The sequence below is a fragment of the Myotis daubentonii genome, chromosome 4 (genome assembly GCF_963259705.1).
Source record: "Myotis daubentonii chromosome 4, mMyoDau2.1, whole genome shotgun sequence".
Lineage (NCBI taxonomy): Eukaryota > Metazoa > Chordata > Mammalia > Chiroptera > Vespertilionidae > Myotis > Myotis daubentonii.
In genome coordinates this window covers 99876172-100020350 of record NC_081843.1, presented here as the reverse complement: position 1 = coordinate 100020350, position 144179 = coordinate 99876172, and the positions used below count along the sequence as shown (strand labels likewise).

Here is a 144179-nt window from a genome sequence, read left to right as displayed (position 1 = left end):
CAAGGTCTGTGTGAACAGGCACCATGTCTCCATCATCAACATGCCTCCGACATCCAACAGAAAACCTACACCAGGAACAAGAGCCCACTAAAGATGTGCTGTTGAATGAAGCAGCACTTTTAGTGACAACGGTCCTGGTGCTAAATGCTTGGGTTTGGTTCATCCACAGATCAGCATCCAAATCAGCTCATTGAAGAGGAGGAACATGAAGGCAAAGGAAAGTAAAGAGGAAAAACAACCCTTACCAGTTATTTTCAGTTACTAGGACACTTTACATGTTTCTTCAAGCACAGCCACCTAAAGACTGTCAAAGGCAATTCATTGTTCACATTTAATTGAGCAGGACACCGTAGTGAAGTTTCCACAACATAAGACTTAGTTTACCTATTTTAAAATTAAAATCAAGAATTCCCTTTTAAAATAAAATAAATTTAAATAGAATAAAATATAAAGAAAAATGTTATCTGTGAGTATCACTCTCCATTAGATCTCAGATGCCTGTAGAGTTTCATTGTCCTTTTTTTTTTTTTTTTTTTTTTTTGTATTCCAGAGAGGAAGGGAGAGGGAGAGAGAGAGATAGAAACATCAATGATGAGAGAGAATCATTGATTGGCTGTCTCCTGCATGCCCCAGCCTGGGGATCGAGCCTGCAACCCAGACACATGCCCCAACTGGGAATCAAACCATGATCTCCTGGTTCATAGGTTGACATTCAACACTGAGCCACTCCAGCCAGGTCCATTGTCACCTTAGGATATGTTTTTATTGATTTTAGAGAGAGAGGAAGGGGAAAGAAAAGAGACAGAGAGAAACTTCCATCGGTTGCCTCCCTTACATGTCCTGACCGGGGATTGAACTGCAACCTGGGTATATGCCCTGACCAGGAATCAAGCCCGAGACCTTTCCGTGTCTGGGACGACACTCCAACAAACTGAGCCACACCAGCCAGGGCTCACTGTCCATTTTAAAAGAGGAAATTATGAACCTCAACTCCAGGATCAAAATGCCATTCCTGAAAATCAGACTAAATCCTAGGTTAAAAACCTCCACTGACATCTTTCACAAAAGTTTTTTATCATTTGCAAGGATTAAAGGATTACAAGATTATAAAATTAACTCATCTTTGACAAATCATCTGAATCCTATGGTTTAGTTTTCTGATCAATAAGATTATTTTCAATGAGCACCAACACCAGCAATTCTGTCTCCTGAGAAAACTGATTTATAACCATGTCAAATGGAGATTTTCTTTTACTTCCTGTTTTTACTGTTCTGTCTTCAGCTGCCAACCCAGAACTTAGAGGCTGTCCCCTGAGAGCCAGGAGGCAGAATAGTCTGAGGCCTTCAGAGGTCATCCTTGAAAGCAGGAAATACTCAGCTTTGACCTGGTCTATTGAAATCAATATGACGTGGCACAGAGAAAGGAAGCAGGTGGTGGAGTACAGTTACATCAATATTTTTCTTTATTATATAATTGGCATTAAATTCTGTTACAAGACAGGAGGATTAAATGGACCATGAGAGATACAAAAATATATATGATGAATCATATCCCAAATGAATTCTAATCAACACTATAGGTTTTATGGTACAGACTTCATTTTCTTTTAATACAGTTATCTTATTTCCACTCTGTGGAAAAATACAGTCTAAAGCATAAAGAAGAGAAATATGATCTGTGAGTCCCATCACCAAAAGACACAACTATTAACATGTCAGCATATTTGTTCACAATAATTTCTCTCTGTGTTTTTTTATATAATTGTGAATCTTGCTTTTCCACTTAACACTATCCTATATAATAAAAGGCTAATATGCAAATGACTGAAAAGCGGAAGGACCGGTCACTATGATGTGCACTGACCATCAGGGGGCAGACACTCAACACAGGAGTTGCCCCCTAGTGGTCAGTGCACTACCACAGGGGGAGCACCGCTCAGCCAGAAGCAAGGCTCACGGCTGGCGAGCACAGTGGGTGAGAGGGCTCAGGCCGGGCTGAGGGAACCCCCTCCAAGTGCACGAATTTCATGCTGGGCCTCTAGTAATAAAATAATTGACTATGTTATTATAACATACTCTTCCTTATAGGGATTTATATTATCCTCATTTTTTACATAAAGCTTTTTCTAAGGCCCCAGAGCTAGTAAGCAATAGAGCTAAGACTCTAACCCACCTCCAAAACCCATGCTCTTCCTACTATGTCCCACTCCTTAAAAACAGTCATTCCTTGTGGCCCAGTAAATCACCTTTTAGAAATCCATACGGACTCTGAAATGTACAAGACAAGTCTGGAACATCTTGAAATGCAGAAAAGCAAGGAACTATTAAAGACTAAACAGGTCATGTCAAAAGATAGCCAACTTCAGTCAAAAGGGCACATATTACTAGCAAAAAGAATAATAATCAATAAAACAATTAAAATGTTAAATACATTTAAAAAAACTCATGCATTCAGACTAATGTTTTTTTTAAAAGTGTAGGTTGTTATAAGTTTACAAACTCATTACTCTGAAAACTTACAAATATGTAGAAAGAATCAAGAATTTATCCTGCTTTTCCTATACAAGTTATATTTCAGAGCAGCATACTAATTGATGAGGATAAATTCTTTTTTATAGAAGAGCGATGGCTAATTAATGCAGAAGGAATGATGTGGAGGGGAGGGGGAGTGCCATTTCAATCCTTAATGAGACACTGGATCTAGGCCACAGTTGTCAGGGAACGCTGCAACCCCAGGTGAAATGTTTATAAGAAACTCGCAGAGGACGGGGCATGCTGACACCACTGACATGACTGAAAATGAGGCCACCTGACAGCATGAGCTCCCGATATGACTCAACAGAAAGTTCACGGGATAAGGAATATCATGACCTAAAAAAACATTTGAACTTTAGTTGAATAAGCCTCAGACCTAACTATGTTTATGGTAAATACAGAGAACAGAGGCACAAGTCAAAGACATCCCAGAAAAACAATGGTGCAATTCTAGAATATGGAACATAGAGGATAAATAATTCGATTTCACCAACAAATTCAATGGCATGAGAGGGAGGAGGAACTATGCAGACTGAATACTGTTGACTTTATTGGTTCTTATTATTTGAATAACCAACTGTAGAAGAACAAATTTGAGACAATTGGGGACATTTGAATATGCACTGGGTATTAGAATTTAAGACATTTTTGTTGGGTATATAATACCCAGGTGGTTACCTTTTTAAAGTCTTATTGCTTAAATGCATATAAAGTACTTTATGAGGAAAATGACACACCATCTGATATTTCTTCAATTATTCCAGGGGGAAAAAGTGTGTGTGTGTGTGTGTGTGTGTGTGTGTGAGAGAGAGAGAGAGAGAGAGAGAGAGAGAGAGAGAGAGAGAGAGAGAGAGAGAGAGAATATGAGTGTGTGAGTATGATGGGAAGGAGCAGGAGGTAGAGATGGGTAAATGAAACAAGATTTATAAAGTGTTGATAATTGTCGAAGCTGAGTGATGAGTACATGAAGGTTCATTATACTAGTCTGTCTACTTTCGTGGTTTTGGCATATTCCATAAATAATATGAGGAAAAACTGTCAGAAAAACCTGCTCCACATGCTTCTTACTGATTTCTTATCTATATTTGAAATGGATCACTGCACGTATTATCTGACTAGTTTTGAAACTGATGATTAAAAAAAGATAAACTATGTTCTTTTGTTACCCACTGCCAAAACTTTAAACAGAAAGAGCATGAAAACTATCAATTTCAGAAATAAATTAAGTAAATTAAAAGATCTATGATATGCTCAGTGAACATGTCTTTCCTGTCGCAAAGAAATAATTTGGAGACGGAAAGAGAACATAAATCCCGCAGATCAATTGTCTGTGATCTTCTTTAATGAGGTGAAGGTGCTGATTTTTTCCCCAAAAAATATCTGATGCTGTGGGTAACAACATGAAACAAAATTGTGCGTGGAGTGAGAAAAAGAACACTCGTGACAGCCTTACTTTTCCAGGGATACAATGAAGCAAGCCAACAGCATCCAGGGGTTAAAAATAAGACCATTCACCATATGCCCACACACATTCCCTATAATGACAGCTGGGGATCTAATTTTAAAAACACACTACATTTCCAAAATACTTCAGCAACATCTATCTAAACAATGGATTAGAACTTGATTGAAAAATAAATAATTGAAACACCAAAAGCTCACTGAAGGAACGATGATGCTATGTGAGGATCCTTCCCATAGAAGCAAAGCCCTTTTGTTCAAAAGTTTTCTGCTGAATGAAACTACTGAATATTTTAATATTCAATTTGTGAAGGAGAAATTACTTACTCTTATTCACTAGTTTGTTTCTAACCTCAGTATCAAAGCAACTGGGGCAATAAAGGCATTTATAAGATGCTTAAACCAAACCGGAGTACGCACTTTGGTCAGGTTCATGGGAACCAGACTCTGAGATATACGGTCACATGTAGGGGCTTTATTGGAACGTGCGCTAAGAAACACACCTGTGAAGGTGAGAGGAGCGGATGGGCACAGGGAGAAGCTGAGCTGTGATGCAAGTGCAAAGAGTTCTTAGCACCTGAGCTATGGGTTCAAAAGGCTCTATTGGGCAGGCAGCTCTGGGTGGATAGTATGGTGTGGGTGGGATCCAGTCATTCATGCCCATTGTCGCTCTTCCTCTGCTATTCCAGTATAATGGGATCTGTGGTCCAGGGTTACATCATGTAGGGTTCTATGTCAGTTTGCCAAATAATATGCAAGCTCCTGGATGCTGGTGGTGGCTGAGTTCCTGGGGCAGAAAAAAGCAAAGCCACTTCTGGAATGTGCCAATTCCCATCAAGATTCATCATTGGCACTTCCAGATTGAAAGGGATCAAATGCAGTCCAGTGGCTCACAAGTAACTGGCTGCTCACCTTAGGAAAGAATGTTGTATTGGGGCCTCCGTGTTGGCTTCTGTTGCTGGCAGGTTGGATGCTCAGTAGTGGTAATAGATATGTTAGGAATTAGTTGACTTTTATGGCAGTCTGCTCACAATTACCAGAATCACTGGTTTTGGTAGGGGAAGGGGACAGATGGAAATTAAATGAGGACTTGCAGTATTGAGTGTATTAAAGGTGGCAGACCTTACTGGATTCAGCAGGTTGGGAAATAATTATCTTACTTGTTTTTATCAATCTTCCTTAGATGTATGTTTAGCTCACATTTATTTCAATGTTTAATATTAGAATTGTTTGGGGTCTTTTTTGGATTTTTGGTGATGTTTGTGTGACCGTAAGGCAACATAGGAGTTTAACTCTTGTTTCTCTCAATTAGCCTATGGTAAAATCGGTTTGGGCTCATTATATGTTGTTTTGCTTAAAGTTGCAGTTTCTAAGAAACTATTGACAACACTGAGGACTTACTGTACTTAAAATTACCACTGTCCTTGAACCCCTCAAGACCTTGCACCCACCAATGCACTCCCTCCCAGGTATCTCACCACAGTGAAACTTTGAACAATTACAGGGCTACAGCATGCCCAAGGCTACCAGTACTCCACACTCCCTGAGTGATGGTGTCCTCATTGACCACAGGCCAGCTGGTGACCCAGTTCCAGACCTCATTTAAGCACCTCCTTCCTTCGACATCCTGGCACTAATGGTTTTAGTTAGCAGGTTCGAGCAGCACCTGCTGCTCTAATCGCCCCTCAGGAGCAGGGGGAGGTGGAGAAGCTCTCAGGGGAGATCGGGGCTGGCAGCCACCTCTCCACCCGCTGATGGCACTGAGCAATCAGGGCCGGTGCTGGGCACCAGAAGTGGGTGTGAGCAGCGGCTCCAGTGCCAGCAGCGGTGCAAGCACCAGGCAGGACGGTGTTGCACAGGAGCAAAGAATTTTCAGTAACTACCAGAGGCTTGTCCTGATGACAGCGACCGGCACCCTGCCTTGTTCTGGCGCCCCTGCTCACCTGCTCCACCATCTCACAATGGCCAACACCCACCATGTTCTGCCGCACCACCTGGTGGTCAGCACACATCATAGCAACTGGTTGTTCAGTTGTTCTGCCGTTCGGTCTATTTGCATATTAGGGTTTTATATATATAGATGGGCACAGTTTTAACTTTTTAAAACTCCAAATTAATGAATCTCTGGACACATCTGACTTGCAACATCTATCTAATTCTCAGATAAGGGTTTGTGGATCGGCCCTGTTGGCTCTCTTCTCCTTCCCCTTTTGCCAATATGACCCCCCTCCTTCCTTTCCTGGCTGTCATTGGTCAGTCTGGAATAAGAGCTGCCCTTGATCAGGCACCACATCCTCAGTGTGTCAGTACCTGTTAGGCACCTGGACTCCTAGTGTTTGGAATTCCTACAATGTCTCTGCAAGAAATTTGTAACTAGCCATATTTTAGATGAGGAATCTGAGGCTGAGAGAAACAATGCAACTTAGCAAATGTAAAGAACTACCAGGGCTGAACACGGTGGCACCCCAGTCTCCAGTCACAGCTGCTGCTCCTTCCACACACCAGGATGGGCTGTATTGAAGAAAAACTATTTTTAAAGGAGCACTTAGTATTCAGCCAAGACACTTACCCTGTGTACTGAGAGGTTCTCAAAGTGTGATCTGGGAACCCCTGGGGGTCCAGAGACAAAGCTTTTTTTTTAAGAGAGGAAGGGAGAGAAACATCGACAAATGTTACTATACTAAAGATGGTATCTACACTTCTCACCCTTGTCGTCCCTCCCATTATCACAACAGTGTTTCCCGTGTCTATGTGATGTGTGTCATAGCTGAAGAAGCATATATACCAACCCAGTCATCTTTTGTGAAGCGGGATGTGAAAGATAAGTGCAAAACTGTAAAACCAATTCATTCTTCTCACTACAGAGTTTAAAAAAAATTACAGCTATTTTTCATAAAAATATATTGTTAACATGATTGTATTATTTTTAAATTAACATTTGAAAATTTTCTCAACCTTCATTTCTAACATGGTATATATTGATAGATACAACTAACAAGAACAAAATCTCTTCAGGATCCTCAGTACCTTTTTGTAAAGGGGTTCCATGATGGAAAGATTGAGTAACTCCTCGTGCAGTGGTTAAGAGTGCAGACTCTGGAGATGACTACCTAGATTTATACCCCAACATTGCCACTTACTAGAGCCTTCTTTATGCCTCAGTTTTCCCAACTGGATAAATGAAAATATTGCCTCCTTCAGAGTTGTTCTGAGGACTAAATTAGCTGATACATGCAATGTGCCTACCACAATATCTGGCACACAAGCTATTTTATTTTTGCTTTATAGTTACTGATTTTCAAATAGTATATATTTTTTGTGTTTATTTCCAGGAAGAATTCCCCCAAGTCTTAAGACGAATAAAAAATATATACTACCAACTTGTCCAAATAGAGCTCATTCACTTGAATTAGAAATAGCAAAGACCTCTTGGAAGGAGAGTCATGCTCCAGGCATAAATTTTATAATAGTTTCCATTTATTGTCTATTTAATATTTTCATTATCTGGCACTAAGCATTCTAAAGCTCTCTTCAGAAAAAACTCCAATCCCTCGCCTTTATAAGTAGAGTCTTACTTTCCACATTTGCAGATGCTTGCCGGGGTCCAACCCCAGCAGGTCCAGGGGTCCCCAAAGGCGTAGACGGAGTCGGTGAAGAAGGAATGACATGGAGACAGCGTTCAGTTGATCAGCAGCCTAGCCAGGATCTCCAGCCAAATTCTGGTCTGGATCTCCAGAGAGGTTCTGCTTCGGATCTCCAGCCAGGTTCTGTGGCCATGTTCCCTTGCTAGGTTCTCCAGCCAGGTTCTGTCTGAGATCTCCAGCCAGGTTCGGTCACCAGGTTCTAGTCAGGTTCTCTTGACATATTTCTGTAGTCAGGTTCAGTCCAGGATCTTTTGCCATGTTCTCTCCAGCGAAGTTCTTCTGTCTGTAGGTTCTGTGTAGGTTCTGTCTTCTTGGCTCTCTTCTAAGTTCTGTCTCTCTCTGTCTTGTTACATCTGTATTTATACCAGTTGATTCAATCCTATCAATCTCTATTACAAAGATTAGGGTGTTTCTTATCTCCATTCCAGGGAGTAAAGATTATGTAGCTTAAGCATGATTGTTCATAGTTAAAGTGATTAATTACCTGCCTGGCACTTAGTTAAGGGGTTTTATTCCCTCCCTAACTTCAGGGGAAAATCCCTACCTGTGGAAACAACCTTTCTCAGAGACCTTGGTTAAAACACATAGTGCCAAGAAGGTGAGCAAACATATTAAGAGCAGTATGCCATATATGCCAGGTCCCTTGAAACAGCAAGCATGGACCGGCTCCCGGCAAATTCCCCCTTTTTTATTTTTTAAAAGCAGGCATTAAAAAGAAAAACCCAAAATGCTCTCTTGTATCCATTTTAAGAGTAGGATTGGCGCTTTCCGCTATTACCTGAGTCCTGATCTATCATCCCAGGGAGAGCTTGCCAATCCTGCACTTTCCCAGGGTAGAAAGGCTGCAGTGGGGTTAAGGATAAGGCTCCTTGGGCCTACCTTCTCCCATGCCATTACATTTACCTTTCCTTCCTCAGAAAAGCATGGACATACTTCTTGTATAAAACGTTCTGTCTGACTGGGAGTAACCTTAATTCCTCTGCTAGCAAGCATATGTGTTAAAAGATCAATACAGAGTCTTATTTCTTTAGACTCAGTATGGCACATCTTCTTAATCTAAAAATCAATACAGAGTCTTCTTTCTTTGGACTCACTATGGCACATCTTCTCAATCTAAGAATCAATACAGAGTCTTCTTTCTTTGGACTCAGTATGGCACATCTTCTCAATCTAAGGATCAATACAGAGTCTTCTTTCTTTGGACTCAGTATGGCACATCTTCTCAATCTAAGTTCTGTACTATCCACCTTCTTACCCTACTTATCCTCTATAGGGGGGTCTGCAGTACCCTGGTGGAGTCCTATCCGTCCCGAGTGTGGGGGTTCTTAATGAGGGGCAGGGGCTTACCTAGGGGAATCCTGTTCCAGGGGTTCCCAAAGGTGTGGACGGAGTCGGCGAAGACTATCCACCCTCTTCCTATGGTGGAGTCCTATCCGTCCCGAGTGCAGGGCGCTTACCTAGGGGTCCCTGTTCGGGGGCCAGATGCCGGGGTCCAACCCCAGCAGGTCCAGGGGTCCCCAAAGGCGTAGACGGAGTCGGCGAAGAAGGAATGACACGGAGACAGCGTTCAGTTGATCAGCAGCCTAGCCAGGATCTCCAGCCAAGTTCTGGTCTGGATCTCCAGAGAGGTTCTGCTTCGGATCTCCAGCCAGGTTCTGTGGCCATGTTCCCTTGCTAGGTTCTCCAGCCAGGTTCTGTCTGAGATCTCCAGCCAGGTTCGGTCACCAGGTTCTAGTCAGGTTCTCTTGACATATTTCTGTAGTCAGGTTCAGTCCAGGATCTTTTGCCATGTTCTCTCCAGCGAAGTTCTTCTGTCTGTAGGTTCTGTGTAGGTTCTGTCTTCTTGGCTCTCTTCTAAGTTCTGTCTCTCTCTGTCTTGTTACATCTGTATTTATACCAGTTGATTCAATCCTATCAATCTCTATTACAAAGATTAGGGTGTTTCTTATCTCCATTCCAGGGAGTAAAGATTATGTAGCTTAAGCATGATTGTTTGTAGTTAAAGTGATTAATTACCCGCCTGGCACTTAGTTAAGGGGTTTTATTCCCTCCCTAACTTCAGGGGAAAATCCCTACCTGTGGAAACAACCTTTCTCAGAGACCTTGGTTAAAACACATAGTGCCAAGAAGGTGAGCAAACATATTAAGAACAGTATGCCATATATGCCAGGTCCCTTGAAACAGCAAGCATGGACCGGCTCCCGGCAGATGCTGTGTTAGAAAATGGGTAAGCTTGGGCAAGGCAACATGTCAGAGACACATCACTCCAGGTGAAAGTGGTACTTGAGGATGAAATAGCAAATGTGGTCATTAATAATCTATAATAATAAAAGGGTAATATGCTAATTAGACTGGACATCTTCCAGACGTCATTCTTGACGTCATTCCTGATGAAGCCAGGGCCAGAGGGAAGCCAGCCCCGTCCCGGGTGCCTGCGGGCGGCCAGAGGGAAGCAGCCCGGGTGCCAAGGGAAGCTGGTGCCAGCAGCCAGGGGAAGAAAGGCCTACTCTTGAACAAATTTTCATGCATCAGGCCTCTAGTAAAATATAAGGGAGTAATATAATGAATGCCGTGAATTCAGGAGTTAGAGGTCGTATTCAATGAAATAAACATTAAAGATTTAGGAAACAGAATTGATTTTTTTTTTAAATATATATTTTATTGATTTTTTTACAGAGAGGAAGGGAGAAGGATAGAGAGTTAGAAACATCAATGAGAGAGAAACATCGATCAGCTGCCTCCTGCACACTCCCTACTGGGGATGTGCCCGCAACCAAGGTACATGCCCTTGACCGGAATCGAACCTGGGACCCTTGAGTCCGCAGGCCAATGCTCTATCCATTGAGCAACACCAGTTAGGGCCAGAATTGATGTTTTTAATATAGTTTTAATGCTCTGCCTGTAGTTTTAGGTATATGCTAAATATAAAGGCATTCTTTCCTCAAAAGAAATGCATCATGTTTACTCAGCAAATAGCTTAAACTAAAAGGTTTTCTGAAGGAGCTGAAAAAGTTTGACTTTGCAGAGTAGTCGTGACCAGTATGTACCACTGGGAGGAGAAATAGTTTTTTCTTGGCCTGTCAGTTACTGTTATATATGTACTGCAGAGGAATCTCAACATACAATCCTGAGCACCCAGGTTCAGCCCACAAATGATCAATAAATTATTACGCGAACATTCAAATGTTTGCAGCAGTATAACAAGCTAACCAAATCTTCCTAATCTCCATCAATTTTTGTCATAAAAAATGTGCTGATTACAAATGAGGCTAAATGAAATGTGTATTCTTCAAAGCATTTATAAATTTCTCTAGACTGACAGATTATCTTGCAAAAAGTCTGCACACTGAGTTGGCAACACAGCTGGTCTCCTGCATACAAATTATTGTGAATTCCAAATTAATAATGTCCAATGGGATCTTAAAGAGTTTAGAAATAACTAAGGTGGAGGAGAGCAGCTTAACAATTATGAATCCACAAGTGACCAAAATTGGTGGGGGCCAAAATTCAAATTCATTCACGTTCTAGGCAAGAAAAGGTGGTATCTCCTTTCATGCCTGCAACATTTGTTACTCATGTGTGTATCATGTATGTAACAATGATGTAAACATTAGATTCCATGTATTTCTAGCTCTAAAACAAACTTCTTCCAGAGCTGCTGCAAATCTCATGAACTTGAGTAAATGTTTATGGCGCACTGGGTGTGCAAGTGTGCACTGTAGAATAAATGAGGCCCGGGATTCTGTATCAGTGCGTTATAATATTAAGACCTTCCCTGAGTCTATTTCCTCATCTGTAAAACAAGAATGCTACCTACATCTCACAGTGGAGGGGTAAAATGGTGCATAAAAGCATGTTATGCTCACTAAACCACAAATTTACATCCAGCAAAGCAGGACGAATAGGTCAAGCCTGCATCCATTCTATAGACATTCAGTGCAAACAACCAGCACAGCCACAGGTAACAACTATGGAGAGGTAATATGTTATATTGTCTGACCTTTAATCCTGGTCTTTTAAAAATAAACATCTTATTGAGATATAATTCACACACCAGACACTTCACATATTTAGAGTGTACAATTCATTGGCTTTTAGAAGATTCAGAGTTGTGTCGCCATCACTACAATCAGTATTGATCCCAGTCTTGATGTCTCAAACTAAAGACAGACACATAAACTTGCAACAGCCATGTGGTCCTGAGATTTCTCCCAAGGGAGAAGATTCCACAGTCACGGGCAGACAGCTGCAGCAGCCAGTGCCAACTTTGTACTGATGAAGAACCTGTAATACCATTGCTCTGTATCCACTGTAAATGTAGACAACTGGCTGTCTTAAAGACAATAAGCAATGAGTGGATATATCCATAGGGATCGGATTACAAATTTGGATTTAGCAAAATGATCAAATTTGGGGTTAATTTGGATTAATTTTAAATTTAATAAAAAAGAATTGTGAATAATGAAAATTTGGAGAGACCAAAGACCAATAACAACAATATGTCAAGTAGGGAAAATCCTATCTAATAAAGAGGGAATATGCTAATTGACCCTCATGCCATCCCAAAGATGGCAGTGCCTACAGCCAATAAGGAGGGACTATGCTAATTGACTGCCCCACCCTCAAAGATGGTGGCACCCACAGCCACAAGATGGCGGTGTCCAGTCCCCTCAGCCTCTCCGGGGCGGCCTGCCTCTGTAGTCGCCCAGTCCCCTTAGCCTCCCAGCTGCCCAGAGTGGCCCAAAGTGAAAGCAAGCCTCAGATGGAGGCTGCCCAGCCATCCGAGGCTCAGATAACCAGGGCCAGTTGAGGCTTGTGCTGCCGGCAGTGGCAGCAGCAGAGGTGTGATGGGGGCATCGCCTTCCCCTGATCACCAGGTCGCCTCCCGCCCCTGAAGGCTCCCGGGCTGAGGGAACCTCCCCGCTTCAGTGCATGAATTTTCATGCACCAGGCCTCTAGTTAAAAATGATCAAGCATGAAGTTAAGAATAGCAGCATTCCCTAGGTCTTAAGCAGGTTCTCTACCCACTTCTCCAATGCAATAGCCATGAGATGTCAAGAAAAGAACATGTAGCCGGCATGGCTCAGTGGTTGAGCATCGACCTATGAACCAGTTCATGGTTCAACTCCCAGTCAGGGCACATGCCCAAGTTACTGGCTCAATCCCAATGTGGGGCTTGTAGGAGGCAGCCAATCAATGATTCTCTCTCATCATGGATGTTTCTATCTCTCTCCCTCTCCCTTCCTCTCTGAAATCAATAAAAATATATATATTTAAAAAGAATCAAAACTCTGCTTTGAAAAGAGTAATTGGTCCATTTAAAACCTTTAAAAAAATAGCATGTGGCTATGAAAGAACAAAATAGTAGCAAATCACTGTGTAGGGATAGGCTAGGAAGCTCAAAGGAATCCTAGCTACAGAAGACAGAGTGGGAAACAGTGTATCTAGGGAAAGAAAGACAGACAAACATCCAAGGAGAGAATGACCAGGAACCAGACCATCGGACATTTCCATATTTCCCTAGTCCACAAAGATGTCTCCTATTTAAGTACATTCGTCATGTTTCCTGTCTGGTTCATTCAACTCTAAGGAGATGATGTCTAAATCTCTCTTTTCTTTGTCCTCCCTCCCAATAGAATTTTACTCCAGAAAGGCAAAAAAACTGAATTCTATAAAATTGTGATGTAGACAGAGGTGAGACAGTGGATTGCTTCACAAACCCAGAATCAAACTAAGAAGGTAATTCACAAAGTCTGGGGGGAAAGTGGCAGAAGTATTATAGGTCGGCACACATACTATCCTCACTGTCCCCCAAAGTAAAAATGCTCAAAATTAAAGACGTATGGGTATGAACGAGGTACACTGCTGGGCTGGTGTGGTAACGGCTCCAGGACGAGGTAAACATCAGGTAGGGGATACACACTATGGACACCTCACAGCGGTCAGAAGCAGTGAACTAGGTTTATCATATTGAGTGAATAAAAAGGAAACTGACGGGCCACAGCACAGTATCATGTAATTCATGAAGTGTAAATTAAAAGCATACCACAGGCGAAGCACTACCTCATTTCCCAGGATACAGATTTAAAATGTGTCAAACACAAGAGGGCAGGCACTTGTGCAAGGATTTAGAAAACAGGATGAAGGAGCAAAACTGAAGTCAGGGAGCCCTCACTGTGGAGGGTAATGGACCGGTGTACAGAGGAAATAAAATTAACTCAACTGCACATCCAAAGTTTGTGTGGCATGTCTCTCACAAATGAGGGCCCGTGAATACATGCTAAGGACAGGCATGGTCTCCTGGCATTCCTACGTCCACTATTCAGAACATTGCTCTGACCAGAACACAGGCCATTCGGTGTGGCACCAATTTGGTCAACCAGAGAGACCTTTGACACTTACATTATGCTGGGGACTGAATGAGTGATGCGTCCTCTAGCAAATTTATTTAACCCCAACCTGTGAGGTAGTAAACACCCCATTTTACAGATTGAAAAACCAAGTCAATTTTCTAGGCACAAAGGTAGCTGAATGGATTTGAACTTAGTGTTTAACTTTGTTTCCAATATATGTTTCCTCTCAACCAACTTCAGAGATTTCATCCTCAGGTAACTTGTTTCTAAAATGAGATGTAAACACTACACTTATTTCCTTCCTTAACTAACTGCTCACATAAAGGCAGTATTGGAAACCCAGTGCACAGCCCCGTCATTCTTGTGTTCATATTTAGAAATGAAGAGCCTGTACAGCAAGCCACTGATATGCTCTTTAACTTTGCCTGAATTTAATGAACGAGCCCAAACTTTCACCACCTCCTGAGCCGCAGTACATTCAAATGGGTGACGTTCAACTAAGCCCTCTTACTAGGTTCCAGTGCCATCATCTGCTAAGTCACTCTTCTGAAAGTTAAACTTTGAAAAAGACAAGTCACTAGTGAGTTTCCCATATTATGCTGACAGCCATAAATCAGATAAAGGCTAAGGCAACAGACACTTCCCAGCAGTAGTGCAAGTCCTGAGTCCAGTAGACACTTTGTGAAAACATAACCTTTAAAATCTGACCAGAAATGATATTCAAGAGCCAATATGATTCTGCCTTTTATTATTCGGTCAGAACAGATAAAGTACAGGGAGAAGTAGCAGCAAAAGGACTGTCATACAATCAGCTTCTGCTGGTTCCCAGGCAAGGACCCCTGTACAGGAGACGATGCCTCAATCCACAGCAGGCCCTCAGAACATCACTTGGGCCCTAAAGTGCATCTGCTTGGTGGCATTGTTCTTCATTCCCGTCTTCAGCAGCCATTTTGACTTCATCCTCTGGACATACTGCATGTCCCGTTTGTTCATAAGAGCTGCTCCTGTGGTTGGAAAGGAGATAAGAATGAAGCAAATGTCTGTTGTGATCAGAGAAAACCCAATCTTTGCAGAGAATCTCAAACTAAGTTTGGGGCTCTTATATTTAAAGAAAAGTTGCTAACTTGGGATCTCCATACAGTGGGCTGGGGGTTTATGTGTACCCCAGAATTAATATACTAGTGTGTGTGAGTGTGTGTGTGTTTGTGTGTGTGTATACAATTGAGACGCATAAGATAAAATCAGTGTCTGCTAGATTTAAGTGGCCCACGTCACCAAGTAGATGCATTTTAGGGCCCAAGTGATGTTCTAAGGGTCTCGCCAGACTGAGTCACAGTCTCCTACACGGGTGTCCTCCTTGCGTGAGAACCAGAGAAAGCCGATTGATGAATGCCTTCCTGTTGCTACTTTTCCCTCTACTTCATCTGTTCTGACCTAATGGAAAGAGCTCACAGGTGGCCACAGTAAAGGAAACCAAGTGTATATAAACACAATGGCCTTGAAAATGGGTTTTGGTTGGACACAGCTTTCCAGGCCATTAAAAAAGAGCTCTCCTCTTATCGTCTCCACAGTCCTCTAGTGGACTGATGTTTTCCCAGAAGAGCTAAGAACAGAGCTCATACAGCAGACACATCAGAACACCCTTAAATTATTTCGTACTGATGATGCATCAAAGACCAACAATTTCAGTGGCCTGCTTTATTGTTTGACTCTTACTAAGTTTTCAATGGGAAGTACATAAAGGAGTGATGGCTAATGTTGATTACACGCATATACTATAGCACACATGCATTATGATAATCAACCTGCACAACTCTACAAGGTAGGTCCTATTATTATCATCACCATTTCATAAATGAGGAAAAGGAGGTGTGAGTGAATTATATTACTCATGCTCATCATTAAGAACCTACAAGTACATCAGATAGGACTCCACTTTTGCCACAAAGATACTACTTAATTCTTCTGTGTAACCTCCAGGGTTTTTTCAACCTTTGGTGATTGCTAAATACTTTTTTGGTAATTATTATCTTCTGAAAAAGTTAATGGTGTTGATGCAGTTTTAGGAAGTTCCAGGAATATGAAGTTCTTAAGTCACAGAACTGGGTTTACTGCATAAACAAACCAAGTGGTAAAGGAAGCCAAAGAGCCAAGAGGCTAAGTTTCCCCTAGACCTCTCTAGATCCACAAAGATGACATAAATGGAAGCGACTTTCCCCAGCCCTGCTGTAAAACGAGGGCATGGGCTGGTCTGTGCCTTCCACACCGACATACCTGTGCTTCCAGTCCATCCCAGGGCTCTGTACTGCTGGAGCACCCGGCCCACGGCCTTCTGGTTCTTGGCAACTGTCACAGCTCTTGACAAGCCAAATCGCTGTTTGTAGTATCTCATCAAGGAGCGATGGCCCACTCTGGCACCTGTTTTTCAGAGGAGCAATATTTAAACACTGAGATGGATAGTTTTCCAAGACACAGCTATAACGCAAGGGCTTTCCAAAGCAGACTCCACAGGGTATCAAGCTGGAAAATGGAGTGCCACAGGAGACAGTGCTCTAGTTGTTGAAAAAATATGAAGCAGCAGATTGAAAAGTGAAAGAAAACAAGAAAGCAGTGAGATTTTTTTAAAAAGAGAATGGTAAGTAATTTTTAAGTGAAGTGTTCAGTATCTTATATTTATGTACAATACCAGAGGCCTGGTGCACTGGGGGGTGGTGGTCCCTCAGCCCAGCCTGTCCCCTCTCACAGTCCAGGAGCCCTCAGTGGATGTCCTACTGATGGCTCACGGGGAGCGGGCCTAAGCCACAGTCTGGCAGCAGAGGCTCAGAGCAGGCGCCCTGTGTGTGTGTGCTGCTTGGCTTCTCCGCTGCGGCTGCAGCAAGGCTTGGCTTCTCCACAGCAGAGAAGCCAAGCCCCTTCAGTCTTCAGTCAGGCCAGAGCCTTCAGTCTTCACACTGAGCCTGTGTATGCAAATTAACCACCATCTTTGGTGGGTTAATTTGCATACTCATCTGATTGGCTGGTGGGTGTAGCGGAGTGACACCAATTTGCATGCCTCTCTTTTATTAGTGTAGATGCCTACCTAGAAATTCTAATAGCAATACCTAGTAATATAGATAATAGGACACTATGAGGTATGGGATTTTAACTTTTTTTTTAAATAGAAGATTGAGCAGAGAACAGTCTTGATGTTTAGGCCTACAAGCCACAGTCGGGGTAGAACAAAAATCAGCCCATCTTTCCTTTGCTTAAATTCTCTATAGCAGCGGTTCTCCGACAGGGGCGACTTTACCTCAGGACACTTGACAATGATTGGACATATTTTTGGTTGTTACAGCTAGAGAGTGGATAAGGCATCTAGTGGATAGAAGTCAGGGATATATCTAAACATCTTGCAATGCACAGGATAACCCTCCACATCAACGAATTATCTGGCCCAAAATGCCAATGGTGCCTGGGTTGAGAAACACTGCCCTATTGCTTTCTTTCTTTCTTTTTTTTTTTTTTTACAGTGGAGAAGCTCTGAGGCTTGGCCTCCTGGGCTGCGTTCTTCCCCAAGCCTTGCACCCAGAGTTGGTGGTGATAGTGAGCCAAGTTCATGATCATCTTGGACACATCCTTTTGGTAAGAAGGCTGACCAAACATCAAGATCTCAGTCTTGCCTTCAGAGTCCCGCTAATTAGGGTGTGACACACACTCGACGTGCAGAATGTACTCTCCATTGGGGCCAAAGATCGCATCCACCAGCCATGCCTCGAGATGAAGTGTCTTCGGACTCTTGAGGTACTCTGTGGAACCAGCAGGGCTGCTTCGTGATGTCACTCAGCACCTGGAATGGCGCCCCTCCCCGCTGCTCCAGTTGCACGAGCTTCAGAAAGCGCTTGGAGGTGGCCATGCTGCAGTGGGCTACGCAGAGAATGCTGGTGTAGATGCAGATGGGCCTGGCTCTGCCCTATTGCTTTCAAAATGATGGAAATTACCCAGTGAACTAGGATTTTAAAAGATGATTAGGTTGAATTCTCTCTATAGCTTTTGCCTATTTAGAAGGATCTGGTAAGATTATGAAATCATGCTTTCAGAAGTGAATTTCTATAGACTATCTGATTCTTTACAGGAAAAGTGTGCTGACCCCTATATTTTAGCTTCACAGCAGGTGAAAGGGAAGGGGGCAGGCCTCTGTGAAGACTAACTCCCGACTCCATGAGGACAGAGGCTCTCAAAATGCGATCCTGGGCCAATAGCATCAGCATCACCTGAGAGCATACTCAATACAAGTTATGTTTTCACAAGAATATTAATTAGGAAATAAGCAATCAAACACATTTCCAGACAGATATAGACATGTAGAAATTTAACAACAGCATATACAAAAGATAAAAAATAGCTATTCCTGCTGAAAATAAGTAAAAGAATTATGGCTAGGTAGAGCCATGTGGACAGCTTCTAGGAAAGTTTGACACCTACATATATAAAGCCATTTCTTTCAGAATCCTGTGTAAAAAGATACTGTAAGGATACTATATGTACAGGATACTATAAGTATGGCACACACTTGTATTTGCTTTTAAGACCTCGATCTTTAATTTACATGAAAAATTCTGTCAGGTCCATTATTTTAGTCCCTCTACCTGGGGAGCTACCAGAAAAATTTTTTTTGCTACATAGGAATGGAAAAGTAATTACTTCCAGACTCAAGGGATGACAAAAGGAAACATCCAAATCAAAGACAATATGGTCTTTGAATACCGATATAGATAAAAACATGTTTCCAAACCTGACTGTTCTGGCAGCTTAAGAGTTAACGAAGCTCCTATACCACAAATAAATAAGTGAAATGCAGCTGATGGATATGAACTCAACTTAAATGGAGACTCTAGCAGGAAACCTAGCATTGTTCATTGTGATTTTCTATTTATAATGTTAGGTTGGAATGCTCCAGGTTTGTAATGATGAATACCTCAAAATCATTAAATGATAATTTTGGTCATTTGTATATACTAAGTCAATATGTTTATATTCTTAATCAACATTTAGAAATACATTATTATTGAAGTTTGCCTTTTAAAAACATCCTTGAAAAGGTTTCATTTCCAACAGCTAGCAGAATGAATAAAAACATGCAGTGTTTAGAGCCACCCTGACCTGTGTCAATGACAGTGAGCACCTGACTTTAAGCACCAAGTATAATATGCTGAGAACAGCTCAATTTGAAGGCCTCATCAAGGAAAATTATTTTTAGAACACACTGACTGCTCAATACATAACAGATGGGTTATGTCTGAGTTATGGTGAAGTCACAATCTGTCCATCTATCTGTCACCACAGCAATAACCACTTTACAGAACTGTCCACTCCTGCCTAACAAGTAGCCCAACAACCAGTAACATTAGATTGTGGGGGGAAGAGTATCTCCAACAGTCATTTTCTTAAGATGATCTAGGTATCTCTTGTGGACCCACCAACAGTTTCATCTGGCTAGTCAGCGGCTCACTAGATATGTTTTTCATAGCAACTTACTCCACAGAAACTGAAGAGCAAAGACCTCACACAACAGAGCCAAACCAGTTTTCAGATTTATGCCCACAGTGCCCTCTACTGGCTGCTCTTTGTCATAGCTACTTGATCTGCAGGAACTAGAATACCACCATTAAGAATATTGTTCCCCACAGTACAAGACAGAATTCAAACTCTAAACCTCTCCCTAAAACAGAAACAGTCAAACTGGTCCCTGTCAATTAGATACACCCATGTCAGACGACCATTTGGAAGTCTGAGCAATATAAGGAAACAGGAATCAGTTCAAAAAATAAGAGTAAGGTCAAGATTAACAAGAAAAACTTAGATTGGGTCCAAAAAGTTGACCAATAGAACAAGTCTACATATTTGAAAAGAAAACAAATGCCTGACAAAGCATTCTGATGAGACAGAACAGAAGCGAGCAAAAACAGTGATCCAATTTAAACAGAACAGCCAACACAGAGCTCACTGGCAACCTTCAGGGTACCACATACCTGAGAACACAAGCATGCATGTTAGGTTTTATGTTCTTTTCCCGTCAATACAGAAAAGAACGGGTGGGAACATGCAGCTCCACTAGTCTCGCTGGCATTAAGCTATTTATTTATTTCAATTTTAATTTTTTAATACATATATATTTTTTTATTGATTTCAGAGAGGAAGGAAGAGGGGGAGAGAGAGATAAAAACATCAATAATGAGAGAGAATCATTGGTTGGCTGCCTCCTGCACACCCCCCACTGGGGGATCAGCCCGCAACCTAAGCATGTGCCCTTGACTGGAATCGAACCTGGGATCATTCAGTCCGCAGTCTGACACTCTATCCACTGAGCCAAACCAGCTAGGGCTAAACTATTTATTTTTGACAAATGCACATACCAGATGGTAGAATCAGCTCCATGGTTTCATCATCATAATCCAAGGTCTTTTCTGAAGGCAACTCCTCGGTCTCATCAGGATCCTCCCTGTCCTTGTGATCTGGGTAGCTACTCCTGGAAACAGTGAAAGGTATTAATAAATAGACTAATACCTCAAATTTAACTAAAGACATAAATTGCATTTGCAAATGTGGCAAATCCACTTGCTACCCAAAAGGGGCAATACAGAGTTGCAGGGTCTAGAAACAGAAAACAACTTTTTAACATTTTCTCTGAAGTAAAAGTGCACAAATGACTTATGAATTCAAAACAGATCATAGAACTAAATAGAAAGCACAAAACTATAAAACACCTAGAAGATAACACAGGAAAAATCTAGGTAATTTGGGGTTGTGTGATGACTCTTTTTAGGTACCACAACAAAGACAGGATCCATAAAAGGAAAAAAAAAATTGACAAATTGGACTACATTAAATTTAAAAACATCTATTCTGTGAAAAGAAAATTTCAAGAGAATTAAAATATAAGCCACAGACAAAAGATTTTCAGAAGATACATCTGAAAAAATACTGTTATCCAAAATATTTAAAAAAAAAACTTTTAAACTCAACAATAAGAAAACAAACACCCAATTAAAAAATGGGCCAAAGACCCTACAGACACCTCACTAAGAAGATATACAGCTGGCAAATAAGCGTGTAAAACGACGTGCCACATCATATTATCAGGGAAGTGAAAATTAAAACAATGAGATGCTTAAATTTGGCCACAATCCAAATGCTGACAGCACCAATGTAGATGAGGTTGTGGAGCAATTCTCATTCATTGCTGGGGGGAATGGAAAATGGTATGGTACAGCCACTTTGGAAGACAGTTTGGCAGCTTTTTAGAAAACTACTGACATATGGTAATTCTCTACCATATGGTCCAGAAATCTTGCTACATGGTATATCCGCAAAAGAGCTAAAAACTACTGTCAACACAAAAATCTACACACGGATATTTTTAGCAGTTTTATTCATAATTGCTAAAACTTGGAAGTAACTAAAATGTCCTTCACTAGCTGAATGGAGAAACTGTGGTACATCCAGGCAATGGAATACTATTCAAGACCAAAAAGAAATGAGCTGTCAAGCCATAAAGACATGGAGGAACCTTAAATGCCTATTAGTAAGTGAAACAAGCCAGTCTGAAAAGGCTACTGAATGATTCAAACTACATGAAGTTATGGAAAAAGCAAATCTATGGAGTACGTAAAGAAGAGTGGTTTCCAGGGTCAGGGGTGGAGGGAGGGAACATACAGGATTTTTAAGGCAGTGAAATTACTCTGCATGATACTATAATGGTGGATACCTGTCATTATACATCTGTTCAGTGTAGAATACCAGAGTGAACTCTAATGCAAACTACGGACTTGAATAATGATGAGTCAGTGCAGGTTCATCAATTTTAACAAATGTACAATAAGTGGAAGATGTTGATAACCTGGGAGGCCATGCACATGTGGGGGCAGGGGGGATATGGAAAATCTCTGTACCTGCTGCTCAATTTTGCTATGAACCTAAAATTGTACTAAAAAAACAATGAGCAGATTACCTATAATTGAATTTTTTTACCTATTTGTTTCTCCCTAGGAAGGTAGCCATAGAGGGAGAGAATATAGAGCTGGAAATGCAGCTCTCGTCAATTTAACCATTATAATAATAAGTTCTGTAAACTGGTGGTTGCCAGATGGGAAGGATGTTGGGGAGAAGGGTGAAATGGGGAAGGGATTAAGATTTACAAATTGCCAGTTATAAAAACAGTCACAGGGGATTGCATGTAACATTATTATATTTAAAATCATTTTTCTTGAGATACTAATTGCCTGTATTATTATATTTAAGACAGGTTTTCTTAAAATATTAATGTTTATTGTATGTAACATTATTATATTTAAAATTGTTTTTCTTGAAAAAAAATAAAGAAGAAGCTTTCCCTTTTAACAGACTGGAAAAGAACCAAAAAAAACAACAACCAGTCATGGGGGGAAAAAGCAGTCACTGAGTCATGAAGTACAGCATAGTAATACAGTCAATAATCTATACATATAAGAGGCTAAGTGACCGACCATCCATCCATCCGACCAGCACCTATGACGCGCACTGGCAATTTAAAGATAAACACTGACTTGCACATGCACGATACATATAAAGCTCTCGCTGGCGCCAATCTCACGCCTGTGTTTTGATCTGTCATTGTTGATCATGAATTTGGTTGACACTTCTATTATAGAGAAAGGGTAAATAGTGATATTAAAATATTTCTTCTAATTAATTTCCTTTCAATGTGCACCGGGCCATTAGTATTATAATAACTATGTATGGTGTCAGATAAGTACTAGACTTACTGGGGTAATCATTTTCTAAGTTATATAAATGTCTAATCACTTTGTTGCACACCTTAAACTAATATAATATTGTATGTCAACAGTAATTGAAAAAAATTTTTTTAAATTCTAGAACAAAGCTGTCCAATAGACCTCTGGGATAGAGAAACTATCTGTATGTTCCAAATCAGTGTGCTGTTAAGCACTGAGCTATGACATGTAGTTGTGCAACTGAAGAACTAATTTTTTTTTAATTTATAATTTAAACTTAAATAGCCACATGAGTACACTTAGTATTACCATATTGGTGCAGTTCTAGAAGACTATGTGCCTAAAAATGTTCACAAATATATAGAAAGTAATTGGAAAAATGCACATAAAATGTTAACAGTAGACAAACAACCCAAAAGAATAACAGACAAAAGACGTGGCCAAACACTTCATAGAGAGACATCTAAATGGTTAATTTATAAAAGGTCCTCAATTACAGTGGTCATCATCAGGGAAATGTAAATTAAACCCACAATGGGTTACCACTACACAAAAATGACAAAAATACCAAAGTGACAAAAATGAAAAACTCCTTTACTACAAGAGAAATAAGGAGGAAAAAGCAAAATGACAACAGAGAAGATTAGGACTTTTCTGAATACTTGTAGCATATGGTGTAGCACACTTGACATGTAGTTATACACACCTGCTTGTGTGGCACACCTGTGCTAGGTCGTCGGTATCTTGACACTAGGAATTAGCTGTTCAAGAGTGCCTACCATAGATTCAGTGCACAGTATTTCAATTATACAAGTTTCTGGTAAAGGGGAACCACCTATGGGATCATCTCACCATCAAATGCACACGACTGGCCTAGTTCAGCAACCGCCTCAACCCCCTCAGGAGACAGCTTGTGCCTGAAGGACTCTCAGGGAAACCAAAACCTAATGCCTGTGCTTCTGTTCCTGAGGTCAACTGGCAAAGCTGAACTCCTGGTCATTAAACCGCCAAAAGCCCCCGAGTTTCAAGTCAAACAAATTTCAGTTTGGGGCCTGAGAACTTCTCTTTATCATATGTATGTGTTTAACTTTGTTATACTCAGTTTCTTATCAACAAAACAAGAGCGAATAACCTGCCATATAGAGATGTTGTAAGAGTTATGAAGACTATATTGTATGGTGCCAGACACAGATCAGGCACTGACACTTCTGATATCACTTCAATGCAAAGACGATGACTTCACTTTGCTTCACATTACAAAAAACAGACCTACCTAAAGTCATAGAAGTCTGCAAATTCCAAAGCAGCATCCCCGTCTGTGAAGAGCTTACAGTGGCTTTTGTCATTCATGTGTGCCTGCACAGCTTCCGTGGAGTAAAAGGACTTCCCTTTCTCGTTGCACCATAAGCAAATCTTCCCAACACCAACTTTCTCTCCTGACAAAATAATTTGAGGGGGAAAAATATGAAAAAAAGCTTTTGTGGCCAGGTGCAATCTCACCATGTATCTGCACAATTCAAAAAAAAAAAAAAAACATGCACCAAATTTCTGATCTTCACAAAATAAACATGTACTAGTAATTAAGTCAAAGACTGGTGAAAAACATAAAACTAATGTTTCCTTAAGACCTGCCCCCCAATTATGTGCTATTTCCTTGTTAAAAGGAAAGCTATTGTACTTACCCAGATACTGGATCAGTCCCTTAAGATCCGAAAGATATTCTATATCAGGAATAAAGAAGCTATGGATTTTAGTCATGTGAGCCACATTCTTCATAAGGGAGCTTGAATGATGGGAACAAAATAAGCAGTCCTTTATGGAGATGGCACCAAGAGGAGCGCCTGCCCTCGCCTCTGCCTCTTCCTCCTCTGCATCCTGCTCCTCCAACTCGTCCATCGATTCCGCATCTTCACATTCCATTTCTTCGTCAGAATCAATATCTTCCCAGTCTTCAAGCCAGAGATTTGAGAAACAAGGTTAGTTTAAGAAAAGGGGTGACCGCAATGTAAGAAACCACACAAACATACAAGCATGAGGTGGGAGTTGCTGACTTACCTACCTCCCGGGACAGCCCCTCTTCCAAGATCTCAATTTTCACCCTTCCTTCCCCACAGACCAAGTTGTAAAGCTAAGAAACACCTTCACCTCTCTTCTCCAGCCCACAGTAAACTCCTTGAAGGAGTCTGCGCCTTCCCCGTGTCTAGATGTACACATACGACCGGTGTTGACAGGATGTGTGACGAGGGAAAGGAGGAATAAATAACTCAAAGTCAAGGAGCCAGGCTGCGGGCTCCAGCTCCTCTCTCCAGGTTAGGAGCTGGTTCTGAACCTCTCCTTTCATTGTGTCAACCAACTAAATTAAGTGCAAATCCATGGTAACCAGAAACCCAAGAGCATTTGGCCCTTCTATTTTGTCCTTCTCAACCTGTGGGTCGCGAACAATGAAAATACATCCTGCATATCAGATACTTACATTACGATTCATAACAGTAGCAACACTACAGTGATGAAGTGGCAACGAGAATAATTTTATGGTTGGGGGTCACCACAACATGAGGAGCTGTATTAAAGGGTCGTGGCATTGGGAAGGTTGAGAACCACTGTGCACAAGCCTCCTCATTCACAACAGAGAGGGCGTCAATCCGCTCCGCAGGTGTTTATTAAGGACACACCTTCTCCCCGCCCCCCCCCCCCCCCCACCCAAGGCTTCAGGCCCGGAATGCACAACAGTGAAGGAAGCAGACTGTTCCCCGTGGGGCTCCTGGACAGACAAACGACCTCGGAAAGCATGGAAGCCGCTCCCCTCGCTTTCATTTAAAGACACCCCCACGCCCCCGACCACACACACACACACACACTCACACCCCGGCCCTTACCGTCTCCATCCAGGTCCCCCTCCTCGCTCTCCTCCTCGCCCTGCTGCTTTGCCAGCTTCTTCGCCTGCCGTTCAAACCACTGTAACCGGGGAGGTTTCTCGGCCGGGTCTCGGTCGTCGGCCGCACGCCCTCCTTCGGCCACCGCCCCGGGACCCCCGGACTCCTTCCCCGGCGCCGGAGGGGCCCTCTTGGGAGACGGCTGGGCCTTGATGACCTGCTGGATGGCCGTGTTCATGGCGTCCTTGTCAACACGGTCCACGCCCAACCCTTTCTCCAAGTTCTTTTCATTCATCATCTCCACCCGGCGGCTCACCGCCTTCCTCTCCAGCTCCACGTGCCGCCGGGACCGGAGGTGGTTTTCGTAGGCGTTCGCACAGGCGAACTTCTTACTGCAGACGGTGCAGTAGGTGGCCGTGCCCTTGCTCTCCTCCTCCGCCACGGCCCGCTGCGCCCGCACGCGCTCCTGGAAGCCCTCGGCCGTGACGGGGGCCATGTCGGCCACCTTCCGCTTCAGGTTGTAGCGGTGCCAGTCCGTCTTGTAGTGGGCCCGCTGCAGCTCGGGGTCGCCGAACGCCACCCGGCAGGTGATGCAGGTATACATCGCCATCCCCCGGCGGGAAATACGAGGCGACAGAGACAGAAAGCTAGCGACCGACGCCCCGACCCCACGACGCGCTCAAACCCTAACTCGCCTCACCGCCCGCGAAGACGTGGAGTGGGCACCGACTTCCCGACTGTATCTGAGGGAAAAGATGGAACAGAAAGGAAGTGCTTCCGGGATGGATAGGAAGTCCCGCCTATCGGCCGTGCCCCTTCCAATGAGAAGCCAGGAAGGCGAGAGATGCCATTGGCTAACCGAGCCACGCCCAGTCGCCTGAGGCGGGCGTTGATTGGATCGGTCGGTGTGGATTGTATGCTCAGAGGTGTGTTTTGATTGAGTACACGGGGTGGGTGGTGAGCCTAAGCCTCCTTCCAGCGGTTCTCAATCTGTGGGTGGGGACCCCTTTGGCGGTGAAAGATCCTTTCACAGGGGTCGCCTAAGACCATCCTGCATATCAGATATTTACATTACGATTCATAACAGTAGCAACATTACTGTTATGAAGTAGCAATGAAAATAATTTTATGGTTGGGTCACAACATGAGGAACTGTATTTAAAGGGCCAGGAGGTTGAGAACCACTGAGTCCTAGACGGTTCCTTTATTTACTTTCCTTCGTGGTTTTGGGAGAGAGACGTGACGTGGTTCCGGCGATCGCTGAAGGAAGGGGAAGGGGGGCGCCCCAGGCGGCTCCCGGGCCTCGGAGGACCCCGAGGGTGGTCCTGCCTCCACGCCACCGGCCGGGGTTTTCGGAGGATCTCGCGGGCCGCCCCTGCCCTCTGGTGAATCTGTGCCAGGAAAGCAGGTGTCCGCCCAGCCGAGCCCTCGCCGTTTGGGCTGGAGTCCAATGAGGGACACAGGACACGCAGACCTGAGGCTGAGGGAATTCACAGGAAAAACCGGAGAGTCCAGGCCTGAGCCCGATGTATGGGGCGAAGCTTCGAGGGAAGTCCCGAATGAAAAGTGCCAGCTAGGAACAAAGAGCCAGCCAAGTCCCTGCCCAATAGAAATCTAATCCAAGCCACGCACGCCGTCTTAAACCGAATATAGCCACGATTTTAAAAAGCAAAAAGAAAGAGGGTAAGATTGGTATATTTTAGTTAACCCACTAGTATAGCCACAATATTATCATTTCAACATGTAATCATCCAAAAGATTTAATGAAATTTTACGTTCGTGTGTTGGCACTAAATTTGGAACTCGAGTGTATTGTACAATTAACAGCACATCTCCATTCGGACTAGCTTCATTGACGTCTCAGTTAACCCTATGCCTCAGAGGTAGCCACGCCGTTTATAGAAACCATGAATGTTAAAGGTTAGAGAGTTCTCAGACTCATCTGCACAGTCATCACAGTTACCCACTGGACCTTACATCGTCAGAATCCAAGTGGCTCTTACCACCAAAGAAGGTAAGAGATGTTTTTACCAACCTAGATCAAAGCAACGCTGCCGTGTTACTCAAAACCCTCAGGGGCTTCCCTTGATTCCGAATGAAAGTCAAGCATCTTTCTACTATGATCTGAATGAACTTTTGTGCCCCTCCCCCCATCCCCAAACTCATACCTCAAAAGAAAACCTGATGCCCAAGCTGGTGGTGTAGAGGGGAGTGGGGGGGGGGGGGGGGGGGGCAGGTCTTCAGGAGGTGAGTAGTGTTTTTTTCAAAGCTATCCAGGAGGGGATACAATAAGAATCTACACAATGGAATACCAAGCTGTGGTAAAAGAAGGAATTCTTACCATTTGCAACAGCATGGATGGAACTGGGGAGCATTATGCTAAATGAAATTAGCCAGTCAGTGAAAGATAAATATCACACGATCTCACTCATTTGTGGAATATAACGAACAACGTAAACCGATGAACAAAAACAGATCCAGAGACAGAGAAGCATCAATCAGACCGTCAAACCTCAGAGGGAAGGTAGGGAGGGTGCGGGTAACGGGGAGAGATCAACCAGAGGATTTGTATGCATGCATAAGCCTAACCAATGGACACAGACACCAGGGGGGTGAGGGCATGAGTGGGAGGGCAGGGAGGGGGGGCAATGGGGGGATAAGATCACATGTAATACCTTAATCAATAAGGAAGTTAAAAAAAAAAAAAGAATCTGTGACAAGGAAGAGGCCCCTCACCAGACCATGCTGGCACCCTGATCATGGACTTCCAGCTTCCAGAACTGAGAGAAATAAATTTGTTGTTTATAAGGCACCCAGTCTATGGCATTTTTTATAGCAGCTTGAACGGACTAAGCTACTTTTATTCTAGGAGGCCCTATATGATCTGCCACCACCCTGACCCCCTACCTCTGACCTCCTGCCACACCACCTTTCCCACTCTGCTCACTTCTCTTCAGTCATATTGAAACTGTTGCTGTTCCTCTAACAAGGCTGAGCCAACATCTTTTGTTGGTACTAAGTCTTAGAAACCCTTTGAGTTCTGCTTGGAACATTCTTTTACTAGATTACTTCCTTCAAGGTTTCTGCCCAAATACCTTTACAAGAGAGGCCTGTCCATACCCTCTTATCAAATATAGTGCCTACCCCCCAAATCACAAGCATAACTGTTCTCTATAGCACTGTATTAGTTATTACTCTATGAAATTACCCCAAAATTTAGCAGCTTAAAACAATAAACTTTGATAGCTGAGTTTCTGTAAATCAGGAATGTGGGTGGCTCAGGATGTCATAAAATCATAGTGAACATGTGGGCCAGGCTGAAGTCCTGTGAAGGTTTCACTGTGGCTGACGGAGACCCTGAAAGATGGCTTGTTTACAGGCTGATAGCAAGAGGTTTGGGTTCCTCGCTGAGTTGAGTGTCCTCTTAACGCGGCAACTGGCTTCCTCCACAGAGAGCAAAGTGGAAGCCATAATGTCTTTTATGACTGGTCTGGGAAGTCACAGTTATTTCCACAATGTGCTGTCGCTGTCAGGTGCTGTCTATGGATGGGGAAAAGTTCTGAAAAATACAGTTAGGCAGCTCTATTCTGTGAACATCATAGAGTGCACTTACAGAAATCTAGATGGTATGGCCTACGACACACCTAGACGGTGTGGTAGAACCTGTGGCTGCTAGTTTACAAGCCTGTACAGCAGGTTCCTGTACAAAACAACATGAGATTAAATCAAGTACAAGAGAAAATGGGGGAAAAAGAAAAGAAATAAAAGAAAAAAAATTTTAAAGAGAGAAAACGATACAACCAAGATGAGGTAAACAGGAAATGCATGAGACTGCTGGCAGAACACAGCATACTGTTTGACAGCAAACTTTTTTTTATAATTAGAAAAAGTACACGCTAATAAAAAGTAAACACCTAAACTGGTGGCATAGGCTTATATTATTAACAAGTATTATGTACTGTACGTAACTGTATGTACTATGCTTTTATATGACTGGCAGGTTTACATCAGCGTCACCACAAACATGTGAGTAATGTGTTGTGACGTCACTAGGTGATAGGAATTTTTTAGCTCCATTAGATAATCTTACGGGACCACGCTCATATATGTGGTCCATCATTGGCCAAAACACGCTACTGTGTACACATCTGTCTTACAAAGGTCGACCTTATTTAATGTGGGAGGGGTCTACGTAAGGGTGGGAGTGGGGTGTTTTGGGGACCATTTTGGGAAATTGGCTGCCACTAGCACTTGCTGTTTGACTGTTCCCCAGTTTTAGCATTGAAAGTCTTGTATCCAGGACACCCCTCCATCTGGGCAAACCAGGATGCCATTATAGTTTCATCACCCACACTAGCCTATAAGCTCTGTTGAGACAGGGACACCTTTCATTGCTGTATGCTACAGTCGTGGTAGAGCAATACAGAGACTGTTCAGTATTTTCAAATGAATTTTTTATAGTGCAAAATTAAGTCAGACTTTCTTAAACCATTGTTCATGTCATCCCTTCTGTTCAAGAATGGTTATCTGTTGCCCATAGGCTGAAATGAAAATTCCTTTGCCTGGCTTTCATAACCTTCCTCCCATGCTACCTATCTCCACTGTGTTTTTTCCATGCCACCAAGCAATTCTCCAACACCAACTGAGTGTCCTCTATCTCAACTCACTCCGGTCACTCTCTACCTGGAGATACCACCACACCCCACAGGTTCCCATGGCCCCTTCTTGGGTTTAATTTGTTAGAACAGCTCACAGAACTCAGGAAACCAGTTTACTTACTAGGTTACCAGTTTATTACAAAGGACAGTAAAGGATACAAATGAACAGCCAGATGAAGAGATACATGGAGTCATGTCTGGAAGGGTCCCAAACATAGAAGGTTTTGTCCCTGTGGAGTTTGGGGTGTCCTACACTCTTGGCTAGAATATCTAGGTGCTTTCCAAAAGTCACCTTATTAACATAACAAAAGACACCTTTATAGCTCTCATCACTTAGGAAATTCCACAGGTTTTAGGAGCTCTGTGCCAGGAATGTATATTTCTCATTATAAATCACATCACCTATCCTTTATGATTTTCAGCTAGTTCTAAATGAAGACAGCCCTACTTTCATTTTGGGATTTGTTATGAATGGTAAGAAATACACAATTAACTACTACCATGAAGCTGGGGTCAAGGACAATGAAATATAAAGGAAGAGGCAATGGGGTCTTTAGAATAGAGAAAGTTCATCAACTAGGGAGATCAGAAAAGTTTTCATTAAGGAGTTGACCCATTCCAGATGGGTACTGAAAGGGGAAATACTGAGGACTTCATCTGCAAGTAGAAAAAGAAGAAAAACTGTGGAAGAAGGAAAATAAGGGACATATTTAGAATATGTCCAGTTTGGGCAAAGCGTAGGATACAGTGAAAGAAGGGAAAATAAGACTAGAAAGTATCAAATTATCATTGGGTAAAGTGTTGAATTGTATAGACTTTTTTACTCATTCTTCATTGGTAAACAGCAGGGATGCAAAAGTGTCTCAGTTTATATGGGCATCAGGAATAGAACTGGGCCTTCAGTAGATCCAGCAGCAGGAACTGGAATTGATTAGAAAAAATACCATAAGGGCAGGTCTGCAGCCAATAGCTGCAAGCCAAATGACTAAAGGACCTTTGAGTTAAATTTTCCACAGCATATCCAGGTACTATGTTAATGTGTCTAATTTCTGCTGACAAATTATTAAAAAGGTCTATTACCAATTAATCATCCTACTGAAGAATTTAAACTGAGTCCGCCCATGACAAAAAAAAAAAATATTTAGGTTTGAAAATATTGAAAATTCCTTTTGGATACTGTGACATAGCCCTTAAGTTAGTTCACTTAATTACCGAAGTGCTGATGTTATGGTACACACTGTAACAGTGACAGTATCATGATGAGTGGTTCCTTTATAGGCTAGGAGATGTTGCAATGTTGATTTTTGGTAATTAAAAAAGTTAATAAGGTCACCTTCAAGCCAATTGATATAGTAGTGATCACAATATTTGCTGGTTTCGGCTTACTACTTTTCACATTCCTATATTCTAGTGGCAATTGGGTTTCAATAAGAAACTGTAGAGGAGATAGGGTTGGTTGAGGTTACCTTTCGGGGGTAACAAATATAGAATATAAGACGAACATTTAATAAGTGGTTTACAATTTCTATGAATTCTGTGGTCATGAAAAAAATGTTAAGTATTGTGATTTTCAGTAAACAATTCCCCCACCCCATCCCATGTATCTCACAGTTAAAGGGGACACAAGCTAGAAGCTGTGTGCCCCAGTTATATGCAAGCATGTGCTGTGTAACTGAGTAACTTATTTAACCCTGTTCTTCTCGGGGGGGGAAAAAACAACAACTCTTACTTAACAGTAATCACGAAGATTACACACAATCCCAAGTGTCATTGTTTTCTGTTTTAGGTCAAGGGTTGGCTAACTTTTCCTATAAAGGGCCAGATAGTAAATATTTTAGGCTTTGTACGCCTATGTTCTTTGTCACAACTATTCAACTTTTCTGTTAATAGCATGAACGCAGCCATAGACAGTACATGAATGAGTGTTCTAATAAAACTTTATGAATGCTGAATTTTGAATTTCATATATTTTCCACATGTCATGAAATATTCTTGATTTTTTTCAACTATTTAAAAATGTAAAAAAAAAAAAAATACTTTAGCTGGTATTCCATACAAAAAGGTAGCAGGCCAGACTTGGCCCACAGGCCATAGTTTCCCAACCCCAGTCTTAGACTTTATCCTCATAATATATTAGGAGGTGGGTGTTATATGTTAATTTCATAGATAAAGGAAACAGGTACAGAGACGTGAGGTGACTAGAGTCCCACAGCCAGTAAGTGTTAGAACCATTAAACAGGATTAGTGAAGAATCTCATACATGGTCCAGAGTCAGCTGAAATGATAGACATTTTTGCAAAACTTTTCATCCTTTATTCCACAGCATTTATTGGGTTGTGAGGCCAATAAAGTGTAGGCCCATCAAAAGAAACAGAGTTTTCTTATAAGCAGGTACTTGTTGATTGACTGGGTTTTCATGTTTGAAAAGGTGGCTTAGTTGAAACACAGGCTGGGGGGAAAAAATCACTATCTTGGTTTTACACAGTTTTTTTATCCCCTGAAAGTGTTTCAGATGCTTTTTTCCTCCCATTCATTCTCAAAACATCCCTGTGAGAAGGTAAGAATTAGCTTCCTAATTTTATGTTGGGGACATTGGGGTAGTGGTCTTGGGATGTTATGTGACTTTGACATTGTGACTTAGGGCCATAATATTAACATCAGAACCAGGCTCCTACTTCTGACATTCCATCCCAGCTGAAATGCTTTGGTGGAAATGGAGGAACAATACACACAAAAATAGTTCTGGGACTTTTTAATTTCATCATGATCACAAATGACCTATGACAACAGTTTAATAAGTGTTTTCAGAATCATTTCTACCTTATAACTAATATAGTTGGAGCAGTGTAAACTCTACATCAACTAAATTATATTTTTCTTAAATGTAGATTTGCTTGACCTAAAATCAGTAATATGCTGGCAGTTGCCACTTATTTAAAAGGAAGAAAATTGCCCTTATTTCAAATATTGCAGGGAGATGCCTAAAGGTGTTGAGGATGTTTGCCAATTGCAAAATCTTATACAAGTTTCTCTTCTTAAAAGAATACTAAGCTGGAGAGGGGCAATTTTTTTAAAAATCACTTTTGAAGATTTTTAGGGTAGGAAAAAGCAAAAAGATGTTTCAGAATGAGAATATAAACACTGCTTTAACCCTGGGTTGACCTTCCAAAGCAAACTTGACCTTCTTGGACTCTGTTTTATTGTTTCAGATCAATGTATACTATTCTCGTTTTGCTCAGCATTTTCTACTGGAAATGAGCAAAACATTTTTCTACAACTCCTCTATAATTAAAAAATAAATACATGCTTCAAATTTTAATGACTGCATCAATCCTGATGGTAAGGGATATAGAGTCCCCCCCCCCCCCCCCCAGCCATACCGGATCAATCACAGGGTTTACTGTTACTATATCTTAAAATCAGAAACAAGATTATATATAATGCTCCCCCACCAAAAAACAAACAAAAAACCATAGACACCCCAAAAAATAAAACCCCTCCATATCCCTGTTAGTTTGAATTAAGAATACCATGATTGTATGTATAAATTTGTGATCATATTCTCAAAAAAATAACATTGAAGTGCCAGGTTCATAGGCAGACAGTGAAGATATAAGGTGATAAAGCCACTGTCGATAGAGAGCTGGCATGTCTCCTCCATAGTGCTGGTAACACATTTTTCTACCCTCCCTTGTCCTCATCCCCTCCCCATCCCAAAGACCCTTTTGACTTATAGTTAACAACATTCGATTCTAGTACATTGTTCAGACCATCAACTCCTGAGTTTATCTTCTTGTGTAAGCTTGTCCACTGAATCGTAACACATTCTTTAATTATTTGGATTATTTAACTTCTTATTTTCCCCTCAATGAAGAAATTGAAATGACCTTCAAACTTTTTGACTTTATGGCCAAAAATATTTTTTAAATGAAGAAACATACACATTAAAAAAAAGGGAATCCTAGTCACCACTATTTATAAATGTGTGACTGTATTTTTCTTCATGTCCAGAAACTCTTATTGAATAGAATTCAGGTATATTTCTCCCAAACACACACAGTTCATAGATCTAACACCAAGTTTTCATTTGTACCAAAACGGGCAAGATAATGAAGGCACAGGCTCACTGTGTATCAATAAAGGACATCAAACACAGTCATGAGGCACTAATGACATATAAGCATCGTCAGTCACAAAAAGCAGGTGTCCAAAGTCTTCAGTAACTTCTCTCCCTTTAACATTTGGCAAAATTCAGTCTAGATATTTTAATATCTCAGAAGGAAAAAAATAAGAGCTGCTACATTAAAATGTCACAGTACCTATGATTAGACTAGCCTTTAGAAAATAAAATGAAGGGCGGGATCACAGATTTCCTATATTCTTGGATTATCCTTCCTTTCTGAGGGTCTCAGATGTCTGTATGCATCTGCAGACATGCCAGCAGTACTGAATACTGAAAAGACTGCCAACAGTCTTTGCTGGCATGGTCCCTCAACACTATTAAACGTTACATTGCAAAAGCACAATTAGCTCGATTCCTGCTCTTTAGTCCTTTGTTAAAAACCTCCGTCAAATCTGGTTATTAAAGGTGATCGAAAAAGTTTAAAATAATGGAAAAACATATTCTAGCTTCCCAATGAGAAACATTAAATATTTAGACTTCAATGGCAAATAAATACATATTAAAGCCAAGCAAGTTTTTCTCCTGTAGGAGAATTTATACAGGCTACAAAAACAGTTATTTTTTTCTACTACTGATGACCACATCACTCACAGAACAGATCAGGAACTAGTTTCATGATTTTAAGAGACCGTTTTTTTTTTCCCCCCATGATACTATATCAAAGATGAGGGCTTTACCTAGATCTGAGCAGGCAGAATAACTCTGCACTCATGATATTCCTATTACAAATATATGATAATTGAACCACAAAACATAGCCCAATATCTGTTTACAACGGTATACGTGATACATAATTACTTGCTTCCTATGGGTTAATATCACCCATTGCGGGACTAGAGCTGACAGTCAATGGAGCATGCCGTTTACAAGTAAGCCTAAATCTACAACTGCAGGAATAACAATGGAAATGTACCAGCCTATCCAAAGGAGTTAAATACATTTTAAGAATTTTTCCTAGGAAATTAATTTTGATATTATTTTCCAAATCTTCAACTAAAGATGCCTCAATAATTTTTACCTTTTTACAACAAAATCCACCAAAAATATTTCTCTGTTTCCCAGTATTAGGAACAAAGGGGTAGATATAACATGTATTCCCAATTAGTTATTAATGATTCAGTGAATTAGAATAAACTGTTTTTGCATGCTTAAAAAATTAATTGTAAAGAAAAAATAATTGTAAAGGAAAAGTAAGGAGTACTTATGGAAGGATTGCAATAATTTCATGTTTTCTTTTTGCTTTAAATATAACCCCTAATATTCATCTCTGAAAACACAGTATGTATGTAATGTGTGTATATATGTATGTATACACACATATACATACATATACACACACATGTCAAGTTGACCCTTGAACAATGCGGGGGTTAGGGGCACCGACCCACTGCACAGTCAAAAATCTGTGTATATCTTTGACTTCCCCAAAAACATAACTATTAATAGCCTACCACTGATGGAAGCCTTACTGATAACACAAACAGTTGATTAACACATTTTGTTTATGTATTATATACTGTATTCTCACAAGAAAGTCAGCTAGAAAAACAAAATGTCTAAGAAAATCATAAGGAAGAGAAAATACATTTATAGTATTTATTGAAATAATCCCGCACAGTTCAAACCCATTTGTTCAAGGGTCAATTGTATATATATATATATTTTCATTTCCATGCTAATTACATAAAAATAACTATCAGATATATCAATCTATCAGTGTCAGCTGATATATATCCAATTAATTCACTGCAGAAGGGAAAATAAGACAAAATAATCTAAAGCAATGAGTAAAGCTCACAGTTCAAAAACATTTTTTTTTTTTTTTTGCTTGTTTGAAATTTTTTGGTAGTTTATCTGTGCTCTGTCATATAAGCTGATTCCAGACTAGTGGCCTCCAAGTAGATTTGAAAGGAAGCCTGAAGACTTCTTAGTTTGCTGTGCTTCTGCTTCCTGGTCTTCTGAAAGTCCCAATTCACTCTCAATTTGATCGAGCTCTGACTGGTCAAGGAGTTCAAAGTCATCCCCTTCTTCAGTGTCTGTGTCCTCTCCCAGGCTGGGTGCAGCCTGAGAAAGGGCTTGCTGCGTGCCCTCCAACTGGTCTTTGATGGCAGCAGTCACTGCAGCTGTGATGACGTCCCCAGCCAGGTTGCTCATCAGGTGAAAGGTTTGGTCACTGCTCAGAGGAAGGGTGAGACCAGCTGGTGACTGCCTCTCTTTGCTGGGTCTGAGGCCGCTGTCCAACTGTTCCTTTTTTCTCTTGAGCTCAGTGGGCAAGCCGAGGCTTAATTCATCTTCATCGTTTGTTCCCATGCCATTTTCTAGAGATGGAAAATCTGAAAGGCCTCGAGAGAAAACTTCCTCACTAGGTCGGTCAAGATCTGTAAAACGTACAACAGAAGTTCATGCTTAAGCACCATGATAAATTTGAAATGAAAGAGCTGTCTAAAAGATACTGATTTTAATCTAAACCCTCTGGGCAACCTTGGCATTCATCTAGCCGCCTGGTTCAGTTTAAATAAACCTAACCACACATACTGGACCCCTCCCAAATCTGGGGCACCATCTCTCCACAAGTACACAAATACTACATGCCCCCCCCCCTTATGTCTTTAATGTTTCTCCTAAGCACAGAGCAGTGTACATAATGACTTACTATTCGACCTAACATTAGCTTGAGGCTTTGACTAAAGTTTAAATGCTCACCATAAACAAATATTTCATCCTGCCCCTGGGGAGGAAGTTAGCTTAAGCCACTGTGGATATGTATGATCACAGAATAAGAAATATTTCAATTGGAGGTTTTCATGGTATCTGGTATAGCAGATGGGGAATATTGCCCAACCTCAGCATTTTCATCCTGGAAGATCTGAGTATCTGCAGCCTGTGTTTGTTTAAAGCAATTAATTAGAAGAAGCTATTGCTCCTTCTATTCCACATTCAACCTCAGAGCACATGGAAACATTTGGCTTTACATAAAAGTAGCTGCAGGCTTGATCCCTGGCAGGGGGCGTGCAGGAGGCCACTGATCCATGTTTCACTCTCACATCGATGTTTCTCTCTCCCTCTCCCTCCCTCTAGCTCTAAAAATCAATAAAAAAATATATTTTAAAAAGAGCTCATACCATTTTAACCAAACTAGTGTCCTGAATACATGTAGGAACACTTGTAAAATTTGGTACATTTGAAAGCAGTGCCAGGTTCATAGGCAGACAGTGATTTTATTTTCACATTTCAGAGAAAATCTTTCAGTATAAAGGTTAACTCTTTACAACAGTGATTTGAAATCCTCGGTTTAACTAGCGAAAAGTCTCATCTGTGGGTTGGGTTATCGTCCTTCCCTTGTGTGTAAATCTGAGGTGGGATGCTGAAAAACAAAGTGTTCGTTATCTAGGTCTTGTGGGTATTTAGCGCTAATAGAGCTTCGATGGATGTCAGTGATCCTCTTGTTCTAATGCATTTTAAAGATGAGGAAATTAAGGTCCCCATAAATACTAGTATAAGGTCACACAGCTAATTACAAAGGCAAGCCAATATATGGGTCTCCCAGTCCCCAAAACTCTCTCCTTTCCAACCCTGCACAGCCTCCCTCCTTTCTCTAGAAAAGAGTGTTCTTGCTTGTAAAAGTACATTGAAGACAATTTATTCAGAATCCTCTATTATAGCCTGCTCATATTTTCAGTATATGGCTAAGATGACTTGAAATAATCTAATAAGACTAGCTAAAGTTAAGTTACTGCACATGAGTTGTCTCTCAATTTATTTTAAATTGTACTTAACCTAATTATTAAAATAAGAGCATTTCTTGTTTATTTTTAAACTGACTTTGAAGACAAATATGAGAAACCCTGGAGTCAGCTTTGGATTTGGGGAACTTGCCCTCCATGCTCAGTCCCTGTGAATGAGGGCTAGCCTCAGATATGTGGGATTGGTTTTTCTCTTCCCCTCCTCCCATTACTGCTAGAAACAAGGTCACCAGGCTTTCAAGAAGTTAATTTTGTTCACTGTCAACATTTATATGTTTTCTAAATAAGGGCAAATTTTGGACACTGACTTTAGATTTGTTTTTCATACTCAAAAAATAATAGCTCTTGGCATATAATTCAGATATTATCAAATTTATCCCTTTAAAGTGTACAACTCAGTGGTTTTTAATATATTCACAAAGCTGTACAACCATCACCACTATGTAATGCTAAAACATTTTTATCCCTCCAAAAAGAAACTCATACAAAAAAAAAAAAAAAAAAAAAAAAAGGAAGAAACCCATTAATTAACAGTCACTTACCATTCCCTCTTCCCCAGGCCCTGTAGTAGCCACGTATCTACTTTCCATTTATATGGCTTTGTCACATAAATGGAGTTACTCAATATATCTAGATTTGTCTGGCTTCTTTCATTTTGCCTAAAGTGTTCAAGGTTCATCGATGTTGTAGCAAGTACTAATACTTCATTTCGATAGCCAAGTGACAGTCCATTATATAGATATACCCCATTTTGGTTAGCCATTCAGCAGTAGACAGAGTTAAATATTTTGCATGCACTCATAATAATAAAAAAGAGAGAGAGAAACGTGAGCATACCGTCAGAAGTGTCTGTCTGTGGAGTGTATCCTTCTGAAAGGTTGAAGGTCCCATTGTCAGTCCAGGACACCTCGGATACGTCTGTGTCAGACACAGACAACTCTTTGGCAGCCACCGTGAGGCTAATCTGTGTTAATATAAATACCAGTGGCACATTCTAAACTTCTGTGGCAAATCTTTTGAAAACTCCATACTACCACCAAAAATGTCAGGCTAATAAAAACCAGGTGAGTATTTTTCCTTTCAGAATTGTTCAATCATCTTAGAGAAATAGGAGGAGTCGATTGGGAAAATCATTCTGGCTTTAAATCAATTTACAGTCAAACTACACAGGAACAAATGGAAAAACTAAACAAAAAAATACCTTAGGACAAAGAGCTGAAAAGTCTAATTCACTGTCATCTTTGTGACTTTTTTCTTTGTCTGCTTCTGTTGAGAAAAAATTGGGGAGCTTTCAGTTTCCCGGCCAGCTTAGACACAGTGTATCTTATCCATTACATATCCTTACCCACATTCCTCATTTTCTCCAACGCTTCCACGGAATTAAATGTTTGCACATAACAAGCCTCGCTTATTTGCAGAGGTGTGATTTCCAAGGGGAATGGTCCATATCAGTGGTTCTCACAGTGTGGTCTCTGAACCAGCAGCATCAGCACCACTGGGAACTTGTTAGAAATGCGAATTCGCAGGCCCTACCCTAGACCGACTGAATCAGAAACTCTGGGGCCGGGCCCAGCAGTCTCTGCTTTAATAAGCCTTGTTATTAAAAGGCAGTTGTGATGCATGTTATAGTTTGAGAACATATAAGGTCACAGGACAAGTTAAAAAGTGAAAATTGATGACACTGAGTTTCCCTCTATGTATTTTGTTTCCCTTCCCATTCTTTTGATGCCTCTTCTATGGTTCCCACACTCTTAGTCCTACCTGTGTCATTTTTTATTTGCAATGGCCCACCCCAAAACAAAGCAAATTAAAGAAAGTAAATTGTAAATAGCAAACATAGAATGGTTGAATTCTTTTCTCCCTCTCTGAAATTTAATTAGAAAGTCCATTTATTGTATGTTTCAGAAGATAATAAAAGTCTACCTAAATAGGAAAGGCTATGTTACTTTGGGGAGGGGGGTGAGCTTCTGTAATAATATGCTGTAAAAGGCAAACACCCTGAAATGTACGGAAGGTGATTTCATAATCAACAGCCCACTGATGTCTCATTTCATGTGTGGAATCTAAAAGTCAAACTTTACCTACCAGATCTCTCACGTTTTTTCTGGTTAATATATTCTCCAATTCCAAAATCTAGTTTCAGCAGAACTGACTTGATTTTGCTGTATAGTTTTTGTCCCATATCATTACACTTAAACAGTGGACACAAAAATGCACACAGTACTGAAATATAAGAAGGAAGAGAGTGTGGGTAAGATGATCTTCATTTCAAAAGGCTACATCTTTGTATTTCACAAAAATATTTCAATTCCCCCTAGTGACAAACAGAAGGGCTTTTTTCTTAGGGAAAATGCTGCTGTGAAATAAGTTTACAATTTCAATTCTTCTCTCTGCAATAACAACAGTTATTCCTGCATGCCTGCGCGCGTGCGCGCACACACACACACACACACACACACACACACACACGTTTATAGTCATTGTTTTCAAAGACTTACAATTAGATCAACTCCCTCCCTTCAATCCTTTACCCTCAAAATTTATACACAGATTCCATGCTTTCCAGACAACAGTCCTGGGTTAAGATCTCTACTTATTTGTTAAATGCAAATGCACCACGGGAAAATTATTATCTACTTGTCTCTCATCAGTCATATTAGGATAGTAACGTTATTTCAGGTCTGCTGTGAAGGGTAAATGAGACGAATGCAAACCATCTGAATAATGCCTGGCCCATATCAGACTCCCCTTCTCCACTCTCTTCTCCTCTACCTGCTGCACAAGGCAGATCGGAGGTGACATTCTACATGAATTCTATTTGGGAGAATGGATTTGAGCTCGGACCATTTGCCATCTGTGGTATGTATCGGGAAAACAAAAAGAAATGAAGGTTGTATTGTCTTCCCTAATGTTTATTTCTTCGTTGTTGTTAGGAAACGTGCCTATTTACCTTTCAAATAGGAGATGCAAACTCAAATACCTCTAGCAGCCAAGGTGGTATGTAAAAATTTTAAAAGCTGGTGTGAGAAAAATAGGGAAATATAAGGGTTAATTAAGTGGAACATGCCCACACCATCTAAAGGTGGCAGCACTAAATCATATTTTTCAGGAGAAGCAGGAAATCTACATTTTTACAGCATTTTCTAATTATAATTGATGTACAGTAAATTACACATATTTAAAGTGTACAATTTGATAAATTTTGAGCCAGGCATACAACTAAGGAACCATCACCACAATCAAGACAGTAACTAATCTACCATCCTCCAGTTTCCACATGTGTCTATTAATCCTTTCCTCCTGCCTATCCTTAACCTCTCCTACCTCACCCTCAGGCAACCACTGTCAGCTTTATCACTAAAAATTAGTCTGAATGATACATAAATAAAATCATACATTATATACTCTTTTCTTAAAAAAAAAAATCTGGCTTCTCCCACTCAATTGATTATTTTGAGATTTATCCAGATTGCTGCACATACTGATGTTTTTCATGCTGAGTAAAAATCCATTGTATGGATATACCACAATTTGTTTTTCCGTACATCTATTGATGGTCATATAGGAATTGTGTTCCATTTTTGCCTCCTACACATAAAGCTGCAATGAACATTCATTCATGAGTCTTTTGTGGAAAAACGCTTTCATTTTTCTTGGGTAAACACCTAGCTATGAAATGGGATATAAAGTAGTTTTTAAGAAACGGCCAAACTGTTATCCAAAGTGGTTGTACTATTCTACTTACCCACCAATAGTATGTGAGAATTCCAGCTGCTCCATATCCTTGCTAATGCTTGATATGATCAGCATTTTTAATTTTAGCCATTCTGGTGTAATGGTATCTCATTGTGGTTTAACTACTTTTTGAGCCACAGAACATGCACAAGGGCAAAGGTATTCGTGTGTCTGTGGGGGTAGGGAGTATACTTATTTATAGCTTTAAGACATCATTTACAGTAACATTAATTACTTATAATCCTGCCTTTTGGCAACTATTCTTCCAATTTTAAAATATAAACAAATCTCGATGAAAAGGAGAAACTTTGGACAGATGAAATTAAAGAACAACCAACTTTCTTTATAATAAAGAACTCATCCCCTCCTCTTCCAAACTATGGATGGTCTTGTTGACCATTAAATGATACCATATGCATCGCATAAACTAGCCAAATGTTCTGCTATACTTACAGAGTAGATAGCTGAGTATAACCCCAGGAATGTAACTTCCCAAGATCATAAAAAACGTGCACACACTGCAGACCAGGAGGCAAAACTAGAAATCAGAGAAATAACACATGACAGTTATGCATAATACCAGGACATTTCAGAGTACAGGATACACACACACTTATTTTTCTGTATGTGATCTATTAATTATGGTGAAGGCTTTTCAGTGATCTTTTGCCCTTAGTTCTGACTAATGACTATAGCGTTCAACCAGCCTTACTCCATTTTCACACTTGGTAATAATCGTTCTGACGTTCCAGAAGCTAATTTCTGGCACAGGGCACAATGTCTCCCATTAATCATGCCTGTGGCTTTTAGTACTGCCAGATGCCAGCGAACTGAAGATTTATATGCCTCCAGAAACTTCTCTTACTCAGGATCACCCTCTGGATATAAAACAGCCTAGGAACTAAATCTGAAAGTTCAAACTACTTCTATAAGCAAAACATGTTACAGAAATTAGATGCATTTCTCTAAACATAACGGGAATTTGCGCAGCTGATAAGCTACTGGGATAACTCTACTGGCCATTTTCTTTTTTTAAAAAAAAATATATTTTTATTGATTTTTTACAGAGAGGAAGGGAGAGGGATAGAGAGTAAGAAACATCAATGAGAGAGAAACATCGATCAGCTGCCTCCTGCACACTCCCCCGACTGGGGATGTGCCTGCAACTAAGGTACATGCCCTTGGCCAGAATTGAACCTGGGACCCTTGAGTCCACAGGCTGACGCTCTAACCACTGAGCCAAACCAGTTAGGGCTCTACTGGCCATTTTCATCCTCCTCCGTAACTATATCAAATTGATCCACTTCTACATCACCTAGAAACCAGCTGTGAATGAAATGAAATTCCCACAGTGAAACATGATTATTTTCCTTCCAGGAGTCATTTTAGATTAAAAAGAGAGACTCAATTATCTCCAAAAAACCCTTCAAATGACTAAGAGTTCATTTCATTTCCCTTTGACTTCAGAACCAGGCTGAACATTATAAACTGAAATTCTTAATATTTTTTTCTTCTTGGTCTGGATGACAAGACCAATCACCATTCTTTTTGTTAAGGAACTAGATAAATAGGTATAAAAATAGGAAACCAATCCAATTTCAAACTATGATGTCGAAGTTTGTCTAATGCTGACACACGAATGATTCTAAACCTTGCTGATACCAGCTCTTATGGGATGTGTTCCTAGTAGATCGTCTTCTGAACTGGAGACCACTTACAAGCTGGTAAAATAAGTTAACGCATTTGTTTCTAAGTTTACTGCACCATTTAAAGCACACACAATCATTCTCCCACACTGGGAAACTTGCCTTGCCAGGGCTCTGCTGTTTGAAAAGAGACATTTCTTGAAGAAATATGCTGAAATTCATCCAGGATTCTGCAATACAGTGGCTGAGCCTGGGTTTTTCATCTGGTTTGGAAGTGATAACTTCCCAGCTAAAGAGAGAAGAAAGAAAACAACAAAAAAAAATTAAACGAACTTTGGATAATTCAACATTCATTGCTTCAGAAGCAAATATTTATTGAGCCCATACTGTTGGCAACACTCTGTGGAAACTCCCTGTGCAGAGGTAAACAAGCCAGACATCTGCCTAGCAAAGCTCAAGTGCCAAGAGAAGAAAGACAGACTAAATCACCAGCTACACAATACCCAGTTACAATAAGGGACGGCTGGGGGAGAGGTACAGGGTGGGGGCGTTGCGACATCCTCTCTGAAGAAATCACTTGAGCCCAACCATGGTGGCTCAGTGGTTGAGCATTGACCTATGAACCAGGAGGTTGCTCTTCGATTCCCAGTCAGGTTGCATGCCCAGGTTGTGGACTTGATCCCCAGTGGGGGGATGTGCAGGAGGCAGCCAATGATTCTCTCTCATCATTGATGTTTCTATCTCTCTCTCCCTCTCCCTTCCTCTCTGAAATCAATTATATATATGTATATATATATATATACTAGTAGCCCGGTGCATGAAATTCGTGCACATTAAAAGGGAATTAATTGCCCTAACCGGTTTGGCTCAGTGGATAGAGCATTGGCCTGCGGACTCAAGGGTCCCAGGTTCGATTCCGGTCAAGGGCATGTACCTTGGTTGCGGGCACATCCCCAGTGGGGAGTGTGCAGGAGGCAGCTGATCGATGTTTCTCTCTGGTCAATGTTTCTAACGCTCTATCCCTCTCCCTTCCTCTCTGTAAAAAATCAATAAAATATATTTTTTTAAGAGGGAATTAATTAGCAGAGATATTTTAATATTGCTATTTGCTCTTTCTCTATAATAGAAGTGTGAGAGATGAAAGGAAATTAGTAAAATGTATATGAAAATCATATATAAATTTATTAATAAATAAACAGTAACAAAAGGATATAACAACAACAGAGGCATGATATGAAAACAACAAAAACATGATATAAAAACAACAGTGATGCAAACAATGGCTGATAAAGTGATTAAACTTATCTAATATCTCCCTGTACACCACATTAAGAGTGAAAACACTTTCAGAGTGCTTGACTAATTTCTCTTGTGATGAAGTACTTAGAACTTTAACTGTAACATCACATGCTCTTCAAACTCGAGAGAAAGCAACATATAACTGACCATGTGCAAAAACGGGTTCAGGTAGGAATATGCCTACTTTGTCTAGAGTTTGTCCTTGTGATTTATAAATAGTCATCACAACTGCTGGCATCACGGGCGGGAAACCGTCGTTGAATCAATTTAAATGGGAGGCCAGTGTCAGATGGGGACAAATTAACTCTTGGAATCAGAACAGCCTCTCCCTCTGCAGATCCTGTTAATACTTCAGCTTCGATAATGTTAGGTCGTAATCTTTTGATAATAAATCTGGTACCATTACAAAGACCCCATTTACTATTGAGATTTCTCAATAGCATGATGATTGCACCCACTTTCAATTTTAATTTATGACACAGCATTCCCAAAGGAGTAATACTATTAAGAAATTCTATGAGAAAATTTTCCTTTTCAGCATCATCTGTTGAATCAATGGAATCATAGCAGTGGTTCTCAACCTTGGCTGAACATTAGAATCACCTGGGAATCTTTTTAAAATCCTGATTCCTGGGTCTCATCCTCCGGAAATTGTTTCTTTGTTATGGGGTGGGGCCACAACATTAGTAACAAAGAAACAGAATTAAAACTTTATTGTGGGGAGCTGCTACAGTGTTTTGGACAGGTTCAAGCCTTGGACTGATGAAAGGGTACAGTCCTCTCATTGCCATGTGCAAGTCCCAGCTTGGAGGGCAGGGCCTCCCCAGCACAATTATAGCCAACAGCTGTAGTTGTAAGCTTGAAACTATGGTCTGAACACGTGGCCCCACGTGCCTGATATAGGCTTGATAGAGTTCAGGTGCATGTAGTTGAGTAGGATTGAAACCCAGGAGAATGTTGTAAACATCTTGATCATGCCCTTACTTTGCCTCATAGCATCTGCTATAAAATAAAGGCATGGCTGTGGGTGTGGTCGCTGTCTCTCAGAGAAGCAGCATCCCACCAAGACCTGGCTTTCATTCTCCTGTCTGTCTTTTCTAAGCCTTTCAGCCGCCCCCACTCAGGTTCACCCCTGGCCGTGCTGGCGTGCGGCACACTTTAGAAAGATCTGCCTCTATACTCCGAGGGCGGGTTCCTGCCTCAAACCCCGCCCTTACAGGAAACAGCTCCAGGAAACAACTTGGGGGAGGGCGCAGCCGTTGCCAAGACAACCCCTGCAGGACTGACTTCCTTCCGGTTGGTCACCAGCCAGACCCTGGTCGTGATGAGCTCCACCCATGGTTTTTATATAAGTATATATATATTTTTAAAGAAGTCACTTGAAACTAAAATCTGGATTAGCAGGAGTTTATCATAAGGACTCAGAGAGTACCAGAAATAACAATGTACAACATATGCAAAGGCCCTGCAGTGAGAAGGAGCTAAAAGCACTATTCTGAGCCCCTGGTGTGGCTCCAGCAGAGTGAACCAGGGGAATATCATTGCATGAAGCTGGGAAAGTAACAAGTCGACTGGGTCATACAGGGTCCTGTGGGACTTGTTAGAAATACTTGAAAGCTTAAGGATGGGGAAGCCACAGCACTTTAAAAGAAACTTTGGCAGCCAAAACCGGTTTGGCTCAGTGGATAGAGCATCGGCCTGTGGACTGGGGGGTCCCAGGTTCGATTCCGGTCGAGGGTGTGTGCTTGGGTTGCGGGTACATCCCCAGTAGGAGATGTGCAGGAGGCAGCTGATCGATATTTCTCTCATCGATGTTTCTGACTCTCTATCTCTCTCCCTTCCTCTCTGTAGAAAGTCAATAAAATATATTTAAAAAAAAAAAAAAAGAAAAAGAAACCTTGGCAACAATCTTATAGTCATCGTCATCACCATCATCATCATCACCACCACCACCAACAGTGCGTTTTCAGTATGTACTATAATCAGTCAACTCTACAGAAAATTGTTCAATTCAACAGAATCTCACTATACCTCATATATTTCAGATCCTTATCACAGAATTTGTTGAGTGCAATGCATGACCCAAGTAGGCACTGGGTCCCTGCCCTCATTTTCCCCCAGGAACTTCAGTGAGCTAAAAATTAGCAACAATCACTACAGAAAGAAAACACAAGCAAATACAGGGCATTCCTTACAATTACAAAGACAAATCCCACTCTTGCGAGCCTAACTCATCCGAAAATATGTCAGTTCAAACAAGTTCTGCAGAGGGCTTCAAATTCATTCATTTAATACATAGTTATTAGTGCCTCCCATGATGAGGCACTGCTATAAAGCTAAGGATATGGCAATAAACTAACCACACGTTCCAGGTAGAAGACAAGGATTATGAGGGAGCTATATCATCTGAGCTATGATTGCAGGGTTATCAGGGTGAGGCTAATCTCTGGATTCAACTCCAGTAGCCCTAAGACAAGTCAAAACTTGTCTTAATATTGAACTAAATATATATATTGAAATCATAATATTGAAAGAAAAAATCAACAGAACATATGCAGTATGATTTCATTTATGTAAAGCTAATATCACACTAAACTAACAAATTGTTTAAGTAAGGAAAGGACAAAAAACAGATTCAGGAGAGGAGTTATGGGGTGGGAGGCTGGATCAGTAGGGAACGGCATGTAATTAGAGCAAGGCACAGGGGAGCTTCCTGGGTATTGATCATATCTATTTTTAAATTTTATTTTTCAGTTAGAGTTGACATACAATATTATATTAGTTTCAGGTGTACTGGTCACTTAACTTAGGTGATGGATACATGAGAATCAACTTACTGTTCTTAAAGCTACACCTATATATACATGTGTACTCTATGACCTCTATTTAAAACTGTGTTGACACTTAAATGTATAATCATGCTTTTTACTTAATGAATAACATTCTTACATGAGTGTATCTCACTTCACATCCTACAGTCAAAATATAAATGTCACTTAAGTTTTTGCCTCAGTGTATGTACTTGTGAAGTAAAAGTATTTTTGGTGAGAGCCATGAAAATAACGTTTTGAAAAGGTGGTATTTTATATAGATTCTGGAACCTTCTGATAATACTACCTTTGGATTCATGTCTCAGAAGTAACAACACATTTGTATACATGTTTTATTAGTCCATTAAGTAAATGGCCTAAAATTATAAAGAAGCCTAGTCTAATAATAAATTATTAAAATTACCTATATTATCTGCATAGAGATAATGTTATAGCAAAGTCCTCATGCAACTTACAGTGTTTAGTACAATAAAATAATTAAAAATTCTGTTTTGTTCTTAAAGATCTTACCTTTTTTCATAGTGGACTTCAAATGAATATGAAGAAGCCTTAGTATCCATCTATCCACTTTATTCCCTTATTCAATAAAAAGTTATCAAGTTCCCCCACTGTGTCTTACATTATATTCAGTGTGTTATTTCAAACCAACAAAAACCGAATACCTGTAGCACTGTTCCTTTCTCTGTCTACAGAGACCAGTACTTACTTGGTGGGAAAGAGGTAAGAGAATATTCATATGAATATTTTCCACAGCCATAAGATAACACTCTCATTTATATTAAACTAGAGGCCCTGTGCACGGAATTCATGCACTGGGTGGGGGCGGGGGGGGGGGGGGGGGAAGGGAGTCCCTCTGCCTGGCCTGCGCCCTCTCGCAGTCCACAGTCCGGGAGCCCTTGTGGAATGTCCTACTGCCCTGGAGGCAAGAGAGGCTCCTGCCACTGCTGCTGCGCTCGCCAGCCATGAGTCCAGCTTCTGGCTGAGTGGCGCTCCCCCTATGGGAGTACATTGACCACCAGGGGGCAGCTCCTGCATTGAGCGTCTGCCCCCTAGTGGTCAGTGCACATCATAGTGCATAGTGACTGGTCGATCCGCTGTTCGATCTATTTGCATATTAGCCTTTTATTAGATAGTATTTCTCCCCTTTAGGAAATGCCTCCTGTGACAGTATTTTGGGACAATAAATTCCATTGTTACTAACACTTATATTACCGTAAGAACTGTAAATAATTATAAATTTATATATGAATTAGTATTACAATCAGCAACAGAAATGAGAAATTCACTGTGTACAAGTTGAAATTATTTTCTAACCAAATGGGTTTGGAAAGAGTAGTAAATGTTTTAGATAACAATAAATATATAAATGGTGCTAAATACAATTTAATAGAAATACATATAATTTAAAAAGGAAATCTGAATTCAATGGCAAAGAATTCACTCCTCTAAATGAAAGATGGACCCAGACGAGTTACCCTCTGGGAGTTTCCTAATAAACTGTCCAGTGATTAATTCTGATTTCCACTGGAACATGCATTTCTATAGTCTTCCATTATATATAGTCTACCATTCGCTTATGTCACCACAATTCAATGTAGATAATATAAGGAAGTATGTAATATATGCTGTAATTAATATAGTTATATAGTATAGTATGGGATGGAACATTTCAGGTCAACTTTTCAAATTCCCTTATTATAGATGCGCAAAGTGAAACCTAAGTTTCCTCCGCTAGTTTGGGGCAGAGCCACGACCTGATGCCACGACTCCTAATTTTCCATGCAGTTCTATTTCCTTTGAACATGTACCCTCTTCAAAGGATAAATAAATTCAACAACATCCTTTAAAGAAACCCAATATTGTAATTTAGAGCGAGAAGGAGCAGTCAGTGTTCCTCCTCACTCCTTTCTAGAGTCAGGAGGAAGAAGGTGTGACTAACCCAAGGAACACGTGGCCTCATTTAGGAGCTGCCTTTCTAGGCAATAAAGAGCTCTTTGTGTGCAGAATGCAAACACTCAGTGGAAACTAAGATTCATGCTTGGTGGCTGGTTGGCGCTTAATACAGGTGGCATCGAGAAGAGAGAGAGAGAGAGAGAGAGAGAGAGAGAGAGAGAGAGAGAGAGACTGAGACTGCATAATGAAATTCTAGGTTTTCCTAGAGAGCCTTATCTGGAAAACACATGACCAGAGGAAGGATCGCCTGTGAATATTGGATGATGCTTGGGAAAGAGATCTTTTACACTATCCTTGGCACTGATGAACCTGCAACGTAAGATCCAGCTAACATAAAAGGAGCCTTAAAAACAGTGTGAGGCTTTCTCAAGTTCTTTACCAAAGAGTACAACTCTCCTATGTCTGAAGGTCATCCAGTGGAGAAAACTAATGGCTTCAGTATTAATAGTCCAGGGTTTATTTTCCCCCTCCTTACTTTCAGAGAGAACATGCACTTGCCAGCTTCAAAGGGAAGTAAGGTTCTTTGGTTCATCTGTCCATTCTTCGTTCTGTCCGTCCTTTCCTCCCTCACCCACGTGCTTGCTTCCTTCGGCTTTCTCTCTCACTCATGCCTTCACTGAGTAAACCTCCTACACACTCCAGCCAAGACATAAGGACCCCTCAAGAGTGCCTCCCTGGTGGTCATCATCCCCAGCCTCCCCCACGCTTGGTGAGTCCAGCTGAAGTGGTTCCAAGCGAGAAGCCACAACTCCCCCATGGCCACACCATCTTTCAAATGGGCTTATTCCCAAGGATTGCAGCTGTGTAGTGCTTTCAATTTAAAAAAAAAAAAAAGTATCAAAACTATGGCCCTGGCAGATTCATTTAGCTACTGTGAATTAAAAAAAAAACCCACAAAACTAAAGGACAGATTTTTGACAAAAGACATTTTGCATGGTCAAGATAAGCATTTATTTGCCAAAGAACCAATTGATGGTTTCACCTGCCTGAGAAGCTCTAAGCGAATAGAATTAGGAAGATGGTTCCTCAGACAAGCAGCCTCACCTTATCACAGAAGGGAGCTTGGCCTCCCAGCAGAACTTTAACCCACCGTCCTTTCTTGCTGCCTCCATGTTCCTGTTAGAATACACTTTGGTATATACATTAGGTGGTCAAGCCTAAGTAATCCTTCCAACCTTTGTCATCTCATGGCACACATAAACTACTAAAATTCTGCGACACACCAGAAAATATATATTTTTTGCCAATCTGACAAAAAACAAGGTACAATTTTGATTCATTCACACCAGATGGCTATTGCTGCGTCGGCTATGGCACTTTTTTATTTGACAATCTAAGGGAAAAGATGTCAGGTATTGTATATGTTACAAATTCTTGCCGCACATCAGTGTGCCAAGGCACATCAGTTGAAAATTGCTATTCTAGAAAGTTCTCTAGTTGACTGTGAGCCCCTGGGGCGCAGTTTAAACAGCAGCTGTCTGGGCCTCACTCCAGAGTGTGTGGTGGAGCAGATCCTGGGCAGAAGCTCAGAAATCTGCATTTTTAATAAGTGTCCCAGGTGTTTCTGAGACAGGTGTTTCTTACACTAAGAGTGACTGCAAGAAACACTCCATGAGAAAGTTACGAAGAATTCCCATTTCAAAAATAAAGACAAGAGGAAAATTTGCTTTGGGGAAAGAATTTGCTCAGGAATCCAATTTGCCCTCCCACCTGAAACAACCAAAAAAAAAAAAGTGGGAGGGGTAAAACAGACAAAATATATGAAACACTGATTTTCAAGACACTGGGCATTACTCAAGGCAGGTGGGCAATCCCTGAGAGATGATTGAGTGCTGTGATGTCCAAATCACTGCCTTGAGTTTCTAGGCTGAGGAGCAGGAAGGATGGATCCTGGTGACTAACCTGAGTTGAGGAGATAGAATTCAGAGTCCAACGAGAAGACCCAAGAGGCCTATGGTGGCAGGACTGAGTGGGGGAACTAGAGCTTGCAGAGAGAATGCTGACCATCAGAGGACCCCTGGAATCTCCAGCTGAGGGCCACCAGGGCACGCATAAGGAACCCGGGACCAGGAACCAGCCATAGAAAGGACAAGCAGAAACAGAATCCTGTGCTCACACAAGGCCAGAATGACACCTGGTCCCACCAACCATACTGGAAAACCTCAAATTCATGGATATCCTCAGAAGGGCTTTGCCTCAGTTGAAGAGAATAATTAATCCTAGGCTAAGTGCTGCTCTGGTTCTAACAAGTCTTAGAAGCAAGCTCCAAAAGGATCAAACGGATTTGAAGTTATTTAACTGTGGCAGAGCTAGGAATAAAAAGTGGTAAGTTTGGTATGATCCAAACAACTCACGTGGTCTAACTGGGATCTGAAGGATTTTATTTCCTTTCATGCTTACCCTTTAAATTATTGTGTACCTTTTTTCTTTAGAAATGTACTTAACAAAAACATGGTTTAAATTTTATTTTGAAAGACAAGTTAGTCTTTGTACAGTTTAATGGGTGACACATGAAATTCCAATGCACTTTAGTTTCAGACTGCAGCACACAGTATCCTCCATTAGGGGGTGCTATAAGGCTAATAAATGCGACACTCTTCTGCTCTTTAAAAATACAGTAATTCGTAAAAGAGACCTGCTAGCAACCTGTTTCATCTCTCTCGCCCCCAGTGCCTTTGAGCTCTACAAAAATAATGCAGAAACAAATGAATCTTGGCATACAACAAATGATGTCTGTCAGTACCATTTTCCTTCCATTCATTTCAATAAACATGCATTGAAGGCAGTTGATGACTGTCAGTCATCATCCCTGGATGCAGGAGGCCAAGGAGCAGGAAGGATGGATGGCTATGGCACCCTCTCCAACCAATAAGTCAAAGCTTACACAGGACCCCAAACTAATATTCTCTCTCTCTCTCTCTCTCCCCTCCCTCATTACCTCTCTCCCCGCTTCCTCCCTTTTTTTCACTATACATAAAGCTTGCCTTCATAAAATGACATTTAATTAGGGCTATTGGAGAAAAAAATTTTTAAAAATGAGTTGGGAATTGAGTATGGGAGGAGAACCTGTTAAATAGAAGATACCATCTTTTCATTATTGTGCATTTCACAGGATCATACATCTTTTTAGAATATGCTTAGTGAACCTAAAATTCAAAAAGCATTTTTGTTGTGGAATGTTATTTTTTAAAGCAAAAAATTAAGAGTTTTTACTATATCAAAGCTCAAGTCCTTTCATATATTTCTTGAGCTTTAGGTTTGAGGAGACAATCACCAACAAGAGACAGGTAAGCTGTGGTGGATGGGGAAAGAGAGAAGAGGAGGCAGTGTGTGAGTGAGGGTGGAGAATATGAATGAATCCTGACGGTCTAGTTGGAGCTCTGGGGTCCCGAAAGCCCTGAGAGGCAGAGCCAGCCACAGATATCCCCTCTGGGGGAGCCAAGTCTCCCTTGGGCCTTGAGTTGGTTTCAGCTTGGTTTCTGGCATTTGCAGCACAAAATGAAGTGCTACATTTTCAGTGGGATCAATGAAGAGTTGTGTAACATATTTTAAAGCCGGAGGCAGAAACAACTATTTAAAAAGAGGTATGGAGGAAGATTACACACAGAGATTAGTATCACAGTTTTATTTAGGTGACAATCTTTAGTAGAATGGAAGAATGGAAATAGGGTGAATAATTCAAGTCGAGGCAGTTGGTTAACAATTCAAGCTAAGGAGGTTTCAGGCAGCAAGAAATAAGAATAGCAGCTAACACCAGGGCCCAGGCACTGCTCTCTATGATGTAAGTGTAATCTCACATTCAGTCCTTACAACCAACCCAGGAGTGAAGTGCTATGTGTTATTCCAGTCTTACAGATGAGGAAATGGAGGCCCAGATACATTAGCCATCTTGCTCAAGGTCACAGAACTAGTACACAATGGACTAGGGCTGTAGGAGATGGAACTGAGGCTGCTCAGAACGGGAGACACAGGAAGACCTCTCTGGAGGGGAACATGGGAATCGTGTCAGAGATGAGTGAGAAAGTGCATTAGAGCATCCAATGGGAAGGAATACAGAACCCTTAAATGCCGAGCTCCAGAAACAGAACTACCTAAAACACAGCTTTGGTTCCCAGGTGTAACTAAGGACCAACGAGTTAGATTCCTATTTTCTCTCTGCACCACTTCAGCTGTTTCTAAGTCAGGACCCACACAATGGTTCCAAAGCACGTGCCAATGATAACCACGCTTACAGCTGCCGCTGGCCGAGCTCTCCACAGGGCCGGGCACTGAGTGAAACACGGTGTGCATGTCCTCACTGACTCTCCTCCACCTGAACCCCTCCCCACCCCATCGGCATACCATTCTCTTCGGTAGCAAATACTGACTGCAGCTCATTTATGTTTGCAATGTTGACTATTAGATTTTAAATTCCATGAAAGAATTCATAGATGTGGCTCTGGCTTCAGCAGCCAACAGAGCTTGATGTCTATAAAGCCCATGGAAGAGTGAATAGATGAATAAATGTAAACAATGGATGAATATCCAAGAAGAAAACACCAAAAAAAAAAATTACTGGTTATTTAGTGATATTCTGTATGATTTTTATTCACTTATCTGAATGCTTCTCCACATTAAATATTGGCAATAGTGAGCATGTATTCCTTTCTATGTATAAATATATATCTAATAATGGGCAAAAGGCCCCCAAAATTTGGAAACTTGCTTTCATTTATGTGGAATGGGTTTTTTAAAAAATTATTCCCCTAGAAATGGAGAGTTAAACTGCCTTCAAAATTAACACTAGAAAGACTGAAACTTAGTATATACCTATATTGCCCAAAAGCAGTCAAAATGACTGCATTGTGAAAGAATAATATCGGAGCACTCTTCACTTATGTTCCTTAGCTTTTCCAATAACTCACTTCTATTCGACATTTCTTTCATAAATTTAGGGCGCAAAAGAAATAAAATAAACAACTTAATAGAACAAGTATCGCTGCATAAAGATTCGAATAACAAGTACTAGTTTAGCTTATTGAGCAACTGCAACTTATCAAGTATCGACAATTTATCATGTACTTGTATGTTATCATGTGACGGTAATCGAAAAAAAATGAAAACTGTTATTTCAATACAGAGCTGAACTGGTCATATAAGAAATTTACTCAATTCAATAATAAGAGTCATAATTTCCCCAAGCAGTCAAAATGACTGCTTTTGGGCAATATAGGTATAATATATATATATATATATATATATATATATACCGGAAATGAAGGAGGGGGAGGTAACTACAATTATTAATAAACGCATTTATATGTTGTACAAAAAGTGACAAAATTCTAAGACATTGTGTCCTTATATACATAATTGCTTTTCTAATTGAAATTAAAAAGCAGTCAAAATGACTTCCTTGGGCAATCTAGTGTTAAGTAATAAGGAAATATGCCTAATTTATTCCAAAATAACTAGAAATCAGTATTTTGTGTGGAATTCCTTCTGGCAAAATGTGGGCCCCAATGCTTGACTTCTCCATGGGAATCAGGAGCACCCGAGGCAGACAACATCACATACGACCCACATGCATGTGTGATCCGGGGAGCACAGGACTGGGGCCTGTGAAGCTGTGTAGGCCAGACTGTGAAAGTCAGCCAGTCCCCAGCCTTCCCATGCGATAGAGAAAATGAGTCCCCTTTTTGTTTGTTGAGCCACCTCAATCCACTGGAGAGCATTTTCAGATACTGTTGTCTCCTCTTAAACACACACACACACACACACACACACACACACACACCCCTTTCTTGTCAGTTTTTTAAAAAATCTTTATTGTTGGAAGTATTACATATGTCCCCCCTTTCCTCCCCATTGGCCCCTTCTAGCCTACCCCCACCCCCTGCCCCAGGCCTTCACCCACCCTATTGTCTGTGTCCATGGGTTATGCATATATGCATACAAGTTCTTTGGTTGATCACCTCCCACACACCCACCCTCCCCCACCTTCCCTCCTAGATTCCACAGTCTGTTCCATGCGTCCATGTTTCTGGATCCACTCCTTTCATCAGTTTATTTTGTTCATCAGATTTCATATATGAGTGAGATTATGTGATACTTGTCTTTCTCTGACTGGCTTATTTCACTTAGCATAATACTCTCCAGGTCCCTCCATGTTGTCTCAAAGGGTAAAAGATCCTTCTTTTTTACAGCTGCATAGTATTCCATGGTATAAATGTACCACAGCTTTTTTATCCACTCACCTACTAATGGGCACATGGGCTGTTTCCAGATCTTAGCTATTGTAAATAGCACTGCTATGAACATAGGGGTGCATATGTTCTTTCTGATTGGTATTTTGGGTTTCTTAGGATATATTCCTAGAAGTGGGATCACTGGGTCAAATGGCAGTTCCATATTTCATTTTCTGAGGAAACTCCGTACTGTCTTCCACAGTGGCTGCACACGTCTGCATTCCCACCCTCAGTGTACTAGGCTTCCCTTTTCCCCACATCCTCGCCAGCATCTGTCATTTGTTGATGGGAGCCATTCTGACAGTGTGAGGTGATGCCTCATTGTTGTTTGAATTTACATCTCCCTGATGATCAGTGCTAGTCACTTTTTAGATGTTTCATATCCCTAAGAACTCAAATGGCAATAATCATTCCCAACGATGTTTAGAAGAGCTCTGTCATGCCTCCTCCAGAGAATGCACATTATTTTACACTATTTGATTTGGATTTTTAATCTATAGGAATTGAACAATGAAGCCAAATAATATTTTTGAATAAGTGAATTATGTCAACATCCCATATGGACAAACTTTTTAAAAAGGGGATTTGTTATAACCTAAGTTGTCACCTAGCAACCATGACAAGCAGCTGCTTCCACCATGACACCTATAAATATGCTTTGGCCTGGAGCCTGCACAGCCCTGTCATTCTCCTCGAGTGACTAATGGTCTCATGCTCGCTGTTGGTAGCGAACATCTGTTGATGGTTAAGTCCTGCCGAATTTTTCTTAGAAAGGTCAGTCAGTATCCAGTTACAGATTTTAACATTTCTTAGCACAATGTGTTAGAATTTCTTTTAATCCTGTGGACACATAATATGTTCTTCCGTGTGTGTGTGTGTGTGTGTGTGTGTGTGTGTAGAGAACAAAATAAAAACAGGTATGTGTCTCTGCACAAACACAGCATTAGAACCATGACAAAGCAAATAAGATGTGTCAACTGGAGATTAAAATAAGCAAAAGCAAGATTAAGAAATTACATAGCCCTCCACTTGAAGCTGTCACTTTCTCAGACCTCGTGAGCAGCTCCTCCCAAGGCCAGGGACCAGGAGGCACCAGCTGAGTGCTGGCTTTTTCTACTCCAAGCAGTTGAGCCCCATCTCCCTCAGGGAAACTTGGGGTTCTATGTAGGTGGGTCTCTCTCTCTCTCTCTTTGCCCCCTCTCTCCATCCCTCCCTCCCTCTCTCTTTTCATACTGTTTTGAACAAATCAGATAGCAGTCACTTTGTGAAACTGCCCCCGTGTCCCTTCCATCTCAGTCTGTGCACTGCCACTTCCCAGGAGCACAGACCATCACTTAACCACCAGGATGATTTGGAAGGTTGGCACTCAACCGCCATCGCGTTACTTCTTATGTTATTCTGGTTTCTATGAACAGATGCCAGTTAGAAGTTATTTTCCAGAGTTTTCAATTTCATTAACTTTTCAACAACTAGACTGTCATAAAGTCAGGGCAAGAACAATTTAAATTCCATCACTAGCTCAGAACAAGCGCCTACTTGAGACCTGCAGATTAAACACCCTTTGGTTTGTGAATGCCAAGATTTGCTTCAATCACTCTCCCCGATGGAAGAAAAGGTTTCTACCTGATCCCTGAAGGACAGATAATATCTGAGAGTCAGGAAACATTTCTCCAGGAAATCAGATATTATTATTGTGAAGCAAGTTGACTAATTTGGTCATAAGCCTTTCTTTGCATTCTACTTGGGGCCACAATTTCCAATGAAGTGCAATCCAGGATTTACTGTAACTGGAGTCCAAAGTAATTGTCCCCTTTTCACACCTTTGGCCTAGTTATGTGAAACGCACGCTTCTGTGACAATACTAAAGGGCATATTTCTTACAGAGCAAATTTCATCAACAATATGGCTCCTAGTTTTGTTTCTCAGAGACCTTACCCATTTCACAGGTCTGTACAGGTACCTACAACCCAGATACTAAATGGTCAAGCTCCTCCAATGTGTTTTTATTATAAACTAGGGTCCCAGCCTGCGATTCAAAATTGCGTGGTGCCGCCCATCCTCGAGTCACTGGTCCGGCCCTGCCTCCCTCTCCAGCCCTTGAAGCAGCCATGGCCACTGCTGATCAGGCCCTCCCCCAGTTCAGGCCTGTGGAGGTCCCTGCCGCCCCGCCCCTGAGGCTGTGTGCGCAACCTCCTCCTGGCCGGTAGACCCGTTATGGAGTCCCGGTTAATTCGCATATTTCTCTATTTCATATATATATCATCTGTCTATTAAAACGTCTTTTGTTTGAAGACTCTGTCATCAGTCTTTGTTGATAAGAGGATGCCCTGGAATATGGCAGATATGGAGTCAGTGACCATCAGTTATTGAGGTATTCATTCAAGATGCTGGACTGTTTAATTATAGGCTACATTCCCACTTTATTTCTCTTAAGAACGCATCTCTCATTTTTCTTCATTTTCAAGCCAGCCACAGAATGTGGCATTTAAAGGAACACACCTTACCAAGAGAATCATTCTTATCAGTCAAAGAAATGAGAATCTCCTTACGATGAGTCAATGGTTCCCAAACTCACCATCAACCTCCCTCAAAAGCAGATTTTAAGAATAAGCTATTGTGTGGATATTGTGTGTTAGCGGTAAATTACAACACAATACTCCATAACAGCATGCAGAGATGATGGGTCTGTATCTGGGGGTGTGCAGGCACAAACAAGAAAGGGATTATGTGACAGCCTGAGTAGAAATGGATGCAGGTCCATGAAATGTGTGACTATGAAGAAGTCTTGCTTAGGGAAGGTGTGCAGAGGTTGATATTACAATAGAGTGAGGTCAAATTTCAAAAGAAGTTATTTCTCCTAGTAATAGGTTCTTTAGGAAAATAAAATCATAAAAATTAATACATACAGCCTTCTGACTTAGAGTTTCTATAGAAATGCATTTCCCCCACTTTGTCATATTCACAGAATGAAAACAGGGATAATAATGAACGGAAAAGGAATCAGCCGGCCTTCAATGCATTTCTAATCACCATGGTAACCGTCATTGTGTGTTTTATATCTGGAGATGAAGAGTTCCTGAAAACACTTATTTAAAGAGTTCCTCCAACATTTCATTTCCGTTCACATTATTAATTTTCTCAGAAAACCTTACTCTTCAAAGTTAGTATTCCTAGCCTCAGAGAGGGCACAGAAAATTACTATTCCTTTGTGAAATGCCATTCAGTGGACATAAATGCGATCTGAATGATCTTGCTGGCTGTTGTGCCAGTGGAGAGCTGTCTGCCCATCTACACCTCCTTCACTCTCACCTGTGGCAGGTATTCCTCTCTGCCTCTAGAGCTCAAGTTCCTGTCAGTGGGGTTCAGGAGAACCTAACAGCCGCCAGATGTGCTTTATGTGTGAGAAAACTGCCAATATTGGACATACTAGAGACCTGCTTGCCCAATATTCTAGCCATTTCTTGGAAGTCACCTTCACTAAATCAGATATCACAGGAAAGCAATGCATGTTGTTCACACCTACCACCTCCCTCGAGCACAATGTTAACTCCATATCCCTTACTCCTTTCACCTGGGTCACTATTTACTGGATTTGCTAGTCAGTAAAATTTCAAATGTCTTCTTGTTTGTTACACAGTTTATTATTGCTTCGTTTTCTGCTTGTGCTCTATAATTCAGTTGCATGAAATAGACTTGGTAAGATCCTCTGGTGAGATAAAACAGCTTTTTGATCAACCTCAGTTATTTAGTTTTCCTAGAAGAGAACCATCCAGAACCACAAAGACAAAACTACTGCGAAATAGTGTTTTAACTGGGCCTGGACATTCTAAGGTGTCTCCACCCAGCTAAGTAGGTCAGTTAAGTGGTGCTAAACATTTTATCCTGAGCTACTTGGGGGAGCTCACAACCCGAGGTGAGTCTTCAGGGAACGGAGCACAACCAAAACGGACCCACGGAGCCAGATGGCCAAAGAAAAGCACCTATTATTAAGCAACACAATGACTATTTTAAACAAACACACAATGAAAGACAGAGACACATCTTTTCATCGTTATCTTCCAGTACATTCTATGCTTAAGAGTTATATTTTTATCAGAACCCAATCTATTATGCACATTTTTTCTCTTTTTTTCTAGCACATGTAAGCATAGTCATTTTCAAGAAATGGAAAAAATGTTGGATTCTTTACTATAAAAGGCAATTGTTTTTAAAGCCAGATATATGCCATTGCTTCTCTTGTTATAAACAAAAGCCTTATACCATCTAATCTATGTAGTCTTTAAACTATCCACTTCTAACATGGTTCGAATGATCCCTGTACATACCACAGCCAGAGGCACCTCAGGAGCTAAGTATAATTAGGTTCACTTAAAAATGAAGTTCAGCCCTAACCGGTTTGGCTCAGTGGATAGAGCATCAGCCTTCACCACTTCAAGGGTCCCAGGTTCGATTCCAGTCAAGGGCATGTACCTTGGTTGTGGGCACATCCCCAGTAGGGGGTGTGCAGGAGGCAGCTGATCGATGTTTCTCTGTCATTGATGTTTCTAACTCTCTAACCCTCTACCTTCCTCTCTGTAAAAAATCAATAAAATATATATTTAAAAAAAAAAAAAGAAGTTCATTTTAAATAGGTAACCAAAGAGGTCAGGAATGAATCAACTCTGTGAATTCTATCATGAATGGACTCTTTGGAATTATAAGAGCAAATACAATTAATGTTCTTTTAACAAATTATGCTAAAGAATGTGGGAATATAGTAATATGCAGATGAGCAGCTCCATGACCAAAGATGTCACTCCATTCAGAGTTCTTCCTCGTCCCCAGGAGAACATTGGGTTTCCAGGTCTGTACAATAAGGAGCAGGGCCAGACTGGACAGTGACCGTTTCTGGATCACCCCCCACCCCCCGCCCTTTGAAATATCTCAGCAAACCAGAGGGTCTGTGGGCTCCAGGCTGCATACTGCTGGATGGGCTAATCAACACCTTCTGCTCAAGGATTTTGTCATCAGTAATTCACGTGTTTGCTTAAAAAGCTGAATTTAGGAAAATACTAAGTCCTCTACTTTTATGAAATAAACCACATTTACTTTCTCATATAAAGAATGAATTTAGAAATTGGTATTCATTTGAAAGAGGAATATCTAAAGCTAGCAATATCCCTTAAATCACCTCAGTGATACTGATGGAAAAGAGAATCTTAGACAGTAGCTATCGGTGACACTTCAAGTCCTGATGACCAAGTGTCAGATCTCAGATTGACAGAGGTTCCCCACAAACAGGCTTCCCAATAAGCTGAGAAAAGCCCAGGAGCTTCCATTTTCTGAGGCTGTAAGAGTATTAAAAATGTAAAGTGTCAAGCCCAGGTTATGCCAAGGCTTACAGTCCTGTAACAGAAACACAGAACTATATAAGGATTTCGTCTTTCCTTTGGACTGCTCATTTCCAGGCCTGGTGACTGCAAGGCCAGGACAGGTTTCCTGCTGCCCCTTCTGCAGGCTCGGTCAGCTTGATCTGTGAGGGTGGCCTCAAGGAAACAACCTTCATTGATTTGTTCCCTTTCAGAAAAACATACAACTACAAATTCTGCGTTGGGACAAAGTTGGGACCTGTGATTTCACTGGAAACATGAGCTGGAGATTCCAGAGATGGGGGTTAGAATGCAAAGGTAATTTTACCAAAAACTGGGGGGGGGGGGGGGGAGCGGTGCGCTAAGCTTCAGGGCCTAATCACCTGGGATTAGTTAAATCCCCCTTTCTCAGATTTTCACCATGGGGTTTAAAAGGGCTATCATATCCTTATATATTGCCAACAATGGTCAATTTTAAGCTGTTTTTCCAATATTAGATAATTTCTCCCTTCTTTTATCTAGGATATACAGATTATCCATTAATTCCAAACCATATTAACAAGAAATAAGTGTGAATATTCTTATATTTGGGGAATAACCTGAATGCTGACTGGGGACTAACAAAAAACTGGGCATTTAACTCAATCCAATAAATGTTAACTTACGTATATGTGCAATGGGAATTATAAAACTGCCAACTGATTTAGGGTGTGGAATAGAGATTGGTGGTGTTGCATAAAATAAACTCCCCATGAATTATCTATGCTCCCTAGTTTATTTAAAGAGAAGAATTGAGTAAATCAAACAACCCATATAAAGGATCTTTCTTATGCTCACCCCTCCATCAACCTTTTGAGTTGTTTTGTCCACTTTTTTTTTTTTTTTAAAAGCAAGATTTATTAGCAACTTGCCATTCCTGGCTCTCACCAATGCATTCAATTAGTTTTCATAGAGGTCAACAGCTGTTATGTACTAAGATAGAAGTTGACCTATTGTTTTAAATGTCAAAGTGGCAATGTTTTAACCAAGACACCACTTCATTTTTCTCTCATGTGCAGTAGAGCAGAGCGGTCCGGGGCTCTATGGGCTCTCCATAATGTTGGAGATACAGGCTCGTTTTATCTTGTTGCCCAGATACTCTCAACATCATACTTCCATCCCACAGTCCAAGATAGTTACTCAGCTCCTGCCACCCCCATCCTTGGTCACAGCCAGCAGGACGGGGAAACGGGATCAGGAGGGCACTCTGGTTTCCCTGAAAGTCATGGTCTGTAAGTTGCATGCAAAGCTTCAGCCTACTTCCCACTGGCTGGAACACGGTCCCATGGCCATGCCTAGCTGCAAGAGAGCCTAGGAAATGTAAATCAATTACCGGTGGCCATCATCCAGCTGAAACTTGAGATTCTATTACCAAAGGAAGGGAAGGTGAGTATTTGGGAACAAACAGCAGAATCTCCCACAACAATTCTCTTTTTGATCTCCTATTTCATCTGTTTACATAATTTATAATTAGAATGATGCAATTCCAGTAGCAACAATAATAGGCATAATGAGATTTGTGAATAAATCTGACTTGGTAAACACACAACTCAAATATGGAAGCAGATATATACTAGAGTCAGGGTTGACAAACACTTTCTGGAAAGGGCCAGATAGCAAATATTTCTGGCTGTGTTGACCATCCAGTCTCTGTACTTAACTCTGCCATTACAGCTCGAGGGCAGCCACAGGCAATATGCAAATGAAAGAGCACAGCTGTGTTCCAACAAAATTTAATTTACAAAAACAGGCTGTAGGCTGGATGTGGCCTCCAGGCTGCACTGGTCTGCTAGGTTCAGGGTGTCATGGGCTTCAGCTGCGTCCTGTACCGCAGTGATGGAGAGATTATCCCAACAAGCTGACTGAGAACCTTTCAAGGAGCTTCTCCTACAGCAACACCTCCCATGTAACGTGTACACACCAAGTGCTGGGAACTGTATCAGGAGCTTCATCGTAGTATCTGCAATCCTCACTACAATCTGACAATGTGAGCAAATGCCCCCATTTTCCAGGTGAGAAAGCAGGCACAGGCACGATGGGGTAGCACCAGATCAGACCTTTCCAGGTCTTTCCAGCCCCAGCCCATCAACCGCCCAGGCCTGCTTAACAGTCGTGGGCTGAAAAACGGTCCTATTGCTAATCATAAAGGAAACAGAAGCATACAACTTCTTGCCAGGTTTCTGGTGAAAATGTTGAATGCCAGCTTTGACTTGTAAAGTAGTACAAGGAGAAAGGTTTCCCTCTGATCTTAAAATAATCCTTGCCCTAGAAGTTTATCCAGGATCTAGCAAAGAGGCATCTAACCTTCAGATTTTCCCTAGGGGAAGTTTCTACCCTCTCAAGCTTCCAGATACTGGTAACTACTGGGGTTGGGGAGAGTCAAGGTGCCATTAATATCGTTGAAAACTTTTAGGGTCTTTCAAAATAAAACAAACAGATTCTTCTCCCACTGTTCCCCACCCCCACCCCCCATCCGCACCTTGGCACAGTGTGCTTCACTCACATAACCATCTCCAAGCATGGCAGGTCACACTAATTTGTCATAACATTCTTTCCAGAACCTTCTCAACAAGGCCCCATAATCCTTATCAGAACCCCAGGCACCATTTCCAGTTTATAGGAGTTGGCACAAAAGAATGAAGCCATTTGCCATCAAACCGTCACACCTGCCTTACGGAACACAACAGCTTCCCATTTTCCCCTCTGCTGTGCCCAAAAAAGGGATTATCAGCTACTTCCTTTATCGTCTACGTCAATGTCTGTTGTATTTTAGTTTACTGAGCAAATCTCTTCTTGTTTCAGCAAGCAAGTGGGTTCATTCTAGGTTTATAACTAATCTAAGTATGTATTCCTTTTATAACAAAGTGCACACCTCAAAGCCTTCCTTCACAAAACAAATACACTTCTCAAAGAAAGTCTCCCACATTTTGAAAACTATGAGAAATTACAGCTATATAGAATTCATGTTCAGTTTAACTACTTTGGAAGGAAAGTTAACCACCACTCACATTACAAGCTACTCCAGAAACACTTCTGTTAACTTCTGAGAAAAAAGAGCCACGTTTAAACATACAAATGCCACATAATCTGTGGCCCTGCCTAGAACACTCTAAGACATAGACACTAGTAACTTCCAAAACATGCAAACACCTTTGTAATCCCCTCACCTTGTCTCAAGATGGAATTTACACGTTTAAGTTTTATAGGCATAATTTGAAGATAAAGATGGGTTTGTTTTCTTTTCACAATACAGCACTTGCCTATAGTTCAACTAAAACAGCACCGAGATGTCCCTCCTGACTCACCAAGCAGTGTTTGTGCGCGGCTGCTTGTTCTGTGTACAGCCAGCCAGAGGCCACATCATGATGGTAATTACTGCGCGACACTCCCTCCTCCTCAGGCACCACCCCGTGTGGGTGTCTGAGCTCCAGTCTCCACCCTGGAAGCACAGCACCCCTCATACACCAGTTACCACGGAGAGGGGGCTTTGGGGGTTCGAGCCTTTCCCTCACCTCTTCCCACATGTACATTCACAAGTGCAGTCCCCCGTCCAAGACAAAGAACTCACACTCTGGATTCCTCCCCAGAAATTGCAGAAACTACACAGCAACACCCTAAGAGCTCCCTATCTGGCATTTACCCAGCGGGGTGACAATCACGCTCAGGGCAGGCCAATCCCGCAAAAATGAGGCTACAGCTGGGGAGGTGGAGGGGCCTGGCAGACTACAGGAACCTCTTTTTAAGACAGGCAACAACACTGCTCTCTTGACCACCACCTAAACTGTGTGTGTCTCCCAGGGACAGCTGGGGCCCTCCCGCTGTTTCCCAATTTCTGCATCAGGACATTTTGTGACCTAGATGGACTGCCATGCATTACTGCATCTAGGTTTTGCCTCCAGCCTTTGCCAATGTGGATTCACAGACAAGCAGGTGGTGGAGGTGCGTGGTGTGAAGGTATAGGAGGAGCAAAGAAGTTAGAGAGAACAGATGCATGAGAGTCTGAGAGAAAAATCAGAAGAAACACAGGTTAAGAGTGGATCAGGGTTGGAACCGTTTCTGCCTGATTGCATCTCACGCAGAGGAGACACTGGATGAGGTCATATTACTCCGGCCAAAGACCCAGAAGCCAATATTCCCCCAGGAGGTCATTTTTATTTTCCCATTGAGTTTACTGGTGATTTCACAAGAAAGCTGAAAAAACATAAACAGAGTTTTAACTCACTTCTGCCTGAAGGTCCTTCCTCTGAGTTTGGGCTGGTTCATACACATGCTTACTAGGCTGCCACGTGGCCAACCAGCCCCAGAGACAAACTGAAATCCCTGGATTTGAGCCGAAGGAGAAGTTGGACTGCTGAAGACAATTCCTGATTTTCAAAGCAGCCTTTCTGTGGGCATTGCAAGCCGATGCTTCTCAAGCACAACATCAAGCATTGTCTTCCTCTCACCCTATCTCACCGTGACTGGCCTTCTCGAGAACGGAATCGCTTCTGTCCCCTTGTCCTAAGTTAGAAACCAGGTGAATGGAAGACTTCATTTTTGGTTTCTCCACATATAGGTACATATTTGACTTGCGAGTGGCCGAGGCTATTTCCTGGTAATTATTTTATCTCATTCCCTTCCTTAAAGGACTTTAGGTGGCTTATAAAGTTTATAGAAAACAAGGAATAAAATAAACACCGAAGGGAGCAGAGCCTGTTGGCCTGCCAGGTGCACCTGCATAAATGGAGGACCTTCACCCAGGAAGTGCAGCCCACCCAGGGCCCAGAGCTTGGGGGCAGCGCCTGGGGTGGTGTCACGCCCGCACTGGGTCTCTTCACTGGATGCCTTACATACAGCTATTACAGCCATGGGGGGGGGGGGGAGTGGCCCCACCAGGAATGGCGCTGAAGGGCCTGATGGGAAAGAACATAAACCCAGGGGAAGAAGAGTATACAAAAATGCATCCCAAAGGATTCCAGACACTTGCTAGAAGTGAGCTGCCATTTTACCTCCCGGTGACTATATCAGAGATGGAAATACAATCATTCAGAAGATTCATGGTGCTCATAAGATTAAAACAAACCAACTGGACAAGAGATACACACATGCCCTGAACCTGAACTTCCTCCTGTCGATACTCGGCTCACTGTCAGCTGCACTGGGCAGACAGCCTTGCTTCAGGCTAGAAGAGGTACGTTCACTTAACTCGGGTCTGTGACACAACACTCAAGCTCACCTGGATTAAAGCAGTCCTACGAAGGATTAAAATAATGTGAACCAAACACATGCCCCTTGTGACCGTACTCCAAACGTGAAGAACACGCAGACCATCCAGATCAGACCAACCAGTATGCACTGGGCAATTCTGCATCGACCCTGGTTGAGAACACCATCTAGTGAGAGCGGATGGATGGCACACACAGAGTACCTTCCACACACATTATGTATAATCAGGATATTCACAAGGATTAGGCCACAGATAGCAAGGTGTTTTCACTCAAAGTGACCTATTTGGTAGTGTTTAAGGCAATGTATAACTTACATAAATATTATTACTATTAACTGCTTTTTGAGGACTTACAATGAGGTATTAAATAAAGTAAATATTTAACGTGGATTGCTATATTTAAGCTATAAAATAAGTCTATAAAGTATTATTAACCCCATTTTACTGGTAAACAAAATGCAAGATTAAGCAAGATTAAGAAACTTTCCCAAGGTCACCCAGCTAGTAAATGGTGAGGCTAGGATCTGCAGCCAGGATTGGAAATAGCTTTGTCTAATTCCAAAGGCCATGCCTAGAGTCACTCTACACAACGGATGAAATAGATAAGTGTTTATGCGTTAAGATGTGAACTTCAAAGAAATGGAAAGTTATTCTATATAAGTAAGTATATTCATCAAGAAACTATACATTTCTCCATTAGAAAGAGATGTCATTGGTCAGCAATTTTTTCTTATTAAATTTATTGGGGTGACATTGATCAACATGATCATATAGGTTTCAGGTGTGGGTTTCTATGTTATAAGATCTGTATATTGCACTGTGTGCTCACCACCCAAAGTCAAATCTTCTCCTGTCACCATATATGGTCAGCAATTTTTTTTAGGCAAGGAAGCCAGATAGAAAGTTTTACCATAAATATATTTTCATATTTATATATATATTTTTTTTTTTCAGAAATAAAGGGATAGGGAGAGAGAGATAAAATTGAATCAGTAATGAGAGAGAATCACTGATTGGCTGCCTCTTGCACACCCTACACTGAGGATAGAGCCTGCAACCCAGGCATGTGCTCTGAACTGGGAATCAAACCGTGACTTCCTGGTTCATAGGCCAATGCTCAACCATTGAGCCACGTCAGCTGGGCAATATGGCAAAACAACTTTCAATAATATATTAATACTATATATAGAAAAAAACAAAAGGGTAGAATATTTTGCAGACATTAAAAAATGCTTCCAGATGTTAGAGGCCATTGGGAAATGCTCCAGAGAAAAATAAAGCAGCATACAAAATTGTATATATCAGCCCTGGCCAGGTGGCTCAGCTGGTTGATGCGATGTCCTATACGGCAAAAAAAAAAAAAAAAAAAAGGTTTCAGGTTCAATCCCCAGTTGGGTGTGTATATAGAAGGCAACTGATCAATGTTTCTCTCTAGCATTGATGTTTGTCTCTATCTCTCTCTCATATATATATATATTTCTCTCTAAAAATCAATAAACATATCCTCAGGTGAGGATTTAAAAAACTGTATATATCATATATAATTATTGTAACTTTGCCAAAAACATCTGTCCAAGGAAATACTTGAAAACAAATATTATTTTAGGGCAGCAAGGTACCAGTTGATCCTTTCTTCTTTTTAAAAAAAATATTTATTTATTTATTTTTATTTATTTTTATTTTTTTTGAGAGAGAGAGAGAGAGAGAGATGGAGAGAAAAAAAATTGATGTGAGAGAGGAACATAGATTGGTTGCCTCCCATACGCACCCCGACTGGGAATTGCACGTGCAACCTGGGTAATGTGCCCTGACCGGGAATGAACCGGAGACCTTTCGGTGCATCAGACTACACTCAATCAACTGAGCCACACTGGCCAGGGCGGTCCTTTCTTCTTTATATTCATTTTTCCCTACAGGTACTGTTTTATTTCTCCAAATGGGAAAACAACATTGTGTATGAGATTTGCCCCTCCGGCAAGCCCTTGAGCTCACATACCTTCTGTGGGACCCAGATTTACACAGTGAGAAGAAGCAAGACAACCAGGTGGATCTAGACACGAGTTGCCCACGAGTTGCCCATGAAGGGACAAAAGGCTGGGAGTAAGGAAAGCCCACACAATGGACTTTTCCTCGTAGGGACAGCTTCTGTTGGCAGCCCTGGGACAGGCCGGGGACAGCTCACCCCATGGCCCAACACACAGCAGCTATAGGGCTCGTTTGGTGTTGGAAACTAAAGAAACCTCCATCACATTTTAGGGATGACAAAAATCAGTCACCTGCTTTATAAACTAGAGATCAGCTTGAACAGGGGCTTGGGGAGCCACAAGGGTTTGGGAAGCATGCTGCCTGTTAGCTGGCGATTGAGACATCGGACACAAACAACCTCCGGCAGCAAGGACAGATTAGAATTCTTAATCAATTCCAAATATTAGCCCAGCTGGGTCAAAAGAGGATTTCAAAAGTGGTAAACAGTTCCTATGCTTGAGAGACATTTTCCAAGACTGTGCTGGAGGGTGGAAGAAAAAGAAGGCATTCGTTCCTTCAACAAGCCTTTCCTGAATGGCTGGTATGCCCTCAGGACGAGCGGATGAAGAAGATGCAGCAATGCTGGAAGGAAACGCTAACTCTATCAAAGTACACAGTCCTTGGAGCTGGAGCCACAGTCCTTGGAGAGCTGGAGCTGACCCCACAGGCTTTCCAGAACCAGCTCTGTGCACCTTTCCCAGCTCCACTTTCAGCGACCTCCTGGTCTTTCAACAAAAGCTAAGATAAGGGCTTCCCCTCCCCCAGAGACCAGCACACCAAGAAGGCCCAACCTCGAGCTCCTCTATTCCTCTCCACGCATCGCCAGCCACTCTCTCCTTTCTCCCTTGTGCCAACCATACTGACCTATCTGAGCCTCAGACCCACCCCGTGCGCCACCACCATATGACTATGTGTGTGTCTGTCCGCGCAGGCTCAGGAGTCAGCCGCCGCCTTCGAAGAGCAAGCCCTTCACGCCATGGCTGGGCGGCCTTCGCCTCTCTGTGCCTTTTTCAAAGCCAACAGCAGCGGAAGGACTTTTTCAGACATACAAAAGCTGGAGTAGGCTTGCTCATGGAAACCCACCTCACCTAAAGCTTGAGGTGGGGTGTGCTGGTTGGCTTTCTTGGTGAGGGTTCTCCTAGCCCAGTGATGGCGAACCTTTTGAGCTTGGCGTGTCAGCATTTTGAAAAACTCTAACTTAACTCTGGTGCCGTGTCACATATAGAAATTTTTTGATATTTGCAACCATAGTAAAACAAAGACTTATATTTTTGATATTTATTTTATATATTTAAATGCCATTTAACAAAGAAAAATCAACCAAAAAAATGAGTTCGCGTGTCACCTCTGACACGTGTGTCATAGGTTTGCCATCACTGTGCTAGCCTCATCTCATATTTTAAAAAAATAGTATCATCAAAGGATATGCTTCATCAACAATGTAAAATTAAGACTCTCATCAGGCCAACCTGAATTATTAAAACATCTGGATTAAAAACTATATTTAAATCAATTTCTTTTAAATCCTCCAAGAATAAAATCCAATGCAATTGCTAATGCCATTTTCAAATACTAACTAGGCCATGCATCTTCAAAGGGCTTCGGTTTTCTTAAATAAAACGGCCCTTCGAATATCCAGAGCCTAGATGGAACCTCGCCACTCAAGAGCAGAGCAAAAAGATCTGTGAGCAAATGAGATCGCCACTGTGGAGTTACAGTTTTAGAGGCTCAGTGGCCTTTTCCAATAGAGGTTTTAGGTTTTTACTATGTTATATGACAAGTCAAATAACCATGCTTTAGAGAATCCTACAGTAACAGCCAATATTTTGCTTCTTCATCGCTAAAATCGCATACTGTCCTTTCGATGATATTCCACTTATTGGTTAAACATGAGATTTGCGTAGAGCGTAAGCAGGTACTTTGAACAATCTAAAGACCAGCTGCTCTCTGTGATCCCCACAGGGGCCTGCAGCAGTGCTCTCTCCTGGTTCCATGGTTAGAAGACTCCAAGTCGCCCTCCCTCACTGTGGACCTGAGAAACCTGTCCAAAAAGAAGGACAGTGGAGCTTGTCACACACTCACAGGCCACCCCCAGATCACCCAATGGTCAGACTCACTGTATAAAATGGTTCTCTTTCTGTTATGATTCCAAGCACCTATGAAAGGCCTGGGAGGCCACGCAGGGGACCCAGTTATCTGTCACCCAATGGGTGACCCCACACTGCTCTGTAATAAACAGTGCTGTCTTTGAACTTCCACTGTAGCAGCCTCAATGCTTAGGTTTTCTTGATGGGTAATTTGTACTGATTTCTGAAACGCACATCCACCTAATTTCCAACTGTGGAATTAGTTATGTTCCCAAACTTAGCACTTTTACACCTCAGATTCCACATTTCCATGAGAGGTGATCAATGGTGCTGAAGTTCTCAGTCGGACTCACAAAAGCATGTTACCTAATAATGTCTCTGAAGGATTGAGGTGGCCCCACCCCCATCCCAACCCCTTCCTGCAAACCCTCGAATGACATCTCACCACCTTGACTGGCATCTACCCTCCCACTCTGGCCTATGAGATGCCATGGGCCCGGCCAGGCCTTCTCCTGCTCATTGCTCTCCACGCCTGCCTTTCTGTTCCTACAGGCAGCAATTTATCCCCCTCTCAGGGTCTGAGCTCACGCCGGGGCCTCTTCCAAAGCACCCCCTTCTCACATCCTCTCATGGCCAGCTCCTCACATCCCAGTGCCCAGGGCACCTCCTCGGAGAGGCCTCTGAACTACTCTTTCATACCACACACACACCAGGTAGTCGCCCACAGTACCCTCTGAAAATATCTTAGCCCTTATTTCTCAACGTGTTAAGTGTCTGTCTCCCCCTTTCAGACTGTATGCTCCATGAAAGCAGGGGCCGAACCCCGCACCCTACCACCTGGCGTAGCCACTGGCTTAGATGCTGCACTTGATAAACACATACTCAGCGAGTGTGTGCACATGATGACCTCGCCTGGAAGTGCGCCTAGAAGACACGTTCAGAACTCAGTCGTGGTAGCTGGGGTCCATCCCCCTTGCTGGCAGCTGGAATAGGGAATGTTTTACCTGTCCACATCCCTCCACCCAGTTACTAACCACATCCTGGTACTAACCACACCCAGGTGCTAACCACACCCAGGTATTAACGACATCCAGGTACTAACCACATTCAGGCACTAACCAACCACATCCAGGTACTAACCACATCCAGGTACTAAGCATACCCAGCTACCAAGCACACCCAGGTACTAACCACACCCAGGTACTAACCACATCCAGGTACTAAGCACACCCAGGTAACTAACCACATCCAGGTATTAGCCACATCCAGGTACTAACCACATCCAGGCACTAACCACATCCAGGTACTAACCACATCCGGCTACCAAGCACACCCAGGTACTAACCACACCAAGGTACTAACCACATCCAGGTACTAAGCATACCCAGCTACTAAGCACATCCAGGTACTAGCCACATCCAGGCACTAACCAACCACATCCAAGTACTAATCACATCCAGGCACTAACCAACCACATCCAAGTACTAATCACATCCAGGTACTAACCAACCACATCCAAGTACTAACCACATCCAGGTACTAACCACATCCGGCTACCAAGCACACCCAGGTACTAACCACATCCAGGTACTAAGCACACCCAGCTACTAAGCACATCCAGGTACTAGCCACATCCAGGCACTAACCAACCACATCCAAGTACTAACCACATCCAGGTATTAACCACATCCAGGCACTAACCAACCACATCCAAGTACTAACCACATCCAGGTATTAACCACATCCAGGTACTAAGCAACCACATCCAAGTACTAACCACATCCAGGTATTAACCACATCCAGGTACTAACCAACCACATCCAAGTACTAACCACATCCAGGTACTAACCAACCACATCCAGGCACTAACCACATCCAGGTACTAACCACATCCAGCTACCAAGCACACCCAGGTACTAACCACACCAAGGTACTAACCACATCCAGGTACTAAGCACACCCAGCTACTAAGCACATCCAGGTATTAACCACATCCAGGCACTAACCAACCACATCCAAGTACTAACCACATCCAGGTATTAACCACATCCAGGTACTAACCAACCACATCCAAGTACTAAACACATCCAGGTACTAACCAACCACATCCAGGTACTAACCGCATCGAGGGTGTGCACCGCTGCCTCCACGGTGAAGCTCCAAATCTGATGGAACGAGGGACCACGTAGCGCCAGGCTCTGGCCAGGGTCTAATTTTCCTCGTATTTCTTGATCCTGGGGGCTGCCCCCACTTTTTTCCTTCTTCTCCAGCTTCCTGCTTGGGTTTCTGCCTGCCTTAGTCTGCTACAGAATGGCATTCTTTCACACCCTCTCCCTGCATCCCCTGACCTTGAAACTGGGACAGAGCCCTGGGAGGTTGTTACCAGAGTGTTTATCACGGGGGACAAGCTAACAGGGAGGAGGAGGTCCCAGCAGGCGTGCTCTCGGACACACTTGCTGAGGGGAAAGGCTGGCCGTGAGGGCACAGAGCGGCCGGCACAGGGTGCCCCCGGCACACGCGTGAAGCTTCGTGCCATTTGGTTTCCACTTATTGAAAGCACTACATTCAGAGTTCGCTCCCTGACAGTCCCAGAGCAATTCAGGGCACCAAAGTCCAAAACGGGACCGAGGTAACACGAAGAAGCGGCGTGTGAGACTCCACCGTGGCCTGCAGCTCTCAGGCCCCAATAGCAAGTGTGGCCAGCAACCCGCCACTTATAGTTCTTTCTCTGTTACCCGTGGCATCCGAGGAGTCTTCCAGTGGCACTTCATCTCAAATTTAGCAAGAGTAAAACTCCCTCTCGAGAGTAACATTTTATTTCTAGCCTGGCTCCCAACGTTCACCCTGTCCAGGGTACCCTCTCTAGCTTTCTGCATAGATGGGGGGAAAACAAACATACGAAGCAAAGCTTATTGTATAGAAAACCATAAACTGTTCAGAGCGGGGAGTTAGCTCATCAAAATAAAACAGTGGGAAGTGGGGGTATATTACTTCAAAGGAGTGAGAGGGAGTTTCCCATTTTTAGCAAATATATTATCAGTCCTTGGTAATAATAATAATTATTAGATAGATATTTTTCCCTCTTGTCTGTGTGTCCTCTGTAACCAGTAAAACAAATTCTTCTAAAACAATCTATGTTTGTCGTTAAACATCACAAACTATTAGTTCAAAATATTTGTAATTATCTACAATTAATTATTATTTAATTGTGATGGTGTTCCATTTCATTAAGGCAACCCTTCTTACATTTCTGCCAAATCTCTCCCTTCAATGTCTAAAATAAGCAGGCACCCTAGGTATTTGTTGTAGTGGTCTATGAAAAACCCCATTCAAAATGCCTATTCTGTGCAAATTTCTATGCAGAGAGCTGGTGGGAATGCCAAGATGCTAAGAGAAAAGGAGAAAGTGCTGCCTTCAGAAATGCTGACGGCCATGGGGTGTGGGAGTGGGAGTGAGGTGACACACACAATACAGGTAGACCAAGCCCATCATCTCAAAACCAAGGCCGACATTTACATTTCTCTGAAAATGTTTTCTAAACTAGTTAGCTAGCCCCTGTCTTAACCTAGGCACTTTTATAAATGCTCTCCTCAAGGACTTGATTTAAGGTCTCATTTTATATAGAAAGTTGTTTTATTATCCAATTAAATATCAACTTAATGTCCCCATTTGTTGTCCTGGGAAGAAATCTGGATGAAAATTAAAACTAGAAAGCTACAGAGAAAAGTAGCTTTTAAGGACACAATTACAACTCATTACAATCAGCACAGACAATACACATACACAAGCGACACACACACATACTACATCATATAACCATGGCTGGAAAGGGCTTACCTTACAGAAAGTCACAACAAAAATACTGGCACCCCTGTTCATACAGAGCTACCAGTTTCCACCTTTTTTGACAATAAAATTGTCAACAGCCCCTTTTCCTTTTTAAACAGCTTTAAATGTATTTATTTTTCCCAGTGCAATTCCATGTTATATTAGTTCAGGTACACAGCCATAATGGTCAGACATTTACGTAACTTAGGATGTGGTCATCCCGACAAGTCCAGCACCCACCTGGCACCATAGTCACCACAATGCTATTGACTGACTATATTCCCTAGGCTGTACTTTACATCTTGTGACTATTTTGTAACTGCCAATTTGCACTTCTTAATCCCTAAACCTTTTTCACCCAGCCCCTCCACCCCCTTCCCATCTGGCCACCATCAGTTTGTTCTCTGTATTTGTGAGTTTGTTACTGCTTTGTGTTCTTTCTATTTCTTCATATCTGAATTTCCATGACCCTAATTAGAATTCCAATGAAACTGATTCATACAAATGTTGTTAATACAGCAATGGGGCTAGAAATGAGACCTTCGATATGGGCACCTGTGACAGAGGAATAATTGCCTGTTTTCTGTTCCATCTCTCTCCCCTCTCCTTAGAACCAGATACAATTAATGTTCTGCATATGGGCTTCAACTGAGCACATTTTAAAAGATAAGAACTGTTTGTTTTTAAGTGTTGTAATATCAAAACTGGTATATTGGTTTAATACTTAACCTTTATAAAACATTCAACAAGTCTTTAAAATGCAAATATTTTACAAAATGTTCACTAGCTTAGATTTCCAAGAACTATCATCTACAGTTAAAAATCAAACATCAAAAAATTCAAATAGACTTTACATTGTAGGAAGAAATACTTTTAAAAATTTCACACCATCACTTCCTCATTGAAGAAAAACACTTATTTACATATCTTTCTAAGGGTACATTAAATTAATTTTATGTCTCTTCCCTGCCAAAGAAAATTCAGTTTCCTGGAGTTAAGGGATTGCATTCTAATTCTTTTGTATTTTCATTTAAAAGTAGTCATAATATTTTTTTCAAAGAGAACTAGCAAATGAAATAGACTCAAGAAGAAGTAAATATATCATGTAATTACCTTTTGTCTGGTCCCAAGTCCTCACCTTCAGGCATGTCTGCCCTTTAAAAACGCTAAGAGAGGGGAGAAGGCTGCAGCACGTCCGTGCCCAAGGTTTCTTCTCCACTCTAACCCGACCACAGGAGGGAAAATCCCAGCAGTCAAGTTCTTTCCTTTTCGGAAAAAAAAAGCACTCCTCCCTTACTCAGAAAGTAGGTGTTTACAAACTTCCAACGCGCCTGCCTGCCGTGAATGAAGCTAAGAGCTGAGTTATTATGACTGTCCCCTTCTAAAAATAAACAGGTCACCTCTTACTCCCAGCACCGTGACAGGCAGCTGGGAGCAAGCTCGGCCCAGCTGCCCCGCATTTTCTGTCCAGTCGTGTGAGGAGGTGTCACCACCCAACTATTAACCTTTGTTGGGATGACCTCACCTAGGCCTGCCTACCCTTTCTTTTTCCTTTTTTTTTTCCTGGCATGACCAGGCACCCCACCGACGGGCACCGTGGCCACGGGGAGCTTGGAACTTCAGCCGGGCTATCAGGTCTCCAACCCCCAGGAGGGAGCTGGAGGGTGGAGAGCAAAATGGGCTGAACGTGCCAGAGCTGAGAGGTTTGTTTGTTCTGAGAACACTTTTGCCACTCGGCAAAAGAGCTCTCACTTAGGGGGAAAAAAATGCCCATAAACAATTATGTTTTGAGGGATCGTGTGTTGCATGAAAATCTTTCCTTAAGTCATTGAGACTTCTCAACTCAGAATAAGTTTGCACACCAATAGGAGCCCCTGTGCTCCTCTGGGCAACATGGTCTTTCCCACAGGACTCCCCTCTGCCATCAGGGAGCAGCCTGACATGGGACACAGCTCGGCTCATCACTACCTCAGAGTCATCCATCACTAGGTACCCTCATTTGCTGCCACTTCTCAGACCAGGACAAAAATCACTTCAATTCTTTTACCAAAAGGCTAAGAGAAAAAGTTTGTACCAAGGTGGTCAAAAGGTACAAATTTCCCTTTACAAAATAAGTCATGCAGCTGTCATGGACAGCCTGGTGACTATAGTTAATAATGTTGTATTGTATATTTGAAAGTTGCTGAGAGTAGATCTTAAATGTTCTCATCACAAGAAAAAAATTTGTAATCGTGTGGTGACGGATGGTAACTAGATTTGTGGTGGTCATTTCATAATATATACAAATATTGACTCATTATGTTATACACCCAAAACTAATATAATGTTACATGTCAATTAAAATAAATACTTCAATTTAAAAATAGAAAATATAGCTCCAGCCTCATTTAAAGGAGGGCAAAAGGCTAAAGAAATATTACTGAGATTCCTTTAGAAATATATCTTAAATGCTTTTTGCACACAAACTTGAAACTACTTTGTTTTCCTGATTGGTAACATTAAGTAAGGCAGTAAGCAAGATCTAATTATTAAGAAACACTATACCTTTCTTTTTTTAAAAAAAAATATATTTTATTGACTTTTACAGAGAGGAAGGGAGAGGGATAGAGAGTTAGAAACATCGATGGGAGAGAAACATCAATTAGCTGCCTCCTGCACACCCCCTACTGGGGATGTGCCTACAACCAAGGTACATGCCCTTGACCGGAATCGAACCTGGGACCCTTCAGTCCGCAGGCGGACCCTCTATCCACTGAGCCAAACCGGTTAGGGCTACCTTTCTTTTTTAAAAAATGCCTATATTCCATTGTCACGTTATAGCTGATCCTAGCAATACATCTATAGCTAATGTGTATTTCACATTTATGTTTCAGAGTGACTTCTAGTGCATTAAAGAACTGAAAAGTCAAAACAAATCACATCATCTGCTTTCCTGCGGTAGTGTTAACTATTTTGTGATACATGCATGTCACAATTCAAGACATTTCTTCAGTATTTCATACAAGATCTACAGTTGTTGACCTCAAAGTCGAAGGTTAAGTCGGTGCAGATACCTGCACACATAACTCAAAAACCGTTGACCTTGAAAGAAAACAGCCATCAGCAGAGCTCTGAAGAGCAAGCTGGGCAGGAGCCTCTCAGCACTAAAGCAATGGGCTGTGTTGTTAGAAATGTGAGGATTAAGGAACTTAAAGGTGAAGCACTGAAAATATGATCAGTGAGAATACTGCTGTACTTCTATTTAATCTTAACAAAAAGTGCTAATTCTCTAACTCTCAGTTCTGACCATTCTTTCCCATTAATTTTACCTTTCGTTCTCCTAAGTGTCTAGTTTACTACTTCTTGACTATCCGAGCCCAGCTGCTGCTGAACTTAGCTGCTGGTTACTAGAGACTGAGTATGTCCCTGAAAGCTGCCTCTCAAATTTAAAGGGCCGCTAACTGATTGGTGCGGCAACAGCTGAACTGCCCATTACTACCATGAAATAGCGACTAAAACATTTCCTTTAAGCACTCCTTCATGCATTTTGTACTTACTGGCTTCCAACAAGAAAAACAAGCAAACCAAATCTCATACACACAGACAACAGTATGGTGGTGACCAGAGGAAAAGGGGAGAAGGGAGTAAGGAGTAAAAGGGGCCAAATATATGGTGACAGAAGATGACTTGACTCTGGGTGGTGGGCACACAATGCAATATACGGATCATGTGTCATGGACTTGTACACTTGAAACCTATGTAATCTTATTCACCAATGGCACCCCAATACACTTAATATAAAAAAAATTACTGCTTCAACCATGAATTCCCCTTTGGTATATTCATGTTCATTACTGAAATCAAAGGACAAGAAGGGAAAACACGGATAGCACAGACAGACTGACATAGTGGGTGGCTTCCTCGCATCAAGGCCGCCTTCAGCCCTGCGGGGGTTGGGGTGCCAAGGATTCCCTCATCACTGCTGACCTGAAGTCCACTGGGCATCCTGGAGAATAGGACAGGGAGAGCCCCCGAGGGCCACAGACACTGAAACAGGCTCAGCAAAGTGAGGTGATCTGCTGTTGAGAGAATTACAGACCCGAGTAACTCTTTTGATGACTGGTATAACATAGCATTTGGGGTGGGGAAGCTTTTATCGCTTTGAAAGCCAGAAATGTAGGACAAGTCTCAGTAGGATTCCACCAAGTAGAAAGGAGAGGGGACCGTCTTAGTGGTGTGGCACGTTGTTTACCCGTCATTACCAAATGCATCATTGACACCATGTACATACAGGGTCATTCGATCCTTTAAAAAATTTTTTTAATCTAAGGGGGGGGGGACATGTAAACTCCACAAATAACACATCTGCCCACTCACTCAGCAGGACGGTGGGTGACAGCGGATGGGGAAGAGCAGGAAGTGACATGAAGTGAGTACAGGAGTAGCCTCGGGAAACAGGGAGAGGGAAAGCGGCCCTTCAGCGACTGCTTAAGGAAGGACCACATGAAACGAGGCTGGTGCTCTGACCTCATGCGCCATCACCCTACGTCACTGGCTTGTTTTTTATTATATCCTGTGTTTACTGAGACCCATTTCATTGCACTAAACGCGGTCCCTACAAACTCTTGTTTGTGATCCCCCTCTCTGAGGCGCTGTAGTCACCTGAGATTGGTTTTGTTCCTGCCTACTTACTCATTCCTTCTCTTCTTAAAACATAGTTGATATGCTTCTGTATCAAGCCAATTTCTTTCTTGATCTCCTCTTCTTCTCATCCTTCCCCAACTCCTACTCCATCCAAAAAACTCTATAAAACTCCAACAGAAGTACAGACACTGGTAGAAATCAAATTCCCTAGGGGGCCAAACGTTACCATTGGTTCAAGCTTACCTCCACAGCACACACCTGTTCCTGAATAGTTTTGCTTGCTTATGTAAAGCCCTCTTCAAAGGCTCTATGTATATTTCAGGGGCAAAGGTCTTTGGTTCCAAGAAATTTAGGACACATAGCCAGAGGAGAAAAAGAAGTCTGGCAGACCTCACTGCTTTTAGCAAGCATAAGGAAATGGAAAATTTCTAAGATCACGAATCCTAGAAACAGAGGTCTTTGTGGGCTGTAAAAATCTGGACCGACTGAACAAGAGTGGCACACAGCTCAAAACAAATCTTATCTCTTGAGCTTAAAAATACAATGCAAGATAGAGGGCAATAATAACCTTCAGTTTAACTATGAATTACGTAATACGTCTGTTATATGTTGATCTTCCTTATCATATGTTCTGCAGATCAATGTTAAAAATTACTTTTCATTCCTACATAGCACCTGATAGGATGCTTCTTGGCTAACGTTTACCCAGGGGAGAAGCCAAACTGCACTGGAGACTTTCCGCCTGCCTAGGCCTGCAACAGGGAATCATTATTTCCAGGTTAGTTTTGAGGTGATGGGTTGGGTGGCCAGAAAGCCTCCTTCTATCCCTTTTCCTTTGCACCAAGTGACACCATTGTGGTCTTGGCTGGCTGAGCTCCGCCTGCTGACCCAGCCTTGGTTGGGGATGAGAAATCCCTTCAGACATTGAAAGAATGTCTCCTCCCAGCAATGGTATTTGAGGAAATATGCTCCCCGGCCCAATATCCTACAGCCTGGAGGCATTTTTGAAGAGGAAGCAGCCCCTTTAGCAGCTTTTGTTATAAGAAAAGCTGAGCATCTGCAAATCCTGGTAAGTGGGAAAGAAGTCAGCCTTGACTTAAGAGACCTCATAACTGCTTCTCGTAGAAGGGCAGACCCCGCCAACAACTTCATGGGCAGGTCTCCTTAGTGCCTCAACCACTCTGTCCGTCTGTCTGTCTGTCTGTCTGTGTCTGTCTGTCAATAAATCTGGCCTCTCAGAAACATGATGTATCTCCTTCATGCCACCTCAGGGTTCCAAATGATACAACTTGAAGGTGTCTCATAAGTGACTTCATTCCCACCAGGTCTGAGGAAAACGCCTTCAATGAACAGCAAAAAGGACGAAATCCAAAACCTGAACCCTGAAGAGCCTCAGAAGAGAACCCGGGCCCAGTGAGACTCTGACGAGGTTAATCCCCAGTTTCCTGTCTCCACAACCATTCCTCGTGAGGGGTTTCCTCCAGCACCTCTCTCCTATAAGCATAACAAACTTGCTTTATTTTAATGAACTTTTTGTTTGGGTAGAATTTTAGCTTTCTAGAACAGTTGCAGAGGAAGCACAGGGAACTCACATGTACCCCTCACCCAGCTCCCCCTGGGTCAGCATCTCTCACTTCCACAGTATGTTTGTGGAAACTAAAAACCAACATTGGTACATTCGTCGGAACTAAACTCTGAACTTTGTGTTTCACTAAGGTCCTTCTTCTCTTCCAGGACCCCATGCAGGGCACCAGATGCAATCAGACATCGTATCTCCTTAGTCTACTGTGGTCTAAGATTTGCTCAGTCTTTTCTTGGTTTTATGACCTTGACAGTTTTGAGGAATATTTTGTAGACATAGGTATTCTGCAGAATGTTCCTCAGTTTGAATTTGTTTTGTTTCTTACACGTAGACTGAGGTTATGGGTTTGGGGGAAGAAAACCTCCAAGCTGAAGGACCCCTCTGATTACATCACATCACATCACATCACATCACATCACATCACATCACATCACATCACATCACATCAGGGGCTCATGGTATTGATACAGTTGCTCAAATTGTTCCAGCCACAAGCTCCTCCTCTAACCCCTTAAGAGATCAGGAGAGGCCACCTCTTGGCCCTGTTGACACTGCTCCATTAGACTTGCCCAACTATGCACTGAGCCCAGTGTTTACCACAATGCACCCAGTCCCCTCTAAGACTATCTGACTTCCTTCCACCCTACGTCAGCACCAGCCACCAGGCGACACCATGTGAACCCAGAAGGAAGGTGGCCCGACACAGGGGAACAAAAGGCTGTACCCACACACGTGCGCCCATCTCTAAGGACACACACAAGACAGGGCACTCGCTGCAGGTGCTCCCGCCTCTGTGGGGCGCCAGATGCTGAGAGCCGTGTCCTCGGAGGTGAGCTGTGTGCACACGTGAGCTACCACCAGTGTGTTCTTCTGAAAGCCTTGGCAACTTGCCATCTTTTCCCTCACTCTGATAAAATTTCCAGGATTGAAACCAAGTTCAGATTTCCTTTCCGCGTGTGCTATTCACCTTGCCTTTCATGTTTCTTTCCTATTTTGAGTATTAGAGGAAGTCCGCAGTTTAAAAATGGAAACGAGACTTGGCCTCTTTAGCTGTACCCACTTTTAGCATCAAACCGTGGCAATGCCATACACACACCTCATCACGGGTTCTCTCCGCGGATTCACGCCGCCAGGCACTGCTCTCAGTCTGCTCATTTACAACTAATGTCAAGTTTTTATCTCAAACTTGACTTTATATTTTTTAATAAGACAATAAAATCTGTGGGGGTCAATGACCTATTTAAGACTCCTCTTGATACAGCTTAAAATGGAAACGTCACCTCAGTCCTAAATAGAAGCGAAGAGTAAGGGCCACGCTGTGTCAGAGCTGTGACCTCGGCCAGGAAACGTGTTTTCCACACCATCCGTGGATGGATGTGCAAGGAGGTGGGGGGCACTGTGCTTACACATGTCTTCTAGGATGATGAGGTCCCCTTCTCCCCATGAAAGTGCAACTGTTTTCAGGTGAGGAGATAAACAGGGAGTCTCACCAACAATGAGAAATAGCTCTTTTTAAGGGCTTCACAATAACATAGACTTACAAACTCTAAAGGCAGAGTAAGGCTCTTCCTGGGACTTCAGCCTGAGAAACAGGCTTCAGTGGACGAGATGGTGCCTTTCTTGGCCCTGTGTGTCCACGGCCCCCAGATATTTGTGGCAGCCCTTTAGGCAAAGCAGGGAGACGGAGGAAGAGCAGACCTTGGGTTCCTAGGTGTACTGGTCAGGCAGGATTCCATCCCAAAGGGGGACCTGAGAGTGACTCACAGAGTCCACAGGGTAATAACTGTCCACTTATTACCTGTCTCTAAAAACATGCTTTGCTTTGTTTTACTTAAAATTATCTCTCAGGCCGAGGAGGTGGCCACAGTTTGTGATGTTACCAAATCTGAGATATACCAGGGCTGCACATTTAATTTCTTCCTTTAGAATAGAGAAGCACTGGGGGAGGAAGAATCGCTGAAATGACATCAGTCAGTGCTAGTTTAGGAAGCTTTTAGATGTCACAGAGGTTACCTGGCAGAAGTGGCATATTATTATAATATTATATATTAACAATGTTAATAACAATAATAATATAATTGAAGATAAAGACATTTATCACAGATTTCATTATCTGTGGGGGGTAAGCTCATAACTGAAGGGGCTAAGGGTTATTATAAATAAGCGTTTCAAAATTTCTTCAAACAGTAATATAGTGAGTGGTCATGTTATGAAGACTGAGCAACAGACTGGGGGATGGGAGGTGAGGACTTGGGTGAAGGTGGTCAAAAGGTACAAACTTCCAGTTATAAGACAAATAAGTTCTGGAAATGTAATGTAGAGCATGGTGCCTACAGTTAACAATACTGACCTGTAATATTTGAAACTTGCTAAGACAGTAGATTTTAAAATGTTGCCCCCTGAAATTTTAACTCTGTGAGATTGATGGATGTTAACTAGACTTATTGTGGTAACCATTTTCCAACATATCTATACTAATAAAAGGGTAATATGCTAATTAGACGAGATGTCTTCCAGACAAAGCCACAGTGGTGGGGGCAAAGACAGAGGTGGTTAGGGGCCATCAGGCCGACAGGGGAGAGCAGTTAGGAGCAATCAGGCCAGCAGGGGAGAGCAGCTAGGGGCGATCAGGCCAGCAGGGGAGGGCAGTTAGGGTCGATCAGGTCAGCAGGGGAGAGCAGTTAGGGACAATCAGACCAGTAGGGGAGAGCAGTTAAGGGTGATCAGGCCAGCAGGCAGGTGAGTGGTTAGGAGCCAGCAGTCCCAGATTGCCCCATAGGGATCGGGCCTAAACTGGCAGTTGGACATCCCTCAAGGGGTCCCAGATTGGAGAGGGTGCAGGCCTGGTTGAGGGACTCTCCCCGCTCCCGTGCATGAATTTCGTGCACCGGGCCTCTAGTACTTATATAAATCATTATATTGTACACCTGAAACTTTTACACTTTTTATGTTAATTATATCGTAACAAAACTGGACAAAAAAAAAACAACTATAAAAAAAAAGATTGATTGAAATAGTTGTTGGTACAATTTCCAGTGACTCTACTTTTATAAAGTCCTCTAACACAACTTAGGAATGAAGATGACATGTTCTGGAAAATGTGTTAGGCTCAAAGAGTGGCCCCAGTTTCAATAAAACTGACATGAAGAGAGAATAGGGAAAGCAGCATTTTTAAACTAACATGTTTATAAGATTTTATATATATCAACATAACTAAATTATCAAATAGTGATTTTTGACAGCAGTTGCAATAGCTTGAGTAGGAAATTGTACCCTCTGAATTACATGCAGGAAACCGTAGACTCAGGATGGCCACAGGCCTCTCCTAGATCATGCTGGAGAGGAGGACCACTGCCTCCACTTGTGGTCCGCTCTTGCCAGGCACACACTGCACTCCATGCAGAACAGGAAGTCTTCGGAATATCTCTGGCTGGTGTGTGGAAGCCAGCTAGCTCTTCAGGGTCAAGAGAAGGCCTGAGGGCCAGTTGGGGGTGAGATCCCACGCAGGTCCAAGGTGATGATAGAGGGGGGGTCTAGGATACCTTATGGTGATGGAGCCAAGCAGTTTCATTGATGGACTAAATGTGTGGAATAGGGACGTGGTGAAATCAAATATGACTTCAATCCACTCGTCTCAATACCATAAAGTTCCTAAAAGCACATTTTTGATGGGATGCTTTACATATTAAACAGGTTAGAAACCTTTCTGTAAACAGCCATGAAGTCAATATCTGTCAGAACTACTCAACTCCACGGTTGTAATGTAGACAAAACGTAAACAAATGAGTTCGAGCCATAGTTGGCCAACTGCTGTATAATATATACATACCCAGCACAAATTAGAGTATGTGTCCATCTGTAATTGATTAGAGAAAAACATCTGGAAGGAATTATGTACCCCAATAGTAATAGGGACTAGCTCTATGAGTCTTCCTTGCTTTTGTGTGCTTTAAATATTTTCAAAATTTTCCCCACATACATATTCCTTTTGAAATCAGATAAAATCTATAAAAAAAAAAAAGATAAAGTCTGGAATTCTAACTTTTAAAATTCTACAAATGCAAACAAAGTCTGTTATCCTGTGTTTTGGTGTCCTGTAATTGATCCTACTTTTTAGTGGAGATTATTTAATATAAGTACTAACTATATTATTTAATATTTCATCAGGAAATAAATTCTAACCTGGAAGTTGACAATAACCTGTGGTGGTGTTCCTTAGAACTGGAGCGTGTCTGTCTGTATGAGAGATGGAGAAAGGATGTTTTTTTACTGCATTGGCTAAGCCTCTGGAAAAGGTTGCATCTTGAATTAGCAGCTTGACTGTTTGCTGCCCAGATAAATATTGTGTTGCTATGACTGAAATCATCCTGCCACGTGGGTCACCCTGTCGTATAATTAGCTTCTTATCAGATCAGGTGCAAATCAAACCAGCAGCACTTGCTGTTAATGTGGTAACTGAATAAATCAGAAACACTCCTTTCAATGCACCAACATCTGATCGAATATTCTCACCATCCCCTTGAAGGCAGCCACAGGGTCATTTGGGGGCATTGTCCAACAGCAAGCTGTAAACCTCAGAGTAAATCAGACGTCTTGATAAGTAATGCACAGCTAGTTCAGCTACGTTAGCTCATTTCTTTTCGCGCTTCTAATTGTATTGCTGTGCATTTTGTCAGTTCACCTGGACGTGGAACAGGGCAGAAACTGACTTTAACCTTGAGAGTCCTTCAGGTGCACAGTCGCTAGCCTCAAGACACTATTTGCATTTATCTTGCATCATGGTCAGGTTCATCTTCAACCTCTCTGTTTTAATCAGTGTGAAGTCAAAGTGAAGCCTAACATAGCTTGACCTGCATCCAGAGAGCTGTGCCCTGTCCTCTCTCCATCATTTGATCTGGTCCTCTCTGGCCCAGAAGGCCAGGCCGCAGGAGAGCTCCATTTCCCCTCTGCCCGCTCCTCCTCTTCCTCCCTTCCCAGGTGCAGACCTTAATAAATGGGCTGTATGCTCATCTCTACCTTACAGACTGTTTCCAGGAAACCCACCTAGCTCTCGTCCTCAACTCTGTGTGCCAAATTTTGTTTATTTCTCAATAGGACTGCAACTCCTGGCCTGAGCAGTGAACCACTGAAGGACAGAGTCTCCAGCATCCAGGCCCCTCATTGCATTGGGCACAGCGCATGTGATCCAAGGGGCAATTCTGCCAAATGACCCCCGGATTCTGATGCTGGCTCTACTACCTACTAGCTGTGTGATCTCAGGCAAGTTGCTTAGCCTCTCTGTGCTTATTTCCTCAACTGTAAAATGGGTTAACAATAGTACTTCATACAGTTGTGAAGACAATGCACTTGTACATGTTGTAAAGTCGACTGGACTGAATTAAGTATATAAAATTGCATGAGAATGTTAACATGCAAAATTCTGAGAGCAGTGCTGGAATTTAGACTGTCCTACTTAAGTGTTTGTTTTAACAAATGCTCAAGAGATAAAGAGATTTTTCATGTGGTTCTCTCTAATTGCAATGATCTTTCCCTTCTCTGACTTTCATCAGAATATCAACATAAGGAAAGAATGAACAAACCTACTTTTTAGATTTCCTATTCTTTCATTTGTGGTGCCTCATTACTACTGGCCAGCTCAGCCCTTGGTGACAGGTAATAATGCAGCAGCACAGGAGTATTTACTACGTGTGAAGAGCTTTATGTTAACTGTTTCATAGAATCCTTAAAAAGTCTTGAAGAAGGTGGTGTTCTTATCCCATTTCACAGATAAGGAGACTGAGGCTGAGAGGCAAAGTGTCTTCCCCAAGGCCACAGGAGCTTGCAAATGGCTGAGCCGGGGATATGTTTTTCCTCTCTTGAATCACCCATTTCTCATAGAGAGCACAGTTCCAGACTCACCTAGATGTTTATTAACTAAACAGTTTTGTGAAATGACTGATTCACTTAATAACTGCTTACTGATGCCAACCACAGGCCAGGCACTAAGGGGGCAACGATCAGAAAGGGTCCCTGTCATCACCAAGTTTAAGTCTGTGAAGAACACAGATAAATCAACAAGCAATTACAAAGCAATGTGATGGGCTCAATTACGATAGGGAAAGGACAGATATGGAGAGTCACAGGCTTGGGGGGCTGTGGTGGGCGAAAAAGTCTCCTGGGGGGTGATGTGTCAGTGATGGTAAAGGATGTGCTGGGGCTGGCGTTGAGAGGGGGTGGAAGTAAGACAAATCATGGCCCATCTGAGGACAGAGAAGGGGGAGTGGTTAGAAAGAATGTCAGGAGGACTATGAGGTTCCACTAAGCCTGGATTTCTATTACCAAATTAGGCTTGTATGTGCCCTTCCGCCAAATGTAAGGTTCCTTTACACCAGAGGAAGTGGCATGCGTTAGGAGAGCTTCGGGGAATATGTCAGAGCTTCCAGGGCTGGCCCACCTCAGACTGCTGGGGTGGGGGGAATGGACCCATGTCCTCCTAAGCCTCAGAAAATAATCCTTAAAAAACAGACACACGGAGATCAAACGTGTCCTGACATCTAATGGAGACCCAATGGCACTGAATGTTAGGAGCTTATTTGTCACTTGAATCTTTGGCTGTTTAGAACTTTCTAGAACATCACAGGTTTCCTCTCAATCTACTTTTTAGTGTTCAAATGCTTTTGCTTTTTCCTTTTTGTTTCCTCCTGTAGTTTTCTCATGCAAACAATAAAGAGAAAGAGTAGAACAATTATCTAGATGCCATTAAAAAAATTTTTTTTACAAAGAATGCCTGTATTATCTACATATTTCTGCAGAAACTTTTACAAATGAGCCAACATGGACCTAACTGCATGCATTCCCTGCACAAAGTTATAGCCGGGGTGACTATGGTGTACGTTGGCCTTGGGAGAGCGAGCTAGGTTCCCTCCATGGTTTATTAGTATCTTTGTTTTGTAAACTGTTAGAGCTGATATAATGCATGTGAAAGACTGGGATGGAATTTAAAACAATGTCAACTCTGAAGATAGATACTTTGGAATCAGTACTCCATTCCTCCCCACTTCCCAAGACAAGTGCCAAATTTCAAGTGTTTGTGTGTGGAGGGGAATACTCTGTCCAAGGCAGACCAACATAGAGGTCTCCGGAGCCAAGCCTTTCTTGACAGATGCTCAGGAAGGAAGGAGGACTTTCCATGGTAACCAGCAGAGGTCCAATAGGGGTCCCCATGGTGGTTATGGGGTTATTTCACACCCTCGTAGGTGCTTAGAATGACCCACAGTGTCCAGGGTTCCTGGTGGCAAACAAAGATGGGCTTCCTCTGGTTGAACAGGTCAAAACGCAGCCCAAATATCAGCCCAGAATGGTTCCGCCAGAAATCGCAGTGGGAACAGCCGGCAGCTCACAGAATGCTGGATACTCAGGAGCCTTCATCATGGCCATCTTGAAAAATGGGTGTGCCCACCGCAACCCTCACCAGAATGGGTTCCTTGAAGCCTGCTTCTTTCATGACCGGCTTCCAATTCCAAGTCTGACGTCCATGCATCTGGCTGTGGAGCCCGAGTCACATGCCTACACCCTTGCTCCGAGGGCGTCCGGGAAAGTGAACGCCAGCTTCTACACTGGAAAAGTGCAGACCCATGAGGCAGGAAATCCCCTTCATGGGCAAGTCCCTCCAAAGGCCAAGACAGCCAGAAAGAGTGGCATGACACCCTTTTCCTTATTCCCACGGATTCACAATAATGAACATTTTATCAACCAAAAAACTGAGCTTCGGAGGGTGTTTTGAGTTGGGAGACTAACGTGTATGGCATCACCTATTCCCCATTCTAATTCTGTGTGAGAACAACACTGCCTACACGCACTCTAAGAACTGAGGTAGGAGTTGCCCACTGGTTTGGAGCTGTGCAGAGCTGCTCCCCAAGGTTATCGTGTGGAGTGCAGAGCACTCCACACTCGCCCACCCCCCGCTGGGTGGTGAGGACGTATAGAGCGTGTAGAGAGGAGAGATTACCCTGCCTGTTTCAGCCAACCTTATCAAGGCCAAGGCCATCATGTGATAATGTGTGAATGAATCAGAAGGGGTAGCCCGGGTATTTCTGTCCTCATATCAACATTCACACTTCAATACCAGCCAGCTCTCATTTTCCTTTTCTGAGACTTCACTGGCCACTTTCCACATGAGACCTGGAGCCTCCATCTCATCGATTTGCGAAGAGGAGAAGCCCCCTCAGAAATAGACTCTGTACCAGGGGTTGCTACAGCGATAACATATCCCTACCACACTTCCGAAGGGCAGTGTCTTCTGCTACCATTTTCTTCTCTGGAAATGATGGTCTCCCATGGACACAGGATCCCGCGCTCATTCATCCACCATCTTTAACTGAGTACTTTAAGTGCCGGCACTGTGCTTAGTCCCAGAGAGACATGGCTGAATATGGGAGGCACATTCTCTGCTTCATGGAGCTCCCAGGGTGGTGGAGGAGCTGGACATTAAACCAGTGAAGCATAAACAAATACATAAAGGCTCATTTTTGTTAAGAGCTATGAGAAGCTGGGTCCTCATGAGGTAAATTTAAAACCAGAATGCCTATATTGGTTTTCTTGTCTTTCTCCCTCTCTCCTCCCATCCCTACTCTCAAATACATACAAATATTTCTTTTCTTATTTTTTTAAAAATTTTTGTTTAGAGAGAGAGGAAGGGAGAGGGAGAGAGAAAAACATCAATGTGAGAGTGAAATATGGATCGGCTGCCTCCTGCATGCCCCCTACTAAGGATCGAGCCCCCAACCCAGGCATGTGCCCTGACAGGGAATGGAACCAGGAACCTTTTGGTGCATGGGACGATGCCCAGCTGAGCCACACAGGCCAGGGCAAATCAATTTTCAGGCAGCATCAGTCCTTATGCGATTTGAGTGCTCTGCGTAATCTCAATGACGCTCAGGGCACAGACCGCCAGCTGCCCAGTGGGCACTGTGGTCTTTAGATGCACGCTGCATTGGGGTGGACAGACAGCACACTGTCATCTGTATCTTCCAGAACTAAAGTCACAGGGAGCATACAAAGCAAGCGTTTTACACGCCCTTTATCTCCTTGGGAACCCGCCTTGAACCATCCAAATGCTGGGATGAGAAACATATGGGGACCCTCTCGTTCATTCCCAGAGAGAGCCGCTCACACAATGCCCTGAAGCTGGGCGGTGTTAATTAAAACCCAAACTCCCTCCTGAGGCTTCAACTAGGAAGAATCCGACAGCTCACAGTGGCAATGACAGTGACAAAGCTTATGAGTCAGCAGAAGTGGATCACCTCCCAAAACATAAAATGGCCAACCTGGGTCACCCCCAGGACCTGGATATGTCAATACTTCAACACATTTTAACTTCACCACCAAGACACACGGGTCTCAGGACAAACATATGTCTCTCATTTCATTTTTCCTCATCCCACCCAACAGGAAACGCGAACGCCACTGATGTGCCAGATACACTGGATGGAAAACCCATGAGTCACCGTGGCGTGGCACAGCCGTCTGCCAGGAGCCTGGAGATCACTGCACAGTGTTGGTGGCACCAAAGCAAAAGGATGCCCGAGATCGTGTTTTTTTTCATAAATTGAAATAAGAGTTGGAATGTTTTAGAAACGAATGGGCTTCCAAGGTCATTTCAGACTCTCCTTTTTGAGGAGCATGCTGGCAGACTAAAAGAATGTTCTTTCAAATACAGATTTGCTGCAAGGTCCCCCACACTGAGCGCTCTTTGGGGGTGGCTGTATGTGTGGTTGAAGGAAGGGCTGGGCTCTTCACTGCACCTCACACCTCAGGAGTCCCAAGATGGCAAATGGTCCGATTACAACCTATCCCCTTGCAGACTCTTCCCTGCTCTCCTCTGACTAGCCCACGCCAATCCCATTCTGCCCGCCTGGTCCCTTAGGATGAGAGTGTCCACTCCAAGGCCGGGCGGCCCCACCTGGTCCCACACAGCTGTGAACCAGATCCACTTGTACACAGCACTCTTAAAGGGGCCAGGCACTCTGCAGGCTTTCGTGTGCTTTAATCCTCACCAGGACCTCCTGAATTAAGTAGCATTTTCCACATATTAAAAATGAAATAATGAGGCTTTGAGGCTTTGAAACTTGCCCAGGCCACATACCAATTGAGAAAGAGGTGGGGGGATTCTGTAAATGGCTCCACAATTCGCCTGAAGCTGCAGGCCAGGGCCTCCAGGTCTCCAAGGCTGCCAGCTGCCAACATCTGCAGCAGCTTCAAGGTGGGGCATGGAAGTGGGGCGTAGGTGGGTGTGGATATAACCACAGATCAAAGGAAGGCTTTAGTTCTTTAAAAGGAAGAGGACAGTGTGAGGCATGGATGTGGGGTGGCAGGTGCATTCACATCCGCCCGGCCTTTTATCCACTAAGGAGAGAGTGACAGCCCCGCCTGGGCCTGCTCTCAGCCTCAAGTACTGCACAGAATAGAGGGAGGGCAAAAGTAGGTTTACAGGTGTTCATAGGGAAAATAATGCAACAATTAATAAGTAATAATACAAAAATAAACTGTGTTTTGGGTACTCACAGCTGTGAACCTACTTTTGCCTCACCCTGTACAGAGGAACTCAGCTCTCAAGGATATTTAAGAATATTCCCAGGAAGGCACTTGGGATCAGCTTACTGATGTCTATGAGCTCACACAGTGAGTTTGGGGAGGCCTCAAATCAGAACAAGATTCCTGAGCCGCAGCATAGCCCCCAGCCTAGGGAGGAAACTTAACTCCCTCGCCCTCACCCCTGCACCCGCCTTAACCAAAACACACAGCAGATGGAGCCTGGATTCCACCCAGAAAACCAAGCCGCCAACCTCAGAGGGAACAAAGACCACGCCAAGCCACCAACCTCAAGGGGAAAGTGAAGACGCTGCCTTGGATGAAGGAGCCTTGGGCAGCTGGATGGTTAGGGTGCCCCTTGGGTCCCCCTGGGAGTCTTGTTCTGAGCATGGAAGTGGCTTTCAATCAAGGGCTCTAGTCACATACAATGAAGATAAATCATAACGATGACAGACAGCTAAGATGAACTGAACGCACACCGTTCTAGTATATTAGATGCTGTACCTACGTGATCTCATCCAAGCATCCCCGAAGCTCCAGTAGGGGGTTTCTATTATTACACCCATTTTAAAGATGAGCACACTAAGGACAGAGAGAGGTCTGAACTCAAGTCTGTTTTAACCACAATGGCCTGACTCTCGGCACAACCACTGAGACCTGCTGAGACAGCTGGCCAGTGGCATCATGGACCTCGCCTTAGAATCAAAGAGGAACAAAAGGGCTTGATCGCTTGTAAGAATCTACGCGGACATGTTGTACTCCAAGATTTTTCAGAAGGGATTGAAATCATCTCTGCAGACATAAAGCTCTCGGGTCACTCCAAGGAGCCTCAAAGAGCTCTGAATTAGAGACCATTTCCCAAGGAAGGGCCCCAGCATTTCATTTCCAAACAGCTGGGACAGCTGAGGAAAGAGGGCGGCCCTGACTTCTCGATCTGGTAGAATGAGCCTGGAGGAAATAAACAAGTTATTTTGCTCCCGTCCTCACGTGCTCTGACCCAAAGCCAGCGGGAGAGTCCTTACAATTCAGTGACTAATCAGATGATGGGCCGGGAAACACACCTCTGAATGTCATCAGAGGCCAGGGATCCAGAAATAAGCTGTCACCGAAGGGACGTGTGCCCTCTGGATATAATTTCCAGAACATGTTTCGCAATGTAGGGCTGGGACTTAGTGAGCCAGTCAGGAAAGGTCAAAACACAGCCCCTGGTCTGCTGCACCCAGCTCGTCTCCTCCTGCCTTACAACCGGCTACCTGCTGCCGCCCTGTCCCTGAGCCCCCTGTTCCTTCCCACCACCACGGGAAAGCCAGTGCGCCCAGGGGGGCGTCCTGCCCCCCGCCTCACTGTCGCTGACGGCAGATCTCCCTGCTTCCTTGACTTGCCTTCAACATGTTTTGAGTAATTGTCAAAATGAAGGAGTAGTTTATTCACCAGACAAGTAGATGTCAAATAATTACTGGTGCCAGATTCTCCACTTATTAAATGTGACTAAGCTGAATGACATGTTTTAAAATAACTTCTCTTTTTAAAGTCATGTTTTCTGGGAGTAGAAAATGTGAATGGCACTTTTAAACGGACAGAAAAGAATCCTACGTGAGGGAAATGCACATTCAAATAATGTTTTTAAATGTAAAACTTATGATTATTTTATTTCTATTCTTTTCATTATTTTTAAAAAATATTTTAATATGTTTTTTATTGATTTTAGAGAGAGAGGAAGAGGGAGAGAGAGAAACATCGATCAGCTGCCTCCTGCAAGGCCCTTACTGGGAATTGAACCCAAAACCTGGGCATGTGACTGGGAATCAAACCAGCGACCTTCCGGTGCAAGGGACAACACTCAATCCACTGAGCCACACCAGCTGGACTTGCTTATATTCTTGACTGCTTTTGGGATAAGGACCAAGGATTTGCCTGCTGATAACAATAGACATTCGATGAACAGATTTACCAAAATCGAACCCTTTTTGGGTGGGGACCTGGGCGTACAATACAAACAGCTTTCTCCTTTCAACCTAGACCCTCCCCCCAACTCAAAATCACCAACACAATAGGTTTTCCTATGGCTGTGATCTCTATCCTATTGCTGCATTTTAAGCACTTGCAAACTTCTTAAGAGCAAGTCCATTACCTTATTACGCTTGTTTATTGAGCAGAGTCATGAATAGTCAATAATTGATAAAACTTGAGAGCACAGAGTGTGCCTGCTAAGTGGGAAGGAGGGAGGAAACTAATGAGGCTTGACTTGGAGCTCAGGACTGATGTCGTTGTCACACAGAAGCACCGTCCTCCCCTCCGCAGACACGAGCCACAGCTAAAGAATGGATTCCTTTCCACCATGAATTCAGAGATTACAGAAAGGATCTTCAGTATTGAGTATCGTCACCCCTTAGATTCTAGGCCCTTCAGGAATGTCACACATACCGGTGAATGATTCACTCTGGTCTGTAGGAAAATCAAAGCTGGGAAAGACTTAGGCTTGTTAATGAGTAATTTGGAACGAAGGCTGATTACATACAAGGGAAAGGAAGGCGAGGGAAACAGGTGCCTGTTCCAGACAATCCGGGGTGCTGGGCACCCCACAGCCATCAGCTCGCCTGGGCTCTGAAAAGCCAAACAGAAAGACCTTTCTGAGCACATACGGCCTGTGCGTATGGGGTGGTGAGTTAAAACCCTTATCCCTCAGTGAGAAAACCTAAGCAAGTCCAGTCTTCACGGGTCATAAAAAGTAAAGCTATGAGGTTCAATAACCAAATCCCAAGAAAAAACAACAGTAAAATAAAAAATTTCCTTTGGTGCCTCTGCTTTTCCACTGCACAGATCCTGAAATGTCCTATTTTTAACAAAGAAACATTCAACATTGTACATTGTTAGAAGCAACATGTTACCCAAAGTGGCTTTTATAATTGAAATAGAAGACATAATTCTAGTAAGTGATTGGAAAACAGGAATAAATAGGGTGCTGATTCAGTATACATAGAAATTAACACTAAACCACAATTTTGAAATATTGATCAATGTGTACAAAATACATTTTGTGGCCTTCTCCAAGTATCTCTTCCCCTTCCTTTCCGTATTTTGTCTTAAAATGATCATTTCCACAAGCAAAACAGAATGAATCTAAATACAATCATGGACTTCTTTCCCTGAAGGCATGACATACCAATGAAAACCTTTTCTGATGATGTAATACTTACAGCTATTTTTATTCTGGGCCACAGGCTCCCTCACTTTATGTAGAACAAACAGCAATGAAATCTCTGTAGAATCACTTGAAAAGTAAAATGACACACACAGCTTAGGCTCTGCCTAACAATGTACCATTCTTGTTATTTCTCCCAACCTCTCTGACACTGAGACCTCCTCCCCTTGTTCTGACATCAAGGGAACTACAACAAGATCCTGGCATGAGATGGGTACTCGGCCAGATCTCCAGCAGATACACAGCAGGCGTCTACTAAGTGCTGGAAGAATGGGGCCACTGATCAAGCTCAAGATACCAACAGGGACCATGGCCTCAGCGTTTAAGCAGGAGCCCCAAATAGCAGCCAGTAGAGACCTAGAGGGGGCCCAGGGAAACGGTCGCCTCCCGTTCTCTAGTCTCAAACAAAAAGGCTGACATTTATGAAGTGCTTCATCCCTTCACAAATGTTGCCAGAGGTTCAAGTGCAGAACTTCAGAGTCAGGCTCAAGATAAAAGATACTTTATGGAGGGAAAGAATAGATGGCTAATGAACTCCTATAATCAGAACATTTGGTTTCTTCAGAATAAAAATAACATTTTTAAAACACTCTACATTCACTTTGCAACATACTCTCACAGAGCCTCACTCATAGTTGGCTCTCTGTTGACTTTTACTGAACAACCATGAGTGTTTCCAACAATGGGAATTTAATCTATAATACAAAAACTTTAACTCCTGTTTCAGCAGCACTCATTTAGGCTATAGAAATCGGTGGATAAATACATACAGGCGTGGGCAAAAGTAGCTCTACAGTTGTTTGTATGGAAAAAGACATGCAGGCCCTGACTGGTTTGGCTCAGTGGATAGAGTGTCGGCCTGCGGACTTGAAGGGTCCCAGGTGTGATTCCGGTCAAGGGCATGTACCTTGGTTGCGGGCACATCCCCAGTAGGGGGTGTGCAGGAGGCAGCTGGTCAATGTTTCTCTCTCATCGATGTTTCTAACTCTCTATCCCTCTCCCTTCCTCTCTGCAAAAAAAATCAATAAAATATTTTTTAAAAAGACATGCAGGGTATGATTATTACAATATCTTTGTTAACTCTGTTGCACGTACTCACAACAAGTCTACCTACTTTAGCCCACCCCTGAATATCTGATTCTTCCATGTTCTCCTTTCAATGTGTGTATAGAGGTCCTTCTATAAATATAAAGGCACACAGTATGCTCAATCCTGTAACCACAGGTTTTATAAGGCCCTTTAGCTCTGAATGCAATGAAAACACACAAAAATGTCATCATGACATCAAATTTGCCAACAATATCACATCCTGAAATTATTACTGGATAAAACTGTTCTGATTTTGAAAAAGAGAAGAATATCATATTGAGTATATTCCTGAACATTAGTTCTGGATAAAATTAATAATTATGGCCAAAACCGGTTTGGCTCAGTGGATAGAGCGTCGGCTTGCGGACTGAAAGGTCCCAGGTTCGATTCCGGTCAAGGGCATGTACCTGGGTTGCGGGCACATCCCCAGTGGGAGATGTGCAGGAGGCAGCTGATCGATGTTTCTCTCTCATCGATGTTTCTAACTCTCTATCTCTCTCCCTTCCTCTATGTAAAAAATCAATAAAATATATTTTTTTAAAAAATTAATAATTATGGCCAAAAATTCCAGAAGCACCTACAAAATACCAAGGTTAGGAAAAGGTAGTTAAAGTAGCCATTTTAAAAAATAAATGGGGAGACTGGACTTATAAGCTTCTATCTCATAAGTGAATATAAAATGTTCTAAACATAGAATAAAAACCAGTATCACAATATGCCTTAGATGGCCTTGTGGCCAACAGGGCTGAAAGAGTGAGGGGCAACTTGGATGCAACCCAGAACTCAGAGCCATGTCCAGCCTATACCTGATGCATCCATCCCAGCTGACCTACAGAATCATGAGCGAGAAATAAATCCTGGCTGTCTGCCACTGTGATTGTTATTCTTGTTATGCAGCAAAACCTGACCATGATAAGTCCTTATGCAATAAAGAGAAGAGAATGGCAAATCAGGGAGTCATCATGCATTCATTATCAATCCTGTTTCTATTTGTTTTCACATGAACTGCTGCTTAAAAATTTTAAAGGATCTTGAGAACACAATTATTACAGCCTTTTTGACCAAAAAATCTTATGGAGAGCCACTTTTGCATTTTGTCTGGATTCTCTCCTCCTGTAACATGAATGAGGAGCCAGGATCTATCAGGTTCCAGGACTGGGGGAGGGGAGGGTGATCAGGATTGGTTAATGGTTCTGCCCTTGATGGTGTCTTGATGTCGGGTGACCCTGCCACATGACCCACACTTACCCCCAGCTCTGACCACAAAGTCAGACCCGCATTAGTGGCTATTTCCCAAAGATATCAGAATATAAACTGGCAAAGGTAGTAATGACTAAAAATGGTCCACACTGCCTGGATGGTGTGGCTCAATGACTGAACTTTGTCCTATGAACCAGGAGGTCATAGTTCGATTCCCTGTCAGGGCTCATGTCCTGGTTGTGGGCTCAATCCCCAGTGGGGGGCATGTAGGAAGAAGCTGATCAATGATTCTCTCTCATCATTGATGTTTCTCTCTCTCCCTCTCCCTTCCTCTCTGAAAATGGTCCACACCAAAGTAACAATAAGTTTGAAATAACTCTTGTAATTCTGGACTCCCACTCTCAGAGCTCAATAGTAATAGTAGGAAAGAGTATCCAAAAGAATAAGAAAGGGGGCATTTCTTCTTTGTATCTAAGTGGGTCCTAAGATGCTAGAACTATTTAACCAAGGGGACTAGCAAGCAACCTCTTCTCTGGGAATCTGAGTGCTAAACAGATTATCTTTATGATTGTCCATTAAAATCTTTTTCAGAGGCTCAGAATGCCTGTACTTTCATCCTACACTTCAAGTCTATATTCCTAGGACTTGTGCCAACCAATTAAATTCCTCTACTTACACTCATTATTAAAATCCAAATGGGGGAGATGGGCAGGAAGAGAACCCCAGGCCAAGAAGTCAAGCAAAGTCTAGGCCAGTGGTCGGCAAACTCATTAGTCAACAGAGCCAAATATCAACAGTACAACAATTGAAATTTCTTTTGAGAGCCAAATTTTTTAAACTTAAACTATATAGGTAGGTACATTGTTACTAACTTAATTAGGGTATTCCTAAGGCTTAGGAAGAGCCACACTCAAGGGGCCAAAGAGCCGCATGTGGCTCGTGAGCCGCAGTTTGCCGACCACGAGCTAGGCAGTGAACTCAGGCAACAGCACTGCGCAACGTCATTGATGCAATATTGGGGTGTCAACCCAGTCACAGCAGCCTCATCCACTTCTTCACTGGCCTCCCTCTGCTTCTCAAAATCCCCTGCTTACCAGAGAATCACTTGTTTTCCATTCCAGAAATCAGTTACCAGTATCAAGAGGAAAACTTTTCCTAGAATTTTAGCTAACTACTTCTGGCTATGGATTATATTGATCCCATTTTCTAACCAGGGGGAGAAAATTCACTTATTACCAGCTGTGCATTCTTTCACTGTTGGGGAACAAGGAACAAAGACAAACTTATAAGCTGACCTCTAACTTTCCATGTATTCCCTCCCCCACCCCACAAAAAAAATACAAATTCCTCAAACCAGGAACCCTTCTCCCCTCCATGAGGAAGTAGAAGTGGCCGGATTCAGTCACCAGGCATTTACTGAACATCTCGCATATGAACCAGACTGTGAAGGAGGGCGGCCTTTTCCATTCCAACTTAATGAGGCCCTAGATTGGGACAGTCCTGTTTGGACGCTAAATCAGTTTCAGATTTGTTGCTCAACTTAAAATTCCAAGTTTCTTTTCCCACTTCTCTTGATTACTGAGTCTTCATGTTCTATTCCAAGCATGGTGCATCCATCAAAAGCCCTTTAAAGCCAGATGATTTCATTCCAACTTAGTCACAGGGGGAAAGAAGTATTTAAATGTGCAATGTATTCAAAATAAATATCCATTTCTGACTTGAGGATATTTAGCTTGATAAGTGTTGGAATTGAGACAGTTTTCTTTCCCAGGCAGATGACTCCTGAGTCATGACTGAAAATATCATCACTCATTTTAATAAACAACTGACCCCCTCCCACCCCTAATCAAGGCAAACATCAAGGAAAAGATCTTTTCAAAAAGAGTTGTCAGAGGAAGCAATGAAACGCCTCTAAGTCTAAAGCAGGACTGAATGCCGAAAGCACTGTTGATGCTGTAACGGCATTAGATGGCTCTGAAATTATAGTTTAAAAATACTCTCCAAGAAGACAAGCCAAATGACTGCAGGATTATAAGTTCTCTCTCCCAGTTGTTCAGGTATTAAAAACAAGCACAAGTAAGAATAGCCTTCAAAAAAAAAAAAAAACAAAAACCTAACGAACAGCACGAGTAGTAATGTAATCTACTCAATAAGGCTACATCACATGCCTCTTTTCCTCCTTTGACCAAATACCTCTCCATAATGCTTTCCCCCTCAACGTCCCCCCTTCCTACATATTCCTTCCTCTTTCAAAAAACAATTAGAAGGGAGACATGACTAAAATAACTAGCGAAGGGCACATGGTCCATCATCAAAGCCGGCAGCTTAGCATCTTCTCTCTTTGCCTGCCTGCCTCCCTCTCATGATGACACGGGGTCATCAGGATAATCCAGGATCATCCCCCACCTTAAGATCCGTAACTTAATCACATCTGCGAAGTCCCTGTATCATGGGAGGAACACAGAAAACGGCCTGTGCGTTAGGAGGTAGACACCTTTCCTGGGGGTGGGAGGGGTGTTCAGTCTACCACGGACACTACACAATCCTGCAGCCTTTTTTCTTTTGTTCACTTTTCAACAAGCAGGGACCTTTGCCTTCAGCATTTCATGGGTCAATTCATGCAGAGGTCCTTTCTCCACACAACTGCAAATTAAGTCATTTTCTGGGATTCACGATTCAAGAATATTTAGAGCTCTGGAAAACCCATGTTTCCATTCGTTTCCAAGAGAGGAAGAAGTACTAAGTCAGGGCCCAGTTAGGGAAGGACAGACTTTGGCGCACATAATAAACAACCTCCAAAAGATTTCATAAGACAGTGGAAAGACATGGGGGTGCACTCAACATACCACTGGGTTCCTGGAGGCCTCCCAAGCCATCAGCTTGTTCCTACACTAAGAAGCACAGTCATCTGTCACTGATTTGTGGGTTTCCTTCCCACTTAGTCCGTCAGTCTCCACGGATGCACCCTTCCATCACTTATCTTACTCCCTGTTCTTTTCTTCACTCCCGCTACTACATTAAAATACATGTGCACCCACGTGGATATTGACATAACCTTTAATTGTATTTTCTTCTTGTAACTTTAGGAGCAATACTATTTTTGCCCCGTTGAAATATGCAATAGTAATAACACTTTGCAGCCAGCTGCTAGGTTTCAACACAGCCAAGTTATTCTTAGCTTCTCTTATGCACCCTCTAGTGGCAGCCAACACTAGAGCAGTCTTGCAAGGAAATATTTGTAAAACAGGTGTCAGAGCCCAAAAATTGGTGCAGATTTTGCACAAGTTTTCAAATGTACAGTGTAGGCGAAAAGGCGCCACATACTAACCTGGCAAGCTCAGGGGAGGCCTGCATGGTGGGCCTTATAAACTCAGAGACCTAAAGTAACCACACAGGGTGGTCTGACATGAAAACATTCAACTAAAAGTGAGTCGTAGTGGGTAGTCATGTCCTAGGCCAGTATCTTCCTTGACAAACGTCAATCTTCATTTTCACTGAGCCTGTCTACTATCTTTTTGCATCTACGATAACATACCTTTGGGATGTCAAGGTAATTTCCTTTCTCCAGACTCCTACCAGAGCAGGAGACCACCGTGTCCCTCGTTGTTGTTGTTGCTGTGTTAATTGCTAACTGTTAACGGTCCTGCACCCGCCTATGTACAAGAAGTGTGTGTCTATTTGTTTTACTCTTTATCCAATCCCAGAGACTTTCCCACGTTGCTTTCTCCTGGCTGGCTCCCTCATCTATCACCAATGAATTTCATGCAACCCCCTTAAGTCTTCCCCTTGATGCTGATATATAAAATAAGTGGCATAACTGCCATTTTCTAGAGCATTTTCTCAATCCTTTGAGATTTTGCTTCCTGGCAATTGTCATCAGCTTGCTCAAATAAACTCATAAACATTCCTATAGGTTTGGACGTTTCTTATGCTGACAACAGCATTCTGGCTCAGGAAACCATTCACTTACGTGTTGGGCATTTTCTTTTTGTGATCTTTGGTAAAGCCATAGAGTATACTCAAACTCACAGAAGCAATGGACAGGCTGATTTAAAAAAAAATCCAAAGTCCAGTGAAAATAGTCCAGTCTAAATAAACTGTGGTATAGTCACGTGATGGAATATGATACAGCAACAGAAAGGAATGAACTAAAGCTATACACAGCAATGGGGGAGTCATCTTCTTGAAACACATTTAACGCTAAGACACTAGTTCTAGAAAACATAAATATGGTCGCATTTTCATAGACTTCAAAAACAAAAAGTTGATTTAGAAATACATACAATGTAATTTAAATATGTGTATGTTTATAGATACTTATATGTATACATACACAAATATGTATATAATTTTAAAAGCAAAGAAATAGAGAGCACAAAATTCAGGACCATGCTTGCCTCTGGTGTGGGGAGGCAGCAGAAAGGGGGTAGGGAGACACAACAGCGCCAGTCCTGGTTGGGGGAAAGGCTCGTGTGTATTCATTTCATTATAATGTCTGATAACCTATGTATATATCCCATGTGTTCTTCAATATATCAAATGTGATCATTAAAATATAATTAAGAAATAAGTACAGGTAGGTAGATTGATAGGCTGATAGATTGACAGCTGATATCTGATAGATGGACAGACAGGTGGACAGGCCAACAGAACCCAGGGGTGAGTTGTTCTGAAGAGAACACATGCCTTCTCAGATTCATTCTTGTTTGAATTGCCCAAAGACTATAGTTTGAGCACAATACTATAAATATCTGTCTTACTCTGGATGACACAAGAAGTTACACATTTTACGTAAGTAAAACTTTCTTGTAAGACAGACACCTAAATCATGAGAATACCTACTTCAGCCCCTTCACATGTACCCAGAGGCTCCGTCTGGGGCTTGTCACTAAGCCATAGAAAAGGAGAATTTCAAAAATGTTACCCCATCCTTCAGATACCACTTGACCTTGGAAATTAATGATTTTAATTTACTTAATGACACATTAATAATTTTTACATCTAACTTAATAATACATGAGTAATTTTTCTATAACCCGATCCTCTGAGGCTTAGTGTCCTCAGGCTGATTTCTGAGGCTCCATCCCCTCCTCTGGGCCAGTGGTTTCTCTGGACCTGGTCCCTGACCTTGTTTCCAATGACGGAGCCCAGCCAGGCTCTCTCCTCGTAACCAGAGCCCCGTCTCTGGACCACAGCTCTTTGGCCCTTAAGTGAGGTGAATACCCAACGCGGTGCTGCCTGTGGAGTTCCATTCTACCTCCCACATCGGCTATCATAGGCCCCACCCTGCCCAACGGGTCACCCCCCTTCATTGAATACCTTGTCTCCCCCTCATGATAAAGGCTATGCATGTTCATTATAGAATAAAAGTAATAAACTGGGTAAACAAAATCAAGAAAATTAAAACTACCTATATTCCCTTCACACACAGATACCACATTTATGTCCCAACGTATAATTATATTGGATGATGCATTGTATCTCTCTCTGTACTTGCTTTAAGTCTACAATGAACAATAAGGGGTAGATTTCACAGCCTGAAATATTCTTGTACAACATGATCTGAATTAGCTACACAATATTCCATTTATTCCAGTTACTATCGCTGCATTAAAAAAACACAAAAAAAACCTTACTGGTATAAAAGAAAAACCACCCTCAAACACAGCTTCTACCTCAGGGCCTTTGCACTTGCTAGTCCACCTGCACTTGCATGTCCTCCAGACATGATTCCCAACCTCACCTCCTTCAAGTCTGTGCTCTAAACTCTTTTTAAGGAAGATTTTTACATTTATTTTATTACAACTTGACCCTCCCTGCCCACCCTTATACTCCCTAATCCCCTCTACTACTTTAGTTTCTCTTAAACGCCATCTAACATTATCTATTGTAGTAACATTTATTTTCTGCTCACTCACTCTACTGTGAATTCCACAAGGACCTGGTTGTGTGTCTGTTGTTGTTTTTCTTCCACAAATGCCTGGCAATAAGGCATTCAATAAGCCTTTCTTAAAAGGATGGATAAGTGAATGAACATCTATCTATATAAAAGGCTAATACGCTAAGTGTCCTTCCCACCTTTCAACCATTCGCTATGACACGCATTGGCATTGGCCACCAGGCGGCAGATGCTCAATGGAGGAGCTGCCGTGATGTGCACAGAGAAATGGCACCACAGACCTGGCTGACAAAGCAGCATTCGGCTTCCCCCAAGTGGGACACAGGCCCTGCCACCACCCCGGCGTGACAGCCCACCAAATCGCAGCCGACGCTGCTGAGACTCCATGGCCAGCCTGGAAACGGTCGCTGTGGGCACCGGGTAACGACGTCACATAGCAATGCCCAGCTTCCTCGCCCTAGCGACAGGCCATCTATACATCTAAAAGGCTAATATGCTAAGTGTCAGTCCAGGTAATGATGTCACGTAGCAATGCCTGGCTTCCTCTCCCTAGCGACAACTAGCCTCCTTGCAGTTTCTGCAGCCCAGAAACATGACTTGCTTTATAAGAGGTGCAGACATTTTAACCAAATGTCAGTGAAGTGTTTTCACGTGCCTCATCTCATTTGATCCTCACAAAAGTCCTGGAGAAGGTAGATTGGAGACTCAGTAGAATCCTATTTTCTTTTCATTTGTCAGAAAATGGATATTTAGAAAGCTCAGAAACTTGACCCGACTGAAAAGTAAGAAATGGTGGGCCTTGAAAATGACTTCAGGTTTTCTCACTGTGCAGAATATAGTCAAACACTGCTGCAGTTAAATATTTTAATTTCCTTTCAATGTGCATGAATTCATGCATGGGCCACGTGTGTGTGTGTGTGTGTGTGTGTGTGTGTGTGTGTGTATAAAATTTTACAAAAAGACTGGAAGGAAATAAAACTGAAAGTGAGTTTAATTTCTAGGTGATGGGGTTATTAGCGATTTGGGTTTTCATCTTACTATTTCCTATATTTTCAGTTTTCTAAGTTAGCATGTATTATTTTTAAAATAAGAAAAAATACATTTTAAATGCCGGTAGGCAAATATGACTACAAATAAAATGTTTGGGAACAATAGAAAGAGACAGGCAGAGAAAAAAATAGCGAGTGAGCGAGAGAGAGAGAGAGAGAGAGAGAGAGAGAGAGAGAGAGAGAAAGTGCAGACCAAAGGCAGGCACTGCAATAAATCTAAGCAAAAGTAAATAAATTCCTAACTGGACATGTCATGGTGAGTAGTCAATACCAGGCTTGTAACTTCCCTAGTAAAGTTTTATCTTTGCCTTAAGCTTTAAAATGCCTTTTCCAGACCCCTGGGAAGAGTAACCACCCTCAGGAGAACACATACTCTTAATAACTATCCTGTAACTCAATCCCTGACTGGTTTTTCTCCCTCCTCCATGTAATCTTCCTTATGTTCCCTCCTTTATTCCAAATACATACAAGAAACTGCAAACTCATTCTCAAAGCATTTGAGATCTTGTTTCCCAGCATTGTTGTCAGTTTTGACACAAATAAACTCTTATAAAAATTCTCTACAGGTTTGGATGTGGAAGGAAGGAAGGAAGGAAGGGCGTGAGGGAAGGAAGGAACTTTTAACTACCTGTGAAGTCTATATAGTCAAATAATCGTAGCATAGGTTAGGGCAAGTTAAGAGAAATTTCAGCTACTAGTCTTCCTTCTCTGGTAATTTAAATTTACTGAAGCAGAGGAAGAATGCTACTAGGTAGCAGCTAGTCTAGTTTAATTATTTTATATATTTATAAATGAACTACATTTTCAAATCCTTAATAATTCAAGATCTACTACCTAATCAAATCTAGTAAGCATGGGGTTAAGATGGATGAAACGTGGACAAAAATGATCAGAGTAGGAACTTTCATTTGTTATCAAGTGGCTATAAAGATCCAAGGGCTGCCACTGGGAATGACACTTAATTAGGCAAAAATGTAGCAGATCTAAAATAATGGGGGCGGGGGGTGGTGCTAGAACTATAATACTGAGTGCATTTCACTTAAGGAGTCCTAAGTATTAAGTATTTAGGCTCACGTAAAGGCTGCTGCTCTGAGACCCACAGGGAGCCTGACCTCTGGGTTTCTGTCCATGTTTTGACTCGAAATACCTGCTTGAACATAAGAGAATATGTTACTCATGAATGGAATGTACACAGAGGAACAGGTCTGACAATTTACTGCCCTTATCAATTGAAACAGTGGGCTCTGAAATGTATTGCACTTCCTCTATCATTTTATTTTTAACTAGAGGCCTGGTGCACGAATTTGTGCATGGGTGGGGTCCCTCGGCTTGGCGGGCGATAGAGGCCTATGCGGGGGAGGGGTGGCCAGCTGGGGATAGGGACTGCGGGAGGTTGGCTGTGGGAGCCCACTGACCATGCATTGAGCATCTGCCCCCTGGTGGTCAGTGCATGTCATCGCGAATGTTTGAGCAGTCATTCCGATTGTTCCAGTCGTTCAGATGGTTGGTTAGGTTTTTATATGTATAGATGTTTTGGGAAATTTATCAACTGCTATTATGAAGATCCATGTCAATTTCATGAAGAGCTTTTCCCCCCAAAGTCACATTATAGGCATGTATTTTCGTTTGATAGACTCTTGAGAGAAAAGAATGGCCCTTAAATGTCTAGCATGAGGCATTTTAAAAACTCATAAACAGCCCTGGCTGGTGTGGCTCAGTTGGTTGAGCGTCAACTCACACACTAAGAGTTCACTGATTCCCCATCAGGGTACATGCCTGGGTTGCAGGCTCAATCCTCAGGAGGGGGCATGCAGGAGGCAGCCGATTGATGTTTCTCTCCCTTCCTCTCTCTCATTAAAATCAATAAAAAATATTTTTAAAAAAACAACCTCAAAAATAAATTTTTATATGGGTTCACTTGATGGTAAAAAATTAAGCAGAATTCTCCATATCACTGCCCTCCAAAACAGCTTTAAAGACTGCTTTTGGTCCTTTGACCCATACTTGTATTCAACTGGGGTAATTTTCAAAGTATAACTTCAAAAAATGAACACAGCAGATTGGAATTCCGATGAAGACCTTTGGGAAACTTTCGGGCCCAACCTCAGTAGCTCTGGCTAAAAGAGCTGGCTCCCTCTCCATCAATGACTGGATCTGTTCTTTCCTGAGGAGGAAGAAAGGGGCTTTGACTCCCCATTGTGCAACACATGACTACAGAATTGTGCTTAATTATTATTTTTTTAGAAAGGAATAAAGGGGCTATTCGGATTTTTATTTTGTCAGGGTAGAGACTTTAATAGTGCTGCTTAGCTACCAGCCTAGCCCAGACATCTTCAGCCAAAAGCTTACCCAAGCACAGCTATGCTTCTGCTAAAATCCAGCATATTCTGAATTTAAGTGAATTTCTTTTCTTGAGGAAATTTTCTTTTCATTTAATCCAAGCAAATGCATCCTTCATAGCAAGGTTTTCTTTGAAAGCTCAGGGAGATGTGGCTCCCTGTCTATCGTTCTGGCTGCAATTAAACTAAAAATAGTTGCCAAATATTATGCCTTATTAGAAAGGTACAAGCACAAGGTTACAAAATACAAGTTACAAGGTGACTTTTCAGACACATTCAAAAATCCTAAACCTGCAAAATCTAGTAGTTTCAATGCATGAGTCAGAATTACTGCCATACCTAACAGCAAAGAAAGAGAGTAAACTTTTCAAGTTACCATGTGTTGGGGGGTGGGGGTGGGGGGGCGGTGGAGAAAGCCTCAAATGGAGCCACTTGGGCTATGCCCACATCACCAAACCAAGGCTTTCTACCTAACCTAACTGCAATTTCAACTTTCCCCAGGAATATAATCTTAACCAGTCAGTCTGGAATTGTCTGATGAGCACCTATGAGGTCATCTTCCATACAGGCCCTTTTTATCCCCGGAAGGATGCTGAGGTTGTCAGTTCTTTCCAATCCCTCCTCCCTTCTCTCCAAAGAAGCCTTCCATCTTGTACGGCTCCTTGGAACTCCTATTTGCTGGATGGGATGCTGCCCGATTCATGAATTACTCAACAAAGCCAGTTAGATCTTTAAAATGTACCTGGTTGCATTTTTGTTATTTAACACACGTGACTATTGGATGCTGTTTACTTGATAATTCACCGTCTATGCAATTTTGATGAGGAATGATGATTCATAAATATAGAAAGCAGTTCTCACGCTAAATTCTCTTCCTCAGAGGAGACAATTTAGCAAACGCTAGATGACTTTTCACTTTTAACATAATATTGGGCTCAAGGATTTAATCAGACATTTCTTACTTAAATGCTCCAGTTCATTCTGGGCATGCGAGCTGGGGCAAGCTCAGGACTTGGGTTTTACAACCAAAGATTCTTGGCTTTTCTTCCTGGGGCAGGAGAGAGGGGGAATCCAGCTACAACACTTTAGCAGTTACCTGGACCCTGACAATACAAAGGGTCCCATGAAGTGGGGCCACATAACGACTTCTCCTGAGAGCAGGTAAGAGAATCAAGCTAAGAGGTGTCACCTGGCAATATGACTCAGCTAGACGCAGTGGTTCTTAACCTTGGCTGCACATTAGAATCACCTGGGAATCTTTTTAAAATCCTGATTTCTGGGCCTCATCCTCTGGAAACTGTTTCTTTGTTATGGGGTGGGGCCACAACATTAGTAACAAAGAAACAGAATTTCCGGAGGGTGAGGCCTAGAAATCAGGATTTTAAAAAGATCCCCAGGAGATTCTAATGTGCAGCCAAGGTTGAGAACCACTGCTCTAGAAAGACTGACTGTTAACCCTCCGCTGTGCCCACAAAGAGTCAGCTCAAGGTTGGGCAGAGCAGATCCAATGCACTACTTAATGGCTTACATTACACTCCCACTTCCTATGAAGGAGACCGGCTGGAGCTCGGGGATTCTGGGGGAGTCTCTCGGAAAAATCCCAAAGCTCTCAGCCACAATTTTCAAAATCATTAGTTGCCACGAAAAACCCCTGTACTTTCGGTAAATTGGCACTGAACAATGAAACAAGATTTATGATGAGAACAGCTCCTTCACCTGGGTTATAATGCACACCACCATTAAAGAACCAGGGTTAGGAACACGTGGCCTAACTGGAAACAACTTTGTTATTAAAAAGGGATGTGCACAATTTTTCCTTTGTTAACAGAGGGTTTTGTTCAGCCAGCGGCCACAGTCACATGCAGAAATAAAAAGCTATTACACTATGGATCAGGTTTCATTTCAATACCAGGAATGAGTCATAAAAGATGTTAATTTGGTTAGGCTGACAGACAGCTCCGCATAAATCCTGTTCACAGGTTGTAGAGTTAGTGCTTATTGGTTATTTAAAAACAAACATACAAAAAAAAAAAAAAAACAGGTCAAGCCTGAACGCTTCCCGGAATTTACCCACCAAGAATCACATCTGTACAAGATGAATTTTCCAAGCACAAAAACCAAATGTGAATGGCCTGTGATGAACATTATTCAAATTTGATTGCTGACGACAATATTGGAAATTAGGTGCTGGCTTTACGGTTATGTAGTAAACTTTATAAAAACCTTTAAAGTGTCCAGAAAAACTACACATGCATAGGTGTGCATGTACACTACCATCTTCCTGCTCAGTTTTGAAGGAAATTCTTTAAGCTGAGCTTAGCTGACAAGAGCAAATGTTCCCGAAGAGTAAACAACAGTCTGAAATAACAAGCCACTAGATGTAACAAGGGAGGCATTCCTTCCCCACTCCTCCCCCCCACCCCACCACAGCTTAATTGAGGTGTTAAGTTACATAAAACACTGTATAAGTTTAAGGTGAACAATATGATGATGTGTACACTTCTATATTGCAAAATGTTTACCATACCCTTCACCTCACATTGTTACCATTTTGTTGTTTCGGTAAGAACATTTAAAATCTACTCTATTAGCAAGTTTCAAGTATATACAATACTGTATTGTTAACTATAGTCATGCTGTACATTAGATCCCCTTATAACTAAAAGTTTGTGCCCTTTGACCAACATCTCCTCATCCCACACATACCCCAGCCCCTGGCAATTACCCATCTACCCTGTTCTTATGAGTTCAGCTTTTTTAGATTCCACAAGTGAGATCATACTGTATTTTGTCTTTGTCTGACTTATTTCACTTAATGTAAGGCACTCAACAATGGCAGAATTCCCTCTTTTTTAAAAATTCATTTTCTAGTATTTCCTTCTTTTATAATGGCTGAGTGACAGTGCACTGTGTGTATATCCCAATTGTCTTTATCCACTTATCTGTCACCTCTTAGGGCGCTTCCACACCTTGGCCATTGTGAATATGCTGTAATGAACAGGAGGGTGCAGCTAGCTCTTCCACCTGCTTTCATTTCCTTTGGATTTACACCCAGAAATGGAACGGCTAGATCATACCGTAGCTCTATTTTGAATATTTTGAGGAACCTGCATGCTGTTTTCCATAGCGGTGGCACCAGTTTGCATTCTTACCGACAGTGCACAGGGTTCCCTTCTTGAGGAGCTCCTTTGTCATGTAAAAACTTGACAGTGGCTTTATGAAGGGAGAGCCCTCCATTATTTGGTTCACCTTTTAACAGTGCATTTGATGGTCCTTAAGGAGCCAACGAGAGCCCCATGAAGAGAAGGTCTGGCTCATCCTGAGGTTGAACACAAACGACTTGCCCAGTGCTAGAGAGAGTTAAAACTCACCCTAGGCTGCTAATCTGGGAATCCGCCGTGCAGCCGTGGTATGCGTGTGGATTCTACCTACGGCCAAGTGAGAGCGAGGTGCTGAGCTCAGCACCTGAGACCTTGGCAGTGGAAAGCCCCTGGTCCACATGGAAGCTCTCTCTGCTTCCAAGGATCCTCTTATCCATCACTGTATTTTATCCTTAAAATAAAGTGTTTTTATATTTTCCAATGTTAAAAAACACAAGCACTACACAGTAGCAGAAGCCAAGAATCACTGTAAACAACATAACAAATCTTCATCAAAAGCATTTGAGGGCTCGGCCGGTGTTGCTCAGTGGTTGAGCGTCAACCTATGAACCAGGAGGTCAGGGTTCGATTCCTGGTCAGGGCACATGCCTGGGTTGCAGGCTCGATCCCCAGTGGGGGGCGTGCAGGAGGCAGCCAATCAATGATTCTCGCTCACCATTGGTGTTTCTATCTCTCTCCCTCTCCCTTCCTCTCTAAAATCAATAAAAATATATATTTTTTAAAAGAATTTGAGGAATACATATTTCAATTTTACATCTTCAATGAGATGAATAGATTAGGAGTGAAATTATACAATGGAAACTGCAGTGAAAAAAATATGGGAAAATATCGCCTCCCCTCCTCCTCCCCACCACCCCCCCTGCCCTCCCCCCCCCTCCCCCGGCCACTTCAGACACCAATCACAAGTCCCACTGTCAGGTGCTTCTGACCCATCAGCTATAGGTCGGCGGCTCCAATGATCCCCTCCTTGAGTTGGATTAGTCTGCAAGAGCAGCTACGAGAACTCAGAGAAACATTTTACTTACTAGATTAGCAATTTATCACAAAGGATCTAACTCAGGGACAGCCAGATGGAAGAGATGCATAGCACGAGGTAGGGGGAAAAGGGCACAGAGCTTCTCTCCACATGTCCACCGACCCCAAAGCTCTCCCTGCCCTGCCCTTTTGGGGTTTTACGGAGGCTGCATTACACAGGCATGATGGATTCAATCATTGGCAATTGGTGACTGGTTCAACCTCCAGCCCCTCTCCCGTCTCCGGAGGTCAGGGCTTAGGACTGAAAATGCCAACGCTCTAATCCCATGGTTGACTCCCCTGACAACCAGCCCCCATCCTTAGGTGCACACAGACTGGAACATTGGGCCCCGGGAAATATCTCGAGACAAATGACTATCAGAGCCTTGCTGGTTCCCCTTGGGCCATGCCATCCCTCCCACCCATCCTTCCTCCACCCTGAGAACCACAGGGGTCAGTTTTCTTCTTATATCCAGTGCCTCCCTCTGTGGATTCGCCTGTCAAGTTCACAAACATTCTGCCCATGGAAATTTGGGATCCGGAATGAAGGAATAAGCAGGCAGAAGTCAACTGGTCATAAAATTATCCTTTACCTGAAATACTCAATATTTCCAAGAGCACAGCTTTCAAGGCACATAAAATACCAAGTTTTTTTTTTAAATAGAATTTGAACAGCAATTTGGTCCTTTTTGTGCATTCATTTCATGCTGCCCACTTTTACATATATCGAGCACCCCAAACCCCTCCCTCTAAGTAATACCAGGATGTTTCTTTAAGGCAGGATTTAGAAAAACAAGCAAGTGCCCATAAAAATTCATTTTACTGGAATATGAATCCTTCCACTTTCCTCATTTTTCCACTTCTCATATGCACAGCTAGCGAAGTGAATTATGCTCCCTCGTCAACTGCCCGGCTCTTTTCTCTGCCATTTGGAAATGTAGCTCTATTTCAGGGAGGTGACACCCAATGAAAAGGGAAGTGACTTGTCTCCGGCTGGGCAAGGAGTCAAGAGGTCAGTCCACATGTGCTGCACCATCACCCGTCAGAGCCCTGCACCTGCTCCTCCCACCCCAAAGTCCTCTGAATGGCAGCGTGGTTAACCCTTCGGGAATGTTCGGGCACAGTTTCAGGCCCCGGGGTCGCCCTGTTCTCCCCATCTGTGCCGTTCGTGCCCCAAAACGAAGTCTGAAAGGAAAGCCTCAATGGAAACGCCCCTCCTTTACTCCCGGTCCACTCTTCTTTCTTCACTTCCAGTCCTCAGGCATTGTCACTGGCACATATTCAGGTTGCCCAATATAATAGCAAGATGTGAGCTATTTCTTAAATGAGTCCCCACTGGGTTTGCGTGAATTTTCCCATTCTTGCAAATTCCTATAGGACTTAAGTCCCTGTCACTAAAATATTATTTCAGAGTTCTATCCTGGCGGCTTGGTCACCTCTCCCCTCAGGCCCCCCATTAGCCACAACACTGAAAGGAAGTCTCCTACCTTTCACTGAGGCTTCTCCACAGCTGTGCACCTGCAATAAGGAGAAGGCATAGGTGAAACTTAACCAGGGCATTTTTCTCTGGAGGCATTTCTCATCTTAGAAATATTCTGACCTATTTAAATGCAATGTTTACATCTTTAAACTCTAGAACTTTGCAATCATACCTTGTATACCTCTGACATCATAACTAATTCAGGCAACTAATCCACACATGTTTATTGAGATACTACTACATGCAAAACACTTGGATAGGTACCATGGGAGAGGGAAAACCATATACCACATGGTCCTGTCTTGAGGACTTGACTGTCTAGTGGTGCAGCCAAAACTTGCACTCAAGTAAATGCGAACCAAGGAAGAAACTACACAAGCAGCACAAACCATGAGACTTCTGGAAGGACAGAGCACCCGTGACAGAGGTGGTACTTTTGGTTGTTGTTGTTAATCCTCACCTGAGTATATTTTTTCCATTGATTTTTAGAGAATGGGAGGGAGAGAAGGAGGGGGGGGGGGAGAGAAAGAGAGAGAGAGAGAGAGAGAGAGAGAGAGAGAGAGAGAGAGAAAGAGAGAGAAACATGGATGTGAGAGAGACACATCAATTGGTTGCTTTCCACATTCGCCACAACAGGTCAGGGGCTGAACCTGCAACCCAGGTATGTGCCCTTCGGTGCATGGGCCGATGCTCTAACCACTTAACAACACCAGCCAGGGCAAAAGAGAGGGCATTTAATGTGATCTTTGAAATGGTGCTGACAAAAGACATTTTATTTGAGAAAGGGGTTTTTTATTTATTCGTTCTTTAGGTATTTTGAGCTTATATCTAGGCTCAAATAAAATTGACAGAAAAAAATATATACCTAGATCTCATTTGCTTTCTTAATTCCCCAGTAATTTTCTTCATCAGATAGTGCCTTAATATTAAACTTTCAACTACCAGCTTAAATGAAATGGCTATAAGACAGTTTCAGCATTTACCAGCAAATGACAAAGATGTTGTCTCCTGTTCTTCAGTGTCCCCTACCAAAGATCTATGTGACCAGTTCTACTTAAAATTTAACCCCAGGAAAATGTTTCTCAAAATTGCTTGCATCCTTTCACCAGATTATTAGAATTGTACGTCTGATTTGGCTTCCCTTTTTGCCTTGGCTGCCAGTAAGCCCAGACATAAATCTGTTGCTCAATTATGGTCATCGTGTTAGACTCCTGTTCTTCTGCTAGACCTCTAGTAAGCAATCTTATGTTCCTTATAGGCTGCCTCAAGTACTTTGGAACTAGATGGGATATCAAAACAAAGCAAATAAACAACACAAAAGAATACAAGGAATTATGAGCACTAGTGAGGTCTCAACAAACGTTGGAAAGCTGGATAGGCTAAATCCTAGAAGCACCAACTCTCCTTGTCATACGACATTTCTCTGATAACACTGGAGCCAAGAGTGGAGAAAAGAGACAATAGTACTGAGTGTTGCTTTGTTATTAAAAATTGGAAAAATGAGCGTGGCTGCTGGCATGTAGAACAGTGGGGACAGTGGCACTGCAATCACAGAGCACAGACCGGGCTGGGGCTGCACAGGGCTGAAGGACAGTGCAGTGTAAGAGGCTGAGCAGGAAAACTACGCACCAAGAGCTGGTCCCACCACAATGAGGGGCAGGAGCCTGGACAAAGGAGTCCGCTGAAAACCGACCTTCGGCCTCTGCAGGGGTTGCAGACATTGTACTTCCCAAGGCTAAGGTAAAAGATGAGGCCACTAATACGTGACCGAATCCAGATTGTCATTCAGTCAAGCCATCAGGGTACAAGCAGAAATGACCGGGATGGAGGGGCACAAAGGACTATATAGTTCAGCGATGGCGAACCTATGACACGCGTGTCAGAGGTGACACGCGAACTCATTTTTTTGGTTGATTTTTCTTTGTTAAATGGCATTTAAATATATAAAATAAATATCAAAAATATAAGTCTTTGTTTTACTATGGTTGCAAATATCAAAAAATTTGTATATGTGACACGGCACCAGAGTTAAGTTAGGGTTTTTCAAAATGCTGACACGCCGAGCTCAAAAGGTTCACCATCCCTGATACAGTTCATAGCCACGCTTCCTGGTAGGTCCGTGTTCTGTAGCAACCAGCACGTGGCTCAAATGAGGAGTGCAGATTTTGCAGGAGGAAAGGTGTAAATGGAGACAGTGGGTGGAAATGCTGCTCAGGTGGCCGTGGGGAGCCCTTCTGGGCCCACAGCATCTTAAAGAGAGCTGGCCGGGCATTCGGTTCCTTAGCAATGAGAGAGAGGAGGAGGTGGCCAAGGAGAAGTCTAAGTCTAAGTGGTCATGGAGGCTGCCCATGCTGGTGACTCTAACAGAGACTAGAAGGATCTCCATGCTTCTGCTCGCCTATTTCAGAGTAAGCATCTAAGACGGTATTAAAATTAATAATGGAGGGAGTGGAGGAATACAATTACATTCCTAACAGTGGACGTGTAATATCTTTAGCCAAGTGGAGAAGTGGAAGGACAGCAGGAGACAGAGCAGGCCCCTGAGCCCTGATGACTGGGTCCTCCTCTCCTCATTGCAGTTGCTGTCGGCCAAGGTATCCAGTGAGAGCGGCTGGCAGTTCTGCTTGAGGCCATGGCGTTCCTATAACTGCATCTGGATCTAATTTGCAGCCGATTCTGAGTCTCCCAGAGACCAATTCATCACAGTCGGGCCTGGGCCGAACGGCCTGCGAAGTCAGGCTCCTGCCAGCTATTTACAGCCTCAGATGGGTCTTTGTCCCAAAAGCCTTGGCGAAGGAGACGAAGCCGGCACCACTGCTTCTGCCGTCATAGGCTGGGTAGTGCTGGGAAAGCACAGTCATTCATCCAGTTTCTCAGGTTTGTTTTCTTCATTGAGCGGAAATGCTGAATTCAGAGCAATGTGCCTGGTGAAAACCCTGACAGAAAGATGGGCCACTGACAAATGTCTGCCCCACTGGATGGAGCATAAGAGCTCCACTTGGGCGGAGAGGACAGGGGTGTGTCTGCATCGCACTGGAAGCCCAGCACCTATGCAGGCCCTGGCACAGAACGGCCCCACAGACATCAGGTTTTAACCCCTGGAACCTGTAAAATGTTACCTGTATGGACAAAGGGATTTACCAGATGTAATTAAGCTAAGAGGCCTGAGATGGAGATTATCCCGGATTATCCAGACGGGCCCCATATACAGTTGGTGTTCTTATATGAGAAGGGCAGAGGGAGATTTGACACAGACAGGAAACAGCAATGTGACCATGAAGGCAGAGACAGGAGTGATGTGGCTACAAGCCAAGGACACCAGCAACCCCAGGTAGGAAAGGATCAGACCCTTCCCTAGAGCCTCCAAAGAGAACAAAGCCCTGCTGACACCTTGACTTTGGCCCAGTGATGCTGCTTCTGGACACTGACCCCCAGAACCATTAGAGAAGAAATTTCTGTTGTTTGGAGCCACCAAGTTTGTGGTAATTTCTTATAGCAGCCACTGGGCACTAAGGCAGCCTATGATGGGGTCTCTCCGCAGCTAGCAAATGGAGTGAATCAGCTCAAGAACTAGACCCTTTAGGCTACAAGTCTCCCAACTCTGCCACCTTAATTTTTTAAAGGACCAAATCTTTGCAATGCAGAGGCTCCTTGTACTTCGTCACTATGAAAGTTCCATATTGGCAAGAACATCAAGCAATGAGTCAGTGCTGAAAACAACCTCTGTGTAAGGGGCCGAGCGTGAGAGAAGGACAGTCATGAAGTCTTCCAGCTTCATCCTTGGCCTTCCACGTTTGTCTGTTCCTCGTAACTTGTGCTGGGACCAAATCTGATGCACCACTGAAAATATGGAGCCGCTCAGCTTGCGCTGTGAGTCCATTTCTGCTGCTGAGCTAAAATGACTAGGGAGAAAATTTGTCAGTGGGCTATTTCTACTAAGATTCCCAAGAGGAAGGTTCTGGAGGGTGAAAATGTGACAAAGTAAGTTTGAGAAAAACAGGCTCTCCTCTACCAGTTGTGAATCAAGGCAGAGAAATGGGGACCACCATGCACTGATCCCACCGACCCTGGTACAAAATCCCACAGCACCAAGATGCGCCCCCTCAGGGCGGCCTTCACACATCTGGGTAAGCAGAGAGCATCTGGGCAGGTGCCTGTTGGGGTTAAAAGTTAGGAGCCTGTTCTCTGACACAGAAGAGGGGGTTAGGGAAGGAGAGAGGAGAAGAGAGGGTGAGAAGGAAGAACGCATGCAAGAATATTATCTAAATCAGGGGTGGGGCACATAAAACCCACAAAATCATTTGGTCTGGCCCTGCCAAGGCATTAGGGGTGAGTTAACTAAATGTTTGACCAAATAGAGCAGGCTAATTTTTTAAGTTGATAATTTTGTATGGCCCACGAATGATGTTATAAATATCCAAATGGCCCTTGGCAGAAAAAAGGTTCCCCACCCCTGGTCTAAACTACAGATTCATGAAAAGCAATAACTGGACAAAAACAAGTTTGTTCACCTTCCCAGAACACTAGAATGAAGACATTTTGGTTTAAGAACTATAACGACTTAAAATATAAACTGGATGGCAGTCCACATCATGATAGTAAACACCTAATACCTAATATCCTTGGCATCAGGAGGGGTGTCCTCCACGAAGAGGTCTCAGTGTCCTTGTCGGGGCTAGAACTCTGGGCAGGTCTTATGCACGTTCATCACGAGAACCCCAACCAAAATGATCTGTCCATTTGGGATCATGTGTAGTGAAATCAAATACCTGGATGTAACGTTCTCTGAGCTATCTTTGACCAAATCAATCTTACCACATTCACGGGGCTCAATTATTCCAAGGAGGGATTTTTGCCCATTTGCAAAACAAGCTCAAACCCTGGTAGAAGAGGACCCTCCAACTATGAAAAAGCCTGGCTCAGATTTATGATAGAGATAAGCTAGTCAGAAAACGCCTTCAGAAAAAGTAAAAAATAATGTAAGTTCTCACTTTTAAACTTCATGTTTAAAATTCATTTTTCATCACCAACTAATTAAAAAAAATTTTTAACCATTACTTCCTTGTTTTTTAAGCCCTGAATTTTTTGTTCATTTTGAGGTAGAAAAAAATTTACCTAAACCAGTTCATTTTTGAATGGCCCACTTTCATCATGTAGTATGTGATAAATATTTAACTGTTATCCTCACTGACATCCTTAAATACCAAAATGGTACTTACATAATAGTGCTTAGAGCTAAAACAGAAACCAACACATATAAACCTTTTGCTCAGAGCAGTAGCTATGACTAGGGACAACATCAGTTAAATAAGTACCAGATATTAAATAAATGTTTAATAAATAAATATTTAATCAACATTAAAAGTAGCAAAGTCAATGTCTGTATCTCCTGGCTTCCTGCTCCTTGTCAAAGGACGTCTTGGTTCAGATGCCTGCACAAAAATCAGACATTCAGGCTCTAGAAAACTAAACCCCATCACAGTGAATTCTGAGCTTTCTTACCTCTCTTTCTAGACAAAACCATATCCTTTATGATTTGCATAATAACTCGCCCAAGTATCGAGACGGCAATCAGGTGATACACTCTCCATGGAGTCAATGCAAGGAACCTATCAAAGCAAAAACAAATCATTTCAGTTTGAGGATTTTTATTTTTATTTTTATTTTTAATTAGGTTCAGTTTCTGCCAACACTCAACAATTTCACTTTCAAATCACCCCAATATGAGCACATAAAAGTCATTTAATAGGCATCGATGTCAACAAAATAAAAGCATTTGATCCACATATAATTTTGTGCTAGGCTTTCTACTCTAACCTGTCATTTGGGCAGAGAATCTGCTATCTTGGGTGTGGCCCAAATTTCGCTCTGCTAACAGATGGAGAATGGAATTGACCTGAAACACAATTATGATCGGCTGCAAAGGCAGAGCTACAGGGCTCTTAATACAAACAGAAACGCTAAATAGAAGCCCTGTCCTCCGTTTTATGTTTTACTTTTATGCCGTATTCATTTCTTTAACTACTACACCCTCCCCACCAGTCTCTTAAAAATAGCAGTTATTAAGAACTCAATTTGCTAATAACCATTTCTCCTTAGAATCACTACCCTTTTGTCCATTTGCCCACCTCTCTCCAGAGGAAAACAAAGAATCCTTTATCTTGAACAGCATATAGACCTTATAGCACTTTTTTTTTTTAATTGGACTTATCAAGGAATAGAATGGCAAAGTCACAAGGAGCTCTGGGACTTCCTATGGAGGTTGAAGCCCATTTTACACTAGTTAATTGGCCAAGCTAGTAATGATATGAACATTCATGTAATCATAATTCATAGAAAATTAACTTAACAAATGCATCATGTAATGCTAAGTGCAAGGCATTGTAGAGACTATAGAGAACTAAAGAACATATGAGCACTGCCTTCTAGAAATTTACTTTCTCATCAGAGAGACTATTACAGATCGAGCTGGCCAAGTACCTTGCAGGGAGTCTGTCTAGGAACACAGGTAAACAGCTCCCTACACGGCATGCCCCTCTCACGGACACCATATCCTGAAGTCGTCCCAGGGACACACCATCCACTTGTATTTCTTATTCAATGATGAAATGCTGAAAACAAAATCACACACTACCCACAGCTGGACGTGGACTCGTCACTGTACTTTCCAAAGATGCACTTAAGTGGCAGAACAGTGACGACACTGTGGGTCAGTCCCTATGAGAGGCAACACTGGGACAGGAGATTCAAAGCCAGGGATTATAACCCTGCTTGGTGCAACCGCCCTGACTAACAAGGGTGGGAAATGTTTTCAAAACCCTGTTTTTTTTAAAAAGGGGGAGTTCGTGGTGTGTCCAGTGTCAGGCTTCCTAGTTGCTGGCAAAAAAGGGGAGAATAGTGACCTGTTATTCCCAGTGCTTGGGGAGCTATGACTCCTTGATACTCTGTGGCCAAACCTGAGACCCGGTAAAAAGTGGCTGCAAATATTTGAGCACCAATATATGTATCAGGAACGTCCACTGTGGGCCCACATGCCAATGGACACTGTCCAGTTGGATTTCAATTGGCAGGACAACCTCAAGGCCAGAGACTATGTCATCCCAAGCAGAAAAGCCCTTTCTCATTCTTTCCTAAGGGTCCAATTAAAAAGGAACACAGAGGCAGAAACAAACAGAAAGACATAGAGAGAGAGAGATAGATAGATAGATAGATAGATAATAGATAGATAGATAGATAGATAGATAGATAGATAGATAGATAGATAGATAGATACAGATTTACCGAGATACAGAGACAGGGAATGCCTGTGGATGAGTTTGCAAGCATAAGTGGTCTGGCTGCCTCACAGGCCTCAGTCCCCACAACACCCTATACTCTATTTCTCTAACATTCCAAACTGAGAGTGAACCTGGGATTAGAATGAATCTCTTCTGATGGCTGTCAATTCTTCAGGGTCCTCCAACTTCAGCCCCTGAACCTGGGGCCTCTTGGAACCCTCAGCAGGTTCAGGAAGCTGGGCAAGCAAAGATCCTGTTCCTGCAGCTTATTCTGTCCCCCTGCCCCCCGCCCGCCCCCCTCTTCCCCGCCCCTGCCACACACACACACACCACACCGATGGAGGGAGTGTGCACGATGGTCTTGGGCTCCTTTCAGTTGTAGTTATTTTTATTTAAAATAATACTTTAATGTCTTCTGTTACATTTAGTGATTTTTAAAATGTTTCAGTAAATAGCACAAAATGTAACAGAACATTTTTCAGTGGGAAACTGGGATTCTGGAAAGGCCGCACAGGGCCAGGCACTGGCCTGAGTGACTTCCCCTCCCTCAAGGCTGCCGTCTCCCTGATCCTCACTGTTATTCTGTGAGGTCCCCACCTTTGACAATGAGGAAACTGAAGCTCAGAAAGACAGTCACTTAGCTGGGTTCACCTTGCTAGAAGCTAGTTCACACCTCACTTCAGAACCCCTATTCCCCAGCCACAGACACACACACACACACACACACACACACACACACAGAGGCACGCACACAAAGACACACACACATACAGGGGCACCGAGGCACATACACATGCATATACTTGCCCATCTCCATGAGTGTTTATTTCCACTATATTTTAGTCCAAAAAGCAGTGGAGAGAGCCAAAATATCTACGATCCCACAGAATAAGTACAAATAGATAAGAAAATTGGCAAAGGGGAAATAAACAAAAAAGATTACTCAATTCTGAGGTTAGCCCACAAGAATTCAAGCCATGAGTTGAGCTGCAAAGAAGAAAGCCACAAACTGGGATGGGAGAAGACCTCTTCTGGCTAAGACTTAATGCTTCATCATGAGACTCCCCCTTTTTTTACCCCAATAAGAGAAGACCAACTAACACAAAGATCATTTTCGTATCTTCTTAATATGAAAAGAACTGACTGATGAAACACAGCGAAGGACTAAGCAAAGCAGCCAGTGCACAGACAACCACCCAGGCGCCCTTGGGCAGCCCGGAACCACAATAACGACCGAACACCACCTGGCCTTGTTAGAAGTGACTCTGTGGGGACGTTTGTTTGCTTTCCAGTCTTTTCATTGTTTGCCAAGGAGAAGCTGTAAACTAGGAAGAAAGAGAAGTGTTGGTTGGACGTGTTCCAGCAGGGAACAAAGCCACCTCCTCACACTGAGTTCAAACGTGGGTGTGCTAGAGGCGCTGCCTTTACCCAGCAGGTCTGTCCGTCCCCGCTCCCTCTGTGTGCCCACCTGGGGCAGTGCCAGGGGTAGAAACAACCCTAACAACTTTCTCTAATTAAACAAGGGAGACAAAGCCGTCCCTCAGCACAGCCCTACCCAAGCTCCAACAGAAAACACGTCTCTCCGCATCATTCCACCTGAGATTTCCAGGCCCATATTAACTCTCCAAACAAGACAGACAACGCCCGTGAAAAACAAGGCGGGGATGAAGAAGAAAAGAATATGTAATAAGGAAAGATGACGGTTTCCCATTAAGTTCTCCACGCGAGCGCCTTAGCTTCTGTGCTTATAACATTTGCCCTTAAGCACAAACAATTACAGAAAACGCCTCAGTTCAACCACAAACGCAGTCAGCAAGGACTCTGAGGCTGGAAGAGAACAGGGTCCACATTTCCATCACAGGCCTGCACTGCAATCAGATGAGAAGAGAACGAGAGGTCAAATTCAAAAGCCTGGCAAAGGCACAAGAGTGAGTCAGATACCATCCCGTGGACAACTGTCACACTCGGTAGCCAGACATGCTGAAAACCAGTCTCCCTGGCAGACGGCAATCAAATTAGAGCCCTCCACTGCTCTCTCAGAGTAATGCTTTTTCCTTCTTAGTACTCATCTTGATTCCTACTTGTCCATTTGTCTGTCGGCTGTTTACCATTTCCTGACACCACTCGGCAAAGTTCATGAGGGAAGGGTCCAATCTCCTCTGTTTACTGATGTCACCCCAGCAATAGGTCACTTACTGGCCAATAGCAGGTGCTCAAGAAATACATTTTGTACTGTTGTTCATTCAATATATATTAACGACTGTGTGTCAATTTGTGCAAATAATCATGCATGTAACTGACATAATCATCAAACATTAAATCCCTAAAGCACACTATTATAACAGTTTACCAAAAAGAAAAACCAAAATGTATGGAGGAGCATAAAAACTTCTATACAATTTTTTGAAGACCTTCCACGAAGCAACTGAGAACATGGATGGCCCTTGGACCTTGGCTTAGATTAATTTTTCTCTGTAAGGGAAGACCGGGCTTCTCACTAGCTATTGGAAGTCAGTCTGTCTCTCCTAACTGCCACTGTGCCAAAGCCCTGTTGCCATGATGTGGTCGGTCAGGTCAAAGTGATGGTGCCTCGCTATGTCATAGATCCTTGTCTCCGGAGGTGCAGCAGATGCAGCTCCCTTCAAGTCTAAGAAGCCAAGCTTAGCCGAAACCGGTTTGGCTCGGTGGATAGAGCGTCAGCCTGAGGACTGAAAGGTCCCAGGTTCAATTCCGGTCAAGGGCATGTACCTTGGTTGCGGGCACATCCCCAGTAGGAGATGTGCAGGAGGCAGCTGATCGATGTTTCTAACTCTCTATCTCCCTTCCTCTCTGTAAAACATCAATAAAATATATTAAAAAAAAAAAAAAGAAGAAGAAGCCAAGCTTACAAGGAAAGCCACACCAATACACAATATATGTTTGGGAGTTCTTCTAACAACCATACTATTTATTTATTTATTTATTTATTTATTCATTTATTTATTTATTTATTTATTTGAGAGAGAGAGAGAGAGAGAGAGAGAGAGATCAATTTGTTGTTCCACTTATTTATGCATTCATTGGTTGATTCTTGTATGTGCCCTAACCGGGGATCAAACCCACAACCTTGGCATATTGGGACGACCCACAGCCATGCTCTTCAATGCCACAGGCATGTGGCAATCATGGGGTCATAAGCCTTACAACATGCGCCTGTTTGCACCAAGCAAACGCCATGCACATCAGAGATTTCATGGGAAACATTAGAGCTAAAAGCATAGACACAGATTCCAATGTCTTAGTCATACATGGCACTAATATACAAACAGTCTGAACTTTCAGCTATGCAGTATTTAGTGACATTATTAAAAGTGAAAATTTTAATGGAAATAACCAATTTCCAGTTTGATGAATGAAAGCTGGTGTTCACTAATATTACTGAATTTAAAAACAAACAAACAGAAAAGCAATTTTTAAATCATATTTCCCATTTATACTGGATTATATTTTAAAATGGATTCTAATAAATGTAGAACATGAGACAAAAGTGAAATTGTATTAAGTATTTTTAAATATTTAAATATTTACTTTAAAGAGGTTAAGAGTTTCGTGTACCATTTTGCATAAACTAAGATGATAAACTGGTTAAAGTCTCTCACCAAAACTTTCTGATATTATACACAACAATGCAAGTTGTTGTTTTGAATTTGCCTAGAAAGTTTTGGGAAGTTAAATTTAAAAGGTGAACTTATAAGTATATAAGCAAATATATAGTCATTCCTAAAATTAATAGAAAGAAAGTTTTCATACTACAGCCAGTGCCCCGCATATGCCCAGGGAGGTGCAGGGATAGCACCGCAGGAGCAGGCTCACCTAATGCCCCTTCTCCAGCCCCTAAGCCCTTTCTTCCACGTACAAAGATGGATGGGACTGCATGCAACTCATGCTGGGCCCCAGAGGAGGCCACGAAGCCACCTCCTGACTCGTGGTGGAAGTCCCCTCTCCGGGGTCCAGGGATGTGCATTCTCGTGCACCGTGGTCCCTAAACTATACTCTTCTGATAGACTCTCTAGTCCTGACTTTTACATTTTATTTCCCATGAAAGCTTGAATTTGTTAAAACACAGAATGCATGCCTGGTTTTTGTTTGTTAACGCCCTCTATTATATGTACTAGCTACAGGAGAGCTTGATGAGAAGTCAACAGCTATTTTAAAGAGGTTTTATTAAAAACAACAACAACAACAAACACCCTTAAATTGTAGTCGGTTGCTCTAACCGGTTTGGCTCAGTGGATAGAGCGTCGGCCTGTGGACTGAAAGGTCCCAGGTTCGATTCCAGTCAAGGGCATGTACCTGGGTTGCGGGCATATCCCCAGTGGGGGGTGTGAAGGAGGCAACTGATCAATGTTTCTCTCTCATCGATGTTTCTGACTCTCTGTCCCTCTCCCTTCCTCTCTGTAAAAATCAATAAAATATATTTAAAAAACTGTAGTCGGTAACCAATGTAACTATTGAAGTGGCCATGCCTGTGTTAACGGGTCCTGGGGTTGTTCTAGAAAACAACACAAGTATCGGTTTGTAGTTCAGGAAGACAGACAAATGTTTCCTTCGAATAGTAAATGAATGTTCAAGTGACAAGAATGTCCCCCCTACGACAGGTTTCCGGGATGCAGTTATCCCCATGGGGTGAGAAAAGGTGGTACTGCCACTCGCTGGATGTTAAACATCCTGTTTCAGGTAGATGTGCTCACGTTGCGCCATTACAACCGAGAGCAAGACAGTCTTCAATTGTCTCCTTTTGTCAAAATTGACTTTTAACAAACTTCGGCTCCGTGGACAGGGGTAAGGAGGGAGGACGTGGTCTGAAGCTCACAGCTGGGAGCTTCTGAGGATCCCGACAAACCGTGGGGAGATCGGTCCATACTCCTTCCCCAGACTCTCAAGACCCCCCCGAGACGCGGCTGGATCGATACAGTAAATTTCCCACAGTGACCTGAAAACTCGGAGCAGTGATCCCGGCACCAGGGAACATTCTTATTTTGCCGTCCAAGCTTTCGTCACGCTTGTTTCAACGCTCAGCAGTTTTAAAAAGGGGTCAGGAGGCCCCGAGGCGGGCCCGTTGTCACCAGCTCACGGCGGGGCTTGGGCCTCAGTTTCTTCAGCCAGACAATGAGGTGATGACGAGGCCGGCGCAGAGTCCCTACCTTTTGCTTCCTCATACAGATGCCGTCTTTTGAAAGAGTTTAGCTGCTAACAAAACAACCTGGTTTACTGGGTCAGAGCTGGTGTAACTTGATCACAGAAATAAGTATCTTCCATCGGCTGTTTGAAATACGGAAAAACAGGTTAGTGCCTTCAAAGCACTGGGGAGCTCGGGGTCCTAGAGGATTTTAATAGAGTCATGTTATGGTTCTTTGGCTGAACTCTGCTACCCCGGACCCACAAGACACGAGCGAAAGTGCCAGGGTGCTTTTTTGGAAGCTGACCAGGAGAAAGTGGCACCTACGTGGTCTGAAGCTCCCAACCAAACCTAAAATGTAAATAGCAGTGACACTCTTCTAACTCAGCACATCCGGGTCGCATCCTGGCCTATGACAAGTTAGGATGTTTGTTTTGAGCACATGCAAAGGCAAAGCATGAATTCTATCCACCTTTGGTTCATTAGGTGAAGTCTATTCTAGGACTCTATGTGTACTTGCAAAGCCAGGCCTGACACCCACCTCCCAGGGCATGACTCAGCAAAGCCCACAGCCCCCAGCCAGGGCAACCTCCCTGCACAACTGCAGGGGGCGCCACGCAAGCTGTGCTCTGTGTGAGTACCTCTTGGAGGCACACAGAAGCCCTGTGTTCAAGTCCACAGGACTACAATGGCAGCTTTTATATGGCCAACGTTGAGTCCTGGAAGTATGAAAGCCAAAAAGAAATGCTTTACTTATATGCATGCATAAGAGAATAACTAATGGACACAAGACACTGGGGGGTGGGGGAAGCCGGGGGAATGTCAAGGGGGAGAAAAAAGGAGACATGTGTGATACTCTCTGTAATACTTTAAGGAAAAAAAAAAGAAAGAAAGAAAGAAAGAAAGAAAGAAAGAAAGAAAGAAAGAAAGAAAGAAAGAAAGAAAGAAAGAAAGAAAGAAAGAAAGAAATGCTTTAAGCTTGCCCTTAAGCGCTAAAGCACTAGTGATGATAATACAGCAGTCTGGCCAATTCCCTGTTTACCTAAATACCAGCCATCAGAAATCAATAGCTGGACCTGCTACCAATCATCTACAAGAGATTGGAAAGGCCTTGGAAAGGCATCCGACTGCTCAAACGCAACACTGGAAGCAGGAGAGGAGACAGGAAGGGCAATGCTTCAAAATTCTAAGAGCAAATTATTTCCAACCCAGAACTCTAAAGCAAACCAGACTAGCAACCAGCTGGAAGGGTGAGACAGAGATATTTCCTGCGTTCTCACAACATGCATTTCCTTTGTACTTTCTTAGAGGTGGAGAATGTGCTCTCTCCGTACAGAAGGAGCTCACCAAGAAAGAGTCCAGTAACAGGGGGAAAACAAACAGAAATGAGAGACTCCAAACAAACAAGAAAACCTTAAACCTTCGTGAATGTTCTTAAGGGGAAGAAAAGGGGCCTCCCCCTCGAGGCTGTGACTTCTCCTGACTCTGTCTGCAGCCTGGGCCCAGCGATGGAGGCTCCGCAGAGGAGGGAAGGAACGGGGTGACGGATGCAGATGTCCTAAGAGGACAGCAGGCCCTGGGGACAATCACATGAGATAAGTATAGGAGGGTGAGGACTCTGAGAAGGGTGGCTCCAGGGAAAAGGATAAAAAGAGAGGAACTCAAACTGGCAGCCTGATACATCTGACGCATTATCAAAAGGAGTTTTCCAGAAATGCTGGAAAATTATGATCAAATAGAAAAAAACTGCTAAGAGTAACAGCAAAATGAAGTTGTACAAGCACAGTACTGTAAACATGGCATTCTCCTTAGTTCATGTATAAACAATGCTTACACAGTCACAATGATAAGTGATCAAACCAAAAATTGTGCCATCATTACAGTAGATGGAGGAGGGGAAGGGAGTGTGTGTGTGAATTAGGGCAGGAGGAAACAAAATAATGTCCCAAATTGCTCAATCAAGAAATGGCATTAAAAAATGTTAACAGCCCAGCTGGTGTGGCTCAGTGGTTGAGTGTCAACCTATTAACCAGGGTGTCAAGGCTCGATTCCCAGTCAGAGCACATGCCCAGGTTGCAGGCTCAATCCCCAGTAGAAGGCATGCAGGAGGCAGCTGATCAATGATTCTCTCTTCATTTATACTTCTCTCTTTCCCTCTCCCTCTCTGAAATCATTAAAAATATTTTTTTTAAAATCTTTTTTAAAAAAGTAACCTACTGACTAGACTTATTGTGGTGATCTTTTCACAATATATATAAAAATGAAATTATTATACTGTATACCTAATATAATGTTATATGTCAATTATACCTCACAATTTTTAAAAACAAATTATAAATAATGTAAAAAAAATGGCATTTTAAGGATATTATTTAGAAAAGCCTAAAGAGAGCTAAAAGCAAATCATTAACAATATTTGCTCTGAGAAACAACCAGGAAGTGGAAAGAGATGGGACAAGAAAATGTCTTGGCTTTTATTAAAAGTCAGTTGGGATTAATCGATCTGAGAGACAGCGAAAAAGAGAAAGCATGCAGGTATGTGTAGAGAGAGAGAGTGACTGACTTTCATATGCAGTATTTTCCATATCATTTACTACATATTCTATAAATGTAGCTTTAATTGTTTTCTTTTTACGTAACTGGTTGTCAACAGAGTTTTACTAAGTTTCTAAAAACTAGAAAAACAGACCCACAGAAAAATAAAATACCTTCAAATTGTTCCAGGTACCATGAAAAATACAAGCTGATCTAAATACTGAAATTAACAGGCAGGACCCAGAGAAGGTGGCAGGGGTGACCCACGGCGGTGACTGCGGACTGAGACAGTGGAGGGGCTGTGGGTGACATGCTGGACACAGGCAGAGCCTCGGAGGCGGAAGGAGCAGTAAGAGCTGAAACAGAGCAGGGAGGCTCTGCAGATGGGCCGGAGGAGCAGGGGATCTGAGTCCCCAAACATCCTCCCCTGCTCTGTCAATAAAGACACCGCCATCACTGCCAGCCAAGGGCCCAGCTCCCCTCGCCCAGGGTATGGCAGAAGTGCTCCTTAAAGACAAGATGCCATCCCCAACACTAAACGCACCCAGGCTCACAGCCCAAAGGACACATGTTATAGGTGCTATTCGACACCATCAAGCAGCACAGCCACCTGAGAAGATGAGGGGGTCTACACGACCTTTTACCTGGAGAGAAAGGGCCACCCTCCAATCAAAAGGGCAAACACAAAAGGGCACCCAACATGATGAAGCTGGACCACCTGACAACTCAGAAAGATGCACTCTAGGTTTTTGCAATTAATGCTGGAAAACGGAAAACAAAGGTGGTAGAATGGAGCTGTGGTTAGTGATGAAATTTTATTTGGAAAAATAAATCAACTTCTTTCCTGAAAGCAGATAAGAGACAACCAGCTATGTGGGAGGCAGCCAATGTTTTAATTGAGAAGTAAATTCACTGGGTCCTGTAGAAGAAATATGGGATAAGCCATATAACGTCACACTCATTTTACCCCCCTTGCAGTAGGCTCTAGTTCAGGGGTGGGCAAACTTTTTGACTCGAGGGCCACAATGGGTTCTTAAACTGGACCGGAGGGCCGGAACAAAAGCATGGATGGAGTGTTTGTGTGAACTAATATAAATTCAAAGTAAACATCATTACATAAAAGGGTACGGTCTTTATTTTTTTTTTTTAGTTTTATTCATTTCAAACGGGTAGTTTGCCCACGGCTGCGAGTCTAGTTGATAGGGGGAAAAATGTACAAAAGCCTGGTTGGAATCCAAGCTCTGCCACGTACTGTCATCTTGGGGCAAGTGACTTAAATGCCCTGGGCCTCAACGTTCCCCTCTGCAAAATGGGACAATGGCCCCTTGCTGGGTGGTGTGAGAAATAAATAATAACTATGCCAAGTGCCGCAAAGCAGGAGCCCAATCAATGGTCATTGTTAAAATCAATGATCACTGCAGGTATCCCCAAGTGAAATCATGTAAGGCCACAGAAAGTGTGCCCCCAATTTGTCAAAAGAACACCGGCTGTTACTCAGCAGTGTATCCACCAAATCGATGTATCCAGTAACCCAGGCGTGGCCACAACTTGAGCGAGTGCTGGCCTCATCTGTTTATCTTTCCGATGAAAGGCTCGCTCAGTGTCTGGGCAGAGATGGGAGGCCGGCTGGCCCATGGGTGGCTGCAGCTCCTCCTCCCAGTTCTAAGACTCCATGTGGAGCATGCAAGTGGCCACACCTCGCCCAGCGTGTTTTCATTTAGGTAGTGCTGCCTTCATCCCCAAGAGAAAAATATTTCCTTCCCAAATAAACTGAAATAAGCAGAGAAGGAAGCATGTAGAAAATGAAAATCTTGCCCAGACAGCGTGGTTCAGTGTTTGAGCTTCAACCCATGAACCAGGAGGTCACCGATTCGATTTCCGGTCAGGGCACATGCCTGGGTTGCAGGCTCAATTCCCAGTGTGGGGCGTGCAGGAGGCAGCCCATGGATGATTCTCTCTCATCATTGATGTTTCTACCTCTTTCTCCCTCTCCCTTACTCTCTGAAATCAAGACAAAAATATTTAAAAGAAAATGAGAATCTTCCTGAAGAAACTTTGAAAACACTTCAGAGTTTTATGCTTCTGAAAGCATGTATGTAAAGAGATGTGGATACTACAGACACTTTTGAGCTCGCTTCTGTCATTTCCCGAGCAATACTGACTACTAATACAATCCAGCATAGAGGTGGCCACAATACTAAATTTAGCACTATTCCATGAAAAAAAAAAAAAAAAAACGCAGCTTGAAAAAAACTGGTCTATGAGGACAAAGATGAAAATACAGGGACCTGATAAAAATGTATTCACTGTAGAAATGGCCGGACATAAATAAAACCAGGAAAACAATGTCATCCAGAGCTTCCCCCCAATTATTTGTGATTTCCTGCTATCCTCCCCATGAAAGATATAGCCGGCCTCGTCCTCGCTCAACTTTCTCAATCTCAGTAAATCGTTCCTCCTTCAAAGAGATATTAGTCACCATTGTCCAAGGACTCCTGGGCACGTCCACTACAGGCACGCTTACCTTTCCCCCTGGTCCCCAGGTATGGGAGGAAGAGGTGTCCGCCTAAGCCCAGCCCTTTCAGCCCTCCTCTAACAAGCTGGAGGCACCATCGGTGATGGTATAGAGGGGCTGTTGACACCAAGTGCGAGTTGGACCCTGCAACCTTCCAAACCAACCCCACAGGACAGCACACCAAGGACCCCCAGTGGGTCCTGGGCATTCCAGATTACACGGGTGCCCAGCCTGAGACGTCACAGAAGTCATAGTACCCAAGGTCTCCTGCCCTTGTGCAGTCACCTCAGGCAAATCACGTTCTTGCAGTTTCACTATTCACACAAATGGAGGGTAATGTTGTCATGCGATGCCAGATGCTCTGGGAAAAGCCTGAGGCCTAGACTTTCCTGTATGCCAAGCCTCCAACTGTGGGTTCCATACTAAATCCCATCAGGGCACTTTCTAGGCTGCAGAGACAGTGTGCCCCGAGAGGGAGGCTGCGCTGGAAGGCATCCAATGTCAGTGCTGTGACCCGCCAGGAGACTGAGAATAGGGGCATTTTGCTCCATCCCTTGCCTGTCCAAGGCAACCGTCATGTGGCCACAGAAAACATGCGTCAGAGCTCGCCACTCCTCTCATCAAAAACAGACATCTCACACAAAGACTTCTGTCGGAATTTTTTTCAATAACTTTATTCATGAGAGCCAACCCTGAAAACAGCCCAAATGAACATCAACTGACCAGTGAATAAACAAATCGTGGCATATCCCTGAAGTGGCAGCCTGGTCATCAACAACAAAAAACAAATACCTGATATGCACAACGGGGTGAATCTCCAAACTGTACGCTGAGTAAACAAAGCCAGACACAAAAGACATCCTAATAGATGGTGTATCATTTATGTGCAACTTTAGGGAAGACAAATAGAATCTATGGTGATGGAAAGCAGGTCAGTCCCCAGGGTGGGTACTGACAGGAAATCGTTCCGGTTGATGGAATGAATGGCCTAGATCTTGGTTGCCTTTGTTACATAGGTGTGACATTGGACTGTACACTTAGGAGTTTGTGCACTTTATTGATGGTCCACTGCGAACAGTTAATCCTTTAAAACCACAACCAGCCGAAACCGGTTTGGCTCAGTGGATGGAGCGTCGGCCTGTGGACTGAAAGGTCCCGGGTTCTGCCGGGAGCCGGTCCATCCTTGCTGTTTCAAGGGACCTGGCATATATGGCATATGGTTCTTAATATGTTTGCTCACCTTCTTGGCGCTGTGTTTTAACCAAGGTCACCTCTCCGAGAAAGGTTGAATCCCCAGGTAGGGATTTTCCCCTGAAGTTAGGGAGGGAATAAAACCACTCAACTAAGTGCCAGGCGGGTAATTAATCCCTTTAACTACGAACAATCATGCTTAAACTACATAATCTTTTCTCCCTGGAATGGAGATAAGAAACGCCCTAACCTTTGTAATAGAGATTGATAGGATTGAATCAACTGGTATAAATACAGTTGTAACAAGACAGAAACACACAGAACTCAGAACACAGAACTAAGGACACAGGGCTTGGAAGACAGGACCAAGAGAGACAGAGCCTAGGCACAGAACCTACACAGAACATTCTCTAGAGACAGAAGAACTTCACTGGAGAGAGCATGCCGGAGGATCCTGGAGAGGGACTGGCCTCGGAGCCTAGAGACAGAGCCTAGCGGGAGAACATGGCAAGGGATCCTGGACTGAACCTGACTACAGAGATTGGCAGGAGAACCTGACTGGAACCTGGACACTGAACCTGACTGGAGTACCTGTACAGAACCTGGCTGGAGACCCTGACAAGCGAACCCGGCTATGATGATCAACTGAACGCTATCTCTGTATCGTTCCTTCTTCGCCGACTCCGTCCACACCTTTGGGGACCCCTGGACCTGCTGGGGTTGGACCCCGGCATCTGGCGCCCGAACAGGGACCCCTAGGTAAGCGCCCCACACTCGGGACGGATCGGACTCCACCGTAGGAAGAGGGTGGATAGTCTTCGCCGACTCCGTCCACACCTTTGGGAACCCCTGGAACAGGATTCCCTTAGGTAAGCCGCCCCATTGAGAACCTCCACACTCGGGACGGATCAGACTCCACCGTAGGAAGAAGGTGGATAGTCTTCGCCGACTCCGTCCACACCTTTGGGAACCCCTGGAACAGGATTCCCCTAGGTAAGCCCCCCTCCCCCATTGAGAACCCCCACACTCGGGACGGATCAGACTCCACCGTAGGAAGAGGGTGGATAGTCTTCGCCGACTCCGTCCACACCTTTGGGAACCCCTGGAACAGGATTCCCTTAGGTAAGCCCCCCCCCATTGAGAACCCCACACTCGGGACGGATAGGACTCCACCAGGGTGCTACAGACCCCCCTATAGAGGATAAATAGGGTAAGAAGGTGGATAGTACAGAACTTAGATTGAGAAGATGTGCCATACTGAGTCCAAAGAAAGAAGACTCTGTATTGATTCTTAGATTGAGAAGATGTGCCATACTGAGTCCAAAGAAAGAAGACTCTGTATTGATTCTTAGATTGAGAAGATGTGCCATACTGAGTCCAAAGAAAGAAGACTCTGTATTGATCTTTAGATTAAGAAGATGTGCCATACTGAGTCTAAAGAAAAAAGACTCCGTATTGATCTTTTAACACATATGCTTGCTAGCAGAGGAGTTAAGGTTACTCCCAGTCAGATGGAACATTTTATACAAGAAATACGTCCATGCTTTTCTGAGGAAGGAAAGGTAAATGTAATGGCATGGGAGAAGGTAGGCCCAAGGAGCCTTATCCTTAACCCCACTGCAGCCTTTCCACCCTGGGAAAGTGCAGGATTGGCAAGCTCTCCCTGGGATGATAGATCAGGACTCAGGTAATAGCAGAAAGCGCCAATCCTACTCTTAAAATGGATACAAGAGAGCGTTTCAGGTTTTTCTTTTTAATGCCTGCTTTTAAAAAATAAAAAAGGGGGAATTTGCCGGGAGCCGGTCCATCCTTGCTGTTTCAAGGGACCTGGCATATATGGCATATGGTTCTTAATATGTTTGCTCACCTTCTTGGCGCTGTGTTTTAACCAAGGTCACCTCTCCGAGAAAGGTTGAATCCCCAGGTAGGGATTTTCCCCTGAAGTTAGGGAGGGAATAAAACCACTCAACTAAGTGCCAGGCGGGTAATTAATCCCTTTAACTACGAACAATCATGCTTAAACTACATAATCTTTTCTCCCTGGAATGGAGATAAGAAACGCCCTAACCTTTGTAATAGAGATTGATAGGATTGAATCAACTGGTATAAATACAGTTGTAACAAGACAGAAACACACAGAACTCAGAACACAGAACTAAGGACACAGGGCTTGGAAGACAGGACCAAGAGAGACAGAGCCTAGGCACAGAACCTACACAGAACATTCTCTAGAGACAGAAGAACTTCACTGGAGAGAGCATGCCGGAGGATCCTGGAGAGGGACTGGCCTCGGAGCCTAGAGACAGAGCCTAGCGGGAGAACATGGCAAGGGATCCTGGACTGAACCTGACTACAGAGATTGGCAGGAGAACCTGACTGGAACCTGGACACTGAACCTGACTGGAGTACCTGTACAGAACCTGGCTGGAGACCCTGACAAGCGAACCCGGCTATGATGATCAACTGAACGCTATCTCTGTATCGTTCCTTCTTCGCCGACTCCGTCCACACCTTTGGGGACCCCTGGACCTGCTGGGGTTGGACCCCGGCAGGGTTCGATTCCGGTCGGGGGCATGTACCTGGGTGGCAGGCACATCCCCAGTGGGAGATGTGCAGGAGGCAGCTGATCGATGTTTCTCTCTCATCGATGTTTCTAACTCTCTATCTCTCTCCCTTCCTCTCTGTGAAAAATCAATAAAATATATTTAAAATAAAATAAAATAAAATAAAACCACAACCAAATGGGCATTTTCCCTTTCATTGGGTTCATTCCATTCTATGTTGTTTACCATCGGGTGTCACTGATTGCTTCTGAGAAGAAACCGGGGCAGGCGTGGGAAAGAGATCTTCAAACTGTTGGCCCCTTTGTACTTTTAAACTTTTGAACTGTGAGGCGGCATTAGCTAATTATTTTGAAAATACATAAAATTTAAATTTTTAAGGGAAAGAATTTAAAAACATGTCCCTCGTTGATAAAATAAGGGAGACACAGCCCTCAGACTACTATTAGTGCTACACCATCTATTTCAGGTTGTGGACATGCTGTTCTTGAAGCAAACACTGTATGTGGTCTGCATTTTATCAAACTCCGCGGAGCTCTGAGCGAGTACCATTTCTTAGCATAATTTAATACTTTAGTATTTTCCATAAAATACATAGATCATAAATAATACATACATACACAGTTATAAAATACTCATAACTTGAACACTATGTAACCGCTACCCAAGTCAGAAAATACAACACTGCCTGTACCCCAGAACCTTCCATATGTCCCCCTGGGATCACACCTTCTCACTCCTCCCAGGAACAACCACTCTCTTGATTTCAGGAATAAGAAATGTGTCGTATCTCCTATGTGTATATCCCCAGTCAATACTGTTCGGCTTTGTACATTTTGAAACTTTTAAAAAAAACTGGATCATTCTGCACATATTACTGTGTGCTTCTTCTGCCCCAAATTACATTTTTAAAACTTGTGGGCGGCCCCCTGCCACGGAAGGCGCCATGGCTCTCCTTTAAGTCATGTGGACTGAACCCAAGGCATGGGCATAGCCCTTCCTTGGGGGCATTTCTGGCCAAAAGGTGAGAATGCCTTCAGCGCAACTCTTCAAAGCCCAGGTGCAGGGAATGGGTTTTTAGTATGTAAATCCAGTCAAGCACCGGGAATACCTCCCTTATCTGAGTTTTGGTGAAACCTCCTGATATTTTGGGGAATTTGGACTATAAAATAAACACGCTGCTTTGGAACTTGGTCTCTCTGCCTCTCTGCCAGAAGAGAACAGAAGCCCACCCAGACCCAGCTTTTCCTTCTATTTCTGCGTCTGTCTTTCATTTCTCCATCCCAAAAGCGCCTCTACTTGAAAGAACCGGTTCGCACTCTCTCTCTGTGCTGGACGTGGAGAAGGGAGCCCTACGCCCCGACACAAAAACTCATCCATGTTGTTGCCTATCGCTGTAGCTTTGTTAGGTAGTATTCGGGGGACGGCAGGAATAAATGGAATAAATGGGCCACAATTTACTTACCCATGAAAATATTCACGGATACATTAATGAGGTGGCTTTTGTTTTGTCCCCATTGTCTAAACAAAAGACAAGTCACAGACATAACATGACATTCAAGGAAACCATTGCCCCAAAATGTGTTTCCAAAACACCTAGCCAGTCTCATTTTCCCACTTTTCTCTACCAACCCGTGTGCCATCACATCAGTTTGGCAATACTGATTGAAATATCAGGTACAGTTCCTAAGGGCTGGAAGGCTGCTGACCATGTACTAGATCTACCCAAAACATTCCTGTCCTTCAAGATCTGGCCCAGGCACGATCTCCTCATGAAGACCCCACAACTTCTTGTCCACAATGCCACCACTCCCCTGGAACTGCATCAGGATAACCTATCCTTTCTCTGACTCTTTTTTAAAAATGTATTTGTATTGATTTCAGAGAGGAAGGGAGAGGGAGCGAGAGGTAGAAACATCAATGATGAGAGAGAATCATTGATTGGCTGCCAAATGCCTCACACTAGGGATCAAACCCACAACCTGGGCATGTGCCCTGACCAGGACTCAAACCGTGACCTCCTGGTTCATAGTTTGATGCTCAACCACTGAGCCACACCGGCTGGGCCTTTCTCTGACTCTTCTAACACAATTGCTTCACACAGCCTTGAGTTATACCCGTTTGTTAAGGCCATACCTCAGTGTTGGTTTTTGTAGTTCACAGTACTGAAATCTTGCAGATAATGAGCAGGCAATATATGTTAGAGCTTTTGAACTCAAACCCAAAATCCTGAAAGCTACTGCTGGTACCAGGTATTAAATCATTCAAAAATATATGTTTGAAAAGTTAGTTTCCACAAAAATGAAATAATTAGATACTAATTAAAGTAGAAACAACATCACTCTTGCTTAAGATAAGATATGGGTTCCTCATATTTCTAACCTTGATCTTTTTGTTTTTCTCATTAAAAATATAGAGCTTTAGAGTGACTGGGACACAGAATGTTTTAACATCATCATTTAAGATCACTTGATAAGAAGTACACTACTTATGTCCCAACTGGTTTGGCTCAGTGGGTAGAGCGTTGGCCCGAGGACTGAAGGATCCTGGGTTCAATTCCAGTCAAAAGCATGTACCTAGGTTGCAGGCTCAATCCCCGGCTCTGGTTGGGACTTGGGTGGGAGGCAACCCCAATCAATGTGTCTCTCTCACATCTATGTTTCTCTCTCTCTCCCTCTCTCTCTTTCTATCTCTCTTTCCCCTCCCTTACACCCTCTCTAAAAATCAATGAACAAATATTCCCAAGTGAGAATTAACAACAACAGCAAAAATTACACTATTTAAAGGAAATGATGTCCTCAAAAAGTGTTTAACCCCAGAAACAACAAAGGGGAAAAGTCCAAAATTTTAATGAAATTAATGAGTCAGAAATTCCAGTTAACAAATATTTCATAATCTAAAAAGCGATACTATTATTTTTCTATCAAAGAAAATACATGCATGGAATGTAGACACTGAAAACCGGAAAGAAATAAAAGAGATGATCAAAGATATAAATGGGTTGAAGGCCTGGTCATTGTTTGCCTCTCCAAAGAACTCATAAAACCAAATGGATAGAAGACATCACTTGAATAATGCCAAATATGCCTCCAATTATTTTATGCAGAAGTCATTCTTTTCAATAGAGGTTATACAGAATACATCATAGGAAAAAATGTTTGCAACTCATATTATAGAAATCAGGCTAAAATGCCGGGAGCCGGTCCATCCATGCTGTTTCAAGGGACCTGGCATATATGGCATACGGTTCTTAATATGTTTGCTCACCTTCTTGGCACTATGTGTTTTAACCAAGGTCACCTCTCAGAGAAAGGTTGAATCCCCAGGTAGGGATTTTCCCCTGAAGTTAGGGAGGGAATAAAACCTCTTAACTAAGTGCCAGGCGGGTAATTAATCCCTTTAACTACGAACAATCATGCTTAAACTACATAATCTTTTCTCCCTGGAATGGAGATAAGAAACGCCCTAACCTTTGTAATAGAGATTGATAGGATTGAATCAACTGGTATAAATACAGTTGTAACAAGACAGAAACACTCAGAACTTAGAACAGAATCAAGAAGACAGAACCTACACGGAGCCTGGAGACAGAAGAACTTCGCTGGAGAGAGCATGCCGGAGGATCCTGGAGAGGGACTGGCCTCAGAGCCTAGAGACAGAGCCTAGCGGGAGAACATGGCAAGGGATCCTGGACTGAACCTGACTACAGAGATTGGCAGGAGAACCTGACTGGAACCTGGACACTGAACCTGACTGGAGAGCCTGGACAGAACCTGGCTGGAGAACCTAGCGAGGGAACATGGCTACAGAACCTCGCTGGAAATCCGAAGCAGAACCTCTCTGGAGATCCAGACCAGAACTTGGCTGGAGATCCTGGCTGGAGATCCTGGCTAGGCTGCTGATCAACTGAACGTTGTCTCCGTGTCATTCCTTCTTCGCCGACTCCGTCCACACCTTTGGGGACCCCTGGACCCGCTGGGGTTGGACCCCGGCACTAAAATCCTTAATATAAAAAGAGTTCCTACAAATCAATAGGAAAAAGCCCAGTGGCTCAACTAAAAATATGGATAAAAGTTATTTATAAACAGATAATGCAAAGAGAAGATAATTATAATGACCCTTGAACATAGGAAAAATAACCCCAGAGAAATAAAAATTGAAGACCATAGTGGGATACCCTTTTTTACCTATCTGATTTGCAATCAAAAAGTTAGAGAAAATGCTGTTGGCAAGGGTAGAGAAAAACAAGCAGTCATACACATTGCTGGTTGAAGTATAAATTGGTAGAACGCCAAGGAAGTCTAATAATTTAGTGATATCCATCAAAATTACAAGTGCATGTCCCCTCTGATCCAACAATCCCACTTCTGGGAATTTATCCTACATAAGTACTTGCATATATGCAAAATAGTGCGTGTACAAATCCATTACATATAACACTGAGATAGCAAAAGTTTAGAAACAACATTAGTTCATCAGTAGGACACAGGTTAAATAATCAGGGACATCCTTACAATGGAATTCTATGCAGCTAAAAAAGAACAAGGAAGTGATCACCAAGACACACTAAGAAGAGGAATAGCACAGGCAGTATTCTTCAATTTGGGTAGAATATTGAGTATCTGCTGAAATATGCATTATCTGGAAAGATACAAGGAAACAGGTAACATTGGTTGCCTCTGGGAGGAAACTGGGTAGCCAGAGACAGGCATGGGAAAGAAATTTTCAAGATGTCTATCCTCTTGTACCATCAAACTTTTGAACTATAAGACTATTAGCTATTTTTAATAAATAAAATTTAAAAATAAGAAAAATGATTTTAAAAATACGTTCCACATTGGAAAAATGAGTGAGGCACAACCCACCTAGCATAACACAACATCTTCTCCTTATTTTGAGTGCTCACATAGCTTCACAACAGGATCAAGAAATTTGGAAAAAACTCTAGAAATACTGATAGCAAAGAGACCCAAAGCCAAGTTAATTCACATTCAGGGGCCCTGATAAGAGACAGCAAGTTTTTAGGGAAAGCCAGGACTAGCACAGATCTGTAAGAAAAAATCATTGAGTTGCTCAATTCACCTACAAAAGAGAAGGCTACGTATGTATGACTTGCGCGCTTATTTCCTAACTTTAAGGTTAAGAAATCTATGCCCTATAACAAGATATCTGTTACCTAAGCCCTGCTTAATCTGCACGGTGTGGGTCATGCTTGTTATGAGGACAGGGTTGCAAACAAAGAAGGCTTTTCTCCGCCCTCCATCAGATGACGGAGCTGTCCTTCAAGGAAGGAGCCAGACACTTCCCCGGTCCTTGCCGGTGATGGGGTCTACATGGAGGGACAAACCTGTTGATGAGGGGCTTGTCATAGCCATTCCTGTGTATCCTCTCTGCACTTCACCTAAAATATGCCTGTTTTCCTCACTGTGTACACCTCCCAGTGGGGGTGTATATAATCCATCTGGCTGCCTCCTGTTTTCTCCTGGGGGAGTCAAGACAGTGAACCCAACCCTCCCGGGAAGGGAAAAACAAATCATTCAGTGCCCATCTCAGGTGGCAGTCTGGAGCATGTACCTACGCTGGTCCAGATATGCCTGCTGGGGGTGCAAGAACGAATACAAGTTCAAGCACGATTGCTCGGGCATGCTTTGGGGGAACAGGTCAAAACCTGCGAGTTTTAGAAAGCAGAAGCCCAAGTTAAGGAGTATGCTGGGCACACCTACAGGTACAGGTGCAGGCGGGTCAGCCAAGGACCTGGCCTGTGAGGCAGAACACACACACACACACACACACACACACACACACACACACACACACACAGGATGACAACTGTTTACAGGCAGTGTCTCTGGAGCAGAGTTGAAGTGGGTGTCTACCTGCTCAGAAAGGTGACCAAGAAAGTGGGGCAAGGCTGACACTTCTTACTCCGCAGTGTCCAGCGCGCACCCCCACCCCAAGCGCCCTAAGGTCGGCCGCCCTCCTGGACGCCCCCTAACCCCCCCCCACACACACCCGCCCGAACCCCGAGGTCTCACCAGAACAGCAGGTTGGCCCCGGCAAAGCCGAGCAAGGTGCGCAGCGGCCTCTTCCAGCTCAGGAGCTCCTTGGCGCAGCAGCCCAGCCACAGCCCGGGCTCCCCCAGCAGCCAGGTCACCGCGGCGGCCACCTCGCCGGCGGCCTCCTCCACCTGCCGCCCCGCGGCCGCCGCCGCCCCTTCCTCCGGCGCTTCCTCCCCCCGCTCCCCGGGGGGAGCCCGGGGCGGCGGCTCCTGCTCCCCGGCAGCCCGCGCCGGGCATCCTTCCTCGGCGGGCTCCGGACGCGCCGGGCTCGCCATCTTCAGCGGCGCTGGCAGGCGGGCACGGGCACGCGCGGGCGCGTCGGGGTGTCGGCGCCGAGAGGGCGGCGGGTCCGACACGGGGCGCGCACCGCGGGGCGCCGAGCTGGGTGCCTTGTGACGTCAGCCCGGCCGCGACTGGGGCGCCTCCAGGGGAAGTGGGTGCGGCCAAGTTCGCGCAGGGCGGGGCGGGGCGGCGGGGCGGCGGGCGCCGTGGGAGCGAGCGAGCTGGGCGGGGTCCCGGGGACCCAGGGAGCGTGACCCCTTTTTCCCTTCCCGCTGCGGAGGGGCGGAGAGCACCCCCTCCAGGTGACTGATCTGAAAGGGAGGCAGGGCTCCGGCAGCAGCGGTTGGACATCTGAACTTTCTCCCGCCGGGGCCCCTTCGCGCCTCCCGCAGCCTTGATGGGTGAGCGGGTCTCGGCCCCCGCGACCCCCTGGCCCAGCGCGCCCGCAGGGACAGGCTACCCAGCCCCAGCAGAAGTCTGTGGTACTCTGCCAACACCGCAATAATATAAATGTTGGATTGCGAAAGGAAGAAAAAAACATGTGGCTCAACTAAAGAGCATCTTGCCCTCTGTTTTTTGCATTCGCGTAACACCGGACCCCAGCAATTGGGGCGGGAGGTGGGGGGTGGGCGCTTCTTCTCTCCAACTGTGGGCAAGGTCCTCTGGCTCCAAAATGCGCTTTGGTCTGTGGGAGGTACTGGTGGGAGGTCCTGGAAGGAGGGACAGGTGAGCGGGGAGCTCAGAAGTCAGAACCCCCGCTTTGCGTGTATCCAAGAGGTTTGGCAAACCTGGACTGTGCTCACTCCCCTGTCCCCGCAGGCGTGGGGATTGGGAAAGGCTGCGAGAGGGGGTGACAGGGAATCCTGAAACCTCGCATACCAGCCCTCACTGGCCCCAGTACTTCTGCGTGAGCGTGGGGAGAGGGTAACTGTTTATGTTCACTTTTCACCATTTGCACTGTTTAAACGTTGTATTATTTAATCCCCTGGAGAACCAATTTGGCGCACAGCACACTCAGAGCTCCAGGACAGCTCCAGGGATCAGCTAAGCCCGGGCCCCAGCCTGTCACTAGACCCCAGGTCTTGCCTGCAGCCCCAGGGTCCTCCAACCAGTCTGGGAGGGGAAGTGTGTTGACCCCTTAGAGTAGACAGAGGGGTGCAGACATCAGATGGGAACTCAGCCCCACTCTCCAATGATCACCTGGCACAATCCCCTGATCAGGTGCCCACCCCACTTAGGGCCATCATCTGGCCCTGGCCCCTGATCAGGTGCCCACTTCCAGCCATCAAGTGGCCCTGCCCCTGATCACATACCCACTTTAGGCCATCAGGTGGCTCCGCCCCTGATTAGATATCCACTTCTAGCTTATTATGTGGCCCCCACCCCTAATCAACTATCCACTTCCGGCCTATCAGGTGGCCACGCCCCCTTGTTCTCCCACCCACTCAGGTGTGACCACCTAGTCCCAAACCCTTGAAACCCTGGAAGGTTTCTGTTTCCCAGGTGCCATCTCCCTAGTTCGCAGTCTGACCCTGCTCTCACACCTGTCAACAGTCCCTTTGCCAAAGTCCTCCCCCAAAATCCTTCCTACTTGCTCTCTCTTTCCTGTGGGACTCTGACAGCTGGGATTGGAAAGGAGACAGGAGAGTAGTGGCTTGTCCAGGTTCTAATCCCCCTGTTGGTGCTTTTCTCTCGAATAAAATGCCCCTCCCTCCATCCTGAGCGTTCTACCTGCGACAAATCAGGGCATCTTACATCCTCCTGGAGTCTCCTACCAGCAGGCAGCCTCCTCTCACAGGCTGGATGGGGCTCATCCCCAGAACAACTAAAAAGCCATTGGTAAGGGAGCCTCTGGGGAAAGTTCTATAATGTTCACCTGGGTGGTCATTGTATACATTTATCTCTCTGTGTATATATTGCAGATGTGTGCACTTTATTGTATGTATGTAACACCTTAGGAAGTATGCTCCTTGACTTGACTCAGGCTTATTGAGCACCTACTATATTCCCAACACATTGCTAAGCTCTGTGGATATGGCTTCCACCCACCAGAAGCTCACATTCCAAGGAGGGGCCCAAACAATTGTGAAAATGGCTGTGATAGAAAAGATCGGTCTGTGCTAAGAGTCCTTACCTAAATCATGCACCTGAAATTAGTCAGGTTTCACGAGGCTGTTTGGCATAGATGACATCAGCCCTGGATTGTGAGGAGGAGGGAAGTAGAGAAGGGGTCGGGGGAGGAGGCAGTAATTTGTTTTGGGAGGTCAGAGAGGAGAGAGAAGGTGTGGAGGTGCAGGTGGAGGTGCACATTTCCTTCTGTATATTAGCAGAGACCACCAAGGCCTTGCATGGTCCACTCCTGCAGGAAGTCGGGGTTTTAACATGAAGGCAAGGCAGGGTCTCTGGGGTTTCTCAGGTGCCTTTGAAGAGAATCCTTCTGACAACCCTAAAGAAAGTGGCCTGGCAGACAATGAGCGAGCAATGTAGAAACAACTGGGGTTTTTATTTGTTTACAAAAGGAAAACTATCTTTTCCAGGTGTCAGTCCCTCCTCGTGGCCCTAGTGGAGGAGCTTTGCAAGGAGAAATGATGCTATCCTGTGTAATCTGGCCTTTATTTAGCACTGGATACAAGCCAGGGGGTGCAATATTCTAAAATTTTCACTGGACTGCACAGCTGGAGGGGAGAATGTAGGGCAGAGGAGCTGAGGAACCAGACATCCCTATCATCTAAACCAGTGTGGCTATGCTTCCAGAAGCATGTCTGCAAGAGTCCTTCCGCCTCCCCCAAATTCTAATTATTGTCAGGATCTGCTGAAATAGGAAAAGCTGTTGACAAAAAAAGCTAAACTACATTTGTTCTATGTGGTTTGCAACCTTATTATCTCTATTTACTTGATAAATCTTCCTACCCACCTTTATGTGAAATATTTTCTTTCTCTCTCTGTTAAAATGACTAAGGAAAAAAGTGCTACACTAAACTATTTTTGCATAAAAATGGAACTAATTGCTCTCATTTGTCTTTTTCACCTCTGACCTCTAACTATTACTGACAAAGGAATAATGTCACCAGAGTTGACACTGGCATAGACTTACAAATGGGTGCTACTGCTGGGTGTTTTTTCTTTGTCTGATTACCTTTGTGATGCTTGAATAATTTATTCAGTGCAAAGACTACATAAAAATGATGCTAATGATGATTAAAATAAACCTGGTCCCATATTTTCAAGAACATGTCATGTTTAAAACTCCTGCGGGTGTCCTTGCTGTTTAAGATTCTCTTCTGAATTTTGCATCTCTGTATGTTGGCAACAGAGTGATTAACATGAATGAGCTGGATGTTATAGATTTGACAATATATATCCGAACAAAACAAGGAAACAAGGGTGGGAAAGAGAGAGCAAAACAGGGGGTGGGGGCGGGGACGGGGTAGAGATAGGAAACAGTTGTAGCCACTGATTCTAAGAGAAAATTTAGAAAATAACACAGCTCCAGCAAAGAAACTAAAAAGACACATAGGAACTCTTAAAAAGAGGCCACTCACCTTTCCCTTCCAAAAGTAGCTAGAAAGTTTGTAATAGGAGAGAAAAATAATGAATAATTAATTCCCATTCCAAGAGGCCAAATAGACCACATGAAGCTAAGCCTTAGAATGAGAGGGAAATGCCCCAGTATTATTTTTCTCCCTAAAATGTTCCATGTTAGAATTCGTCAGCAGGTCCATGACTTCTTAAATGAAAGGAGCCTTGCATACATGTTGTGTTGTTTGCTAGTCCTGCAGGGAGATTATTTTTATGCTGATAATTTTACGAAAGCAATTCTACCCTCCTGTTCTTCCCATATCCTCTACTCCTTTCCCTAATTTTGTTGTCACAGAGCCAAGAGAACCTAGGTAGTTCACTCTAAGCACAAATAAATAGGAACCTTACACAGCAGCCACCTGGAGGAAATGGAAAGGAAGACTGTTCCTGGTTTCCAAGGCCCAGCTCTCAGAATGGATTGGCTGTTTCTGTTGGGGGATTGTTAGGGTCACCGAAAAAGGAATGCACCAGGCCCAAAGTGGTGAGGGATTATAAATGTATTGGGTCATTTGGAAACCAGATGGGCTGAGTCCCAAAGTGGCACCAGCACCCAGGGACGGGGAGTCAGCGATTGTAAAGGACTCTAGGCAGGCTTTTTTGAGTGGGAATTCTCTGGGCGGGTCTGGATCCTGGGCAAGTCCAGAGGGGAAAGTTACTGGTCTTAGCAAATGGTATGTGGCCTAAGTGAAAGGGAATGTCGGCTCTGTGCACCAGCTGTGTTCCCAGTGTAGGTATTGTGAAGCATGGTAGCAACCGTCTGTAGTTTAACCCTGCTGTTTGGCTTATGTTCCTATTTGTTTTGTTTAACAATGGACGGGTTATTTTGATTTTCTGAATTATGTAAATCATCCCATTCAATTAAATGCCTTATTGATTGTAATGTGAATATCCCATGGGTTGGGGTCATACTGGTCTTAGAAAGCATATTCTTCTGTACCTGGGAAACAGGACAGCACAATTATCCTAAATTGTTTTAGTGACCACAGATAATGCGTTCCAGCTGACTCAGTGGTCCCAAGACCAGGACAGCACAATTACTCTAAATTGCTTCGATGGCTCTAGATAATGAATTCCTGACAACTCAATGGTCTCGAGCCCCGAGGGCTCTAGATAATGTGTTTCTATCATCTCAGTGATCCGGAGACCGAAAACTGTAATTTAGATAACATGCCTAAGTTTAACCCAGGTTACTGAAGGGCTCTAGATAATGTGTTTATAACATGCTGTTTCTGCTCCTGTAAACTGCTTTTTTGCAAACTAGGTTCCTCATTCCAGGCCCGAGGGCTCTAGATAATGTATTTCTGTCAATTCAGTGACCCTGAGACCCAAAACTATAATTGACATGCTTAATTCTGCTTCTGTAATCTGCTTTTTTCGAGCCAGGTTCCTCC

General features: G+C 43.1%; 2 protein-coding genes across 7 annotated transcripts; both read right to left on the bottom strand.

Annotated features, from left to right (window-relative positions):
* Nucleotides 1–14724: 14724 nt before the first annotated feature.
* ZNF622 (zinc finger protein 622) lies at nucleotides 14725–26387 on the bottom strand. Of its 2 annotated transcripts, XM_059694755.1 has the most exons (6): nucleotides 25620–26385; nucleotides 24426–24692; nucleotides 24017–24179; nucleotides 20386–20498; nucleotides 16268–16411; nucleotides 14725–14997 (listed from the first exon to the last, which is right to left on the bottom strand). In XM_059694755.1, exons 1-6 carry the CDS (start codon nucleotides 26224–26226, stop codon nucleotides 14870–14872), a joined length of 1422 nt encoding a protein of 473 aa, XP_059550738.1. In that variant the 5' UTR covers nucleotides 26227–26385; the 3' UTR covers nucleotides 14725–14869. The 2 variants fall into 2 exon arrangements, with proteins under 2 accessions (XP_059550738.1, XP_059550739.1); XM_059694756.1 differs by lacking the exons at nucleotides 14725–14997; nucleotides 16268–16411 and adding an exon at nucleotides 16454–16545 and having other exon boundaries at nucleotides 25620–26387.
* Nucleotides 26388–35101: 8714 nt separating this feature from the next.
* RETREG1 (reticulophagy regulator 1) lies at nucleotides 35102–139330 on the bottom strand. Of its 5 annotated transcripts, none has more exons than XM_059694750.1 (9): nucleotides 138904–139330; nucleotides 117134–117240; nucleotides 111639–111669; nucleotides 43744–43870; nucleotides 42389–42473; nucleotides 40286–40423; nucleotides 39402–39466; nucleotides 39038–39164; nucleotides 35102–36835 (listed from the first exon to the last, which is right to left on the bottom strand). In XM_059694750.1, exons 1-9 carry the CDS (start codon nucleotides 139200–139202, stop codon nucleotides 36342–36344), a joined length of 1473 nt encoding a protein of 490 aa, XP_059550733.1. In that variant the 5' UTR covers nucleotides 139203–139330; the 3' UTR covers nucleotides 35102–36341. The 5 variants fall into 5 exon arrangements, with proteins under 5 accessions (XP_059550733.1, XP_059550734.1, XP_059550736.1 ...); XM_059694751.1 differs by lacking the exon at nucleotides 117134–117240 and adding an exon at nucleotides 104712–104784 and having other exon boundaries at nucleotides 138904–139302; XM_059694753.1 differs by lacking the exons at nucleotides 111639–111669; nucleotides 117134–117240; nucleotides 138904–139330 and adding an exon at nucleotides 75538–76002.
* Between the last annotated feature and the right edge of the window lie 4849 nt (nucleotides 139331–144179).

Coding starts and splice junctions, on each gene's coding strand:
- RETREG1 (XM_059694750.1), bottom strand. CDS start 139,202: ATGGCGAGCCCGGCGCGTCCGGAGCCCGCCGAGGAAGGATGCCCGGCG. Junction 117,241..138,903: donor GGGGCCAACCTGCTGTTCTG/GTGAGACCTCGG, acceptor TTGCTTTGATAG/GTTCCTTGCATTGACTCCAT. Junction 111,670..117,133: donor GGTTTTGTCTAGAAAGAGAG/GTAAGAAAGCTC, acceptor TCCTTATTGCAG/GTGCACAGCTGTGGAGAAGC.
- ZNF622 (XM_059694755.1), bottom strand. CDS start 26,226: ATGGCGATGTATACCTGCATCACCTGCCGGGTGGCGTTCGGCGACCCC. Junction 24,693..25,619: donor GGGGGACCTGGATGGAGACG/GTAAGGGCCGGG, acceptor TCTGGCTTGAAG/ACTGGGAAGATATTGATTCT. Junction 24,180..24,425: donor GGGACTGATCCAGTATCTGG/GTAAGTACAATA, acceptor TTATTTTGTCAG/GAGAGAAAGTTGGTGTTGGG.